At 41.5% G+C, this 137,956-nt stretch overlaps 1 protein-coding gene across 7 annotated transcripts; it reads right to left on the reverse strand.

Annotated features, from left to right (window-relative positions):
* Positions 1 to 6,059: 6,059 nt before the first annotated feature.
* SCAF8 (SR-related CTD associated factor 8) lies at positions 6,060 to 78,309 on the reverse strand. 7 transcript variants are annotated; one of them, XM_083434039.1, is made up of 21 exons: positions 77,829 to 78,297; positions 67,573 to 67,656; positions 66,886 to 66,930; positions 65,094 to 65,255; positions 63,252 to 63,408; positions 62,053 to 62,183; positions 60,415 to 60,591; positions 59,255 to 59,337; positions 57,609 to 57,723; positions 55,663 to 55,794; positions 55,116 to 55,228; positions 54,805 to 54,998; positions 54,314 to 54,414; positions 53,234 to 53,347; positions 52,471 to 52,627; positions 50,805 to 50,935; positions 46,737 to 46,881; positions 45,947 to 46,000; positions 45,153 to 45,365; positions 42,657 to 44,310; positions 6,060 to 7,320 (listed from the first exon to the last, which is right to left on the reverse strand). In XM_083434039.1, the coding sequence occupies exons 1-20, from the start codon at positions 77,856 to 77,858 to the stop codon at positions 42,671 to 42,673; spliced, it is 3,978 nt and encodes a 1,325-aa protein (XP_083290165.1). In that variant the 5' UTR covers positions 77,859 to 78,297; the 3' UTR covers positions 6,060 to 7,320; positions 42,657 to 42,670. The 7 variants fall into 7 exon arrangements, with proteins under 7 accessions (XP_083290165.1, XP_083290168.1, XP_083290166.1 ...); XM_083434042.1 differs by having other exon boundaries at positions 59,255 to 59,334; positions 77,829 to 78,178; XM_083434040.1 differs by lacking the exon at positions 6,060 to 7,320 and adding an exon at positions 19,366 to 20,859.
* Between the last annotated feature and the right edge of the window lie 59,647 nt (positions 78,310 to 137,956).

Below are 137,956 nucleotides of genomic sequence, written 5' to 3' on the forward strand. Positions count from 1 at the left end.
CATATCTGCCCTTCCCGAGCATATAAATCAAGTGTTGTAAGCAAATCCCAGCTTTATTGCTAGACTAGCTCTTTCCGGTTTTTGTGGGCTTTTATTCAGTTCCTTACCAACAGGTGGTACAGTGGTAACTCTGGTTACAAACTTAATTTGTTCTGGAGGTCTGTTCTTAACCTGAAGTACCACTTTAGCTAATGGAGCCTCCTGCTGCCGCTGCGCCGCAATTTCTGTTCTCATCCTGAGGTAAAGTTACTACTGGTACTACTTCCAGGTTAGCGGAGTCTGTTACCTGAAATGTTTGTAACCCAAGGTAACTATAGTTTGTAACTATACATTTAGTCAGCCCTCAGACACACATCCCTGGGACTGGTGCTTGGGTGACTGGGTGCCTGTTATCGTACGGCTCTACGTGTTACATCTGGGCCCCCTTGTATGCTGGGATGTGCGTTTTAATGAGTTGAGCAGAATGCGTGATTCTTGAGGCCATGTGTTTGGTGGGGTGCGATGAATGTAATAGTGCTTAGCCTACTCCTTTGCTTCTGTTTTGTCCGTATGGTTTTATAGGTTAGAATTGAATGATCACTGATTTATTGTGGATTTGTTAACGATACTGGGAATTGATAGAGTCAGCTGTTATTCACTCAGCCATTGTAATTGTGATTTCTCAGCTGAGACTGATGTTCTATTCTGTTTTTATTCAGTTTTATGTATTTTATCATTTGCAATGACTTTGGCTTAATAAATAATATTTGTATTTGTATTGATGCTCTGTTACAGATGTGGGGACCCTTTTTTGCTGAACTTCAGTTCCCAGTGCCACTGGCCTCAGACATCTGAAGGCAGCCCTGTAGAAGTTTTTAATGTTTAATGTTTTATTGTGTTAGATGCTTTAATTTGTTGGAAGCTCCCCAGATTGGCATGGGCAACTTAGTCAGATGGGCTGCATATAAATATATTATGATGATGTTTATTATTATTATTTGACCATACTTGCAAGGGCTGTTGGGAGTTGTAGTTCAGCAGCATCTGGAGGGCCAAAGATTCACCTGTTTTATTTTGTTCAGTTTTGTTGTTGTTACATACTGCTTGAAAGTTGCTTGGGGATTCTCTTGAACGGCATCCAGCCAGGGAAAGGGAGCAGAAAGACTTGGCAAATATACCCATAGCATTCTAGGAGTCTAAGCACAACGTAGCATTTGCAGTATGTGATTTAATTCCGTGTTTCTTGCAAGCGCCGCACCCCTGTGTAAGCAAACTGACAGGGGTAAATACCATGGTGAACAGCTTAGGGAGCAATCATTTGTATCGTTCCCTTTTTAAAAACACTAAACCTCACATTGACATAGTACTGTATCTGGACAGCATGCTACAGTTCTGCGGTGGTCAAAGGAAATCACACCTACTTAACCTAGAATGCAGGTTTCCTAAATCAACACTGCAAATATAGCACACTGTGATAGCAGCTGGCCCCACACCCAGTTTTGACGTCTGATATGTCATTTTATTATATGGAAGCAGCCTTGTGATATGAGCAGCAAACATCAGCTGCGCAGCCTCCAGCCTTGTGGTCAGGCATTGTAACTATCCTGCTATCCCTTTGATGCTGAGTGTAGCATAGGAAACGGTGAAACCTTTCCCCATCCCCTTCAGCTTTGAATCCATCCACTTAGGAGCCTGCTGCTATTATAGCTTCTCTTCCTAGCCAAGAAAGCAAAGCATCAGACAGGCTTCCAGGTTTGTGCCCCTTTTAAAACAGCAGCCAAGTTGCTGGCACTATTCAGACTCTTCTGATGAACAAATCACACCAGGGGGGACTGGAGGATTTCCAAACATAAACAACCCCCGAGACAAACACTGCGCGAGAGGTTGTGCAAATCACCAGACGTGAAGAAATGCCAGCAGTGGAATGAGTTGCCACAGCCAGGAAGAATCAGAAGTGGTTCGCACTGTCAAGCCCTCCCCAATATCTTGTCTACAATCCCGTGGAGGCAAATTTGTACAAAGGAGGAGCAAACAGCTGCCCTTTCCTTCTTTGATCAGTTACCCTTTTCCTGGGAGCCAGCATCTCAGACGTGGCTGCCATATTCCTGAGTGTGCAGCTCAAGTAATATTAGCCTTTCTTCATGAGGTCATTTATCCACCTTCATGATCACACGTTGAAGTTAAATCATGCCATAATTATTTTTTTAAAAAAATCAGCTATAAAAATCTTCTGAGCTCTGAAAAGGACACTGGAAGCAACTGTAACAAAGAATTAAAAAGAGCTGGAGATGCGGGCAGTGTGCTTTTGTTTCTCATGACTATTAGAATTATGGTCTAGTTGCTACTCTGTAGATAATGTGGGCCTGTTGGTGAAAATTCAACAGCAAGTAGTGTGTAAAGTGGACTTGTGAGGGATAAGAGTGGAGGAGAGCTCCCCCTAGTGTTACTGGAAAGCACCACAACTGTGCATAAAAAATATAACTATGAGAGGTTGCAGATAGCTGTGTAGAAGAAACTTCAGCTGAAACTCCATGTAGGAGGCCAGGTCTATTGACAGCTATCAGCCAAGAACAGACAGGTTGAACTTTCCTGTCCAGAGGCAATCTTTTTCTGAGTGATGGGTACTTAAATGACAGGGGGAAAGCCACCCCATTGTCTTCAAACCCAGTTTTTGTGCTTTCAGAAGAGACATCTGGGCTGCCCACTATTCAAGACAGAATACTGGGCTTAAGAGACTGATCCAGCACAGCAACATTTCTGTTCAACTTCTCACTGAAGAATTTTGTAACTTGAGCCTAAATTAAAACTGAGTTTTCTTTCTTTTTATTGTTCTTGTGGGTTATGAAATGAGGCCATTTTGATGTTGTGTGGTCTTTGTTTATATGCTTTATAAACTAAAAATAGTGTGCTTCATAGCCCCCCCAAAAAACATACCTCTATGTGGCAAATTTCCTTATCAATATGGGACTCTTACTTCTCAAATGCCCCTTTGCAGGGTCTATTCTATTATGACGTCTGAAGAAGTGTCCAGAACTTTCTGTTTATTTTACTGTCCTGAAACTTCCAACATTCAGCTTTATTAGATGGCCCCGAGTTCTAGTATTAAGATAGAAACTTAGAACTATAGAATTATGGAAACAGTGAGTTGGAAGGGACCCTGAGGGTCATCTAGTCTAACCCCCTGCAATGCAGGAATCTCAACTAAAGCACCCATGACAGGTGGCCATTCAACCTCTGTCCAGTTTCTTCCTGTCCATTTCCTCCACATCCTGCATAATCACGTTTATTTCAAAACAAAGAAGTCCCGAGCTAAAAAAGATCTCCAGTACAATAAAGTTTATATTCACTTTTTCACAGATTGATTTCGTGAGGAAGATTCAGCATGAATGCAGGATCCTCGTGATGGCAGCACCCATGGAAATATTTTGTGGCGGAAAAGGCATCAAAGCATATTTATGAACACGTGGCTAACTTCTGAAAGTCACTGAGAAAATGAGAAACATTAACTCTACTTCAAACAATACTAGTGGTTTCTTCAAATAAACTTCTCCTTCTGATGATAGAGAGGATCTAGTGCCAGAAGCCTTTGGGGGTTCCAATGCCTTGAATAAGAAGATTAGTGTTAAGACTGCCTCATGTCCAGTTATTTTGAGAAACAGCAGAGGAAAATAGGGGGTGGGAGGGGCTCAAAATCGGTATAGGTCTGCCTGGTTTGGGATAATTCATCCCACACCCAGGAGATTACTAAGAAAATGTATGTGGATGACTACACTTGAAATATGCATTGTATCATTTGTCTGTGTGTCGACAAACTGAAGACAGCAATTGGCAGTCTTTACTTCCTGAAAACTAGAATATGTCCCTCTTTGCTTCTTACTGGCTAACATGATCATTATGGCAAGCAACCTTTGCAATAAAACAGCACCACAACTGAGCACTCAGCGGCTTGTTCCCATAATGAGCAAATTATGCCATTGGATTAAGTGTGGGCTTTTAAAAAATAAAGCCAATGCCACGTGTTTCAATGTGGAAGCATCATTTCTGGAGTTCCCACTGCAACCTTGAAGGCTAACTGGGCACAACAACTCTCATATCCAAACAATTCTGAATCAACCGGCTGCCTTAATTTAGATCAAGTCTAAAATTATGTCAAAACAGATGTTCTTTTTTGAGGAATGGGGCATGACTGCCCATTAAAGGCCTGTTCAAAGACTGCCCATCTCATTTGAATGTGAACATAATATTGTTCTAATTGTGTAGTATTGAGTTGATTCAACTCGTCAAAGTCAGCTAATATTGTGAAGAAGCCCTGCCTTGCATCAGAATGTCTGAAGTTTCCACAGGACAATGCTGCTCAAAAGCTTGTTGTTGAAACTTCAGGAAGGGAGGGGTGGAAGCCAGACCTTGTAAATATTCATGGACATTCACAAAGAGAAGCTTGCCAGATGCTGGGGGGGAAGGAGTGAAGGCTTTTGAAAAGCAGATTTATCCAGAGAACAAAAACGCCCAACCTATGCCCTTAGCACGCCATGGGATTTTCTCTCTCTCTCTCTCTTTAAAAATGATTTCTTCAACAGATGGAGTCTCCCTTTTGCAGTTCCTGGAAACCACCTCCAATAGCACAGCTTGACAAACAGGACAGCCACAAAAATAAGGGGCGCAAATATTCCAGGTACCAGAAAAATGAATACTAGTAAGACGAGGAATGCAGTGAGCATGATCCAAAGTTAAGCAATCTGAAGTTTCACTGATTAAGCCTCCCCGATTGAAATTAGTCAATTGACTTAAAACTGCTTGGTTGGATCATGATCTAGGCGGTGTGTCAGAAAGGAATTTCTGTAGCCCTACTAACATACTTCAACGATGCTTTTCATTTTGGATTTGTAACACTGAGGTCTGTGGGCCAGCATCTGCCCTCTGGACTGGCTCCATCCATCAGTACTGGTCACTGAATGTTCTTGAACTAGAAGGGACTATAAATGGCTTCCTGTTTCTGCTGTGAGAGCAGCGATGTCTTCTTAGCTCTGGTATACTCCTATGCCTTCTTAGTTTTGTTCCCTGATGCCTGGGTTGATCCCTCAGCTCTGACCTCCTGATTCCCAGCTTACTAGCCTATAGCTCAGCCCTGACCCTAGAGCACAATGGCTATTTTCAATTTTTTTTTAAAGAACCCACTTAGCTGCTAAGGAACCCCCCTGCATTGCAGATGATTCTGGGACATGGTCTAGGGCCGATGATTTGGACTACAACTCCCATCAGCCCCAGCCGGCATTTATGATGGGATATGATGTCCACAGCACCTGGAGGGCACCAGACTGACCACCCCGATCTACAGCACACAGTTCACATGCAGGACTGTCCAGGTGTGTAGCTTCAACACTGAACTATCAGCCACCTAGAACACCCTTCTCCCCACCCCAAACTCCCCTGCAGCTGTAGGTCTTTGGGGAAGATTGGTAGTGATGGGCTCACAGTTTTTCACAAAAGGCATAGGGTGCTCTGTGTTGGTGTGTCAGAAAAATAAAATTCTAAAGCAGGGCAACACCATTATCAGAATTAACTAAAGTGTCACAAAACAGCAAACAAAGACACTCTGGATTTTGTGACATTTCAGCTGATACTAATAAAAGTATCGCCCTACTGTGGCTCATGGGGGAAAGGCTATTGTGGACCATTTTTTCCTTGCTAGGGAAATACAGCACAGCATGTCACCTGTATCTGTTCTTGCAACTGACTGTCTGTTTTCTAGCCTTAACATGGTACTGGCCCTGTAAAAGTTGAACAAAGACTCAGACAGAAACAGAAAGAGCCATGAGTGTATCAGCCAAAGCACTGAAAATATAACAGAAACAGTGCAGACCTGTTTCTGTGGAGAGTGGTAGTAGATGGGGGTGGGGTGCAGATAACGTCTGCCCTTTGACTGCTCACCTAGGGAGACTGGCAACACACCCTAGGTGATCTATGTTCCAAAGTGTTGTGTTGTACACAGCATGGGAAACTAAACAAAGGCACACAGTAAGATTTAAAAGCCATGCTTTACAAGATGCAGACAATGGTGAAATAATAAACTGTGCATCAAAACTTTTCTTCTTCGTTTATTGTTATACAGGTCCAATGCTGCAGTCACCATGCAGGTACAGCATAAGGGGAATGATCTTGCTGAACAATTCTGACTAATCAGATTTCAAGAGACCATGAACTACAACATTCCAAGTGACTGGCCCTTTCATTCTGAGAGAACAAAACACAAATAAGCAGATAGACAAAAATGACCTTTTCACGTATGGCTTATGATCATGCTTCTCCCCACCCCCCACCCCACCTGAGTTGATCATTAAACCAAGTCCACATGTTTGAGCCTGAAATGTAGAGCTTTTCTTTGGGTGCTTAATTAGGAATATGAAAACTCTTGCCTGCTGAGTGCGTTTTAAAATTACTTAATTCCCACCCTTTCCCAATTTCATCATTACTTTTCTTTTTAGAGCTTAGTCTTCTAGTTATTAATAGAGAACCGAAGGACGAGACTGGCCAAATATTGGCCCTGGGGTTTTAATTCCCAGTTCTTCTGAAACTCAGAAGACCTTTCGGCTCATCAACCTGAAAATACCCAAGTGTTCTCTGGGCCTTAAACCCAGAGCCCTAGACTTCCTGTGCCAGGAATTAAGGGCTTAGGAAGTGGCGTTTCAATGGATCACAAAACATGATGCTGCTTTGGCATTACACCTTTGTCAGTGCAAACGTCCAGAACCCAGGGCACCAGTCACAATTCAAGGTCTACACGATGATTGCACATGTGGCATTACATCAAATGGAGCCTCCTAAGAACACATGTAGAGACATGTCCTGAAAGAAAATGGAACACCTTTGACACTGTAGCATTTTTGTTTTCTTGCAACCTGTTCTTCGATGACTAGCATTAGAAGATGCAAGTGGGTTTTAGTTTATGATTTACAGTCCAGTGTTTTCTTCTGGTCCTGCAGAAGAGCCTCTCTCTGTGTATTGGATGCAAAACAACAACAACTGTTCCTTTGAGCAGATCATCCTCAAAAACACAAAAAAAGATTTAAAAAAACTCACAGAGTTTATTGCTTTCAATTTATAAAATTAAGCCTGCCTCAGACAGGTAATACTGGTAGGTACATTCGTAATCCCTGGTTTCTACTGGAAAGTGTGCTCTGACACACAACGCTTCCTCAATATATAACGCCAGGTTCCTTCCTTCTAATACTTCGCAACCAAGATCCGATGTGATTCCCAAAAGAACACTGAAGTTCTTCTCATTGAACTCTGCCAAGCTCAGCACCCGGTAAGCTGCCACAACATCCTTCATCATCATATTGCCTGTTGACAAAAGGAATAATTACTAATTGTCACTGGACGCATGTTTCGAGCTTTTTTTTAAACAAATGAAAAACAGGTTCAACATTCAAAAGCAAATACAGAAAATTCCCTAGGTTAGTATTTAATGTTTTCAGCAAGCTAATAATAATGTCTGAAGTCGCATACAGTCTTGTGTTTAAGCCTCACTTCTGGTTGCTATAGGTGACCAGAAATTGCATATAAGTGAGTGCATGGAATACTATGTAAGTGAATGAGTGGGTTGGCAGAAGAGGGGTTGGGCACTCAGTCCTCCCTCTGTGACCACAAGAGAAACCAAGAAGTCTTCTAGAGCAGGGAAATCTGCCCCTCTTGTGCCAAGCACTGACAGGATAGTTCAAAAGGGTAGGGTTTCGCCGGGGTAGGTGAGGGCTGGCAGGCTAGTAAATTTTGTGGACTTATTTACAAGGCTGGTCTATGCATTGATACTATTTGTTTTCTCTGTGCTCTCCAGACTAAACTGAACAGTTATCTCTTCTTGCTTACTTTGACTGCAGGACATTGCTATACATTTTTTAGAAGACACACTTCTAAGGGGTGAGCTTAAATTCTTTTCAAAACTTTCTGTTATTCATACTTTAATTCAGCAAAGAATAGTGGATTGTTATAAAGAAGACCATCACACTAAGAAATGAATGATCCAAAGAGCTTGAATATACACCCATCACAATTGTTCCCAAAATCAGTGATGCTGATGACGTCACTGCAGACTCCTGCCTCACCTGAATCATCTAGGTACTGCATTAACTCATTAAATGACATCTGCATATAGATTTTTATTATTATTTTGTCTCTTCTGCAAATGACTATGAAATAAATTATCATCTTTGAACAAAAGCACTCTGTGTGTATTTTATCCAGCTTGGAATAAATACCTGGTGGGAAGGCATGTGACAGTTGAGTTATCTGAGACACAAATCCTGGGACCTTGACTTAAGGTTACTGTGCTCTAAACCATTCAAGAAATGTCCACAATCAGGGAGAGGCTCCTGTTACACTGGTCCAACACATTCAAACCTGGATAGCTACACAGTGCCCGTGGTACAACACACCTTGGCCCACCAGATACCTACCTGGCAGGCTGGTGGCGTCAGCAATGAACAGGTAGGAGTCTGAGCAAATCCCATACGGTATATATTGTATACCTGTGTGGAGAGCTTCACTCATGGGGATCAAATGTGGTTCTCCATAGCTCTATATCTTGCCTGTGGCATTCTCCCCAGGCCCTGCCCATCATGGGTCCTGCTTCAGATCCCAAGTCCTTTTGATTGGCTAAAATCTGCCCTTGAACTCTGTTAATGACCCTTGCTTGCCTGGATGTAGGACAGAGTGTGGGCAGAACCTAGCTTATTGTAAAATGGTAAAATTTACATTTGTTGCTCTGCCCCCCTCCTTTGCCTCTAGCCCTGCCCACCACAGGCATTTGGGCCCTGGAAGTTTGCCCAGAAGGGAATGAGGTCCTCAAGATGATGAAGGTCTCCTACCCATACCGCATAGCCACAGTTCTGTTGCTCCCACATCACTGGAACCACCCCACAAACCCCTTTTCTTTTGTGGTTGCTTAGAGGGAGAGGGTGTCCCACAAGTTGTAACTCTACTCAAGGAGTTCCCTGTAACCCACCCGCTTTGCTGGTCTGATAGGCTACACCATAAGTGCTTCAGAATCCACCCTTTGAACTAATGCAATGTCAACAGAGCCCTCAGAATCAGGCGGGGTAACAGCTAAATAGACATGCATTCAAGAGCCTAGCCCTTACTTTGTCCAAAGATATTCCAATGTAAATCAGAAGGCATTTCCCGTTCAATCAACCTCAGAGTGCAGAATAAAACGTGCCAAGGAAGCACTTGACAGAACGGCTTCGAGACTGGGCAGGGATAGACGGCAAGTAAATATTTCCCCTTGGAAAGTTTAAAATATCTGAAACATAATCTAAAGAATATGTTTAAACAAACAGGAATCTGCCAACTCTCCAAAGAAAATTAAGATCTATTAAAAACCCATGCACTTAGAAGTAATGCTGCACAGCACATTAAAATGTTTGGGTTAATTTCCTGTTCTGAAAAATTGCTCCATAATGACAGCTTACGGTCTTGCTTGACTCAATAAAACCAGCTCAAGAGTGCTTTTGTCAGCCTCTTTATTTCTGCATATTTCTCTACATATGCAACTGTTATTTTTTTTTTTACAGAGGGGCACCTACTAGCGTGATCTCCTCCTTTCTACCAAGGTCATAAAGCTGCTACAGCCCTACTCTTGCGACATAACCACCTGAGACAATTGACCTAGCACAGTCCTCTGGCTCAAGGGCTATGAACTGCCCTGAGGACTACAGAGGAAGGGCGGTATACAAATTTAATTAATACTGTAAATAAAAATAGAGGTCAGTGCCTCAGGACCCAGGAAGCTGAGAGGAGAGGAGCTCAGAGAGAGAGCAGCTCAGAGTTCCTTGGCTTGCAGGAAGTCAATAGTAAATTAGCAGGTCTTCAATCCCAACTTGTCTCCCACGGAAATCCATGAACCTGTGTTAGTCAGGTCTGTTAATTTCAGTGTGTCTACTTCTGACCAGAACTAGCATTGGATTCAACCCACAGGAAGTGTTCTATTAAATAGGACCGCATATCTTAGATTAGGGACGCGGGTGGCGCTGTGGGTAAAATCTCAGCGCCTAGGACTTGCCGAACGCATGGTCGGCGGTTCGAATCCCAGCGGCGGGGTGCACTCCCGTCGTTCGGTCCCAGCGCCTGCCAACCTAGCAGTTCGAAAGCACTCCCGGGTGCAAGTAGATAAATAGGGACCGCTTAGCAGCGGAAAGGTAAACGGCGTTTCCGTGTGCTGCGCTGGCTCACCAAATGCAGCTTGTCACGCTGGCCACGTGACCCGGAAGTGTCTGCGGACAGCGCTGGCTCCCGGCCTCTAGAGTGAGATGAGCGCACAACCCTAGAGTCTGTCAAGACTGGCCCGTACGGGCAGGGGTACCTTTACCTTTACCTTTTTATCTTGGATTACCCATGCAGAATACAGGACAGAAATGGTAGAATATGGTATCACACCAATAAAAGAAAAAGGTTGATGCTTCTTCTAAATACCCCCGAACCTGTATCAACAATTGACGATATGGTAACTACTAAAAGCTTAACTACTAAAATGCTCTTTGGTAGTTCTTGGAAGGATACATCTGCTGCAGAACCCAGTGGTGTACATCCTTATAGGAGCACAATACACCATTGTACCCTTCTGGGCATAATTAAAGATGCTGGATTTATATACAGTAGTGGCGCTGTGGGTTAAAGCCTCAGCACCTAGGGCTTGCCGATCGCAAGGTCGGCAGTTCGAATCCCCGTGGCGGGGTGCGCTCCCGCTGTTCGGTCCCAGCGCCTGCCAACCTAGCAGTTCGAAAGCACTCTCGGGTGCAAGTAGATAAATAGGGACCGCTTACTAGCGGGAAGGTAAATGGCGTTTCCGTGTGCAGCTCTGGCTCGCCAGAGCAGCGATGTCACGCTGGCCACGTGACCCGGAAGTGTCTTCGGACAGCGCTGGCCCCCAGCCTCTTTGAGTGAGATGGGCGCACAACCCTAGAGTCTGTCAAGACTGGCCCGTACGGGCAGGGGTACCTTTACCTTTATATATATATATATATATATATATCCTTGAGGACCAACATGAGTAGCTCTTCCCTTGTTTTAATGATCTCTGGCAGATTCTTGATGACACTCATCTTGTAGTAAGATCAAAAAGTGAGGGCATGTTGTAGAGAGACAATTGTTACTCTATTTTTTTTAATGATCTCATTCCCTCCAGAGGCTCTGCGGGGTGTGGCCTTGCATACCTTCCAGAGGATTATGAAGATTATTTTGGGGAAGGGAGCCTGGCAATGATAAGTAGAGAATTGCTTTAATGGTGGGTTCATTTTTAAGTATATATGTTAAGTATATGTTAAGAGTTAATGTATAATGACTGATAAGAGTTGGGCGTGCCTGTGGCAATTGCTCCAATGCTACTGTATGACCCTGGACCTACCAAATAGGCACTCATTTACCCTAGCTTTGGAAACTTGAAGTGTATTTTTGGGACCCACCTCAAGTTGTTTTAAACTGTTTTTAGTATTGTGTTTTAATATTGCAACTTGCCCTGGGACTTTAGTGCGAAGGGTGGTTTAATAATACAGTAGTACCTTGGTTTATGAACTTAATCCGTTCTGGCAGTCCATTCTTAAACCAAAGCGTTCTTAAACCAAGGTGTGCTTTCCCATAGCAGCGGGGGACTCAATTTACACTCAACAGGAAGCCGAACATGTTGTGCTTCCAAGGCAAAGTTCACAAACCAAAACACCTACTTCCGGGTTTACAGCATTCTTAATCCAAGTTGTTCATAAACTAAGCTGTTCTTAAACCAAGGTACCACTGTAACAATAACAATAATAACAATGGCAATACCATTTTGGAGCTTCACAATTTTATCACCAGAGCACAATTAGGAGGAGAGAAAGGAGTATTGTGCTGATCATGCTCTAAGGGAAGCTCAATTTGGAATCAATAAGATTAAGCTCCACTGTCATTATCCAGGGCTATTATAAGAGGAAAAGGTCATTGATAAGCGAAGATCTTAGATTGCAAGGAGGTTTTCCCCTCAGAACCAGTATTTGATTTCCTGCCCCGCTTAGGGCTTTCAGCACCAGAGGAGCTTGTAAAGTCAAGCTTGTAATGTTTGAAAAATTCACATTACCTTCCTCAGATTCAAAGGACCAGATCAGAGTCCATAGTAGAACCCCAACCTCCCCATGCCATCAGAGTCAAAGGCTCCTAAAGCAGACATGGGTAGAAGCACAGCCCATAAAGGATGGAGCTAGCTGCGCAAAGGAAGCTGCAATCCTACTTAAGACTCAATCTTGATTTGCTTCTTGCCTTGATGGAACCTGATGGCTGTTAACCATGGCTTGCTTGCTGGATCACGAATTGGGATTAGTGGCATGTGATGTTATGGTTCTAACACCTGTGTCTAGTGACAGCCCTCCCTTCAGCCTTGGGCTGGAATCCTGTCCTCTGGTTAGGATCACTGCCTGAGATGGAGCATTTACAAATCTACGAGTTGATGGCATATGCTATTTAGGTTTATCTGAATCAAGTGCTACAATGGGCCTGTTAACATAGCTGCAATCCTATATGCCTACTCAGAAGGAAGCCTAGGTAAGTGATGTCTTGGGTAGAAAATTATCCAATGTAAAAATGTAAAACATTTTGTGGATTCTATTGGTTCATTCTGTGGCCTACAGAAAATATTTCTCTATTCCCCTTGAGTTGCAGGGGTGGCTGCAATTAAAAATGGCATGATGGGTGGAAATAACTTTGTAAATAGGATTTGCATGTTCAGGGCTAGGAAGAACTGAAGTACATTGGTACCTCGGGTTAAGAACTTAATTCATTCTGGAGGTCCGTTCTTAACCTGAAACTGTTCTTAACCTGAGGTACCACTTTAGCTAATGGGGCCTCCCACTGCTACTGCGTGATTTCTGTTCTCATCCTGAAGCAAAGTTCTGAACCTGAGGTACTATTTCTGGGTTAGCAGAGTCTGTAACCTGAAGCGTCTGTAACCCGAGGTACCACTGTAGTAACTTTCTGGAACTATTTCCTGCAGGTAAAGAGACTGCGCCTTGATCACTTATGTTCTCTGCTTTACACTCAAATTAGTCTGTATTTACTTAATACATTTATATCCTGCCTAATCCAATAGAAATGGTTAGTTTTCCAGGCAGTCTTCATCAAGGTTGCTGCATCATGGCAAAATAAAGTGCAATGTAGGAGTGCAGACCCTTGGGGTATATCTTGACAGGAGGGTTTAGATGTGATGACTATAATTTTGTGACAGGCTCCTTCCTCCTATGAAAACAACAGTGAGAGGATTCTAAATGGAATACAAAATGTGCATTGCCTAAGCTACTTCAAATTTAGTTTCCATGTATTTTCTGCTGCTGAAAATAGAAGTGATATAATCTGGTTCATTTCCAGTGTAGAATTAAAAATAATGGTCTTAACGTGTCAGAAGAAAAATGTGTTAGGAGAGTCCAGTTTAAGATTGTAGCAAGTATGTTTTCCTCTGCAGACAAGCCACTGTCTGCATACAACCCTGGAAAGAGATGGATGTATGAATCCATTCACATCTTCAAAAAGTAACAAAATGCTTACCATCTAGCTTTTTTCACTGTACGTGGCATATGTAAAGTCTGTATCCTCAGGGGATGTCAATTAGGGTTGCTACTTATACATTCCCAGATATTAGTACTTGCAAATTGTATGCTTATTTATATTTATGGATATACGTAAATTGGGATATATTACTATAATTTAAATCAAAATATATCCTGCCCAAACAGATAAAACTGTGATCGGATGACCTGTGAACCTCCTCTGTTTGCAATATCAGATTCTAACCGTTGATGGGCACCTTTAAGGCCCTCCCCTTTTATAACCAGACATGAACAAGACAACCCTGCAAATAGAGGACCATCCTCTGTATGTAAGATACCTGGCCACCCTAATAACACATTTGAGAATATACCAGTTGAAGCAAATGTGAACAGCATTTCTGCTGAGATGCCACAAGTGCCCACTGTACTCTCCGTAAACAACGGAAGACACTTTTGTTTCAACTTCTTCCAGTTGGATTAAAAGGTCTCTCTCTCCCTTTGGTTTCCATCTTGTTTTGTTTTTAAAAACCTATATTTAGTCATTCTTCCATACTGCTTTCAAAACTATTTTTTAGTTGTTTTAAGATATATTTGGAAATTGCTTTGAGAGGCAATTATTAAATAAATAAATAAATAAATAAATAAATAGTCGGTCTAGGGCAGAAAATACATTTAAATGGAAGGTTTGAAAATAGTTTGAACAGTAAATGAAACTTTCCTAGCTGTTATATGAAACTCTATAGTGGTCACTGTCAATGAAATAATCTTACTCGTATTTGTCATAATTACAATCTGTACAGTGCCGGATTACCAAATAGGCAAAGTAGGTACCAGCCAATGGGCCCCACTCCTTTTAGGGGCCCTGTGACAACAGATCAAAATAATATTGATTTGGTTTGTGAAAATTATTGGTTGGTAAAATCAAAAACTCATTAGAAGATAATTTGTGAAGGCCCTCCCCACCTCCCCGAAGATTTCAACTGCTTCAGGGCCTCCAATACTGAATCTGTACTGTCAGAAATATCGACAATATAAAGAAAATGACATTATTAGGATTATAACAACTGTGCCATCTTAAAGTTAACAGCAGACCTGGATGTGGTAGAGAAACCTCCAATGAGAGTCATTGGTGGAATGCAATGATTTTCAAATAAGGAAAGACTCTTTTTATTAGAAAGGAAATGACTAAGAGGGAACTTAGCAGGTCTTAACTGTAGCTGAAGGCGTAAGTGCAGGACGTAAGCCTCTCCCTCCCAGAAACCTCAAGTGTTGGGAGATGTCTGATTAATTGCTGACAGGTAAGTTTTAATGAAAGCCAAGTACTTATTCAAAGAATGAATAGCGAGCTTGTTAAATTTAATCCTGAGGGATGTTATTAAGAGAAATAGTACAGGGAGAAAAATAAAACCAAGTCAAAAGGAAAGAGCTCCGGCAATCTTGTAGGGTTGCTTATCTGGTGTTATAGTGGTACCTTGGTTCTCATATTTAATCTGTTCCGGGAGTCCGTTCGACTCCTGAAACAGTTCGAAAACCAAAGCACAGCTTCTGATTGGCTGCTGGAGCTTCCTGCAGTCAATCGGAAGCTGCAGAAGCCGCGTAGGACATTCAGCTTCCAAAAAACGTTCGCAAACTGGAACACCCACTTCTGTGTTTGTGCCATTCGGGAGCCAAAAGGTTCAACAACTAATGCGTTCAACTCCAAGGTACCACTGTACTTGTATTCTCACAAACAAAAAACATTTCACTACCCTTAACAAATATACAACTTACAAAGAACAGAGTTAAGGCAAAACATTCCATTATAAACTTCATCTCTATTATTTCTAAGGCACTTGTTTTCAAACCAAAGAATCACACTAAGCTTCCAGGAGTTCCTAGGAACAAAGCTGATTGACTACCAGTGTAGTCTATTAATATCCTTAATATTAGCCATTGTCAAACAGGGTAAGAGGTCAGGCCACCATAAAGCTGACAATATATCCCAGGTTTGATTAATTTCTGGTCACACACTTTATAGTTCCTGCTGTAATTATATCTGTGTTTCGATTTGGGTTCACTCTTTTTGTTTTATTTTTATTTAACAAAATTTATATACTGCTTATTTTAGAAAACAGCTCTAGTTGTTTATAATTTGGGTCAGCTGCTCTGAATTTCATTATGATGAAAAGGCAGCAAGATGATGCTTTAATAAATTTAGAAAACAGTCAAAGATTTAATTAGAAGAATCAAACCCTCCCCTGCTCCTGCCAGCTAATGCCACTACTTTTTACATATGAAATATTCACCCACAGATTTTTGTTTCTGACATTGGCTGGTATACTAAAGGGTAAAATTACTTTACTACATGCTTAAATACCTCATGAGTCTCTGCATGGCATCAGTTACTTTGAAGTAAGTTTGCTTCTTTTTAAAAATAATGAAGAATGGCTACAACAAACTTTAAAACTCAGAAACAGGCAAAATTTTAGCCATGGGCTACCATGTTTCAAAAAGCAAAAACCAGGACAGCCCCCCCAAAACCACAATTTTTTGACTGACTTGCTTAAGATCCAGGAGAAAGTACCACCTTTTGGAAATTTCCTCTGGATATCAATTCCACCTTTGAATTACTTTTTTTTGCATGTGTGCATACTCGGAAGTAAGCCCCACTGAGTTCAATGGAGCTTGCACTCAAGTAAGTGGCCATAGGACTACTTCTAAATTAGTTTGCAGATTAAACCACACCAACATACTGCACTAACAGCAGAGAGTATTACGGAGAACATTCTGTGAATGTGCTCAGGCATAACGTTGAGTGAACTGGGGGGGGGGGGGACTTCAGGGAGAGAGGACCTGTGGAATGGCAGATGGTGACATGGAACAGGGCCTTTTCTGTGACAGCCCCACCTCTATAGAACTCCCCACACTAGTGGTGGTGATTTGGTGCCGTCTTAAAATACTTCTATTTCATCAGGTATTTGGTGGCTAACCATACAGCACTTCTGAGAGAATATATTGTTTCATGTTACTATTTTTATAGTTGGCACAAATTTGTTGTAATTCTAACTGCTGCCTTACATTTTTATGGCTTTCAGCAACGTTGTTAGCTGCCTTGTGCTCTAATCAGGACAAAGGACAGGAAATCAAGCAACCAACAAATGATGACAGAAGAACTATGTAGGAGATGCAACTAGCTTGATTCTAAACATTTCAAATAATTTATAGTCAAGGGAAAGAGCTCTGGCACACCTGCTCCACACCAGACCAATTACATCTTCCTCTGAAGGGATGGGGTTTTCTCTGCTGCCATTAGATAGGGTCCTATGGACTTTCTACAATAGCAAGTTCTTATAAGGATGAATGTAGTCACAGAGTATGGTTTAAAGGGTATGATTTGAAAGCAACTTCCTGAAACTAAGCAGGTCTGGGACGAGCCAGTGCTAGGATTAGTGACCAGCTGGGAGCCACATGTAAGCGATCTTGGATTCCATAATGGAAGGAAGTAGATAAGAAATGAAAAATAAATAAATGAACGAGTGTGCTAGCAAGCAGGGCAGCCTGCATTGACTTTGTTTTTCTCATCAGTTATTATCAGGCATTTCCTTCAGGGGTATAAGATACTCCTTGTACCTTTCTGGCAATGCTGATGCAGAAGATTGAACTATCATCATGGACGGTTGCAAGAAGTTGAAGTCAAACCTCACACTACTGAAGCAATCATGGATTCAGATAACCAGGGTGAGTGAAGATTATGACAGGTTATATACGTCATATGTTTCTCTTCCAACTGAAAGAGAGACTTGCAAACTGCTTCTGATTTCATGACGTACAAAAATATCTTGCTCCGCCCACATTCTTAGGCAAACCATTCTTTATTGTTCCTGGCAAATCACTGGCTGGAAGGATGATTTAGACTGGGTTTAGAATGCTTTAAAAATGTTTTTATATTGATGTGTTTGCAGCTCTGGGCTCCTTCAGGAGGAAGGACAGGATAGAAATTGAAATACAGTGGTACCTCAGGTTAAGTACTTAATTCGTTCCGGAGGTCCGTTCTTAACCTGAAACTGTTCTTAACCTGAAGCACCACTTTAGCTAATGGGGCCTCCTGCTGCTGCCACGCCGCCGGAGCACGATTTCTATTCTCACCCTGAAGAAAGTTCTTAACCCGAGGTAGTATTTCTGGGTTAGCGGAGTCTGTAACCTGAAGCATATGTAACCTGAAGTGCATGTAACCCAAGGTACCACTGTACTACTACTACTACTACTATTCTAGGGAAGATCAGACTAAACTAGGGTTGGCAACCTTTTAGGACTAGTGGGGACATTTTGAATTTTGACAGTGTGATGGGGGCACCAGTCACAAATAGGCTGCCATGGGGAACTGGCAGAACACAAATAGATTGCTCTGGAAAGCCTGGCATTACATAAAACTAGTGGTAGTCCTAGTGAAACTTTTCCCATAACTGTTTCCATACTATAAAAGGCTTAACCTGTTGGATTTATTCCTGCCAGACAGCTATTAAAGGCATAAGAGCCTTGTTTCCCCTCAATGCTAAAGCCCAGGCTGCTATCCTGTACCCACTTACCTGAGAGTAAGCCCCATTAAACACAAGGCGACTTACTTCTGAGTACACATGTAGACCATTGTACAGTGAAATCTTAACAACTGCCTAGTCTTTATTTCCTGCAGAGCAGGATACACGCTTAGGCTTCTTTGCAATGCTTTCACATTTGCCCTTTGGGGACAAGGCATATTCTTTAGCATCTACTCACACGTATTGTGCAGTAGTATTTGCAGAAAACAACTTCTAGGGAGTACCTGATCTCAGATTAACCCTCCATAGAAAAGATGCATCCTGGTTGCTGGGAAAAGGGAAGGGCAAACTATGAAGTTTCCAAGAGCTAGGCAATAAGACAGAGGCAGGAAAAGTGCACTAAAAGAGAGGGAGAAACAGCAGCTCTGTGCGACCCCAGGGACTCCTATTGCCTGATCTCCTGGCAACTCACTTATCAACAACAGCTCTGCTGTTTGGCCACAAAGACTGACAAGTGGGGGCAGCCAGGATAGCTCGTCCCAAAAACCACTCAGAAGAAAAACTGCATATTTTGCTTTATAACTTTCTAAGATGGCTAGAGCCTTACGTTTTATTTTTTAAAAATGAAAGGTCCAAGACTCTGGTTCCTAATCAGGCATGCCAGTGAAGGCCTTCACAGGTGCCACAGTGCCCATAGGGGGCTAGGCTGGTGCCCCCCCCATCCTAAATATTTGAATAGGAACTTAGTATCTATTCCAGTCTGATCTGTAATAATAACATTTTTCTGAATTTTGGGTGATAATGCATGTTGAATAACACATCATTCATAATATTTATACTATCTTATCTGCCTGCAGTTCTGGCACAATATCACTGAATACTGCTATAACATCACATTAATATTATATATATTATTAAATTGATGTAGTTGCTTGCTGGCCCCAACCAAAGCACTTCTGTACTGGTAAATAAAGCTTGGGCCTGCAACCTATGCATATTTAGCCTCTTTGGTAAGTGTCACTGAACACAGAGTATTTATGAATAAGCATGTATAAGGGTAAATATCCTAAGCACATGCATTTGGGAACACATCTCAGAAACATCAATAGGATGTTTCATCAATAGGATGTGTGCATTTATACATATTTACTCAAGTCCCACTTTGTTCTGCAAACTTGCTTCCAAATAAGTATAAGTAGGATTAGGTAAAATTGTCAGATACTGTCTTGTCTCTTGTGTTAAGAGCGGGATTTCTAAAGTGCAAAAGTTGAAATGGTGTGCATACACCGTACAAAAGAAAAGATGATATGTTCCAACATTTGAAGTCCAGTTTTATTGAGACAATACATTGGTGTATGCAATTCAAACTTTATTTTTACGCACCATCTATCATACATGTTTTACAAAGTTCAATAATACAATTTCAGTGTTGATGTAAAATGAAAGCAGATGGCATATCGATTCAATGTATGATGCCTTCTTAAAATGTACACAGATTCAAAAGAACTCTCATAGTCCTTAGAAGCCCACTTTGTTCTGTCTCAGAAGCTATGAACCTCCTCCACAGGTCAACTGTGAATTGTTCTAAATTGCATTGGGATTAGGTCTCTAAGGTCCTGCCTGAATGGCTAATCAAAACCTACATTTCCAACCCTAAATCAAAATAAATATAATGATGCTTCATAGCATACAGGTGGAAGAAAGGCAAGTTGTTAGACCAGATACCTAAATCCTCTTGCTGATGGCACATTCAACTCTCAGTTGTGTGGTATCTATACAGAATAAAGTGAGGAAGGTAGAATAAAGCTGGTAGCTAGACTAGGCCGTCTTCAGTCTTGATCACTTTTACACTAAAATACCATCCAAATCACACTAAAGTCAGAAGACCACCCTCCCTTATAGGGACTATTCCCAACGTTCAGCTTTTTGAATGCCATTGCTTATGTAAGAAAAAGGCACCAATCACAAGTGGGGGACATCACTAGGGGCAGGAGGCAACAAATCTCGTAAAAGTACAAAAAAATTAGAAAATTGCCTTCTAAGGGGAGAACCCTCCCCCATCGTGAAGCCTGAGCACACTCAGTGGTCATGGAATGCTCATTGGCTGAAATATTGTATCCCTTTTTATATACCCAATTAATCAATGTGCTCTGCAAAAGAGGACCTCTTGAACATGCTATCATGTGATGCACTACAGGCCACTAGTGTGGTGTCAACAATTCTTCGGCATACCCTCCTATTGAATGTTAGATGCCATGTCCGCTGTCCTTTTGGTTCCTACTGAAGACCTCTCTTTTTCAACAATTATTTCATCCCAGTCTGCATCTGTACTGGAACTATTTTTATATATTGAATTGTTTCAGGTGTTTTTACCCTTTCCGTGTTTTATGGTTGTTCCTACCCCACTTTATAATCACATAGTTTACAGTTGTAATCTGCCCTGGGACCTTATGTGGTCCCATAGGTGTAGGAAAGCTGTGGTGCTCCAGATGTTGCTCCCATCAGTCCCAGCAGGCACAGCCAATGGCCAGGTATGAGAGCTTATTTCAGTGACATCTGGAGGGCCAAAGATTCTCCACATCTGCGGTAAAGGGTGGGTGAGAAATCAAATACACAAATAAACACTTTAATAAATAAATAAAGTTCAAGACATTTCAGCAATCTTTACAGCCGCTCTTTAAGATAGGCCAGTATTATTATCTACAAATTGCAGGTGGGAAGACTGATACGGAGAGAGTCGCTTGGCTAACACCGCCAAGGATGTTCTCATGAGCCAGGGATGCCTGAGCATCCAGTCTTCTTCATACCTGCAGCAAAAGGGGGACATGTTCTGAAATGAATCTGAGTTTTGTTATCTCAACACTTTGAAGATGAGACGAGGTAGATAAGATTTGTAAATCCTGAAAATGTCTCAACTTTCAGCTTTCTTGTATCAGAATGTTTTGTGACAACAGGAGCTGTCGTAATTGTAATCAGAGGCCTCTTCTATGAGACCTCTTTCATATTAAAGGAGCATTTAAATGTTTTGACTTAATGCTGAGTCATGTTGGGGTACCCTACTAATGACTTCTTCTAAAACAGGTGCAGCCAACCAGGTGCCCTCCAAATATTAGACTATGATTAGCATCAGGCTCAGCCAAAGATAAATTCAGGCATGATGGGACTATATTAATTTATGGAACAAAGTAATAAAAATAAATGGAGAAAAACAATGTGCAAAAATTACAAAATTATGTAAACAACAAAATAAACAACAAATTAACAACTCTGTCCAACAACATCTCAAGAATACAATATTGACTCTCTTTGTTCTAAAGTGTATGTTTCAAGTGGTTTTTAATGTACAGGGTTGCAAAAGGCTGCATTCGCAACATAACTGAGATGTGATAACCTCAAATAAGTTAAATTTTGAGAAACATTTTCTAACTGCAGGCACCTCCTTTTCATCACGCATTTATTAAGTGCACTTGGCGAAAGTCAGTTGCTTGAACTGAAGCTACATTCAAATACACCTTTTGCAGCAGAATCCTGGGCATGTCTACTCAGAAATGAGTTACCCAGAGTTCAGTGGTACCTATTCTCAGATTAAGTGTGTAAAACTGATACTTCTGAGCATCCATGCATTGGATTACATTGTTTAATCTCTGCTCTTCTCACTCTTGTTTCCTTTCTTCTTTTGCCACCTCACACATATTTCCTACAACCCCAGGCACCTGCTTCGATGTTGAGGGACAGCAATCCCACTCTGTTGTGAGCCTCTTCTGGGCTCAGCCTGGCCTGCTTTCTGTGATGGTGAGGGCTGCTATCCTGCCACCAGTGCTGAGGTAAGATTCAGCTGTAGTCTAGTCAGCATCTGTGTGTGGACAAATGCCACAAGTCTTGGCTCAGCTCTGTGAAAACTTGACAGTTTGTGGATTAGACTGGGGCCAGGAAATACACTGATTTTGGTCAGACCTGCTTCTGGGCTTGTGATCTAAGGCAAAGTACTGCTACAAGGCCTTAGGAAATCACAAAGCACAGCTACGTGGTCCCAATGCTAGACCTGGGATTTCTAGTGAAGCCCAGCTGTGAAGCTTCAATCATCCGAAATCCAGTGGTTTTGACTGGGTTTTTAGGAGTTTGAAGTCCATTGTATGACAAATCTGAGGCCCAACTGCATTTGTGACAGGTTAGTCTAGCTAGAATCTTATTGTGCAACTTGGTTTGAAACAGAAAGCTGCTTTTTACATCTGTAGTAGCATGTTGAGCATGCAATAAATTGACCAATGCCACATATTCACTTACTGCTCAACACGTAGTACCACTTCATATTTTGTGTCCTCCAAAATATGTGTAACATATATGAGCGAAATGCATGTATGGTTGATTCTTGGTCTTCGCAGTGAACACTTGTGATAAAACACACACATGGCACACATCATATATTAAGTAGCTCTCAATCTGGATCGATATAGCCGCAGTCATAGGAACTACAGGTTAAATTGTTATGAATCTGGTTATAAATACCCTTTACCGATGCTTCTAGGCTAGGGTCCACTGTAGGGCCCTGAGGCTTAAATATAGCATCCACATGTGGCAATCCAGATGTTAATCTGGAGGCAAAACATCGCATGTGAGAAATACAGACTTAAAAAATATTCTAAAGGCCAATAATTTATTAGTTGCATCAAAAGAACCACTGCAGCTGCTTTTGAATGTCATTTTCAACACAACGTAACTATCTGTTGATTCAGAGATAGTTGCAACCTTTACATCAGTGGCAGCCGACAGGCTTCCCTCCAGATATTGATTGGACTGAAATTCGCATCATTCCTGATCATCAACCTTTGCTGGCTGTGGCTAATGTGAGCTGCAGTCCAACATGTGGAAGGCATTATGCTTTCACCTCAGTCTTATGTATGCCTCTCCCAGGGTCATACCAGAACACAAATTGTCTGTAATGGAGGATCAAAGAGTCCTTTTCAGTGACAATTGTAAGATTTCTTGTAAACTGCTTAAGAGGTTTTGCTACGACCGAGTGCCATAAACATAGTTAATACATGAATCAATCAATTAAATTGTACTGGCATAATGTATGCACTTTGTTCATACCAAGCCCTAAGCATCAATGGGGTCTAGATAATGCTGTGAAGGGCAGCCAACTGTGAACTGGCCCCACCTGTAGAGTGCATAGCAGCCGTCCCACCATTACAAATCTGTATTGGATGACCCAGACATCAGAGCCTCGTGACATTCCTGGTGTCCTGCTTCTGAACAGTATTTGTTTCTTGCTTCCTGTTTTTCTTTTCTTCATCTTCTCTGATTGTGGCATGCTTCAGAATCTTGGCAAGATGATGGGGAGCAAAAAGAAAGATCCCAAATCCTAGTATCAATAGTGCAGTTTGTCATTTGCTCTCTCTCTCTCTCTCTCTCTCTCTCTGTGTGTGTGTGTGTGTGTGTGTGAAGACAGTAGCAATTCCTTCCAGTTAAAAAGCTAGTCAGATGCTCTAATCAAGCCCCACTCACAGTTTTTCCCTTTTACTAGTCTGTAAAGTAGATGAAATATGTGAGAAATGAGATTTCCCCATGTTAAACTACTGCAATTAACGCTTACCAACCATTTAAGAAACAAACTAAATCTTACAAGTCCCCACAAAAATGATGGTGGCTAAATGCACCTGCCACTCACAAGCCCACCTGAAATTTCTGTATATTGTTGGAGACCTCAGGGGAGCAACACTTTGTACCAGAGATCGGGGTCTGGATGAGACCTTGAGGAATGACTGTATCTGGCCTCTCCAGTCTCATTTCATGCAACATGACAAAAGAAGCCTATGTTCTTAATCCCACAGAAGGTTAAGCATTGGGATCCTAGCCCAAGAAAGGCTAACAGCTGAAGCTGAAGAACAGGTACTAAGAGGCTTGAATTCAAGAACGTGAAGTGAAAGATTAATAAACTGCTGGGAATGCTAGTGCAGCAGCCTTTTAATGAGGAAGTGGAATGAGAAGTCAGTCATTTAGAGGTTTTAACCAGCTAGTGCCATTAAGGCAGGGATGGGAAACCAGTGGCTCTCCAGATGTTAATGGATTACATTGGCCATGCCAGCTGCAGCTGACAGGAGTTGGAAATCCAAAAATATCAGAACGGGCACAAGTTTCCCATCCCGGTCTTAATGCAAAACGGAAGTTGGTATTCCTCAAGAAGAGGAAAATACTGCTCTCCACACATGATACAACAAAATAATAGACCTTTAGCACCTTATTGCTGGCATCCAAGGGTGCTATCATCTTAAGTACAGGATGAAAGAGCATTAGGTTGCAGGGAGCATCTTCCTCTAGTTGTGGCAAAAAGGCAAGACACAAAACTGCTAAGATAAACAACAGAGGCTACTGATTCTACTCATGTTTTAGTTCTATTTGGCTGCATTGTTTGGTTTTTGTTTGTTTGTTTTTTAAACACACAGATTATAACCTGATGTAAAATTTGCTTTTCTGGCTTTTGGCAAGACTGCATGCACACAGGTAACAAGCAAATGTGATCCGTAAAGATTCCAGACTTCTGACAAGCCACAGGGATAAAATTGAGGTAACAAGAATGAGCATTGCAAGACTTCAACTACTATGCTTACCTACATTTATTAAGAATTTGAATTATTAAAGGTAAAGGTAAAGGTACCCTTGCCCGTACGGGCCAGTCTTGACAGACTCTAGGGTTGTGCGCTCATCTCACTCAAGAGGCCGAGGGCCAGCGCTGTCCGGAGACACTTCCGGGTCACATGGCCAGCGTGACAAGCTGCATCTGGCAAGCCAGCACAGCACACAGAACGCCGTTTACCTTCCCGCTGGTAAGCGGTCCCTATTTATCTACTTGCACCCGGGGGTGCTTTCGAACTGCTAGGTTGGCAGGCGCTGGGACCGAACGACGGGAGCGTACCCCGCCACGGGGATTCGAACCGCTGACCATGCGATCGGCAAGTCCTAGGCGCTGAGGTTTTACCCACAGCGCCACCCGCGTCCCATTTGAATTATCAGCATTACACTAATAGTGTATGCAACACCTCCCAGAGTTACATAAACAGAAGAGACTAGTCTTGCTACCATATTGCTGACAATCTTAAACACACAGTGGGGATACTGTCCTCAGCTGTGGCTTGGGTGGGGGGTAGAGAGATATAAAAGTGTTGGGTGGGTAGAATGTATGTAAATTGTCATTATAGCTGCTGAAAGCTTGCTTACAGGCGAGGATGTGTGAAACATGTATTACATACGAATATGTAAAGAATGTGTTATTTCTGACTTGTAGAAACATGAATAACCAATGTGGTGCTCTCCTAATGTTCTGAGACTACAGCTCTCAACATCTCTAACCACTGACCATACTGACTGGGGCTGCAGTCCACCCATGTCAGCAACCCCTGCCCTACATCATGCACACACACCCCTCATAGAAATGGGACCTCTCTCCTGTACATCAAAAATAAAAGTTGCTGCTATTCTGCACTGTGTGCAGAATAATTTGCTAGTAAGATAACTAGAAAGCACCAAACTGCCTAGCAACATCAATTTAAGAGGTAAATAAATAAATCTTAATGCCACTAGGTTTGTGGCCTTTCACCAACCAGTCTTTCATTCAATCTATTTCTTTTGGAGTTCCAGTCCTTCCACATTTAATAGGCAACCCATAAACATATAATAAACAGAACCTTACAAATGTTAAATCTCCACCTTCTTTACCATCCTTTCTCTGGTTGCCAGAAACCAATGGAAGTAATAAGAAGGTACTGCAATATTTTTGGAAAATGCACAGATTTGAGTTTGGTTAATCTTTTCAGGAAAGTGTTTCTAGAATATACTGGCAGCTACTGAAAACTCCTCCTTGGCCCCCTTGCTGTCCTAAAACATGATAGATAAATAATAAGCTTAACAGGACACTTTGTGCTGTGTAGATGTGTCTCATACAACAAAGGATCAAGCTTCCAGGTTCCCTCCCCTTCTCCTACATGCCTCGGAGGACTTCTGCTACATTTACTTTGTGGCGACTGCTGCCCCCTAGACCTGGTAGGATGGCTAGGAGGTTGTGGGGTTTGGTCAATGGGGTCAGGAAGTTTCTCCTCATGTCCATCCCTTACAAAGATACTGTGAGCATTTAATAATTGCATTTTTACAAACGCTTAGTACCTAACTAAACTATGTGCTGTGATGATAGTTATGAGACTCACAAAAATCCACACATGCATGCACACATGATTTTTCTCAGAGTAAACCCACTGAAATTAATTAGTTAGGGCCATTAATTTCAATAAGTCACCTATACTGTGCTGTGAGCATAATAATGATGTTAACAAAACATTCATTCTGCAACACTGAGTTGAATGAGGATGATATAGCCCAAGATGATGGATAGCAAAAGCATGAAGCAGAACACCCAGGCTGCAGTCCTAACCCCGGTGCTACTACAGTGATGATGGTGGTGGTGGTGATGATGATATTGGTAACAAAAAAAAATATCTTCCCTGAAGTAAATGGGGAACTGAGCAACAAACACACTCTTAGGCTACATTTCTAATCCCACTACTACAATGCTGCTGCTGATGATAACATTGTTAAAAAAATCTCTTTCAAAGGAAATAGGGAATTGTGTAAAGAGCATGAGAGAAAAACAGAAACACTTAGCAAGTCATTTCTGTCTCTCATTTCAACAAAAGCCTCCAGAATTATACCCCTTCCCAACTATCAACACACATGTATTCTAGCATGTGGGTGGTATTCAATGATAGTTCTCCTCAGAGTAGAATCCTGAAAGGGCAATGCCACACAAAAGACGACCGCTCCATTGTATCTGGAATCTTGGTTTACAATAAATGATGCTTAATTGTTGAGTCAAGCAATTTCAAACCATAATTTATGAAGCTGGCTTGTTCAACAAACCAACGTTGTAAACCAGTATTCCTGGTAAATGCAAGATTCTTTGAAACTCTAAATAAATTTGGTAGAAATCAGCTTCCCATCTATATACAATACAGAACTGAGGAGGGGTTGGAGTTTACAGAAATCTGCTGGGATTGGCTATGCTATGAATCTCCTGGTGGTGAACACCATTGAACTGCTGATCCGCTGCTGGCTTGTTGTCACCACCAATCACCTGCTTGGCTCTGACTTCAAGCCTCCCTTGCCAAGGCACAACAGGGAGCACTTGCAAGGCTCTCAATTGTTCATTGGCAGCTGCATTTCTGGCTGTCATCACATACGACATCAGGTGTGGGGCAGGTTACATGGATTGGGGGAAATAGCCACGCCAGCCAAATTGGGACCCATGCCAGACCTAATTAGGCCCAAAGGCTCTCCACCCGTATACCAAACCATGATTTTAGCATTATGTGCAAACAGACCCCATTCTGGAGCCATTTATACACTGTTTTAGCTGCACAATTGCCTCTACTACTGCAAGTCGTTCCTAAGCTGCTCCTGGCAGCATTTACACCTCCTACTTATGTGACAAGAGTGGGTTGTATAGTTACATGCAACGGCAACAGTATCTGACCCATTAAGCAGATGTGTAAGGAGAGTAATACACAACCACACAATTAACAGTGTCTTCCACTGGACCAGCTGGTGGTGACATGGGGCTAGGCCTTCTCTGTAGTGGCATCATGACTGTGGAACACTATCCTGACAGAGATGTGCTTGTGCCTCACACCATCATCATTCCACCAAAAGCTAAAGATCCACTTGTTTATCCAGGGGCTTTGGGGAAGGGTGGGTTTGGCTGATGACTTGTTATCCTTTGAAAGCTGCACTGCGAATTCTGTATTTTACTGACACTATTGCAGGTTTTCAAGGTTGTAATTTTATTTGTATTCTTTGCTGATCTATGCACCACCCTGGGATCCTAATGGAGGAATGGCAGGGTATAAATATGAAGAGTAATAAAAAATGACAGATGTAATTATTCTGGAGGGCGGTTTGGGATCAACCACAGTAGTGGCAGCAACCACACAGCTTTCAAGGTAAGATATAGAAAGTATTAACAGGACACAATTGGAGCTTTTGGGGATTATATTATCATGAACCAGATCACTGGTGAAAGGCTGTTGTACTGTTACCAAAGCATTCATTAGGCACCACAAAATCTTTATACAGTATAAAATTTGAAAGTTTGAGGGTTCAACAAACTGACAAAATTTGTGACATAGCATGGGGTCCAGAATAAAACAAAGAATGCTATTTAAAGGAACTGGTTACTTGTAATTTTATTTATTGTCCATTACTCTACCTCTCCTTTAAATCAGAACCAGTGAAGGTGGTGAAGGTCCTGTGTGAGTGCCTGGGGGCTGTTGGAGGATGGATGGCAGCTAACAGATTGAGGTTGAATCCTGACAATACAGAAGTACTGTTTTGGGGGGACAGGGGGCGGGTGGGTGTGGGGGATTCCCTGGTCCTGAATGGGGTAACTGTGCCTCTGAAGGACCAGGTGCGCAGCCTGGGAGTCATTTTGGACTCACAGCTGTCCATGGAGGCACAGGTTAATTCTGTGTCCAGGGCAGCTGTCTACCAGCTCCACCTGGTACGCAGGCTAAGACCCTACCTGCCCGCGGACTGTCTTGCCAGAGTGATGCATGCTCTAGTTATCTCCCACTTGGACTACTGAAACATGCTCTACATGGGGCTACCTTTGAAGGTGACCTGGAAACTGCAATTAATTCAGAATGCAGCAGCTAGACTGGTGACTGGGAGTGGCCGCCGGGACCACATAACCCCGGTTCTGAGAGATCTGCATTGGCTCCCAGTACGTTTCCGAGCACAATTCAAAGTGTTGGTGCTGACCTTTAAAGCCCTAAACGGCCTCGGTCCTGTATACCTGAAGGAGCGTCTCCACCCCCATCGTTCAGCCCGGACACTGAGATCCAGCGCCGAGGGCCTTCTGGCGGTTCCCTCATTGCGAGAAGTAAGGTTACAGGGAACCAGGCAGAGGGCCTTCTTGGTAGTGGCGCCTGCCCTGTGGAACGCCCTCCCAGCAGATGCCAAAGCAATAAACAACTATTTTACTTTTAAAAGACAACTGAAGGCAGCCCTCTTTAGGGAAATTTTTAATGTCTGATGCTGTAATGTTTTTAATATTCAGTTGGAAGCCGCCCAGAGTGGCTGTGGAAACCCAGCCAGATGGGCGGGGTATAAATAATAAATTTATTATTATTATTATTATTATTATTATTATTACTTCAATAATTTATATATTGCTTAATCAGCAATCTCTAAGCGGTGTTGTCACTAAGCAATTTCGAATTGGTTGCTTTCAGGGAAACAGCAATTGTGATTTTCTTTTAAAATCCCTTATGTGTCAATGCAATTTGACAAATCAAGAAATAATTTGTCGTGGTCTAATGTTTTAAACTACTGTTTAAATCTGTGATCAGATATCTACTTCATACAAACCTGATATTAATACCCCACACCACCAGTATGCTGCAGAAATGTAGTCTTAAAAAAAGGCAAAATGGATGTTATTATCTCCTATCTTACAACCAAAGCAGAAATTTGCTAATAATAAGGTGATCATTGCAAGTCACGTTGATCAGAGACTGACTCTACAGAATTCCTGGAAATGTGTGTTACAGTGTCTTACAGCTTTGGTTTTGTTCAAGTCACATTAATCCAATTTATTATCTTATTAGTGCCTTTCAATGCTGACAGAAGTACTGATGAAATTTGTCCTCCTAAAAGATGGGCTCACCGCTTACATCCAACTGTTCACTGTGCTCTGAAGGAGGCATCCTGCAGAAATCATCTCATCAGGAGGTTTGTTCCACATGTTGTTGGAATCAGGTTTTCAGTGTGGCGGCACCTGCCATTTGGAACTCCCTCCTCTTACATATCAGACCAGCGGTGTCTTTGTTGTCTTTTCAGTGAAGACCTTCCTATTTCAAAAGGTATTTTAAGTGGAGGTTCCTCCCCTCCCCAGGTACTGGATTTGATATATACGATATTGTGTTCTTTTATCAGTGATATTTTTATTGCTCCAAGATGTTCCATAAGATGCACTCCACAAACAGAATGAAATGAAATGAATAAAAATAATCTTCCAAAAAGAGAGCACAAAGGAGTCAAGGGTTAAGCCCTGAAAACAATACTTATTTGCATGGGAAGCTGTGTGTTGATACTACCAGCTTTCCAATTAACTCAGTATCTAATTGGTTTACATAATGAAGTGATTAATTTACAGCTGAAGTTAGCAGACAGCATAAACGAGACTCCATGCCCCTTAGCTTATATGGAGCTCAAAATTCATTGCAAGCATGCAATGATCCACTGTAACCTGAGGTGTAACTTTAAAGAACAATCTTAGTTGGTCTCTAAGGTGCTACTGGTCATTTTATTTTATTTTTAATATATATTTTAAAGACCCCCAGGAGACTGGCTGCTTATATTGATCCAGGATAATTTTAAATCAACATCTGATTAACTTGAAGTGGGGAAGAGCTACAGCTCAGTGGTAGAGCATGCCAAAGCTTCACATTTCAACCCCCAGCACCTCCATGTTCAACTGAGAAAGGCTCTTGTCTGAAACCCTTAAAAACTTCTGTCAATCAGTGGAGAGAGTAACAAGCTACATGGACCAATGGTTTGATGTGGCATAAAGAAAGTTCTTGTGTCCTAGGTCAGACAGCAAAATCGTTTGCTGTCCATTTTCTTTTTCATCCCCTTACACAGCATCAAATGTGGCTGAGAAGAGTCCACTAAACTTCAAGAGCAGAATTTGGGGAGGTTCATTGGGAAGGAGTAGCCTGAAAAGTTCTGGTGCATGTGCAGAATGTTGCTTTCAAACCTTTGGATCCTGGCTATCTTTGACATCTATCTAGGACAAGAGCTGAGATACCGTACAAATGTGTGCTACGTTATACCAGAATATTCAAAATGTCCTTTATTCAACAATCACATCTCAAAATGTTCACTTGGGTCTTGCTAGATCCAAGGAACCATCAATTTCAGCAAACATGAGAGCAGCCATGATGAACTAAAATGGATGACGGCAATGGAACAATCCTGCTCTTCAAAGGCTGCTTGGAAATGCTGCTGAATATAATGACAGCCAACACGTGACTTTGGTATCTGGATTGGAGGAAGATTTTTAAAAAGCTGTACAAAGATGCCAAAGGATCAGCAAGTGTTATTGCCTATGGTGAAACACTTGGGCTATTTTGGAAGATGATACTGAGACACGTAACACATACTGACACTGGGACGTGTCACAGTGACCTGTGTGAAGTCAATGGTGAATGGCAGAGATACCAAGTGCACCTTCCACTAGATCCGGTTGTTAATGATAAAAAATGATGCAGAATGAGTAAAGGATTAGAAGAGGGTGCACAGCTTTATTTCCAGTTTACTTTTCTTCTACACACTACACTACAGCTACCTTTCTTTTCTGTCCTTATGGTTTTATCTATCTCCTTTCTTTTTTACTGTTGTAAAAAAAGAGCAGTGTAGAATAGCCAGATGATATGGACCGGAGTGAGTTTTAGATGCAGGCCTTGGATTCTTACTCAAACTGCTTTAATAGCTTGGACAATAGCATGCCATTTCTTAGATATTATTCTGTTAGTTGCCATTCTATGCTTTTTCCATGGTACTGCCAGAATAGGAGGGATAATTCTGCCATATTGCAGTAAGCTCAACTGAAACCCCCTCCCCTTAATTACAGTGTAATTCCATATATTAAGAATAAGACACCACCAGTAAATCTTTAGGTAAGCTGCAGATGCACAGCTATGAAGGTCAATTTCCTTTTGTAACTAACACACACATAATTTTAGTAAATGTCTCTTCCATGAAATTGTATCATTGACACAATCATTTTATATAGTCTAAAATCTCTCTTGACATAAATATCTCAATTTTCCCACAACTGAACCAAGGGTCTCCTCTTTGTACCCGATTCTTTAAAACAATCTTTCCTGCTGGCCCCTGCTTCTCATTTTACAACTGTGAGGTGAATTCTTTTTTACTGCACAGAAAATATTTCATGAAAACGTGAAAGGCAATTATGGGCAAAATTTACAGCAGCTATATTTTAAGAGGCAATTGAAAACTTAGGAATTGCTTTTGAGATCACTTTCAGGCCCTATTAGAAGACATTTTTCCCCTTAAGGGATGACAGTTTAATGCATACTTGGTTTGATTATAATGCTAGGCTACGCACACTGTGGGTGGAAGGGGGAATGGAAATGTAAGAAAAGGCATGTACCATTTCTTGGCTGCCTATCAAGTTTCTTAAAAAAAATTAAAGCCTTCAAAAATAAGATACAACAAAACTAAGCTCTTTCACTTCTATTTTTAGCCAAACATTGTACAGGTGGGCGGGCATTAACCTACCTCTTGCGTTTATAGGCTACTGAAGGAATGTAGTGTTAGCACTGTGCTGAAAATTTCTGTTTCCACTTTTCAAAATGAAAGTAGCACTCTCAGTGGGTAGACATACCCTTTACATTTTCACCTTTTTTGATCCTGTTCTTTACAGATGGACACATCAGTTTATTTTCACTCTGTATCAGTTCTGCATGTGTTCAATCATATATTCATCCACCCCAAGTTTTGTACATTTTAAAAAACCAACCAACCATGAAACACTTAAACTGGTCACATTATATAGGCATTTTGCATGCAGTCTCCCCCTTTTTGTATACTTTCTAATGCATTTCCCCCCTAAAATGGATTTTTTTTGGGGGGGGGGGGGACTAAAAACTCCAGCACAAGAACCAAAATCTATAAGCAAGTCTGGAAATTTAGGTCACTTTGCTTCAGTATTTGGACTAAATGGATTACCATCATCCATCCCTGCTATCCATGGGCACTTGCTCCCCACCCCAATATGATGCTTCTTCAATTACCATTTATGGGTCTCTCTTTTCCAGAGTGATCCCAGGCAATCAGCGACAATATAATAAACACAAATATTTCATGATGCTGTAATCCGTTTGGGCTAGCTAGCTACAAAGCTACCTGATGGAGGGCAACACAACTAAGTCAGAGAGGGCAGTACGTCCTGGACTAGTTACACGGGTTATCCTGGTCAATCAGAAAATATGCACTAAAATGATGTCACTGAGGGAAAATGGATTCCCGTTTAGGAAGTCCTTTCCTGAATATAGGAACATTTGTTGCCTTTTGTCTTACCCTAAAAAATAGTAAGAGAATATTCTTTCAATGCTGATTAAAGTGTCACAAAAGCTGCCCTTTCTTTTGGTTCAGACATACAGTGCTACCTCAGGTTAAGTACTTAATTTGTTCCGGAGGTCCGTTCTTAACCTGAAACTGCTCTTAACCTGAAGCACCACTTCGCTAATGGGGCCTCCGGCTGCCGCCGCGCCGCCACAGCACGATTTCTGTTCTCATCCTGAAGCAAAGTTCTTAACCTGAAGCACTATTTCTGGGTTAGCGGAGTCTGTAACCTGAAGCGTATGTAACCTGAAGTGTATGTAACCTGAGGTACCAGTGTAATGACGACTGGCAGGACAGCGAGTAATGGGAAATGGTTTGCATGCACCAGGGAGTATCAAAATGAACAAATAGCCCTGAAGACCATAGCATTCTGGTGGCCATGTGTACTTGTGCTAAGTATAATGAAGCCAGATAAAGAACCAAAAGCAAGCTCAGTTTTTTTCAAAAACTCCCAACTGTACACCCACATTAACTGCTTCACTTCTTCAGCATCTACACACCCCTTTCAAGAGCAATTTGACAACTTTCATTAGTCACCTTTCATGTGCATCTCATATTAGGGAATCAATGCTGTGGTTATCCAATGTTCCCTTGTATTGATGAATCAACTATAATTCCTAACAGTTTACATGCTTGTCGCATGTCTCCCAACAATCTGACACAGCCAAATTTACACACAGTGGTGGATCTTTTGGGCACTTCTTGCGGATATGATTCAGATAGCAGATGCTATTTCCCGAATAGCAAAAGCACACTTTTTTCTTACATTTGAAAAGGTTTGTTTTCAGATTGTGTAAGAGCCAGAATACCCTCTAAGGCAACCTTTTTCAGCCGTGAGCTGGTTCACTGTCCCTCAGACCATGTGGTGGGCCGGACTATATTTTTTTTGGGGGGGGGGGAATGAACGAATTCCTATGCCCACAAATAACCCAGAGATGCATTTTAAATAAAAGCACACATTCTACTCATGTAAAAACACACTGATTCTTGGACCGTCTGCGGGCTGGATTGAGAAGGCGATTGGGCTGCATCCGGCCCACAGGCCTTAGGTTGCCTATCCCTGCTCTAAGGAGCTTAGCCCCACGGATTCAAGTGCATCTGGAAGGGAACATAACTCAGTGGCAGAGAACATGCTTTTGCAAGTCTCTGGTTCAATTCCTGGCACCGCCAATAAAATAGAAGATCAGGTACCAGATATGGAGAAAGCCACATGGATCTATGGACACGGGATAGGGAAGCTTTCTAAGAAAGCAGCCCACAGCACTGACTTAGATAGATTCAATAAGCAAATGGGCATGTATGGACAACCTCTGATATAGAGAATAGCCTCCTCTATGAGTCTGTACTTTGAATTCATGAACAGTTCTCTAATAGCACAGGATTTATTGGCATCAACTTAATTGAAATATTTTTAGTCAGATGAGCAACACAGAGACTATAGTATGTATTTCAGGTGACACAAATGGATAAAATTACCACCATTAAATGTAATTCAAATGTTTTACTCCTTCCAATACTGAACTAGGTAATTAAGCACCTATCAGTCAGGAAGCAAAATGAGGCCACCCAAAAATAAAATAGTGGTTTCCCTGTACTTGGGAAAACAGGTATATTAGTTTGCATGTTTCTTTTAAATGGTCCTGAGAGTTTCTAGGACATACAGAATGCTGAATGCATACAGGCAAAAACTTAGTAACTATTTTCCTTTCCTTCCCATCTCCAAATCTGAAGCACAACTACAAGTGTCTTGATTCACACTGACTGGAGCCCCGAACAATAGCATTTCAGCTATCAACAGGGATATTGCATGTTTTCTAAAGCTGGTGTCCACCTGTCGCTTCTTAAAACAAAAACCGCAGAGGAAAGATTGACTCCAAATTCTACTAGTGATTTTTAAAATCTCAAACTCTTGAAGAGAAACTGTAATTACTGATGAGAAGTTGGTGACATGGTGAGTGAGAATCTGATGTTTTAGAGCTCATATCTTCAGTTTTACTAAACTTTAGCAGAGGAAACCCAGGATTTTCGGAAAAAAGAGACATCTTGGAGAAGGGATCCTCATTGCACCAGTGATCACAGGACACTTTTTCAGGTCCTCGGTGCTCTATGATAGCTAATATCTGCCAAAGAATATTATTTGCCTCCACATCAAAATTAAAATCTGAGCAACTGGACCATATTTAAACTTCTTGTATGCACTTTCAGGATCCAAGGAGGAACAAGCCTTGGTAATGGGGAAACAAGAAAAGATAGAAAAATGAACCATCTATAATGCTGGAAAGAAAAGGGCTGCGGTGATAGCAAAGAGACATAATAAAAGAGCCAAGAAGTTCATATGGGACACAGTGGGGAGAGAACCACTGTGCAAGTTGAAGTCCTTCTGCTGACTGGACCTATCAGTTGAATCACATTAATTACATTAATAGTAATTATTTCTGAAATTCTACCTATACATATACATTAGCATATGCAAATCCATGTGAGGTTTTTTTTTTAATTATTAACAATGTGTTAAGTTCCAGAGGGGACCAAGTTGCAGAGGAGGGCTAGGTGACTAACAAAAGGCTCAAACATCCTTTCAATCCTACATGCTTTTCTTCAGGAGGGGAGGAGCAGCCTCCTCAGCCCCCACATTGCCTAGAACTGGAAAACATCCCCACAAGCTTATTTAATACCAGAACTTCTTCTCAAAGCCATTTAGAACAGAGGTACCATGTTCTGTGCTTCTCTAAGCACATAGCTCCAAAACCGCCCCTTAATGAGTAGCAAGCATGCCTGCACTTTAAGCAGGTCAACAGAAGTGTAGTAATGCCAACAAAAGATGCTGGGTAGAATCCAATGCAGTGCTAAGTCTCTTGTTCCACTGGCGCACGGATTTTTTTTTTGCGGAACGGAACATTCCCCCCCACACACACACAAAGGGGGAGTGCTATTGTGCAAACAAAAATCATTGCACTGATGGGATGAAGTTGTTAAATACCATCCACAGACACAACAAAGACAGCCTGGAGCAGCTCCAAATTTTGGAGATTTCAATTAGAAATTGTGGCTGGGCCCTTAGCTAAAGCTGGTTACAGATGCCTGGTTACAGCAACACCTTTGTCAATGTTGTATTTCCATACATGATGTTTTCCCCACTTAAAAAAAAGAGAAAATCTCAACATTTTCCTTCAGTAAGATTCTGTATTTCCTTACCATCCTGTAAGCATAAACTGCCAAAACTGAATAGCATAGACATATCTACTCCAGGAAAGTAAAAAACTAACTATCCTGTTGGGTTGGATTAGTCCAGTTGCGGATGGCTCTGGGGTTGCGGCACTCATCTCACTTTACTGGCTGAGGGAGCCGGCGTTTGTCCGCAGACAGCTTCCGGGTCATGCGGTCAGCATGACTAAGCTGCTTCTGGCGAACCAGAGCAGTGCACGGAAACGCTGTTTACCTCCCCGCTGGAGCGGTACCTATTTATCTATTTGCACTTCGTGCTTTTGAACTGCTAGGTTGGCAGGAGCAGGGACCGAGCAACGGGAGCTCACTCCATCCTGGGGATTCAAACCACCAACCTTCTGATCGGCAAGCCCTAGGCTCTGTGGTTTAGACCACAGCACCACCCGCTGATGGGAGTATTAAATGTATTCCCCCTCCCCTTTACATCTTAACCTCTGCATTTCATTGTTTTTGGATTTTTTAAAAAAGCTTTAGTTAGTTTTTTGTGCTGTTTTTAACTGGAGTTGTGATTTTCAATGTTTTAATCCATTTGCTGCTGCATTGAACATGAGCATTGTTAAGAAAATTAAACAGCTGCATGTTTGACTGCAAAAATTCATGCATACATTGATGGACATAAATGTATGCTTTATTTAGTACACATTTATATGCACTTTTATTACTTTACATCATGGGTGAGGAATTGGATCTGACTAGTAGGCCAGATTGTTATCTCCCTCAGCCCACCACCCACAGGCCAAGTCTGACAGGTGGATGAGGCCCCCTAGCTGTTAATCATCTGATGCTTTGACATCAGGTGACCTGTTTTTGCTCACAACTTACTTTCAAACCATGTGGGTAAAGGTGTAGCCCATGAAAAGCACTATGAGGGGCTTTGCTATGCATAGTGCTCTGTAAGTGCAGCAATCAGCTGTGCATAAGTGCAACACAGTTTCACAAGCCTCTGGCATAGCATGTCAGAAGCCTGACAGCTACATCCTTACCTGTCCTACAACTGGCATCATATAATGGCACTGGTGGGTGTTGCTTGGCTACAGTGGCCTGGTGGACCTAATTATGCCTGTGGACCAAAAATGCCCTACACTGGGTTCATGTTAATGAAAGTATTTTTTGGCAGAATTCAACTAAGGACACAATGTTCTAGGTCATAATCAGTGCAAGAGTATTCTGCTCACAGTGCAAGCGTATTTCAAAACATTCCATTTATGGCAGTCCTATGGTATTTTACTTATTTTTCTAACGCATTAAGAGAAAATTCTTCAGAACTGGCCATAAATGTAAGTAAAATAACATATAAGAGTAGTTTCCATTCACCATTTGCTCCATCTTGTCACCATGTGTAAGTTTGTGAGACAGCAGCAGCACTTACAACTAATTCTATTTTAGAGTCGCTTGAGGTCTGGCAGAAAAACACTTGTGACTACTCCAACAAATAGGATACTTTATCCCATATATACTTTGAAGTCCTGAATCAGGTGATCCAGCATGTACTACGCACCATTCTTCCCTGTGTCTCTGGGGCTGTTTGCATGCCATGTATTTAACTCTACAGTAGTTTTAATGTCTGTCTGCACTGAAAGTGGACAGGAATGGGAAACACAAGAAATGTTGCATGCTTACACAAGCTTTGAAATCTAGTTTGGGATTGTAAATTTTCCATCTATCCATGCTTCTAAAGGTTCCAATCCCAAGCTTCATGATAAACTGAAGAACTGATCTGTTACAAAACTATGCAGTGTTTCAAAAGTACAAATACACAAAGGTTATTCGGTGCTTAGCATGAGAAAATTGCTGTTACATCATTTTCACTTTTCAGGTCATTCCATGGTTGGGTATGATTTACAACAAACATGAGGACCAGGTGGAGAAAAGTGAGGTAAATAGCAAAAGAACTTTCAAAAGTAAAAATTTCAGAAATTGTAGGTGTCAGAGGTAAACTAGCTCAGTTCTTCCTTGCCTGAGAAACTGTTCAAGAACAATTATATCTGCTTATCAGTTTCAAAATGCCATTTCTGAAAATCACATTTGTAGGGACTGCAAAAACTTATCAGCTGTACTCCATAAATAAGACCAAGATAGCTTAATTTAAAAGTGAACAAGCACAAGCCCCCGAGGTTAAATTTCATTGAATGCCAAGACTGCAATCACCACTGAACTCAATGGAGTTAGTTCTGAACAAACAATGCTATAAGAGTAATAACCAGGAAACAAAGAAAATAAAGTTTTATTATTAAATAATCTGACTGATGTCTTAAAACAGCTTACATATTTTTTTTAAAAAGTTTTTTAAAAAAGTTTTATTATTAAATAATCTGACTGATGTCTTAAAACAGCTTACATATTTTTTTAAAAATAAGTCTACTGGCTTAATCACTTGTGATTTGAAACAAGAGGTTTTAGATGAATAATCCAAATATACGCTTTGTTTAAAGTAGTTCTGATTATGAGGATATGATTTTACATTAATTATAGGAACTATGCAAAGTGTTACTGATGACTTACAGGTTTATGAACTGCAACAGAATCAGAACCATGCCTATCAGATGTTGAGATAATTTATGTATGTTCAAATGTAGTCACTGAGTGAAGATCAATTTTAACGAACAGAATTTACTTTCCGGGGACTGTCAATGCATTTTCCTAAGAAACTGCAAAATACTGGATGGACTGTCAGCTGTAATATTCCATGTGTATTCGTGGTCACTATGAGTTAGCTTATTTTAAACAGAATGAAACAACATATTTAATTAATCCTCATGCAGTGCTGTCAAAGTATTGAGTTGTAGGAGAATAATTTTATTGATCAATTAAATTTGCAAAATATTTTCTCTACCTATTTGGGAATCTGGAATATATTTCGTATTATAATACCACATCACAGTCAAAATTAACATGCTAAAAGCCATTATGCCATCAGTGAAAGAATACTGCCAGTTGCTTCACTTGACTGTGTCATATTACTAAAAGAAAGCCCTTAGCAATTTCAACCTAAAATGCAAAATATCTGCTATGTGTGGGTACAAAATAACAGGAAAATAACAGGGAAGAAAGATCTGTCCAGCAACACTTCCTCAACGTTACTGAACAATCTGGGTGGAAAACTTTAGTTTGCCATTAAAGCTGATGATCTAATTGACAGATTAGTCACTATACTAAAGCTATTGACTCTAGCTAGCATCACAAAGAACAAAACAGATCCTTTCAACTAGAAGACTCAGAGAGCAGACTTGGATCCCAATTTTTGAATTTTGTCTTAACAGAATGCCACAACTCAAGACTAATTTAACCATAACTAAAACCTTTGGTGGAAAACATACATAATGTTGAATAATAAAAGGCAGGAGTCTTGTCTTTCTTACTTAGCCTATTCCAATAATAAGCGACAGTACTCACAAATATACCATTCTGTATGCAATTGTATTGATGTACAGATTCTAATCAGTTAAATACTAATACCAGTGTTGCTACATTCATTATTTTAACTGTTAAAGTCTTAAAAGACCTGCAGAATTGGCTATCAAGGCTCATCACTTAGGCCAAACTTTCTATCCAGAATCTAACACTTGACAAACATCCGGACTGATGGAATCTGGATAACACCAGTTCCAGCAAGAATATTTAACAATCTTTCTCCCAAAATAGGGAAATGCAAAGACATTCAACCTATTACATTATTCCAGATTAGCACACAAAAATCCTTCAGGATTACATGCAGGATCACACTGGTGTGTCAATAAAAGTGACCCAATTCCTTCACTACAATTTGAAAATTACCTTAAAATGTGCAAGTCCAATGAATCTGAATCCATTTTAACAGCCAGACCATCAACAGTCTGGTGCATTTTTAATGTATATCAACAGACAATAGTGTACAGGTTTCCGTTCTGGAATGAAAGATAGAGAACTCAAGCTTTCCTAAGCAGCAATGTAACTGTAAATTGGATTTCCCTTCCCAAACATCAATTACCAAACATCATGGCAACAAAAAGATACCTTCTATTAATGGCTGTGTTCTAGTTATTCACGGACTCTTTTCAAGTATTACATTCTTTCAACTTCTTAGGGAAAAAAGTTAACTTTGTAAGACCTGAATTGCTTCTCCCTCTAATTATTTTCTACATAAAATGTTAGTTTATTGCAACACTCTCAACGTTATTATTAAAAGGTGGGATCCAAATAGCATTGCTTTGCTAACAGAAGACATCTGTCAGCAAAATGGAAGACAATTTGTGGTGGTTGCTCTTCCCCCATCAGCCTGCACTGCCTCCCTAATTTGGTCTAGAAGGTTTCCCAATCTTCTTGAACAGACTTTAGGATTATGCAGGAAGGGGGAATTGCTTCAAATAGCCTTCCATTCTACTGATAAATGTCAGGGGAGTAATACAGAGTTCCAACCATATTTTTTTACCAGGTTGTATTGCGAGAGGATGAATAAGAAATGTAGAAAATAAAGTTTGCTTTTTTAAAAAAGAAAGGACCATGTGACAGTACGATGCCAACCTGTCTATTTTTTGGCAACTAACAGGTCCTACAAATATTTTCATCTTTTAGTACAAAGAATCACATTTTTGGGGCTGCATTAAATTTTTAGAAACTGGTCTGCTAAAAATATAAACTACTAGATGGGTAGTACCTAATATTTAAGGAGATTGACAACCAGATACCTGGGATTTTTTTTGCGGCCTCATTTAACAGATATGAGGTGCTAATTACTGGCATGGTAGCCATTTTAGTAATAGAGCAATCTTATGCATGACTACTCAGAAGAAAGTTTCACTCCTAGGTAAGCATATATAGGATTGCTGCCAGGATGATCTGAAGTGGCCAGCTATTTGTTATAAGCTATTAGTGTTTTGTTTCATTTTGTTCTTAAAGAGGTTCAATTATGTTTTGGGCAACAACCATGGACCAGATATTCACTGCAAGAAGATAATCACAAAGTATTTTAATGCTACCACTTTCTATCCAGAACACTATAACTATTACAAAAAAAGGACAATTCAAACATTTTCTTCAATATTTGCTTCGAACATAACCACACTTTTTTTAAAAAAACAACAACTAAAATCTTACTTTACACCCTCCCTTCAGAGTATATTGGACTCCACCTTCTAAAGCAATCATAATTTAGAAGAGCAAATGTTAATTTGATTTAACCTGTCACATCAGCTTTTATCATCTTCTTGCTATCTAAAGAAGGTGAAAGACAATTTTTCATTTTATAACCTAATTCCATTTCAGTTTTATTTAACTGTCTACATTATTCTGTGAGTGTGTGCACATACACAATCACACACAGAAGCAGTGGTATCTACATACAGTTTTACACAAATATTTACATACACATGTTATACACAAACTAATGCGATTCCATGATTTACTTTTAAGTAGAAAGGCATATGCTTTTGTAGCATATTTAATTGTTGCACTGGTCTTACAAGAGTACTATAAACCTTTTGCAACAATTAGCTAAAGCACATTTCATTCAGGATTTTATAGATTGTATATAAAAAATACAATACCTAGAATGCTTATCAAACAAATAATGCTTTATTGGCATCTAAAAAAAACATTAAAATGTATGTTAATTTTTTCAATTTTTTAACCCACTGCAGTACGAGCAACAAATCACAGACACGTACTTTTGAGAAATAAGAGACTATAATGCAGAAATATCAAGAACACACCATTCTCTGTATTATTTATGCTCCTTTTTTCTTTTTGGCCAAACTGTAGGAACATATAGTATCACAGCTCTGCCTATGCTTTAAAATTCTGCAGCAGCCTAAAAACCTGGACAAGATACACCAGCACCTGTTTTCAAGTATAACAATTTCCATGGCCAACCTAATAGCAATATCTAAAAATTTCCATTTCTTCCATAGGAAGTCTTTGTTTGTTTGACAAGCTGTTATTTATCCTTGTGAAGTAAAAGCAAGTGGGGCAAGTTTGCGTTTTGTCAGAAAAAATAAAAAAGAAAAAAGAAAAGAAGGAAAGTTTACCTACCATGTTCAAATTAAGAACAATTTTCTATACAGGTCAGTTGTACAGCTATTTAAGTGAAAGATGAACATGAACATTAGATTAACTTAATTCTGGCAGACAAAAGTGAACTACTAAGGTCCAGTCAGCAATTCATCTATTACAGAGAGAGATGACAACTTTACAAAAGGTATCTTTTTACCTACTGAGTGATGATTATGTCCCCTCAGTTTCTGTGCTTTCTACCACTGGTTCACTTTCTAATTCAGCTTCTGTGTCACTCTTCTCTTTTTTTGTGTCACTTGAAGTTGCCAGCTTTTCATAAAGTTCTGGTTCACCCTGTACTTGCGCTGCAGGTGGCTGACTCTCTGTCTCTGCATTTTCACCGTTAACTTGGGGCACACTGTCAGTCTTTTGTTGAGATGTGCCACCTTCAAAAAATTCAAATGCTCTTGGATGTGGAGGAGGCATCCAGTTGTTCTGTATTCTCTCTCTCCCAAATCTGTTTCCATTAATTTCTCTGCCAAAATTAAAATCTCTGTCATCCCTGTCCCTCTGCCTTTCCCAAGGTCTTCGGCGATCATCAAAGTCTCTGTGAGTGTCTTGTTCAAGTCCCCGGTTCCAAGCTGGGCCACTTCGATTTTCAAATCTGTAGTTTGTTTGACGATACCTTTCTCGGTCTTCCTGGAAGCCTTTAAGACCACCAAATGTAGGAAATGAATGATGCTCTCTTTCATCAAAATCTCCTCTTTGTCCCCAGTGCTTATCTGAATTGAAAGCAAAATGGTCTCTCCTACCAAGTCCTTCCATGCCTGGTCTTCCAAAGTTCTCTCTTAAATCTATGTGTGGCCTGGCAAGATGTTCTCTTCCATCTACTGGAGGTCTTCCTAGACTTTCTCTTGGATCTAGTGGAGGCCTTCCAACTGAATCCCTCATATCCACTGAAGAGGTCCGATTAATGTTCTCCCTATTTTCCACTGGAGGAAAGCGATAGTCTCTATCTCCTTCTTGCTGAATGCTGTCATCTCCAAGTGCCAACCTTTTATCTGGATTCGACATGTTATCAACACTTTGTCTACCGGAAGTTCCAAATGGTCTCTCTGTTTGAGTAAACAAATCTCCCGAAAGGAAAGCTCTAGGCGGAGGAAGGGATGGGTCAAGGATTGCTGGAGGAGGAATGCTATGCTGTAGTGGTATTCCAGGCTGCAGGAGAGGAAATCGTGGCCCAGGTGGCTGTGGCATTAGTCCTGAGCGGATATCTACTAGAGGCATTCCAGGCAACCTTTGACTAGCAATAGTTAAATGGGGTACATTTTGAATTCCAGCATGTGGCTGTAACCCTAAAAGTCCAGAGCCACTTGAAATATTTGGTGGTGGCAAGCCTAATAGTCCAGAACTACTTGAGACAATCGGTGGTGGCAATCCCAGAATCCCAGAGTTGCTTGATACAATAGGTGGTTGGAGTGCTGCCAAAAGCCCAGAACTACTTGACACTATAGGTGGCTGGACTCCTGACAAAAGTCCAGAGTTACTTGACACTATGGGTGGCTGGAGTCCCATTAGAAGGCTGGAGCTGCTTGAGACAGTCATGGGCTGGAGTCCTGCCAGAAGTCCAGAGCTGCTTGAGACACTTGGAGGCTGGACACCCGTCAAAAGCCCAGAGTTGCTTGAAGCATTAGGTGGCTGACCTCTTGTCAAATGTCCAGAGCTGCTTGACACACTGGCTGGCTGCACAAGCCCAGAACTACTTGAGACACTAGGTGGCTGTATTCCCCCTACAAGCCCCGAACTGGTTGAGACACTTGGTGGCTGCATTCCTCCAGTAAGTCCAGAACTGCTTGAAACATCATCTGGAACTGAAAGGCAAATACAAAAATTTAAGTCAGCAGAAAAAAAGAGTACATACTATGAAATAGCTAATTTTCTTTTTTTAATCAGCTGCTTGTGTTGCTTGAAACTGCAGCAGTTTCATCTCTGAGTTAGATTAAACCAAGATCAACATTTATCAGTTGGTTTCTTATCTGTTTGAAATCGTATTTGTAAAAAGTAAACCCAGCATCTCAAATCTGGGGACAGACTGAATTAAGCAGGATTTGAAATAATAATAAAAATACTCCTAAAATATTTTAACTAGGGTGTCACACAATCAAAATCAAAAGAGGAGATATTTCCCTCTACCTAGTCATGTGAGTTGAGATAAAATATAAAAGAATACAGAAAGGGATTAAAAAATTTGGTGCCATTCTTTGTAAAATGCCAACATGGAACAAGAAATACACATGAATGCTACTGAAAAGGCCTGTAACGCTAATGAAAGTAACATGTACTCTGATCTTATTGTAGAACACTCCAGAATGTAGGAAACAACAGGAACTATGTTCCATATGAGATAGCATGGAGCTCTAGACATTATGAATCCATCTTTTACTCCTCCAGGAAAAAGCAAAATGTTTCTTGGTCTCAGAGAAACACAGTGTTTCAGCAGCTGTATCTGCATCTGTTGCACATTCAAAATTAACATGTCATGTAGAAAGCTAAGCTATGCACTGTGAGTTTTAAAATCAGGGGATCAGCACCTTACAATATGTGGCCTTGGCACCAGTAGCTACTCCAATAACTACCCCTTTAGAATACCCATGCAGAAATGACCGCTCTAGTTGTACAAACTTTATGAGCAAAGTTTCATTGGGCTACTTACCAGCTCTGTTTTCACTTGATGAAATCTGAAGATCTGCAAGATGGGATCCCTTTTCATCTAAATCTGACTTGTTACTTGACAGAGGAGTAAAAGCACTTCCAGCAGATAATGTTGGGGTGGTAAGACTACTAGAAACAGTGCCAACTGGTAGAGCAAGGTTGCTATAATCTTTCATTGACTCTTGAGCAATTGGTAGCGAAGACTGTACAAGAGCTGTAAAACAGAACACACATACAACTTCTTACAACCCTATGCATGCCTACCCACAATGAAGTCCTGGTATATTCAATAGGATTTGCGCCCTAGTAGAAGTGTTAAAGATTGCAGCTTATGTTGCAGTATCACAGTGAATTCTTTTCATATAGTTGTATGTGCAAATGATGTAATAAAAAAATCTGGTAATCCTAAACTATAGACTAAATATGCTATTTGCAGTATTATCAAGCTACCATTTACAGCAGTACAAAATGAACACACATTTACTTTGCCTTCACCTTACAAGCAAACAAACCATTTTAAAAACTGTTTGCTATCAAAGTAGCTATCATAGAGGCTGGCAAGTTTCTCCTGAGCTACAACTATTTCCATTGATCTATACAATTAAAAACAAAGGACATATTCCAATATAAATACACAACACAGTTAATGTTCTTTTTAAATTCTCATCAGTAGCTCCCTCCAACAAACATACCAAATGTATTTTAAGTTGTCCTCTAAATGTAGGAGCCATTTTGGAGTTTGGTGAAAGAGCACTGGTTAACTGAAGACGCAAGGAAAGATATAAACTAACTTACGGGTTGGAACTACCGGCGGTGGAACAGGTGGTGGAACTGGGGGAGGCAAATAACCTAGAAGAAACAAAGAATAAATCTGAATAGACAAAGCCAGCAAAAGTGATCTGAATAACTTATTTGTATAGAAGACAACATTCACTGCATACAGTCGTACCTTGGTTTTTGAACACCTTGTCTCGAACGTTTTGGCTCCCGGATGCCACAAACCTGGAAGTGAGTGTTCTGGTTTGTGAACTTTTTTGGGAAGCCAAACATCCAACGTGGCTTCTGATAGAATGCAGGAAGCTCCTGCAGCTAATCGGAAGCCACCTCTTGGTTTTCAAACATTTTTGGAAGTTGAAGGGACATCTGGAACAGATTCCGTTCGAGAACAAAGGTACAACAGTATTTGCAAACTGGGGACTCTGCAAGTGCTCGACTAAATTAAAATTATGAGCAAGCAGTATTATTTAAACCAATATATTCTGTTTTGCATCTTTTGTGTTTTGAAGTGCTGTTGTAAGGGTTTTTTTTATTTTGTTGTTTCATCTTCTTGTAAACCGCTTTGAGGTTTTTACAATCAAGTGGTGTTTAAATTTTTATGAAATAAAATTAAAAAATGAAATAAAGGAGTATCATTTAAGCATTACATAAGCCAGTTAATTCCAACAGCCCATCCTATGTATGTATACATAGAAGCAAATCCCAAAGGCTTCAATGAGGTTTCCATACAAATATGGATCTTTTAATTAGAACAATTTACGTGAATTTATACATAAATTTATGTCTAAATTATATAAAGGTAACTTACCAGGAGGTGGGTGTGAAGGATTGAAGCTTGCTCTCATGAAGGGAGGTGGAGGAATTGGACTATAGCCAGGAGGAGGGACAGACATTGTAACAGGAAATGTTGGTGGTACTAAGCTAACTGCTGGCACAGATGGAGCTACAGGAATCTGTTTAGGAGGAAAGTAAAGCATGTCTTCAATATTTACATAATTCCATTATTTTAAGGCTATGCAGATTTACTGGGAAGTAAGTCCCACTGAATGTAGCAGTACTTCCTCTGGAAAACATGTCTAGTATTGGGATGTATAAGTAATAATTAGAATTAAAATCTACACAATGACAATAGTAACTATCGTCTTCCAAAATGTGAATTAAAGGCTGTTAAGCCTGCTCAATCTTGCAGTGTCACTTCTTACTAAATCTATTGTACACTGCTCTGATCTCCTCCACTGAACAGAGTGATCTGGGACTTTGGGTCCCCTACTCTGTCACTTAACAGCCACTTAACATTGCCTAAAAATCATGTCTGATTGGCTGAAATTTCCCAACATTTTGGAGCTTAAGTGAATACAGAAAGTCCTTAACACAAAAAGCTAACTCAAAGGTATTTTGGTTAATTGAAAGAAACAAATGACTAAGTAAGAGAAAAAGAGATCCCTGAAATAATTAAGCAAAAACATAAACAATTAAACTCACAAAAACAGATCTGATGACACCCTGCAGTGAGCAGAGCAGAATCTAATAACGTACGACCGGCAGGGAATATTGCCTTTTCATCATTAGTGTACAATGAAAATTCACAGGAAATCCAATTTTCAAACTCATCCAGAGAGAAAATAGGAACTGGATGTCTAAAAGCAACCACTTATCCTTAGAGGTTCAGAGGAGATTCTTGTCACACTTGCCTACCACCTATGTGTTAGTTTCTGTTTCCCTCACTGAGCAGCAGCTGCAAGTCATGGGACGATGTTTTCATTCCACAGTGCAAATACTGTTGGATTCTCACAGGAAAGGGAGACTGGATGTGGCGTTCACTGGTTTCCTGTTTCTTTGTTCTTTCGTTTCTTTGGGAGTTGCTCTCTGCTTCTCACAGAGACAAGATGTATATTTGTATGCTCTCAGCATAGCTTAGAAATAAAGTTTGGCAATGTAGCACCATACCTACTTCATCCTTTCGTTTGCGGATTCTGGGATGTTTACTCTGCTGGGCTCAAGGCAAGATGAGCCATATCAGCTCAAGGGCCGGAGCTGAATAAAACTACAGTGGTGCCTCGCAAGATGAAATTAATTCGTTCTGCGAGTTTTTTCGTCTTGTGAATTTTTTTGTCTTGCGGAGCACCACTGTGCATTGTGATAGGAATTTTATGGTCTTAGATATGTGGTAAAGTTCATAACTGCACATACATAGATCAACACAGGAAGACCAACCTGGAACCATTTTGATTCCTAAACTGACCAACTGACCAAATCCTTTCTCTGCGAGGTTAAACTGGAAAAGCCTCCCCATTGTCTCTTTCCTCACAAATCCTGTCTCAAGGATATGTCTGTTTGAATAAGGTGTGAGCCTGTGACCTGGCCCAGGAAATAAGTATTTTACCACTACAAAAGAATGGCCAGGCTCCCCAGGCAATCCAATCAAGTAACTTGCCAGACAGGAGATAAACTGTGACAGGATAAAAACAACATTTAAATTTCTGTGATGTAGGTGGGATGTATCTGAGGGGTGGTCTTAGGTTACACCCCTTCTGTGATGTATGCATGTTTCTGGGGGTGGTCTTGATCTAGAGAAGGGGAATTTCAAAAGTCTTTATAAGCCCTTGCACAGCATTTTGGGGGGTCCTCCTCCTCTCCTGCATGTGAGGGGAGTACCCTGTTGCAACAGATCAATAAAGATCAAGCTTACTAGCTGCTTTGCTTCTCAATATTCTCTGGTTGGCCTCTGTTATTTTCTCCTACCAATAGGGAACCTATGTAAGGACTCTTTATGGGCTCTTGGATACCCCATAAGGGAAAAGGGCATATTTTTATTTACAACAGAAAGCTTACTAGCTGCTTTGCTTCTCAATATTCTCTGGTTGGCCTCTGTTATTTTCTCCTACCAATAGGGAACCTATGTAAGGACTCTATATGGGCTCTTGGATACCCCATAAGGGAAAAGGGCATATTTTTATTTACAACAGCATTGACGGTTTCCCATAGGAATGCATTGGCGGTTTTTAAAAAAAGGCGCAAGACGTTTTCGTCTTGCGAAGCAAGCCCAAAGGGAATTCCATCTTGCGAAGCAACTCAGAAAACGAAAAACTCTTTCGTCTTGCGAGTTTTTCGTCTTGCGAGGCACCACTGTAACACTATGTGCTTAGAGCTTGACTCTACTGAAGGATTTCCTCTGGTCCATTTTGTGGTGATTGCCAAGAGGCTGAAATAAGTGCCCATGCTAATGACTGTGAGTGGGACCTCCACACAGAAAATGACAATCGTAATCTTTCAGCACTGAAAGAATCATCACCTGCATGCTAGGCCTGCTTTCAGACTTAGGGATGTATATACTAAATAAATATCTCTTCAGACCATCTTAAACCTGCAGCATATTTTAGGGTGTTATTGGGTTGTTATTTTTATTTTGATTATATATATTGTGATTTTTATGTTGATCTTTTATGTGACCTGCTCTGAGACCTCTGGGTATAGGGCAGTACATAAATTCAATCAATCAATCAATCAATCAATCAATCAAATAATAATAATAATAATCATCTCTCTCTCTCTCTCTCTCTATATATATATATCCAGGTTGTGCTTTCCTTCAGATGCACAACCTTTAGACATAAAAATGGTTAAAAGTGTATAGTTAGTGTCACTTTACATTGCATAGACAATAAAAGATACTCATAATTATGGAGTAGTAATAATTGGGTGTTTCTTCAACTCACAGCTAACTAGAGCATTGTGAAAGTGAGCATGCAGGGAGAGAGATTTACTGTAAATCAGGGGTGGCAAAATGCTGGTCCATGAGCCTATTCTGGCAGCCTTCTAGCCCCTGATCAGGCAGCAGCTCTAAACAAAGCACCTCTTCTCACCACCAGTGAACAGATAGGAATGCTCCAGAAACGAGAAGGAGCACAATGATGTGATCCATGTTACCTGGGTGCTCAGCAAGCTCAGGAAGCATTGGAGGAGACTGTTACACACCTTCTTGTTTCTGGAGCATTCTGATCTGCCCACTGGTGATGAGAATAAGGGGTTTCATTCTGTGTCATCAAAGCTAGAGTGATTTTGATCCTGAACATCCTTGGGGAAAGTGTGTTGAGTTGGAGGTGAGTTAATTCTGACTTATAAATTATAATGGAAGATGGGGGGGGGTGGAATGTCCACTGTCTCTATTTGGGGGGCTTACTCTACTGTCATCCCCTATCCCCGGGCAGCAGGTCGTTCCCCACTGCTGCTGGGGAGATTGGGAGCCCCCATCCCTTGCCAGACTGGCTATATCAGTGGTCCCTTACTAGCTGAGTGCTCTCTTGAGGGCTGGACCTGTAGTCTATCTGTTTTAGCATATATCCCCTTCCTTCTGCAGTTGGCAGCCCTTCAGCTTATTGGATAGCAACCTTCCTGGAGAACTTGCTTTAACATCCATGGGCATAGCCAAGGGGTTGCGGTTGGGAGCAGCTGCTGCCCTAATCAAGAAAATAAATAAAAATGCTTAACTGACCAATCGTGTCACAGATAACTCAGTTCTGTCCCCCCCCCCCAACATAATGCCTGACTATGCCCATGCCAAGACCCAATAACGGAAGTATAAATTCTTCACTTTCTTCTTTTCAAATGGTATGGGGGATGAGGGGGACTTCTCCTACAAACTGCAGGGGGTCAGAAACCTTATGCTAAAAGGGGAAGCAAAAACTGCCTGGCTTTGCAGGCTGCAAAAGTCAGGCTTTTGTGCTAGATGGCAGCAATAATCGAGAAGGGTAGAGTAAAAACTTTTGAAACCAGAAAATTTCAAGCCCTGCTTGCTGACACAGAATATAACCCGTTCCATGTCTGACTACCTTTCCTGGATGAGAAAAGCAAAGACAGAATCGAGTCCAATACTAACCTGTAGCATAGTGACAGACTGTGTGTAAGTTTCTGTTTGGGTTGTTACGGCTGTAGTCTTGTCAACTGTTGTAGCCTGGGTTGTTTGCACAGGCTCTTTCGTGGTCTCTGAGCTTCTTGCGGTTTCCCATTCTTAAGAAAAGAAACAAGATAATAAGATTTAATTAGTGTTTCAATAAAGGAAGAAAAGGACGATTGGTCTTACCTGAATAGTAGATTTATTAGGTGGATGATGTAGTATTTGGACTGGGCTGTTTCTCTTGTATGAGACTTAGACAAGAGCAAATAATTGTGTGTGGTAGACCGCTTCTCAGTTTTTCGGACTTGCCAAGCAGGAGCATGGTCGCAAAAATCTAAAACTAAACTAAATACAAGGGCCTACCTCCCCGTAGCTAACACGTGAACAAGAACAAAAGAAAATCAACTCCCCATAATAAAATTCAGGCATATATAGCATCCACCTCCTGACAATGTAATGCAAAAGAAATAATGTCATATAATGTATACAGTAAGAAACTGTTAAGGAAGCAGCGTATGGTTGCTGTAACAGGTAGCCCACGCCACAAAAATCATTGAGGAAAATGGCAGTCCAACCGCTGAAACAGCAACTGCCAGCAACAGGAAATAAAGACCAAAAGTAAATAATTAATTGGAAATAGAAGTAAAACACTGGACATAGGTTAGCAAAAGACGTTTAGCAGGCAGACAGGGTTTTTTTTTGGGGGGGGGGGCTGTTTTACCTCAGCAGAGGACAAATCAAAGGGCAGACAGCAACAGTAACCAAGACTGGACAAAGTATCTGGACAAAGAGATTAAGAAGATGAAGATTGCGAAGTAACTAAGAATAACAAAGAAACGTGTTACAGAGGACTCAGTTGAATAACAGCCAACAAAACAGTGGTCTACCTCCCACAATTCTTTGCTCCTGCCTGAGTCTCATGAAAGAGGAACAGCCCAATCCAAACACTTCATCGTCTACCACAATAAATTGAAAATATTAAAACATTTTCAGAATACTTTCCATGAAACCTAAATCTTTTTAATGACTGGAGAATAAGGGGATATGCTCAGAAAAACTGCCTGGTCATAGCCAATTCATGAAAACTTTTATGCACAGCTAGATGTGAACTACTAAGCTTGCTCTTTGAATCTACAGTGAAGGCAGTCAACAATTTGTGCCTGATAGTTTTAGAAACTCTTATATCGTATCAACAGTTTGTTGAAAACCATTAACTAGAGTTGTTTTGTTATACCATCCTTAGAAGATCTAATATGGCAAGTTTTAGAGCACAATCCTACATGTTTACTCAGAAGTAAATACAAGTACGCCCTATGGAACTGACTCCTTGGTGAATTAGTTTAGTATTGTCAATCAATCCTAAAGAAGCTTACTCAGCAAGTCCTAATGAGTTGAATGGGAGTTACTGCCAAAGAAGGGTATAGAGGACTGCAGTCTTAGTCTGGCAATCATTCTAGTGCAAGATAGAAATTTTCTAGTGACTTTAGAAACTGGACACTTATGATTCAGTCTGACTGCCACCTGCTAGCCTACCTCTTAATTAGTATGATAACAAAACACCTGTCATTATTATTCTAATGGGCACATCTAGTATCTCGGAAAAACATTTTTCTGTAACAAAAGATGAAAATAAATAAACGATTCTTACCACTATTTACTGTTTCCTGGTCAATCATGCCTCCTTCTGCAAAGCCATCTAAATCATCCAATTTAACTTTTTCCCAAGGTATATATGAAACTCCAACATCTGCATCCCAAAATTGTTTGTATTCAGTTTTCACACCTTTGTTTAAAGCCCATGCAATCTGAAAATAGAATACAATTCAATAGTTATGGAAATAAATCACAACTAACATTTCAACCAGGCTTTTGATCTCCTTTCAAACATACTAACCAACAGTCCTATTACATTGTTCATAAGATGGAAGAACTCGCTATGCAAAACCTTCAATATATCAAAATTAAAATGAATTCTTTCACCATCATGTAATTATTTTCCTCTTCTGAGTTATACTTTCTACAACTTCATTGTCAAGTTATTTAGCACAGACCAAATTCTTTGAGCCTTTTTGTCCTCTACAATTATTGTGTTGTACTTGCCTGAAATTCTTCCCCTATACCAATCCCCCCCAAATGATGCTCTAATGCAGATACTGTTACCACCAGCCATAAAGTTATATTAATTGGTGTTTTAAAACTGTGTTCCTGTTGATTTCCCATTTTGAAATATTCCACTTGTAATTCTAATCACTGTCTTGACAAGAAAATTATTCTACAGAGTATCAAGAAATTCCTATTTTTTTCTCAGTAACTATAGGTATTACCAACCATGAAATGTTATATTCTTCACTGTATATGAAAGCAAACAATTAATATAATTTATCTTGAAGATGAATAATATGAAGATGTACCTTAATAATTTTAGATCCAATCTTGTAGGATCCAGAGCTTAGTTTCTGAAGAGCACGATAGGCATCTTGTCTATGAACCATACAGACATATGCACAGCCCCTGGGAGGGATCATCTATAAGCAAGAGTCAAGTAATAGTAAAGTGTAAACTAATGGCTAAGAATCAGGAATGGCCATCATGGTGGGGCGGTGCTATCCTCTCAACTCTGGTGTTGCTGCCACTTACTAGGATTGTGCAGAGCTGTGCATCAGTCAAAGTCTCTGGTGCTCCCATCCTGTGCTCACAAAGCTCTGACCTTACCACTGCCCTGTCCTAGTACACAGCAGTGATACCAAGTGTCAAGAAGATGACTCCACAACACTCTTGCAGCTGTGATCCCGTCTCCACCACCACCACATACACACACTTTATGTCAGCTTCCCCTCCTTCAGCACCCACCATGCCATTCTGGAGGGTCAACCTGACTTTCAGGAGTGATGTTTCAAGAACCACGATGAGCTGCAGATGCAATGGAGAGGCAGGCAAACCTGCCTTGTTGTGTAAGCAGAACTCCACTTAAATTCCTCTAGAACTAGCTAGGAAGTACAGTTACCTCTATGTAAAAAGGTAAAGGTAAAGGGACCCCTGAAAATTAAGTCCAGTGGCGAACAACTCTGGGGTTGCGGCGCTCATCTCGCTTTAAAGGCCGAGGGAGCCGGCGTTTGTCTGCTTCTGCAGACAGTTTTTCCAAGTCATGTGGCCAGCATGACTAAGCCGCTTCTGGCGAAACTAGAGCAGCACACGGAAATGCCATTTACCTTCCCGCTAGAGAGGTACCTATTTATCTACTTGCACTGTGTGCTTTCAAACTGCTAGGTTAGCAGAAGCTGGGACAGAACAACGGGAGCTCACCCCGTCGTGGGGATTCAAACTGCTGACCTTTCGATTGGCAAGCCCAAGCAGCACAATGGTTAGACCCACAGCACCACCCACATCCCTTACTGCTATGTACTAACCCTTATTTTCTACTAACGAGTACACAACTGTTCAAACAAGGTTATATTATTTTTAAAAAGACATATGCTGATTCTTTCACTTACATTTATAGATTCTATTTGTCCAAATTCTTCAAATAAATTGGTTAAATCTTGCTGGGTGGCTTTCTTGTCCACCTGACCAACCCAAAGTGTAGTACTGCAGACTGTAAAAACAAATTTTGAATAAATCAAATAAGAGTTTGTCGCATATGTTCACTTAAGCTGGAATCTTTTACGCAGGCTTTTGCCACAGACAAGCTAAAGGAAGTTGGGGCCTTGCACAGGGCATGTAATTTCTCAAACCAATAAATACAATTGTTTAGTTTAAGCAGAGAATTCTACTCTTAACTAACCCCTACCATAAAGCATGTAAAATCTCATGCCAAAACTAATATGTACTGTAAACACATTGTAGGAAAGTGAATTAGGAAATGTTAGAAAAAAATACCCCAAGAAATCAGTCTCAACCCTCTGCTTCTTTTGAAAGAATGACTAATAACATATTAAATATTATTTTATTCTTAGAAACATTAAACTGCAAGCAGATGACTTACCACTTAGTGTTTTTGACCGTATAGGAGGCAACCCTTTTTTCTGTCGTTCTTTTTCCCTCTCTCTAGCTCTTCTTTCACTTGAGTAGGACCTGGAGGACTTCCTCTTCCTTTCCCTTGATCTAGAGCGCGAACGCTTTCTATGTTTACGCTTTCTAGAGCCAGATCGTGATCTGGACCTTCTTTTTCTTGGAGACCTGTAAAATAATCAGTTTAATGCTGCTAAGAGAACACTCATAAGAACACTCATTTTGGTTTTTGAACTTTGGGACACACAAAAAAAATCTACTATATTAAGAAAATTACAAAATTACCTTGAGCGGGATCTTGAACGTGTTCTTGATCTTGAAGGAACTACGGGTTTCTTTTCCTCTTGCTCAAATACCTCTTGTTCTACAACTTCTTGACCTTCATCTATGTCCATGTCCTGAATATAGAAGAAAGAGGGGCTCACACCAAAGTACACGAAAACATGCTCACAATAATTCCGCAAAAGCAATCTATATGCACAAAATGGCTTGCATATGAAGGTCTTATTCCTCATTGCAGTTCTATATACAGAAAAGTGTGATGTGGGAAAATCCCCACATGCAAAATTTGAGGGTATATGTGCTATTCTCTTGTGGCGCACATACTCATGAAATTATCACTTCCTTCAGAAAGGATAGCAACCATCTGTTCAATGAATGGGGAAGAATTCTTAGGCCCAGTATCATATCTATAGCATATTGCTGCCCAAGAAGACCCTAACAAAGGCTACTGCATTTATCCTTTATTTTACAAAATTTACATTACTGGTCTTGTAAACTGTAACCACAGAGATCACACTTTATAGATGCAAATAGAAACAGCGAATTTCACCTGTTGTTGAACATCCATTGAATTGTCAAGATTTGTTTCTACTTCTAAAAACTGTTGGTGGCTGCTGTCTTGTGAAGGTGATGCTGAATGCTCAGAGCCAAAATTCCCTTCTTGTGTTTCCTCAGGACTTGCCTGCAAAAAGAAATTATGCAAGGTTAATATTTCCATCCGTTTTACCTGAAACTGTACTGGCTTTGCAGGAGGAGGCATGCTGTACATATGTAGCAACCCCATTTGGCATAAACCTGTATCATTATTAGAATATTTGTTGGTTTGTTTATTTTTGCACAATTATGTGAAAAGACCAAGAGAAGAGCCGTTGCAATTCTAGTGAGGAATCAAAACATTAATATTATGAACTGCGAAAAATATTGTAAGGTGAAATTAGAATGCAAAGTTCTGCATTTTAAGGAACTGTTGCATCAAAAATTACATTTATTGTTTGTTTATTAAATTTCTATATTGCCCTTCATCCGAGGATCACAGGGTGGTTTACTATATATATATATACATATATATGTTACACAGGAGAAGTTAAAAAATTTGCTGCTTTTTGAAACTAAAATTATGACTCCATCAAATGCCACTCAGAGCATAGATTCATAAATCCAGATGGATATGTTAGATGTGTGTTAGATGTCAATGCTTGGTGACATCTAGTGGCAAATCTACTCAGGTTTTCTCCTGAAAAATGAAACAAATTCTCCTGAAACAGTACTGAAGAATACCAATATTAAACTAATTCTCAGCATTACAACTCTGTTCAGCTGTATACGATTTTTAATTCATCCATCTCAAAGTTTGCCAACACCTTTTCACTATGCAAACCCTGTACAGTGGTACCTCGGGTTAAGTACTTGATTCGTTCCAGAGGCCCATTCTTAACCTGAAACTGTTCTTAACCTGAAGCACCACTTTAGCTAATGGGGCCTCCTGCTGCCACTGTGCCGCCGGAGCACGATTTCTGTTCTCATCCTGAAGCAAAGTTCTTAACCTGAGGTACTATTTCTGGGTTAGCGGAGTCTGTAACCTGAAGTGTCTGTAACCTGAAGTGTATGTAACCCGACGTACCACTGTATTTCATTTGATGACTATTTATAACTAGACTGTTGTGAGAGAGGTTAGTTTTACCCTACTGATGATGTGTTGTTGCGATCGTAATCCTGCTCAGTACGAGAGGAACAGCAGGTTCAGACTTTTGGTGTATGTGCTTGGCTGTTGAGCCAATGGGGTGAAGCTACGATCTGTCGGATTATAACTGAACGCCTCTAAGTCAGAATCCCCCCAAACGTATTTATAACTATTATCTAATTCCCACTTTAGCTGTGTTTCTGCTGTCAGAATATTTTTATTGAAACAATCCATTTTCTTTCAAATCCATTCCTAGTCTCTCAGTTCAGATACTCTTTGTACAAGTCCTTTGCAAAACTATGTAAATCTACAAAGTAGGGCTGCTATGCTCCAAATTCACACAGTTATGAAGGGATGTTTACTACTAGTATTATTTCGGGGTTATGACACTAAGAAAAAAAGGCCTAAATTATGCAAGCCTTTCTTCATAACCTTCTGCCACCCCACTTGAATAGTTTGAACTTTGGCCTTGAAAGCTGCTTAAAGAGAATGTCATTGGGATATTGCTACATACTCCAGTTTGCGTTTAAGCCACTTTCACCAAGCCCTCATCCCCAAGCACTTTTTGATCTCAGGGAAGTGCTTCTTGGTGGCAACTGATCAGAAGAAATCACTTCAAAACACACACACACAGTTGCATGTGTGCCTCTTTGTACTGCTGCCTTCACTGTGTGAAAAACATTAAAAGTAAGTTATAATGCTTTTCTGCTTTTATGATAAAGAACATTAAAGTAAAAATCACTTTTGCTAACTAGAAACATAGTAATAATACTAAAAAGATGGCCACCTATTGTCCAAAAAACAAAATATTATACCTTTGGAGGTTGCTGCTCCAGAAGCTGCTGGCGGAGATGTTCTAGGTTTTGTTGCTGTAACTGTTCAGCTAGTTGGTGAAAAAGTGAGTTGTTCACAGATTCAGATACAAGAGGCCTAAAACACACAATTAGAACAGTCAATCAACTTCTAGTAATAATCTTATAGATTGCTTTAATACAAAAACAAGTTCGGTAATAGGGCTGTGCGATAAATCGCCATATCGTGGTAAGTGTTTCAACAAGGCAATATACTGGTGAACAAAAGGTGGAGACTTGACAGCTTCCAAGGGGGTAGCTCAGTTGAACCTATACTTGACAGATACTTGACAGGTTAATTGCAGGCACCTGGTCTCCTGCTTTGTTTGCTCTCTCATGCCTCACTCTAACCTGTAAGAAATGATGATAAGCCCTCACACAAACCAGCAAACACTTTCAGCTTCATAGTATCTTTCCACTTACTCAGCTAATTATTCAGAGTCTGCTAACAATCCAGGAGGAGACCCGCCCCCAGCTAGACAATCAAATATCCTGGGAAAAGTTGCGAGGAGATACAGTGGGAACCCCTGTACACAGGGAGGCGCAGCAAGGCCCTCAACCATATGGTGATATATCTCAATATTGTGATATTTAGCTGGTGATATATCATGATGTTGAAAATCAGGTATCACCCAGCCCTATTCAGTAATACAACTGAATTTTACACTAATTTGCAATCTGTTGCTATAGCCTTGAGGTTACAATAATAGCTTTGACCCAAAGATGCTGTTGCAGGTCTCCCTGAATTCTTGCTCTTGTTACAACTCTGAGGGCCAAATCTTATGCTAGTTTAGAAGGCTCCCCAGGAAGCAGCTTTTGGCAGCACAAAGGGCTCCAGTAGGAAAGGGGAAGCAAGAAAGTATTTATCAAAGGAACTCGTACCACTCCTTTCTCCTTCAAAAGAAACTGCTCAAGGAAGTTTGCAATATACTCACTGATACAATATGACAGTTTAAAACAGAGAAGAACACAACCCATGGAAGTTAGTATCCAAGCCAATGTTCTATGTACATTTAGATTAATGAAGCACAGGACTTTGAAAATATGTTTTAAGGACAGAGTACAAGATTCTAACATCTGCTACAGCAAATCATTTTTTGTAAAAGACAAGCAACTTTGAAACAAGCAACATTCAGCGTAACAGGAACAATATCAAAAGTAGCAAACTCTGCAACTAAAAGGCTTCAATGAAAATTAAACTCATTTTAGAAGTTTCCATTGAGATTTAAATCCAATGAAAATCTGAAGTAAAGAAAAGCCTTATTAATTTGCTGGGACAAACATAGCACTAGATGTTATAATAAGTAATGTAACTAATTGTTTTGCCTTTGCCCACCTAACAAAGTTTGAAAAAAGGGAATCTAAATAGGTACACCCAAAGGTACTTCAATATAAAATAGGTACATTTATATAAAGTGGTTTAGAAGTGCTTTTAATTAAATACTGCTTTTAGATTATCGCTTATTAGCCTAATAGGCCAATATAGAAATGAGCATTCTGTCTACACATGCAGCCCCTCCGCTTTGCAAGCAAGCAAGCAAACCAAGCAACCAGGAAGTCTACTTTTCACACTATTTCCACTTGATATATTAAACGAAGTGAAGTCTTACAGTTGGGAAGTTGGAGTTTCTTTTTTAGGTTCTTCATTAATTTCAGCTTCTTCACCAAAATCGCTAAACCTATCCATCAGCTTCTAGGAGAAAACAAACAATGCATTAGAAATGCACTATATCCACAAACTATTCAAGATGGCATGTTAAAAGGAAGGCACACTAGCTTACTTGTTTATTTTTGGCCTGTTGGAAATGTACATTTTCATATGCCTGTATATATTTTACTTACTTGGCATATGAATATGGTAATACAGATAAGCCATAAATAGCATGAGACTAATGAATACAACTTAGTTCTTTGTACGGTTACATCTTATGCCTGGGTTAAATGTGATGTTTGATATGCTAGAAAAAAACCAGCACACCTCAAACAAATGCAGCCAGTGCCCCATTTAAATTGGGTTACCTATACATATGTATAAAACTAGTGGTATATTTAAATTGGGTTACCTTACTGAATCAGGGATCTATGTCCCAGGTTTATGCTGGTGTACTGACACATAAGCAACCATCAACCAATTTAAAGCTGGTGCCAGCAGTCAGAATTATGTACAGGTAAGCTGCTTCATATGGCTAGGTCAAGGTTTAGACCAGTCAGCATAAAATAGCTACTGCATTCATAAGTAAGCTCCTGGGATTGCAAAAAAAGAAACTCAACTGTCTGTTACCTTTAAAAAGTAACTAGTTGATGAAAAACTAGTTCAGTGATCCAGCATCCGGGTCTGTACATGCAATTCCCAACACTGGGTCAATAACTGCATATTAAAGCACCAGACATGGTGTGAATATGGATCATCTGGTTGCAGGTATGGGGAACTGCATCCAGATACCCCCACCATCCCCGTATCAGGAAGGGGCTTGGATTCAGGCTCATCTCTCAATCTAGGCGACATTTTGACCCTTTGATTTGTTAAACATATTTCTAGATCAGGGCCAACATCGCTGAAAGAAGATGAAAGATTCAGCATATCACCTCTAAAATATTTTAAGAAGCTGACATATTTTAATAAAAAAATTCTATTAACACCTTAAGATTTAGAAGATATTAAAAATCTATTTTAAAAACAAAGCAAAAGGGAAACAAGGAAACAAAATCCTTGGAAATATATTCTTCAAATTCTAGCAACCTTTCTCAAACTTGGTAGATCAACTTCTACCTTGTTAAAAGAGACACTCTGTTCTAGTGGGTTAAGTGTATTGGCAGCAGCGGCAGCAGCTGTGAGTTGTGCAGTGAGGGCTTGTAACTGAACGACGAGACCTGCATCCAGTGCTTGAAGTAATGACGGCTGTGGTTTCTGCTGTTGCATTTGCAGTGTCTGTATTAGTTGTTGAAGCTGGAATGAGGGGAAGAAGAGAGAAATGACATTTTTGCTAGTGTTATGTACACATTTATAAAACATATAATTTGACTTCGAAAATTAATTTCCATTTATGCCCAGCTATTCTTAAAATGTGCTTTGATAGACAAGGGATGGCAAAACACCAAAACCAAACAAACCCATTTATATATGCATTATTATTTATTGTATTTGCTTATATTTTATACGCAACATTCAACTCGTTCAAGCAATTTTCAGAAAACAGTAACTGCTTCCAGAGAAATTCTGAAAGGAAAAAAAGGTGGATATCAGGGTTCTGCACCCAGGCTGGCCAAATCCCAAGAGCTGATTTAGGCTGATGTGTATCCTGTCCAGATTAGGCTGAAGCAGTTACAAATCACTACAGGCAGGATAAGATTGTCTCAATCAATTTGTACAGATTTGTGTCGATGAGTAGCTCAAAACTCTCAAAAGTCAAAGTGTGTCTCTGAAATGCTGCAATTATTAATTACGACACCATAGAATGGTGGTGAAAGGGGAAACAGGGGAGCTGAACTATGTTTAATGAGAGCTGTAGGGTATGCCTAGAATGCTATTACCCCACCCAACACTCTTCAATTACTGCATGTGTCTGTGAAAGTTTTAAATGCAGAACTCTTTTGTAGGTTCTGTTTCTTTAAAAGTGTTTGGTGGGACTGGGTGGCATTCATTCAGTTTGTGTTTATTCTCTATCCTTTTACAATCAATGCCAGTTCCATCATTAAAACAAAAACAAAATTTTGTTACCTGTCTTTTTTTATTTTAGTATCTTCTCACAGCGAAGAATTATCACCATCATTATTAATTACAATTTATTATAAGCCAGCCAGCCAAACATTGTGGACATAATCTACTTAACTTAGCATTATCATTATTATCAATTTAGGGCAAACATAGGAGCATGAAAATTGACATAACTGAGCACACTTTTTATTGAAAAATTATTTGCTTTTTTAAAAAAGAAAATGTAAACTTTAAAGGTGATAACATGAAAACCCCTGGAGATAGCCATATAACATTTTACAGAGTTAAACTCCTCTATACGGCCTACCAAGTCTCCATATTTCATATTCCTATGTAAAACAAAAAGTTACAACTGTTCTTGTTTTGCAATGCAAAGGGATTTCTCGAGATTTCCCTAAAATCCCGGTCCAGTTGGACCAGGTCCAAACCATATTTACAAATCATAAAACACAAGTCAGGTCAGGGAGGGATATCTCATGCTTTACTCTTTTGGAAACATACTAACATACAAGGGTACCTATCATGCTGGCATTCAGTATCACATCCAATACGAGCATTTGACAAATCAAGAATAAATTAAAGGGGGGGGGGGAATACTCTTGGACCTTTCATGGACAATTTAAACTAAACATATAAGTAAGGAGGTTAATTACCCAATTCTGTGATTTTGTTTTAAAGCCCAAGACACTTTACCTGTTGGCCTTGTGGACTCTGCAAGATCTGTGCTACAGCAGTAAGAGTATCTGTATTAGTTATCTGAGACACCCAAGGATCAGGTAAACTTTGGACCACATTGGCTGGTGTAGCAGGTGTCACAGGCGTTCCTGAAATCAAGGGGAAAGGCAGGAAGCATGTAATAAAAAGTATGTAAAGAGAATGAATGGGGAAGGGAAGGTAGAAGACATACAAGAGCCAGGGTTGTTGTTTTTTTTAGCCTAGGCTGTGAACATATATATGTAAAGAAAATAGCTGCATATTGCGAAAATAAAAATCAACCAAAATTCTCTCTCTCTCTCTCTGAACAGAGCTTCAGCAAACCATGTGAAAGCCAGGCCTCCCCAACAATTAACTTATTCTGATTTTCAAGTTTTAACACATTTTCAGTTTTATTTTACTGGGTTTCCTGAGAAGACTATGATTAAGTGGTATACAAACTGTTAGATTAAAACTAAAATAAAAATTAATGGAACTACCTAGGATGACAACTTGTACTTGACCCATATGATAATCCTACAGGCAAGGACCATGAGCAGCACAAAGTAACTCTATTCCTTGAACAATGCACACAAAAGTATACCAGTTGAAAACCATCAGACAGAAAGGCCATCTCATCATTATCAACCAGTCAAATTTGAAGCAAAGAGAACTTAGTTGGCATCATACCCCTATATGAAAGCCTTGGATATGTTTACACACATCCCTCTCTAAACACCAACCAGGCAAGCAAGAGTAATTACCAGACTTCAAGATCAAATTTCAGGCAGCAAAGAACAAAAAATATGGCCTGAGGAGGTATGGAATGGCAAGAATTCCAAGGGTCAGAACATTTGGCCCCTGGACCTGAGGATCTCCACCCTTACATTAACTGAAATATAATTTGATTCAAATCCTTTTAAGAAGAGCTATTGTATGAGGTCCTTACTAAATAAACTTCTTTTCCTTATCAACTAACTACAATTTATTATAGTGGTACCTGAAAGAACAAGATACAGTACTAGGATTAAAATATCAGAACACTGGGCAAAATAATCCCTGTATATGAGGTTCATCATTCCTACAGACATAAAACAGGCAGGTGTCACATATCAGGCTTTGCCAAATTAAAACCACGAGGAAGTATTAACGGGGAAACAGATTTTCACAATGGAGAACATTCATAACATTTTTGTTACCTGGTGTATTGTTACTCATAGTAGCAGTTGTCCCAGGCAAGACAGGGGTCACGACTGGAGGAGGAATTCCCGCTGCCATATCCAATAGAGGCTGGATAATTTCACTTTTGAACACATTATTCTTCTGCCACAAATTTAGCACTCTCACAATTTTACTCTAAAAGGAAGCAAGGGTAACACAACATTTTATATTGGAATTTACATCATAAGCATCCCCTACTGTTCCAAACTAAGTGTGGAATAGATGGCTGAATTTGGATGATTCTCCAGAACATGGTTTGGAAGAAATGTGTTGAGGGCTTGTGTTCTCCCCGTTTTCCTCTTGAATGTCAATTCCCTCTACCATTTCTAGGTTGCTTTATCACATGCCTGCCAAACCTGCTTCAAATCATGGTGTTATGGTCTACAACTCCCATAGTGCCTGTCCATTAGCAATGCTATCTGGAGCTGATGGCATCTGCAGACCAACATCTGGGTGCACCATGCTGGTTACCCTTAGCCTCGAAGTTGCGACTCATCTACTTCACATGCCAAGGCAAATTACAGTTACAGCAACCTGAAAATAAATGAAGGAACCAGTATGCAAGAGGTGGCAGTCGCGGCAGAAAAGTCTATGCCATGCTTCTGATCCTCCCAACTGTTTCAGAAAATTGTTCAAAAGAAACCCATGTTATCAGATATAAAGGAGGATTTTTTAAAAAATCAGTTGCCCCTTAACCTGCAGCTCCCTCCTGCATGTTCCCTCCAATGCTGTTCCAAAGGGTCCACAAACTCTAAAGCAAATAGGAGATGGAAGTGGGTTTTGTGTGTGGTAAAAATCACCTCTTCCCCATTTTGATCCAGCCTCAACTGGATCAAAGCGTAAGCAGAGGGACACCATTAGATGCAACCGCCATCATATATGAAAGATGAAACATGAGACTGATGTGCTTCACATTATGCTTGTAGCTAGGCTGACTTGAATGAAACTGGGGAAATGAAACAAAAAATCCTAAATTCTGTCTTTTAATATAAATAGTTGTGCCATTAAGCTGCATGATAAAGAGATGAATGCATTATTCCACTGACATAAGCCTATGCTTGATCAAAGCCCTCTGTCAGTGGAGGGACTCCACTGGATACAACTCTATGTGGGTAACACCATTGGATTCTTTTTCCTTGCTAATATTTTTAGGGTTGTTGAGAAGATATACTGAGAAGGCTTTTTTCTGGCAGATGAAGGCAACAGCCACTATGCTGTTATTCCTTAATTAACAGTTCCTCTTTCATAGAATCATAGAATCTTAGAGTTGGAAGGGACCTAAGAGTCATCTAGTCCAACCCGCTGCAATACAGGAATCTCAGCTAAAGTATCTATTACAGATGACCAACCAAACTCTGATTTAAAACCTCCAAGGAATGACTTATTTGAAAAATAAGTCATGAGCAACATGCCATTATTATTATTATTATTATTATTATTATTATTATTATTATTATGCAGCTGAAGCACTTTCAACAAACAAAAGCATTACATAAGAATTAATAATATCCATGATATAATAACAATGTAAGGGTGTAGAGAACAGTGATAATCCTGTACTTAAAATACATAAAAATCACTATACTTCTTTCCCACTTTCCACAAGTAGCAGCACAAAATTTCCAGTCACTATTTTAAAAAGCTTATCGGTGATTGCTACACCTTTCTCCCAAATTCTTACTGGCAATGTCTGCCTATTTTCCCAGAGACATTGTCAAGAAATACATTATCACCCACAGTACTAAAATGAAATTTAGATATGCTGAACGTTAATTACTGGACTGTCTGGGGGGGAGGGGGAATAGAGATGATCACCATACCTTGTCATCCCCAGGGCAACGGTATAAATTCTGGAAAGTGCTAATTATGTTATTGCTAAACCTAGGAGCGAACACATCCTTTTCTTGTCCAAACTGATGTCGAGACTGTCGAACAATAGAGTCAATGACATATAAGCCAGGCACCTTGTATTCTGGTTTACACTATGAAGGAATATAGAAAGAAAACAGACATTTTATATGTGAATCTGCAAGTAGTAGAAACAATAATAGCAAATTAAAACAACTGACCTAATTGCAATACTGTTTCAACAGTTGAATGTACCTGGGTAACTGCAAAAATAATGACAGGCAGGATGTGGTGGGGATTCTTCTTTATCTTTAGCTCTTTCTTTTTTTTTAAAAAAAAAGTTCTATTCCCATTGGTTTATATAGGAACATAGGAGGTTGCCTTATAATGAGTAATTATTGGGTCATCTAGCTCAGTATTGTTTACACTCACTGGCAGCAGCTCTTCACGGTTTCAGGCAGGGTCCTCTCCCAGTCCTACCTGGAGATGCTAGGGATTGAACCTTGCACCTTCTGCATGCAAAGCAGATGCTCTGCTACTGAGCTCTGGCCCTTCTCCTTTGAAGGGTACAAGCTTTCAAACTATCTGCAGAATGAAGGGCCTTTGAGTTACCTTATTTATTTATTTATTCATTCATTCATTCATTTCTATACTGCTCTTCATCCAACAATCACAGGGTAGTTTGCAATATAAAACCACAAAAATGCACAACCCAGTAGCAAATTAAACCAGTAACTACCCCCACCCCAACAGTTTAAAAGTCCATAGATTGTTTAATTAGCCAAAGCCCTGGGAGAAGAGGAATGTTTTTGCCTCATGATATGTAACGGAGGCATCAGGCAAGCCTTCCAGGGGAAAGCATCCCACAAGTGGAGAGTCATGGCAGAAAAGGCCAGTTTTCGTGTTGCCACTCTCCAGACCTCTCACAGAGGATGCATTGAAAAAGGGCTAAGATGATGGTTGCAGGGTCCAGGTCAGTTTATATGGGGAGAAGCGGTGCTTGAGGCATTGCAGTCCTAAGCCATTTAAAGCTTTATAGGTCAAAACCAGAACATCTCATGTTCTGGTATCAATGTGGTAAGTAGATCTATACCCATGCAGGGTTCTGTGCACGTAACTGTGGCTTCCAGGTCAGACATATACCACCACCACCAGCAGCAGCAGCAGCAGCAGCTGCCCACTAGTAGAAAAGCATCTCTATCCCATCCTAACTCTGCCAAGCCATGAGACCTGGAAGTCAGAAGCACCTCCTAATCTTTAAAATTAAAGTATCTTAAGCTACAGCAACTTATTCTTCCAATAGCAGCCTAAGAATAAAAAACAGTGGGGTCCTTTTTTATTCCTTACTTGTTGTATAAATGACAATACTTTGGGTGCATGGCACAATATTGCTCACAACACAGAAAACAATGCTTCCATGCAACAGCTTCAGCTACTGAGAAAGTTTTACACTATTTTTCTTTAAAATACGGATGTTTTACTATCAAAATGATGTGAAATGAACAGTACATATGAAAGTTAAAGTAATTCTTATTTAGCTCTCAACATGCAACAAACACCTATCATAACATGAAAAAGGAAAGGAAGCATAATAGTAGTTATCGTGTGAATAAAGATTTTTAGACTGATTTCTATGCACATACTCTGAAGTAATTATTGACATCAGTGCCTCATGCATATATGTATTTTTGTCTTTAACAATCTATGAATTGATTTGATCAAAATACTAAAATATTACTAATATGATTTTATTTGGTAACTTACCTTTTGTATGAATTTTTCAACACTTTGTACAACATGCTTGTAGAACTAAAAGAAAAGAAGATATTTTTTCATTGGTTTAAATATATATATAAAATTCACTCCCCTTCTTGTTTAGTGATTTCTTTATACATTTTCTGGGTTCAATCTAATCAAGCACACAAACAATGACCACATGTTGAAGACTCCCACAGGACTCAATACAACCCAGTCCTTTCCCCATTGATAACATGCAAGCAGCTCAAGATGGGTAGGGGCACTGCAGGAAATGTGGGAATGTTTCTAATCCTCCATTCAGACCTTTCTACATGCAACATGCAAATTACTTGTGACCCTATTCCTTGCAATGTCCCCTAAGACTACTTAAATGCACATCCACATACTAATGTGGGGGTTAAGGTGAAGAACGAGAGTAGGATGAAAATCATGGCTCTAAGGAGGCCTGTGGACTTCTCCACCTGCTGATATTGCACTTGCACTCATCTCGGATGAAATTCAAGTATCTACTTGTTTTCCCCATAAATAAAGGATACCTACCAATACCTTTTACTCAACATTTTAAGCTACCCTGAATAAATTGATTGCTGGTTGCTAGTAAGGCAAAAAACCCTATATTCTCCCATGGCTTCAAAAAAACAAAGACCACTACCAGTTAAGAGACATATGTAAGCAGTAAAACCAGTTTCCTACCTTTATAGCCTTGATTGCTGCCTTAGTAATCTGTGTCATTTTAGCCTTTGAAATAGGAGGTTTGTAGTCATTCAGCGAGTAGAGCTGAAAGAAAGAAAAAAGATTGCTGTAAACGGTGCCTGCAAACAATTTCCATGTTAGCAGCACAATACCGACAGATGGTTCTCCAAAGGAACCTGGGAAACAAAGCTAACCTAAGGAGAACCTCAGCATAGGAAAGTAAACAAGTATTGGCTTTGGACATGGGAAACTTAGGTTCAACACCCTGCAAAGTTATGAAGCTTACTGAGAGTTCTAATTTTGCCATATGGGTGAATAGAATCATTCACTGTTTTGGAGCAAATAAAAAGGCACAATCAGAAAAAAGCATTAGAGGAGAAACTAAACCTGTCTTCTCCTTCAAAGACCCTGGTGTCTGCAGAAGGTACAGATCCCAACCCCCACCAATCAATGCTGCCAAGTGTAGCCTGTCTCCTTTCTTTCATAAATCACTGGAGCTTATCACTTTTGTGGAAAAACATTAAGCAGACATAACTGAATTCCACAATTTGCCCACCTCTATGCAATATATGAGACTGCAGTCCATTTAACTGCCCCATAGAATTTTATGGGAGCCACTGACAACTAAGAATGCCCCTAGATAAATACATCTCTCTTTCTAGAGAAACCCTGAATTAACTTTTAATATCATATATATTTAATATATATAGACAATCTTTGGGCCAATATGCAAAATGCTGCTCCATTTAATTATAGTGATAAAATTTATATCCTATCCTTCCTCAACAAATGGTTTCAGTGTGGATCACAATAATAGAAATACATTATTTCATAACTTTTGCTGATCCAATGACCGATTTAAGGTGTTTAAAAAAGCAAAATGGACAATATCACATTACATTTTACGTTGCTGTGCAGACATCCACTCACACAATAAGACTTCTACTTCCTCTCCTTCCACCTACAGCCCCCTGCACCCCTCTGGATGTGCTCTGGAGGGTCCCCCAACCCTCTGCAGATTTGGGGGGCACAGAGTGCAGTGGAAGGGGGAGTCCCATTGCCCAAGTGGAAGCACATTCTGCAGGCACCTTTGGATGCAATACTCCTAAATCTCATGGAAGCACTTAGATTCCCAGAACGGATTTTCCTGGACCAGGAGACTTTTGCAACTATTGTTAAAGGAGCACAGGACTGAGTGAGGGAGAAACTTTTGGGATAACATCGGGACATCAGCTCCGTGCAAGGCATGACAGATAGCAGCAATAACCGGTAAAGACAGACATACAGTGAGGGGGGAAAGTATTTGATCCCCTGCTAAATTTGCCCGTTTGCCCTCTGATGAAGAAATGACCAGCCCACAATTTTAATGGTATGTTTATTGTAGCTGTGAGAGACAGAATAACAACAGGAAAACCCTCAGAAACCCAGAAGCCAAAGTTAGAGATTGATGTGCATTATAATGAGGGAAATAAGTATTTGATCCCTTTGCAAAAGATGACTTAGTGCTTGGTGGCAAAACCCTTGTTGGCAATTACAGAGGTCAGATGTTTCTTGTAGGTGGCCACCAGGTTTGCACACATCTCAGGAGGTATTTTGTCCCACTCCTCTTTGCAGATCCTCTCCAAGTCAGTAAGATTTCGAGGCTGATGTGTAGCTACTTGAACCTTCAGCTCCCTCTACAGATTTTTGATGGGATTAAGGTCTGGAGACTGGCTAGGCCACTCCAGGACCTTCTTGTACTTCTTCTTGAGCCACTCCTTTGTTGCCTTGGCCGTGTGTTTTGGGTCATTGTCATGCTGGAATACCCATCCTCAACCCATTTTCAATGCCCTGGCTGAGGGAAGGAGGTCCTCACCCAAGATTTGACGATACATGGTCCCGTCCATCGCATCGTCCCTACGATGCGGAGTTGTCCTGTGCCCTCAGCAGAAAAACACCCCCAAAGCATAATATGTCCCCCTCCATGTTTGACAGTGGGGATCGTGTTCTTGGGGTCGTAAGCAGCATTCCTCCTCCTCCAAACACGGCGAGTTGAGTTGATGCCAAAGAGCTTGATTTTGGTCTCATCTGACCACACTTTCACCCAGTTTTCCTCATTCAGATGTGCATTGGCAAACTGCAGACGGGCCTGTACATGTGCTGTTTTGAGCAAGGGGACCTTGCGGGCTCTGCAAGATCTCAGTCTTTCATGATGTAGTGTGTTACCAACTGTTTTCATGGTGACTATGGTCCCAGCTGCCCTGAGATTATTGACAATAATAATAATAATAATAATAATAATAATAATAATAAATTTTATTTATATCCCGCCCTCCCCAGCCGAAGCCGGGCTCAGGGCGGCTAACAACAATTAAATAATCAAACAGTCAAATAATCAAACATTCTAAAAACATTCCATTATAAAAATTAATTAAAGTCAAATTAATGGCAACCGTTGAGCAAAATTCTGTGCAGGTTGCCAGAGGAGGGGGTCAGGCTGGGACCTGACCAAAGGCCTGGTGCAACAACTCTGTCTTGCAGGCTCTGCGGAAGGATGTCAGGTCCCGCAGGGCCCTAGTCTCTTGTGACAGAGCGTTCCACCAGATTGGAGCCGCAGCCGAGAAAGCCCTGGCTCTAGTTGAGGCCAGCCTAACCTCTCTGAGGCCTGGGACCTTCAGGGTGTTTTTATTTGACGAGCGTAGGTTTCTCTGTGGGGCATACCAGGAGAGGCGGTCCCGTAGTTCCCCGCCCCCATGTAGTTCTGGGCTGCTTCATCACCGTTCTCCTGATCATTGCAACTCCACGAGATGAGATGGAGCCCCAGACCGAGAGAGGTTGACAGTTATTTTGCGTTTCTTCCATTTGTGAATTACTGCACCTTCTCACCAAGCTGTTTGACAATAGTCTTGTAGCCCAGTTCAGCCTTGTGCAGGTCTACAATCTTGTCCCTGACATCCTTGGACAGCTCTTTGGTCTTGGTCATGGTGGCTACTTTGGAATCTGCTGGATTGATTGCTTCTGTTGACAGGTGTCTTTTGTACAGGTACTGTAACCAGCTGGGATTACAGGTAAGACCTCTCCCTTACAGCAGGTGCTTCTAATCTAAGTTCGTTACATACAGTGAAGATACCAGGCAGCCTAATATCTGGCTGGTTGATAGGGGATCAAATACTTATTTCATTCATTATAATGCACATCAATCTCTGACTTTTGTCTTCTGGGTTTCTGAGGGTTTTCCTGTTGTTATTCTGTCTCTCACAGCTACAATAAACATACCATTAAAATTATGGACTGGTCATTTCTTCGTCTTCACTTGCAGACTTATAAATCATTGAATGTGTCAATATGAATAGAAGTTGTAAATATTGCAGCTGTTGTATAAGGGATTACTATTATGACTGGCATATAATTGAAAGCAATAAGATTTTGGAAAGCAGAAATAAAGTAAATCATCAAACCATCAATTCTAGAACACGGGGAGCCACCTAAATTATGTAATTTGGTATCTGAATGATTGATATTGGGAATTGTATTGTAATTTGGCATTGATATAATGAGGCTATTATTGGATTATTGCAATTGAAAACTAATAAAAAATATTTAAAAAGAACGGATTTGTGAGAAATCTGGAAACACTTTATTTGTTTGTTTGTTTCATACACAGACAAACAAACAAACAGTAATCGTTCCCACCAACAAAAATACATGTAATATCACCAAAATAAAAAAACAGAGAAAAAGAAAAGAATAATAATATTAATACCTCGTGTGAGTTCCCTCCTCCAATACTCATCATCCCTTAGACTTTAAATTCTTAGTTACATTGCATCTTATACATCTCATCTTTAATGTTCTGAATATATTAGTTTTTCCTAGGTCTAGTTTACAAACTTTAGTCTAAACATACCAATGTGTTTTCCTTAATAATAATAATAAAATTTATTTATACCCCGCCCTCCCCAGCCAAGACTGGGCTCAGGGTGGCTAACAACCAATAATAAAAACAAGTTGATTAAAATACAACTTAGAAAACAGTGTTTACTCATATACTCTTCAAAACATTGTCATTCTACCCTTAATTTCTGGTTGTCTGATATCTTATGGCTGCTGTTAATTTCGCCAATTCTATAAATTCAGATAATTTAAAAATCCAGTCTTTCTTTGTGGGAATAGAATTTCCTTTTCAATTGTTTGCAAGTAAGAGACTGGCTGCTGCTGTTGCATATAAAAATATTCTTTTCTTCTCCTGTGGGATGTCCCTTCCAATTAGACCTAATAGATATGCCTCTGGCTTTTTAACTATAGAAATTTTGAGCATCTTTTTAAATTCCTCATGGATACATCCCCAATATTTTTTAACTTTCTCGCAGCCCCACCAAATGTGCATCTGGAAACACCTTTATTAGTAGTAGCAGCAGCAGTAGTACTTAGTTGTTTGTTGTGACAAAAAAATGGTTGTTCTCCCATCTATACATAGAGCAATTATCATGCTACTCAGATTGTTCTTCACAACTATGGGTTTAGTCCCAGAGTTCTAGATAGCCATTGTGTATGATACCTTCAATTTTAAAACTCCACTGCAGGCAACTCCCCATTTGCGTGCATTCAAGTTGCATGTGAGCACTGACAAACACACAGTTTTTGGTGCCAAAAGGGGGTGGGACGGAACAGAACAGAAGGGACCTGGCACACAGCAGCCAGGAATGGACCCACTGTGTAAGTGGACATTCCCCTGTCTAACAATAGCCATAGTGTTCTGAGTTATACAGCATTTGTCTCATGTCATAAATCTACTGTTATGACAATATATTTATGGAAGTTTTTGTAATTATTATTATTATTGCTATCTTTTCAAAACAGAGCTCCAAAACTGGAAAGTTATTTCCCTACTAGCCAGATACTATCAACTGTATTTGTAGCATAAAAATATAGCAGGATAATTGATACAGAACTGGATGAGTGGAATGCTTGGGAAAAAACCATTCCAGATCCTTGAATCTCCTAAAAGCCTATAACTGTAACTTTTGGAAAATCTGTTTCTATAGGTACTTTTGTACTAAACTTTGTATCTGATATTGACATGACTCACTCACTCATTTATTCCTGATAACACAGACAATGTAATAGTTTGGGACAATAATTCTCCCAAACTCCTGCATTTCCTTGCAGTTATTCTCTCAAACTACTGCATTACTTCATTTATTACCAGGTGTCATGCTAAGTTTTGAAAGTGCTATAAGAATTTTTTGGAGCTCTTGTTCTAATTCAAATCACAACTTGTCACAATTGTAGAATGCTCTTTTCACAGCATTTCTAAGCACATAGCTTAGAATTGTGTTTTGTGACATGTCTCGTAATATGTAGTATTATGAGCTTCTGAGAGAAGGGGGAAATTGAGAAGGATTTCCTCTCTTAAATTCTGCACCTAATCTAAGATTTCAAGGGAAAAGGCAAAAACAAAAAATGAAGCAACGTTGACAAATCATTTGTAAATTTGCCTTCTCTCCGCATGGGACAGTAGCTACAATAGCGTTATAGGAGAAAGGGATGTGCAGCCATACCAATAGTGGCTAGTGGGAAGATATTTTTTTACCTCCTGGAACAGAAGCAGCAATTACAACAAACTTATTTGTTTACATCTTGAAGCATCCTAAACTTATAATTATCTAGAGAGTAATTCATCTTATTGATTTATTAAATTTATATCCCATATTTCCTCCCAAAGGAACCCAGGGTGGTAAACCCAGCCAGATGGGTGGGGTATAAATAATAAAATCATCATCATCACTTTAAAAACAATTCCAATAAAGATGCAAGCTGCGAAAAGCTCACAACACAAAAAGCCAGCTGAAAGAAGGAGGTCTCAGTAGGAACCAAAAAGACAACAGAGACTGTGCCTGTCCAAGCCGTGATTTTTTTATTTTATTTTTTAAATCAATTATCACTGGAAGACAACAGCTTGCAAGGTAACTACATCCCTACTGACTTCCAACTCCCATTCAGCATGAATAGGGCTCACTGGCAAAAGGTGACATTAACTATGCACTGTTCTGCTAACTTTCAGTACCAAACGAATTACTGTGTTATCACACAGCAGAATGGGAGAAAGTGCCAAGCCAGAAATCAAACTATAGTTGGTGTGGTGTGTGTGTAACCTGTCTGTCCTGAAGAACAAAAGGAGCAAAATATTCTGAAACTACTATGACTGTGTGACAGTTTAACTTCAACTTGTTAACATTCTGATTTGCTACATAACTGTTGTAGATCAGCCTCAGTTGGGCCAAGCATCTGTAAGTTAGTCCACTACTGCCTTTTAATTATTCCATTCTGCATAAAGACCTGTGTAACAGTCAAAAATCTAATCATACTTGACCAACTCACACTTGGCATAATTAAATAGGTCTTATAATAAATAGCTCATCCCCACCTAATTCTGCCACAAATGGCTCAGACATAATAACAAAATTCCACACAAAAAATAGCAAAGAATGAATAACCAGTTACTAAAAAGGACAGTTATAGTTGTTTCCTTATAACTGACCCCCCCCCCAAATGAAGGTCACTTATCTTACATCTGTTTTATTGTACATTAATGGCTCAAAAGTGTCTGAACTGCCCAAAGGTGGGAGAACCATTGCCAATGGTCAGAATATGCAGAATCCTAGAATTCAATGAATTCAGTATGACTTACTTATGGGTAGGAAGGTTAAACACTGTTAAATATTACCTATGGAATACTGAGGAAAAAATTGTGAAAAGGCTTGCTTACTGGAAGACTAAGCAGGATAACTGCTTACTGCTGCTCCTGTTCCCCTGAAGGTCACAGCCTCATCTCCAAACTCTTAAGTATAATAGTGCTTTCTCAAGTATGCATATATGCAACTGAGTTCTGCTTTTTCAATTTACTGTTCTTTTTTATGCACAGAGACAAAGCAGAGTCCACAAATAATAACCTGCAATGCTGTTGCAGATGGCATTGAACAGAAATGTATTTGGGGTACATGTGAACTGACTAAGAGTCATGTAATGAGAGTGATAGAAAAATTGTCCCCAAATCTCCTTACAAATCTTATAAGGCTGCCACTTGAATGTAATTGCTGACAGATGCCAAACTTATACACACGTGCCACACATACATTTGTTAAATGATGTTGTTTGTATGTGACAATTTCACAATGTGAAACATGAGGTTTACCACTGGACTTCATCAACCATTTGAAATTACATACTATATATGTAGCACAAAGTTACACAAGCAGCATGCCACATACAAATTGAAAGGCTGAATAAAAGCCCTCAAGCTGTTGTGATAATGGACTAAAAATCCAGCAATTTATCTAAATACACAAATGGCAGGTCATTGATGTCCAGACAGTTTCCTAGAATGCTTAAAGGTACTGCTCATCTGCTAAAGTTCAATAAGAAATTAATATCAGATTATAATATCAGACAAAATGCTGGAGAGTCTACATCAATGAAGAAAAGGTTTTCCAGCTTCTAAAAATATACAATTTAAAATGATGTTTATATTATTTGCTTCCAAATAATGCTGTCTCCAAATCACTGTGAAATTTCTGAACTCTTAAGACCTATCTCAAATATTATTTTCATGTATTATGCAATTAACAGACTACTCTAACAATAACTTTTGACTGCACACTTAAAGAACCTTGGGATATCAGAAACACAGAGTAGGTAACAATTTATCCACAAAATAAAAGGGAATGCAATATTAAACTGAGGATGGTTGCTCCAGTGACTTTCCTTTTCCATTTCCTTTTCTGTCTTTTTGAGAGGTGGAAGGTATTTTGTGTTGTTTTAACAATAATTCTAAAAACTGGAAGTCATTTGTCTGTCAGGTGCCTTTAAAATGAGAGTCACCTCAGAGGCCTCTGCACAGGTTTCCAGACTGACCCCTCACTTCCTGATGCCAGTGTCACTGTCAGATTGTGAGCAGAATGCAAAAAAACAACAACCTCACACTGCCTTCCTGAATTTATGAGTGCTCTTAAAAATACCACTACTGTAGCAAAAAGTACACTCTATGCTTTCCCTGCTGGTCACTGAAATATAATTTCTGGCAATCATATTTGAGGACTCCTGAGCGAAAACTACATGCATGCCTGCTCAGAAGTCCACTAAATGCAATAGTTCCAAGAAAAAGTGAATAAAAGTACAAACATAAGACTGCAATCCTATATATAGTTACTTGGGAGTAAATGTCATTGAACTCATTGGTGCTTGCTTCTGAGAAGATTTATATAGGATTGCATTGATAGCCATTAATACTACATGTGAAGAAATATGAACACTTGAAATCATTTTAACTTATTTTAACTATTATTAACATTATAAGCACCAGAACATATAAAACATTTTATACTGATGATTATATAGTTCTATGGTATTTAATTTCTGTCCTATGTAATTTTTATTTAGTCCAATTCAAATCATACTTTTCTGTGAAGTCCCACTGTTTTCAATGCAAAAAACTATACTGCAACTGCAGCTTTTTAGCCGATTCCTATGCTTGTTGACTCGGATGTAAATTCCACTGGCTTCCATTGGGTTTACTCCCGAATTATGGCACACAGGATTGCAGCCTTGCCATATAAGGTACCATGAATGCACTCTTTCAATATATTGTATCATGCAATACTATCATGTTCACAGATGTAGGTTTGTTTTGAAAACTAAATACACATACTGCTTTTAAAAGCTGGAGTTCTGCTGAAAAAAGTACACCTTGCAGTATAATGCAGTACCGTCATATTCATAGATGTAGGTTTGTTTTGGAAACTGAACAGTGTACACATACTGCTTTTAAAAGCTGTAGCTCTGCTGAAAAAAGTACATCCTCTCACCGTGCATAGTCAAAACTGCAGAATTCACTCCCACAGGAGACAGTGATGGCTGCCAACTTGGATGGCTTTAAGAGAGGATTAGACAAATTCATGAAGATAGGACTACTAACAGCTACTAGCCACAATGGCCATGTTCCACCTCCACTGTCAGGAGGCAGTATGCCTCTGAATACCAGTGAGTCAGAGTGTTCTTGTCCTCAGGTCCTGCTTGTCAGGCATCTGGTTGGCCACTGTGAGAACAAGTTGTTGGGCTAGATGGGCCATTGGCCTGATCCAACAGCTCTTCTTATGCCAGTATAGCAGTTCTGAATGTTAGCCCCTAGTTGGTAAATAAAAGTGTGCTTGGTTTCTTCTTTCTACTTATTTCCCCTGAAAAGCATGTACTTTTTAACAGTATCAAATCACTTTTCTAAACAAAGCTGCATGCTGTTTGTACAACTGGAGAGTTTTAAAATAATGCAGCTTTATTGTGAAAAACTGATTTTATTCAAGGACACATGTCTGTGCAGATTCTCAGCAACCGGTGTTTCCTTTCTTTCCAGACCAAGTATTTTTCAAAATTAAGCGACATAACCAAACTCCAACATGGATACAAAAAAGACCCTCATTTTCATTAGCAAGGTGGCTTTTTTTTTTTTTTTTTGACAGGCCAACTTCTACTGTAACCATCTGACCCTCTGACCCTTCTATTTGGCGTAATAATATTCTGCATGCGGAGCAGCAAACCCACTGGGAACGCTCCTGGGCAGAGGGGGAATGTTGTGCATGTGATGCTTGTTGCTTTAACAGGCTAACGGAGACGCAGACTTTTATCAGGCCTCTTCCACCATCTGCAGTGTTGCTGTCTCGATATCCCAAAACATAACCTACAAAAGCAAAGGCTGGTACAGCGCGTTTTAGTTTTGACTGCAGCAGAGATAGACGAGCATCATGGAGGGAAGGGGGAGGGCGGCGGCGGCGGCGGCGGCTTATTAACCTCCCCCCTCCCCGCCATAATGTAGGCAGTCACGATGGAGGGGGCGGCGACACACGGAAGGTGCTCGGGCAGTATTTAAACAAGGACGGGCAGGGCAGCATTACAACGGGGCAGAGAGAAAGAGAAGGGGAAAGGGAGCAGGGGGGTCAGGAGAACACGGGCCAGAAAGGGAAAGCAGCCGGTTTCTTATTTTCGCCTCTCCCCAATTCCCTCCCCTCCCCTGTATTTCATCGTTTATACAGGAACCGGGCCTCCCAGACTAAGGAAGGGAGCGCCCCCCCCCCGCCCTCCTCCTCCCTCCCTCGCACCGAGGGCCTCTCCTTTCCTCGTACCTCTCGGGAGGGGAGAGGCCACCCGGCGCCTCCCCGCCCCTGGGCCTGCCCCCGGCGACCAGAAGCGGGGCCCCTGCCGCCCTCCGCCCGCCCCTGGGCACAGACCTCGCTGTTGAAGGCTTTCACGGCCTCCATGTTGTGGCGGAGGGAAGAGGCTGGCGACGAGCTGAGCGGGAGGGGGGACGGCGGCTCTGCTCCCTGCTGTGGCGGCGGCCGGTTTCCTTCAGAGGCCTTCGGGCCTTGTCGCCATGGCGGCGGCGGGGTGGCGGGCGGGCAGTCGGGGAAGGGAAGGGGGCTCCTCCCTTGCTCCGCTGGGCCGCCCCAGGGCAGGCTCCGCTGGCGCTGCAGGGACAAACACGCAATAGCTGCGGCGCGGGCACCAATATGGCGGCCGGGAGGGCTCTTCGCTCGCTTGCAGCAGCAGCAGCAGCGCAGTTCTCTCTCCGAGAGCAGCCGAGATGCCGGCCAGAGCGGCCCCTAGCGGGCGACCGAAACGCCGGGCAGACAGCCGAGAGGAACGGCGGGACACCAGAGAAAGCGAGAGACGCAGAGCGGCGTCCCGAGTTCCGCCACCACCCCCCTTGGCGGACTACAGACAGCTAGGGTTGAGGACGAGCTCCCCTCGCAGGGAAGTAGGAGGTAGTGCAGCTTGGTGGGCGGCGGCGGCGGCAGAAAGGAACGCAGCTTTCGGTCAGCTCTGGGCGCAGAATGTCCCTGTGTTGGTAGCAAGAGATGCGAGGGGACAAGAGAGCTGTCACCGCCAGCCTCGTTGCTGGATCGTGAGCCGTTTTGCTCTCCCTCCCACCCTCTCAAGGCCCATCGAGCTGAATTCAAGATGGATTCCGCACCCAAGGGGGGAGGAGAGGGTTGCAAACTGAGGCTGCAATACTGAATGCGCTTACTCGGGAGTAAGGGTCACTGGAGACAGTGGTATTTGCATAAACACACATAGGATTGCTCTTTCAGCAATATCCCTACCGGATATGCCGTTACAATATAGCTGTTCTAATTCTGCTCTTAACAATGTTTATGAAATTGGCCATTTTTGCAGTGCCACACATGTATTATCAAGAATTAAGTCCTACTCCTACAGTGTTTAACGGGACTTACTCCTGGGTAACTGGCACCGTAAATTGGATTTTCAGTCATAGATAAATTGTACGTTTGTCTGAATTTTACAATCTTGAATAGTTACAATATAAAACTTTTAGATTCTATTCTACACAGAGTATTCAGTAAGAACAAAAACACAGGAAGCAACAAAAATGCATTTTTTAAGACAACCAAAAGGCAGCCATCCTTTTTTGTCAAGCTCATTTGCCAAATGATTGGTTGATGTTTTCTCTGAAGGAGTCAGTGATTGTGTTATAGCTGGAGGTCTTCCTTGGGTGCTTTGAATGGGAAAAGCCACCAGAACTGGGAGGGAGACCACCTCCCTCCTCCTCTCCTCCCAACATGTGTTCAAAGGAGCAGCATTTGTGGAGACAGAGTTGGACAGAACTGAACTGCTGCAGGGCTCCTAAGGGCACTAAGTAGTACCAGGTGCCTGGTGTTGGGCTTGTCAAGGGGGTGTATGCTGCTTGCCTTCAACCTGCTGTGAACATAAGAGCACTGCTAACTTGGACCAATGGCCAGCACTAGTGGCTAACATGAGAAACCCACAAGCCGGACCTGAGTGCCATCGTGGTCTCCTCACATACAATTCCCAGCCACTGGTATTCAGAGGCTTACTGCCTCTGACAGTGGAGGGTACAGCCAAACCCATCATGGCTTGTAGCCACTGATTGCCTTATCCTCTATGAATTTGTCTAAGCCCTTTTTAAAAGCTATCCAAGTTGGTGGCTATCACTGCTTCTTGTTAGAGTGAAATTCATAGCTCAGCTATGTGCTTTGTGAAGGAATAGTTTCCTTTTCATCTGTCCTGAATCTCTTCCAACATTCAGCTTCCTTGGCTGTCCATGAGTTTTAGCATTATGAGAAAGGGTTAATGTGCGCAACTTCTCCCAATCCACATTCTCCACACTAGGCACAACTTTATGCAACTCTGTGCTATGTGTGTGCAGATTAAATGATAAAGAGGATAGCAACTTTCAAGTGCAGCTGGGAAAATATGCTGGATATCCAATTTCTAATATTAATGAGCAATTGATATATACAAAAGTGTGTTCATATAAAAGAATCACTAGAAGATACAGTACCCCTGGTACTTAATACCTTATTGATTAATCCTTTTAATAATGACCTCAGAATAACAAAGCTACTACATTTTTAATAGCTTAGCCAAGTCATGAATAAAATGTAATAGATAGCATTACAGAAGTTGAAGTGTTATTTTTTTAGTCCTTAGTGTTACTTTATTAAGTGATTTTAGATTTCTGGACTGTAACTATTTTTCTTTGAGTTTTGTAATGGCCAATGCAGCTAAATAACACAAACTGAAAAGTCTGCATGATTTTTGGCACATTTGGTGGAATTGTAATTAAAACATTCTGGTGAAAGATGCTTTTTATATAGTTCCATTTATAATTCATACTCAGAATAGGCCCACTGAAACCAACAGACATGACTAATGTAGGTCCATTAATTTCAATGGGTCTGTTCTGAGTTGAACTTAGTTGGATACAACCTCTAATCTTTTGGAACTGTTAGTGATACTGCCTGGGCATTTTGAGTACAAAGAAATTATGTGAACCAGCATTAAAAGAATAGCAAGCAAAGATGTGGAAAATAACTGAAATGTTTGCTGTTTGCCATTTAAGAAGCGACCTGCCAGCTCGCATCCCAGGGCAAAGTTCGCAACCGGGAGCATCTACTTCCGGGTTAGCAGAGCTCATAACCTGAAGCGTTCGCAAGGAAGATGGTACGTAACACAGAGGTTCCACTGTACACTGTAATCGGCCTCGGCCCAGTATACCTGAAGGAGCGTCTCCACCCCCATCGTTCTGCCCGGACACTGAGGTCCAGCTCCGAGGGCCTCCTGGCGGTTCCCTCATTGCGAGAAGCAAAGCTACAGGGAACCAGGCAGAGGGCCTTCTCGGTAGTGGCGCCCGCCCTGTGGAACGCCCTCCCAGCAGATGTCAAAGCGATAAATAACTACCTGACATTTAGAAGACATCTTAAGGCAGCCCTGTTCAGGGAAGTTTTTGACCTGTGATATTTTACTGTATTTTTTGTTTCTATGGAAGCCGCCCAGAGTGGCTGGGGAAACCCAGCCAGATGGGCGGGGTACAAATAATAAATTATTATTATTATTATTATTATTATTACATGCTTTTAGACTACTACGATGACTTTTAACTGGTAGGGTGAGTTGTGGGTAAGCTACCAAATTCAACACAGCACAAATGATGGTGTTGACCTGATGAGCTGCTTCCTCAGCTCCACAGCACATAGGATCAGATGTGTACAGTTTTCTATAAGGAAGGAGTTTATATTACTGCCAGCTCAAGACTGGCATAAAATCACCACTCGTGTCCTGGTCCAGCAGCTGCCACCACGGTTGCATCACTGGGCCTTTCCCCAAACATAGCACAGTAGCACAGCTTGTACTGCTGCTGCCTTTTTATAGGAAAAGGTAGTGGAATAAGCCAAGTATAGGGTGCTTGTATTGCAAAATGTTTGTTTTAGTAGCTAAAAATAATTCATAGGGTTTTGCTTGCTCCAATAATTGTGGGCCAGAACTAAGAGTGATTCCAACTAATCAGAATGTTTCCATTGTGTTGCCCATTTAATAAGTGGTTTTAGAGCTGTCGTGGTATCAGTGGGACTGGGGGTTTTCCAGTTCAAATACTGAGCTCAGCAAAGAGCTCATTAAAGCTGCAATTTTGAGCATACTAGGGAGAAAGCCCTATTGGACACAGTGGAATTTACTTCTGAGTAAGCACAAATATGATTCCATTGTAGATGCAGCAGACAGGCTGCTCTCAGTTCTTTCTCCATGTGCATTAGGGGAAGAAGCCTTAACTGGGTTGTCGAAAGAGTTACTGACAAGATATGCAAAACACTTCGAAGGTGCTTGCAGCAATATAGGAATGTTAAGTGGTTAATTTTAGAATCCTTGCCAGACACGCTGCAAGAGGTGCTGATGAAGACAATGCAGAAAACAGTCCTAAATGGTTCGTCGTGAGGACAACAGCACCATCTAGTGAGCAGTCTTGTGGGTAACAAGAAGAAAACCTGTACCTGTTTTTAACTCATATTAATTTAAATCCTTCTCAAGGTTAACGGAAGGGCCGCATCCAATGGAATAAGTGGCACTCACTAACAACCAAATTCAGAGCCTGACTTTTATGCATTTGTTTACTATGTTTCTTTCCTGCCTTTCTTCCCAAAGGACCCATGTCAGCAAAAAGATCAGCCTTAAAAGAATACGGGGTGTGGAGCATATGTAAAAACAATCATATAAGAGACAGGTTTGGGGAATAGAGAACCCATGCCCATTCAGATGCTGCTGAACTGTCAAATTCCATCATCCGGCCATCCTGCATAACTACTGGTCAGAAATATTGGAGACAGCAGCTTATGGGGAACCACCCCTTTCCCATCTCTGCAATATTTTTTTCACCTGCATGCATTTCTCAGGGAGAGATAACCATCAATGTCAGCTTTTTAATATGGAAATGTTCTCCTGTTCATTTTACAAGTCATGATTAAGAGCTGCTCACATATCACTACTGGTAACAGCACTGCAAAACGTATAGAACCAATTATCACTGGTGTGAAATTTTGAGAGAAGACCACATCTACCACCAGTGGCTCTGGTACTTTTGCTCTACAATGGTACTTCTGGTTACGAACGCTTCTGTTTACAAATGCTTCAGGTTACGAGCTCCGCTAACCCAGAAGTAGCTGCTCCTGGTTGCGAATTTTGCCCCAGGATGCGAATGGAAATCGCGTGCCGGAGGCATGCACACAGCAGGAGGCCCCATTAGCGAAAGCATGCCTCAAGATAACGGTTTCAGCTTAAGAACGGACCTCTGGAATGAATTAAGTTCGTAACCAGAGGTACCACTGTATTTATCAACATCATGGTGTTCAAAGTTCTTTAAAGTCCTAAATAACTTGGGGCCGTGTTACCTAAGGGACAATCTCACCCCGTATATTGCTGCCCGGAAACAGCACTCCTCAGATGGGGACACAGTTAAGGGTATGGAATGCCCCAGGTATGCTTAGAATGTACTAGAAACAGTTTTTAGCATTGCAGCTGCAGGCTTATGGAATCAATTATCAAGTGAAACAATACAAGCATGTAGCTTTCCTAGAAATCTGACTTGGTCATTTTATGAAATAGTAACTTAATAGTAATAGTCTCCTTGCTGGGATAGCATGGCATGAATTTTAGCTTACTTTTATAATCTTATTGTTATCTTTTAATAATGTTTTATGGTATTTTGTGTAAAGGCATGGACCTCACAAATTTAATAATAAACAAACAAACAAACGAAATAGTAACTGTGTGGCCTCAGCCTTGTTGCTGGTTCCTCCCCACCCCGTCCCCTGTCACACCGCTTCTGAGTTTTATTCTCATCTTCTGTTTTAGTTGCTGCACTTATTGATGGAATTTGTGTGATGTTATGTTGCTGGAAATGTTTTATTTCTATAAAACAGATGAAAAGCAAATTTGTGCACAACTGATTGGCCCAATAAAATAATAATAATAATAATAATAATAATAATAATAATAATACATACATACATACATACCCTGCCTATCTGGCTGTGTTTCTCCAGCCACTCTGGGTGGCTCCCAACAGAATATTAAAACCATGATAAAACATCAAACATTAAAAACTTCCCTGAACAGGGCTGCCTTCAGATGTCTTCTAAAAGTCAGATCGTTGTTTATTTCCTTGACATCTGTTAGGAGGGCGTTCCACAGGGCAGGCGCCACTACTGAGAAGGCCCTCTGCCTGGTTCCCTGTAACCTTACTTCTCGCAGTGAGGGAACCGCCAGAAGGCCCTTGGAGCTGGACCTCAGTGTCCGCACTGAACGATGCGGGTGGAGACGCTCCTTCAGGTATACTGGGCCGAGGCCATTTAGGGCTTTAAAGGTCAGCACCAACACTCAAGAACAATTTGAGGGGGGAAGGGAGGCTCCAAAATGAACCTGGCATGAATGTTGCAGCCAGTGCTGGTGTGCCAAATCAGTTTCACACAGTGTTTATGCTCTGCCTGCCCCTTATGTGGAGAAAATTGCTACTTGTGTTGTGATCCTGTGGGGGATGCCTCTTGGGACATAGTTGGGTGGCTGGTGGTTGACTGGGCAGCACATAGATGCATTTTTGTTGTTATGCCTTCTGTTTTCCCAGCTGGAGGTGAGGCCAGGAAAACAGGCAATAAGATAAGGCTGCCTAAGAAAGAGAAAGCCTCTCTTGGCAATCTTACATTAAGCCCTACCCTAGTTTTTGTATCTTGAGCCATGGGTGTGGGGGAGAATAGCATCTGGCCTTTTGAAACTCTGCTTGCATTTGTGCTGCCCCCGCTCCTTTCATTGCTGCTTTTCATCAGAGAGTAGTGAAGGGAAGGAATTGACAACAACATCAGTAGCCTTGTGACCAGCCAGGCAATGCAGGCTCAGGCTGCGCTAACAGGCTTTATGGAGTGCAAAGTGGAGTCTGGAGACAGTAGAAGCAGAAGGCTAATGTTAAAACTACAGCAACAGCAACAGAAACAACTGAATGGGGGGAAACATTTTAAAAGTTGGTACTGAAGTGAATTGTATCTCCTGGATCTGTGTAGCTATGCCTTCTAGTGTGGGCAGAACATAGGATGTTGACAAACACACACACACACACACACACACACACACAAAGTGATACCCAGAATCATGTTGAAAGTAAACGGTGCGTACATTGCACATATGTTCACTCAGATGTAAGACCAAATGAGTTCAGTGGGACTTACTCCCAAATAAGGGAACTTGAAACTGTACCCCTGGTCTGCTAGGAGCTCTATGTGTTGTACAACCAAGGTTCCATCTTTTCAAGCATATCTCTTTACATGGAACAGACACTTTCATTCCAGGCTTTAAGGTTAAAAAGCTGCAGACGGCAAGGGAGCTATAATGTCTGGGGATTTTCTGATATTCTTTCTGACAAGTACAACCTGGCTATGGTTGTGGCTCTCTGCCACTGAAATACATAGCTGATCTAGTAAGCAGTTGTGTTTATTCTGTAATTTCCTGAACAGATTTAAAGCAGGATAAAACACTGAAGCACAGGACAAGGAACTTCTTTTAGCCCTTTCCTTGAACTCACTTCTAGGCAGGCAGCTCCTTAACCTGGCTACTAGCACAGGGTGGGACACATTGCATCATAAGGGGAGTGAGCTGCACCTTCAGAAATCAAGATACTTTGTTAAAATGCAGCTTCAGGAAGTCAGAAACCCTTTAGGAACCCTGCATTGCCTTGAGTGTAGGGGGAAGCCTGGGAGCCAGGCGTGCAACCTCCCTAATATAAAAGGTTTTTAAACAATACATTTTTTAAAAATTCAATCCTCAGATCTACAATTTTTCTTAAATGGTAGTTAGTCATAAAAAAGGTAAAGGTAAAGGACCCCTGACAGTTAAGTCCAGTCGCAAATGACTCTGGGGTTGCAGCGCTCATCTCGCTTTACTGGCTGAGGGAGCTGGTGTTTGTCCACAGACGGTTTTTTCGGGTCATGTGGCCAGCATGACTAAACTGCTTCTGGCAAACCAGAGCAGCGCACGGAAACACCGTTTGCCTTCCCGCAGGAGCAGTACCTATTTATCTACTTGCACTTTGACGTGCTTTCGAACTGCTAGGTTGGCAGGAGCAGGGACCGAGCAATGGGAGCCCACCTCATTGCGGGGATTCGAACCGCCAACCTTCCGATCAGCAAGCCCTAGGCTCAGTGGTTTAGACCACAGCACCACCCGTGTCCCAGTTAGTCATAGTTTCCAAAATAAAATATGATACAAGGATTCATACACTCCTGGAAACCATCCTTCAACTATAACCACTAAGCCTAGTGTGTGGTGGTGGCTGCTTATGCACCCTCATAAAGTGCAATTGCTTGGAGGGCTCAGGATGAAACTTGGTTGCATTTCAAGATTTCAAGAGTTGGGGTGGAGCTTGGCTTCCATTTCAGGACTTCAAGCAACAAATGATAATTGATTTCATTAATTTCATTCCCCCCTTTCTTCTCCAAATATGGCATTAATCATAATCATAATCATAATCATAATTTGTTATTTATAACCCACCCAACTGGCTGGGTTTCCCCAGCCACTCTGTGGGGCTTCCAACAAAATATTAAAAACCAGTGGTCTGTTAAACATTAAAAGCTTCCCTAAATAGGGCTGCCTTCAGATGTCTTCTAAAAGTCTGGTAGTTGTTCTTCTCTTTGACATCTGGTGGGAGGGCGTTCCACAGGGCGGGTGCCACTACCGAGAAGGCCCCCTGCTTGGTTCCCTGTAGCTTGGCTTCTTGCAGTGAGGGAACTACCAGAAGGCCCTCAGTGCTGGACCTCAGTGTCGGGGCTGAACAATGGGGGTGGAGACGCTACCTTCAGGTATGAGAGCATGAGAGAAGGAGGGCAGGGAGTGCATTTGAAGCATATTCTTTTACGCAAAGAATTCTGGGCCCTGTTGTTTTGCTCAAGGGTTGCTTGGAAATGTAAGTCTGTGAGGGGTAAACTACAGTGCCCAGGATTATTTGAGGAAAAGATTGTGCTTTCAAAGTACAGTTGTAGCTTGGAAGTCGATCGGAATCCGTTCCGGAAGTCCGTTCGACTTCCAAAACATTCGAAAACCAAAGTGCAGAAACTGCAGAAGCCCCGTCAGACGTTTGACTTCCAAAAATACTTCACAAACTGGAACAGTCACTTCCAGGTTTGCAACGTTCTGGAGCCAAAACATTCAGGAACTAAGCTGTTCGACTTCCAAGGTACGACTGTATAGTGCTTACACAGCGTATCTCTCAGACTAATAGGGTTGTTGTGAGGGTACAATGCAGGGGTGGGGGTGGTAGACCACATGTCACATTAATGTGTCTTAGTTCTGCAAGGACCAGAGAACTACCCAATGGATTTGTGATCAAAAGTTATTTTTAAAGAATGTCCAGACGTTTTGGACCATGGCTCCCATCATTCCCAGCCAACACTGTGGGAAAGGCTGCATTCTGATGTAGGGAAGCAGCCAGCTTTGCACCCATCCTAGTGTAAATATGTATCTTTGAATTTAGCCTTCGGTGCTTTGGCATCTGGATGTATAGTGAAATGTGGGAGGGGGAGAGCCTTCTCAGTTCCCATGACAGCGTGAACAGTGTTTGCCCTTTGGAGCACATCTAAGCACATCTACACCTGTGTACACCCTTGAAGGTGAAATGTCCTCAGTGAAGTTACCTGAAAATATTAACCCTAAACAGCATGGTCAATAGCCAGGGATGATGCATTATGTTATACAACAATGCATTAGGGCACGTTGCTTGCAAAAAAATATGTACATTAGTCAGAACTGCATACAAAAATGTGTATTAGGAGAAATATGTACTAAAATGTTGATGAATTTCCATGAGGATTTTGTTTTCAATTGCAAACTGTGGCTGAAATGTGGAGAAGTGAAATGTGAAGAAATGAGAAGCAGAGAGAACCAAAATGGACAGATCCAGCCATCCGTGCTTGAAAAGAGGCCTGGGGCACTCTTTTGGGGAGGTTAGAGGTGGGTTCCAGCGGCAGCATTGCCCAAGTTGGTGAATATTCTGCCAGAGGAGGCAAAGCTACATCTGCCCATGCTTTGCACATCCAAGGTCCCAGGTTCTCCTATCCAGGTAGGTCTATTCAGTTCATAGGTTTACTGTTCTAGCCAAAGACCATGACAAACTTGTATTAAGCAATAGTATTAATAAAATAATACAGAGCATCCATTCATCATATAAATATCTGCAAAGACTTTGCCAAGTGCCTGAGTGTAAAAACACCATTTTCCTTGTGCATCTCTGACAACTCCAATTCTAATATTAATTTGCCTTTTTAAAATCCAATTTGTCAAGATCCATGATGTAAGAGAGAGAAGTTACCAGAGACACTAACAAACTCAAATCCAACTTGATTTCAGTTTAAATCTCTGAATCACCAAAATTTATAGTTATTTTGTATATTTTTTCCTGACTCCCCCCCCCCCCCAGCCTATGCATAAAGGGTCACTCTGTGTGTTATGAAGCTATGCTTATCTCTCAGAAGAAACTGAACCCTTTCTGTGAGGGTGGGGGGAGGCCTGAGAAAGACTCCTATTTGAAACTATAGAGAGGCATTGCCAGTCAGGGAAGAACCGACAATACTGAGCTAGATGCATAAAACAGCTGCCTCTGCAGCCCCATCCACTCTTGGATTGCATGAAATGGCATGGTTACATCTTGCTGCCATAAAACTGAGTGAGTTACAAACATTCAGGCAATTCTGCCCAGGTTTGGAAGCTTATATCATGATCAACTCTGCAACACTTTTAACTTAACACTCTCCAAACAAGTAAGACTGCCAGCTGCCCAAAGGAACTGGAACAAGGTGCTTTTTCACACTGTGATAGGAGTCACAGACCCAGTAAAGCATTATTATAAATGTCCTTCTTGGCTCATCATAAAACTGTGTGTAATACACCTGGAGTTCAGTCCTGCTCCTTGGGGTATGAAAACAAAGCATAAGAGTTTTGATTCAGACTCTGTCTTCTGAACTTGAATGGGAATGTTCTGGGTAGAACACCAAGCTCATCTTGGAATTATGCTTTAGACAAGAGGTGGAGAACCTCAGGCTCAGGGAGCAAATGTGAGGCCTCTATACCTGTCCCTCAGAACTCCAGGTGGTTTTACCTGACTGGAATGTTGTCCTTGAACTCTAATAACGCCCAGAAAAATGTGTGTGAATGTGTGCAGAAACTAGCCTTCTTCTTCTTCTTCTTCTTCTTCTTCTTCTTCTTCTTCTTCTTCTTTTATTTATACCCCGCCCATCTGGCTGGGTTTCCCCAGCCACTCTGGGCTGCTCCCAACAGAATATTAAAACCATGATAAGACATCAAACATAAAAAACTTCCCGAAACAGGCTGCCTTCATATGTCTTCTAAAAGTCAGATAGTTGTTTATTTCCTTGACATTTGATAGGAGGGTGTTCCACAGGGCAGGCACCACTGCCAAGAAGGTCCTCTGCCTGGTTCCCTGTAGCTCCATTTCTCTCAGTGAGGAAATGGCCAGAAGGCCCTCAGCACTGGACCTCAGTGTCCGGGCTGAATGATGGGGTGGATATGTTCCTTCAGGTACACTGGGCCGAGGCCGTTTAGGGCTTTAAAGGTCAACACCAACACTTTGAATTGTGCTGGGAAACGTACTGGGAGCCAATGTAGGTCTTCAGAACCGGTGTTATATGGTCTTGGCACCACTCCCAGTCACCAGTCTCACTGCCGCATTCTGGATTAGTTTCCGGGTCACCTTCAAAGGCAGCCCCACGTAGAAAGCATTGCAGTAGCCCAAGCCCACTACAGCATGCACCACTCTGGCGAGACAGTCTGTGGGCAGGTAGGGTCACATATTCACATTCATTGCTCTAACCACTTTTGTCTTTGGCCTGACACCCCACTGGCACATAGCCCTTGGTAGCTGCCCAGAAGAGAATGCAGCCCTTGGACTGAGCAAGGTTCCCCACCCCTGGCTTTAAACTGCTGGTGTGTCCCAAATAAATCTTGCACAGATTCACTGTGCTCTGTCGGTGATCTGAAAAGGGCTTCTGACATCATAGCTCTAATCAGCTCAGTCCCTATTGAACAGAATCTGGCCTTCCAACCCTCCCTGAATGTGTCATTGCCTTGTTGGCAGGAAACACCGTTAAGATAACTCAGGAATGAATGGTTTGGCAGGCACAGGAAGGCCTCCTTTTATTTCCTCTCCGCTGCTCCTTCCATTACCAGACAGCTTGACCTGCCTTCACATTTATGGGAGAGTCTGGCAAAGGTTTGTTGACATTTCTTTTAATGTCAGTGATTCCATACAGTCAGTATTTAAGGGTGTGGGGAAAGATCAGCAAGTGCCTATCTTTAAACGCAAGGCCAAGAGAATGACTGCTATATTTTATATTCCTTTGCAGCGTTAAAAGAGTGCTGTGATGTTAAAAGCCAGCTCCTCATAAGGGAATGTATTAGCAACGGGCCTTTCTGTTGGTGGTGGCCTGGAGTCAGGGCAAGTAGTGAGGACTGAAGCTTTAACTTTTTCTGTAAAACTGCCTTCTACAGTTGCCTAGGAAAGGGAATTTCAATGGTGCGGCCCCTCAGCTGTTATATAGCACTACAGCACTTCAGTGTTATAGATTCTTGCTGTTCACAGTTGGTACATGCTGCACAGAACTGCTTTGCACAGAACATTATTTGGAGGCTGCCCTGCAAACTTGGCAACTCTTTCCACTCAGAGAGGTGACCAAACAGTGCGTAGCATTAGGTGGTAAGAAACATTGTATTAGTTGTTGTTGTTGTTTAATTAATGGTTCTTTTTTATTTGTGGTTACATTTTTTTGTGCTGGGATGTTATGGAATAGTGAGGAAAGGAAGGTTTCAGTAATAAAATGTTTGCAACTATTATAATTTATGTGAGGGAAGCAAGTTCTGGGCAGTTTTGTTTGGGGGGAAATCTCACACAGCCCCTGGAATGAGAACATCCGCCTGGGAGAGGCAGCTTTTAGAGAAGTTTATTACTTAAAAGCTGTCTGGAAATTGATTCCGGGAGGTAAGGAAGCTAGGGATGGAGGCTGCTGGAGGTGTGAAGGAGCAAGAAATTAGAATCTGGGGGGAACTAATGTGCAAGATGGAATACAGAAGAAGAAGAAGAAGAAGAAGAAGAAGAAGAAGAAGAAGAAGAAGAAGAAGAGGAGGAGGAGTTTGGATTTGATATCCCACCTTTCACTCCCTTTAAGGAGTCTCAAAGCGGCTAACATTCTCCTTTCCCTTCCTCCCCCACAACAAACACTCTGTGAGGTGAGTGGGGCTGAGAGACTTCAGAGAAGTGTGACTGGCCCAAGGTCACCCAGCAGCTGCATGTGGAGGAACTCATGAAAGGAGGGGTTATAATAAGGACATTTGGTGTCTAATAAGAACAGGAGAAGCTTTATATTGATGGTGGGTCAGATCGCTGAGGGAATAGTGAATTCTGGACAGGCAGAAAGGTTGGAAAATGGTTAAAAGGGAAAAGACAGAGAAGGCAGTGGCTTAAAACAGGAAGTGATGAGTGGTGGAGGCTTGAAGATGAAGAAGAGACAGGAGAAGAGAATAAAGTAGGGAAAACCCATAGGTGGTTCTGTGAGCTATTGGCAGGAAATAAGCAGATGTTACCAATGCCACCTGTTTTAAACTCATCCCATTTGACAATCTGTGATAGTTTAGGAGTGTTTCTGAAAGACATAACACAGACTGGGTAGTTTCTTTTGTATAATTTATATGAGAGAAATATAAAACGACACCGATAATCCTTTCTGCTATACAATAAAACTGTGTGACAATAAAATATACAAGATAAGCAAAGAGATAGCATTAAACTAATTGCAGTGGTCCAAGGCAATCACACATGTGAGGAGCCTTCAGCTGTGGCTCCCACCTTGGAAGAATGTTAGTGCTTCTCATCCAGCAAAGTGAGAAGTTACAGGATTGTGTTTTTGTCAAATCTAAAGTCAAGTAAGCAAAGCATTTGGTTTGGAATCCACTCTGCCCCATACTACATAGAAAGTTGAAAGTGGCCTTGTACATCATCTAGTCTAGGCCTGGTGGGAGTGGGCAGCCAGGTTGGGCAGTGCTCAGGACAGGCACAAATGGCCAAAGCCCATTGATACTTGGCAACGCAAGGGCCCACAAAAACCTGGAGCCGGCTCTGAATCTGGGTCTGAATCCAACCCCATGGTGAATTCTGGAAATCCAGAGCTGGTGCTTCCATGGCAAATGGTTCTCCAGTCTCTGCTTGAAGACCTTCAACAATGACATACCCACAGCCCCTATATATGCCAGTAATTGGTCCCATTGTCAAACTGCTCTATCTCATCAGTAGATTTCTTCTGCTGCTCAACACTCATACAAATTAAGCACATTAGGTCTCAACCTGCGGAGAACAAGACTTTGCCCTCTTCTGTGTGACAATCCCTTTATTTATTTGAAGAGTGCTATCTTGTCCCCTGCTTCAGTCTTCTCTTCTCCAGGCTTAAGTATACTGTACCTAGTTCCTTCAACTGATTTCATACACTACTTTCATGCACTAGGTGGCAGCACTAGTACTGGAGAAAAATCAATCAAGCAGTCCTAAATTACCTGCTATAGTAAAGGGGAAAATATTTAATGTCTCAAATGAGGACCAGTGCTAAGATGGTTTACTTTCTGGTGTTATTTGGGATAGTCAGTTTTAAATCAGTGACAACAGTGATTTCAACATGGTGGTGTGATTATAACGCTGCTTAATTTGCCCAAGATGTCCTTTGGAAGCAACTGTTGAAAAATAGAGTACTACTGATAGCACCTTTTGCTCCTGCTAAACTGTGTACAGCTTCCATCCACTTTTGAAATAAGGAGTATTATTAATTATGACACTATGCAGTCATTTCCCCAACCATAGGCCACATCACAGGCATGCAAACATAGGAACAAGATCTTGCAGCCAGATGCCAGCTTTCCCTTCATATCTACCTAAGCAAAACCACTATAGGGCCTAATAATATCAGCCAAGACATCAGATGATTGTTCACTTGCTTCTGCCAGCAGTGCTCTTTTGCATTCTACATAGGACTAACTGGTCAGTACATATGCAAAAAAAATCAAAAAAAAATCAATGGACAGAAATCTGACAGCAGAAATGACAGTATTCATAAACCCAGTGCCTTTTTTCTAAAAAAAAAATAATGTTTAGGGGTACTCTCAATTTGACTCAAGAAAATCACCATTTTATAGTTCAAATGGGAGAAAATAAATACAGTAAATGGACAAAAGTACAAAGATTCACAAAATGTTTAGGGGTATGCGTCCCCCTGCATCCCCCAGAAAAAAAGCACTGCATAAACCATTGATTGATTTATTGATTGATTGTATACCACTGTATCATAAAAAATATATCACAGAGGTTTGCAACAATATAAAAACATAAAACAGGCAATAAAATATAAAACCATAAAAAGATCAGCAGGAGAGGCTCTGTGAATAGTGCTGTCACCTTCTGTGGTTTGAGGGCTTGTACCAAATGTGAGGGTCTTCTCTGTGGTGGACCTGAGGTTGTGAAGTGACCTCTTTTCTGAGACGCATCTTGCCACCATCATTGTATGCTTTTCAACATTCGGTCAATGCACACCTTTCAACCCATGTCCCTGGTTGCCTGGCTGAGGTTCTTCACTGCTGTTCTGTGCTCTGCTTTGTTTATTTTGTTGTTGGTTAGTTTTGTTTATTTATTTTATGGTTTTAATATAGTAATATGCAGTTGTTTTAACTGCAATATTGTTGTAACCTGCCCTGGGACTTTCCGGCGAAGGATGGACTATGAGTACAAATAATACATAAATAAGTAAATATTTTGCATATACTCTGCCTCTTAATTCAGCTGTTCCCCAACTTGGTGCTCTCCAAATGTTTTCAACTAGTTCAAAACATCTGGAGGGCAGCAGGTTGTGGAAGGCATCTGTAATTGAGTTTTCACTGTATGTGTTTCTGGCTTACAACTATGTGTGTGTCTACATGTGTGTATTCTTCTTAGGTGATCACTTTTAGCCAATGAACATGGTCTTTGTAACAGTGAGTCCATAAGTGACTGTGGAGGCCAATTCTGGATCCACAAGTCCTTCCACAGTGGGGACATAGGTTTCTGGGCAGGAGTTGATCACAGTGAGGGTTTGCCAAACATGCCTTCCTCTCCTGCCTCCGTTACCATTTGCCAATTGCCATGGGACTCTTTGAGGTTTGGGTTGGGATGGGTTTTGGAAGACGCCTGTGCGTGAATTTGTTTTATGTGTGTAGATCAGTGCACACTGACCAACGCACAGTCTTTGCGGTAAGGCTCTATTCCAATGGCATGAGTATCATGACAACCGGTAGATTCTTATCTACTGCAGCCTTCATCTGCCTTCACAGCTGTTGTAACATGCCACTTGTTATCTTCCACCTGTTCTGCTCCTCCCCTTTGACCTTACTTCCTTGGGTGACCCTGCTGGGAGTACAAGACTCCCGATGGCTTCGCTCACAAGGGTCATAGGAACATGCGAGCCCACTCACCACAACAAGGTGATGATCCAGTGTATGATCCACACACACACACACACACACACTTCATGAAGTAGACTCTAATCAATGACAGTTTATGCCATAATCAGATCTGTTAGCCTTTAAGGGCCAAAAGACATTCTCTTGTTTTTTTCAACAAAAAGCGCTCAAGGCAGTTTATTTGAATGAGAATGGATGGTCAATGTATAGCAGGGAGATTGTGGGAAGGAGATGCCTCGGGGAGAGGACTAGGGAAAGCTAGTGGGCCAGATTGTGAGGCCATGCAAACCACATTTGACCCATGGTCCAGAGGTTCTCCATCTCTGCTCTAGAAGCTTCAGTGAATTGGTCTGGGCATGTGCAGATCCTATTTCTGTGACCGCAAAGAGAGCCATTTGAATAAGAGAGGCACTAGATTGTAACCCGGCAATCCTAGTTTTCAGTGACCCATTCATGGGGCTCAGGGAATATCTTTGGCTATGTTGAGATGCTAAGGTATTGCTGCCAACGTTTGATTCAGATTGAAAGTTGCACATTAAAAAGACACACATCAAAGGATGCTTCAGCATCATCCACTGTTATATGCTTTGTTTTGTTTGCTCTTGTTTATAAAATCCCAGTATGCCTTTATGCAATGTCATATGATGGTATCACTCCATCATGGGTGCAGTTTTAAAACCATAGCAAAGCAATCACTGTTACCTGCCAATTTCTCTTTTCAAAATAGAAGCATAAAGAGCTGTGTATGTCTTCCGAACAATTGCTTTGGGGATTTTTTCTCAGCCCATCAAAGGTCAAGTATGCACAGTGGTCACTTTAGCTCCTGCATTTCAAACTCTACAGACCACAAATTACCCAACACATGCACGCAACTGGTGAGTCGTCATTGTCTGTTAGTTAGGACAATAAGAAAACTCCAAATGTTTGATCATCAAAAGAAAGAGGAGGAAGAGAAAGAACATTTCAAAATTCGAGGTTTTGTTTTCTATTGTTCCTTACTTTGTTGGGGCTGCAAATTACAAAAGTAGGTTTTGAGTCTAAGGATGATACTTATCCGGTTAAAAGAAACCACTGGTGAACACTTGCAATTTCCCTTCCAAACCTGCTTCTCCTGGGGCCAGATTATGCATGATGTTCATTGGATGAATGAAATTAACATGCTTAGTCTTTTAAAATTTAAGTAGCAGTCATAAAGAGAGGGATAAGGAGCAGGGCCATGGCACATTGACAAAGTAGATGTGTGGGTTAACATTTTCCTCCCACCCTGTGTTGCCAATAACCAATTTTGGGGTCAGGAAGGGATTGGAATCATAACATAGGTGTCTGGGGTTTTTTTTAGTTTCTTTTAAAAAATCTGGTGTACGAGGCCTGAGTTGGATTGGGACCATGGCAGCTGTGGGGTGGGGATTATTCCCTTGCTACTGCTGTGGTCCTGACTGAAATAAGCACTTACACATCCCTCACACCTGCTATTCACAGTGGGAAGAAAGCTCCCAGTTGGAACTTTCCTCTCATTGTGATTAGCCGGTGCTGTGTGTGTGTGTGTGTGTGTGTGAGAGAGAGAGAGAGAGAGAGAGAGAGAGAGAGATTCCATTTGGGGTCACACAGGAAGCAAAGAGTTAAAGTCCCTTTCTACCCATGTCTATACCACCCTCCTGCCCTGCCTGCAACTTTTGTGTTGCATAGGTGGACTTTGTTAAGCACTGGAACCAAATGTGCGCATTGAGTTTGGCTCTTGAGTTCCTACACTGGTTTCCTTCATTTAGAGTGCTCCATGAAAGATCAAGTGTGGGGTGTAGAGGAACCACACAAAAATCCAAAGAGCGGGGGATGAATAATTCATGTAGTTCCATCATCATCTAATTAGTGTTAGAAATCTTTAGATAACATGATCAAACATACTCAGTTTCAATTCCTACTTCATCTGGTGAAGGTATTTTTGCCTCGAGAAATAAATACTTGTTAGGTTTTCTTGTTTTGAGTAACTGGAAGATAATAAGATGTGTTTAGAACTCAGTGTTCCATTATAGGGTTTTCCAGATTGTGCAATTCAGTCTTTTACAAATGAATTGCTGGAGCTGCTTCTTACAAAGATGTCAACAGTTTCTTCTCTCCAGACCATGATTGGTATGGCCTCCTTGTTACTATCATTGTGCTTCTTAAGTAGGACTGCAGGGGATCTTGATGCAAAGATCTGCCTGCACGTAAGAATAACTTTAGGCCCTAATCCTACACATACTTACTTTTGAGTTTATATGTATTGCACTTAAGTCATGCTCAGTGAACAAAAGGTACAGCTTACGTACAAAGTGTTTCCTACTGATAGAAACTGTGCTGAAGAGCAAAATAGCATAAACATAAGAAAAGCTCTGCTGGATCAGGTCTGTGGCCCATCTAGTCCAGCATCCTGTTCTCACAATGGCCATCCAGGTGGTCTCTGGGAAGCCTGCAAGCATGACATGAGCTCAATGGCCCTCTACTCACTTGTCATTCCCAGCAACTGGTATTCAGAGGCATATTGCCTCCAACATTGGAGATAGAGCGTAGCCATCATGTCCAGTAGCCAATAAGAACATATATTCTTAATGGTGTTTACACTCTTCTTCACAGAAAAGCAAGGTCCTAAGTGTGCTAGCTACTTCCTTTAAACTTCAATATATTGTGCTTCTATTTTTGCGTGTTCTCTTAAGCCCTGGTTCTAATCATAAGCACCCGGGCTCTTTGCTATCCTGTGGGTGGCAGTAACAGGCAATTCAATCATGTGAAACAGTTTGCCCCAGGTGTACAGGTATGGTTTACCATGAGAGAATGGTGGAACACACAAACATGGAACTTGTTTCTGTCAATTCCACTTCCCCACATTAGCAGCTGCTGCCAGTGAATATAATAAAAGAACTTCATGGATTTGGAAATCTGCATTTGGACATCTGTGGAGAATAGGGTGGCAACTGCATTGCTCCTTAACCTTCTGGTCTACTACCTAGTTCCTTTCTGGGCTTCCACAGAGCCTAAAACTCATTTATAAAATAATAATATCTCAGTATAGCATCATTCAATCCATTTGGATTCTTAAGAACGTAGGAAGATGCTTTATATTGAATAAAATTTATCCACACTTTTCATCTGCTCTTGCAGGCGACAACCTGTTCTTTAAAGCTCAATCAGAGCAAACTTCAATCTGTGAAAAAACCAAATTGACATTTGCTCTGCTTGAGTGCTAAAGAGTGTGTTTTTGAGTGGAAAGCTCTGAAGCAAAAAAACCAAAACCAAAACCCCCACAGAGCTTTTAGGTACAAACCTGTGCCTGGAGAGAGTGGTGGAAAAGGTAAGTGTGGATAAACCATAAGACCTTTTGTCCCTCTGGCTTAGTGTTGTGTACACTGTCTGGTGGCAGCTCTCCAGGCTTTCAGACAGCTGTCTCTCCCAGTTGTACACCAGGAAATGGTCCTGAGAGCCTTATGCTGTGACCCTCCACACCGGATTATAATCTTCTTTGAAAAATAGTGAAAGGACCCTAATATTCCTGTCCATGCTCTCAGATCTTTTTTTTTTATATATAATATTTTATTAAGATTTTCACAATGTAATACAAACAGAAAAAGAAAAAAGAAAAAACAATACCAGAAAAAAATACAAAAAATAACAACAATTCAAAACAATTTCATCTTTCAAAACATATCTTGCCTTAGCTTGTTTCTTGGACTTCCCCACACCTCCCTCCTTTGTATTCCAATGCAATTGTTTGTTCAGCAAATCCTTTCCCTCTTTACCTTTATCTTAATTTTTATCTTAATATTTTTAACTTTACCTTTCCCTCTGTTTAACATTCCATTTTTCCTTAATACTTCAAACCTTGTTGCTGTAAACCCCTTAGCTTCTATCCAACATCATTCCATCATTCATTAATTTTACATTGTTTCTGTAAATAATCTTTAAATTTCTTCCAATTTTCTTCCACCAGCTATTCTCCCTGGTCTCGGATTCTGCCGGTCATTTCTGCTAGTTCCATACAGTCCATCACCTTCATCTGCCATTCTTCCAGAGTGGGTAGTTCTTGTGTCTTCCAATACTTCGCGATGAGTATTCTTGCTGCTGTTGTTGCATACATTAAAAAAGTTCTCATGCTCTCAGATCAGTCAGATCAGCTTATGTGTGCACCCTGCCTGTGTTCAAGGTGCATTTGGTTTGGTGGGGACTGGTAAGATGTCCTTCTCCATGGCTATGCCAGGTTGCTGAGCTCCCTCCTCCCTCCTCCCTTCTCAATGTCCCATCTATCACCTCCTTAAGACATTTTTATTTCAGCAAGAACTTGTCTGCTTAAAGCTTGTTTTAGTTCCTGATCTGCTATCCGTCTGTGTTTAATTCTCTTTTACTTTTTTAATTTAAAAAATGTGGTTTTGATTGTTTTTAATTGTTTACTTGATCTGGATTGATAGCTCCCTTGCATGCTTTTAAAAAAGTACAAAGGAAGGCTAAAAACTGATAAAATAAATATGCATCAATTGCCTGGGGAGCAATTCTAGTAGCACAGAGCTGGGGCAATCGTGCGTGGGCAGTGAACGAGTCAAGACTATAATAAAAAAGCAAATCAGAATTTATGTGGCATTTAAAAGGTAAAATGGATGGGAATCTAAAAAAAATACAAAAGGCATCGAAGCATACAAACTTTCTAAATTGCCTGGTCAGGAGGGTCCCAAAACTACTCTGTTTCAAGAGATAAGTGCTTTGTTTGCAAGTCATTTCTATCCACATGGACCAAACAGCAATTTGATCTTGCTACATCATCTAGAAGGGCTGTAGCTCAGTGGTAGAACATCTGTTTCAATCACTGGCATCTTCAGGTGGGACTGGGAATGTCCCCTACCAGAAACCCTGAAGAGTCTCAGGCCAGTTATTGTGGACAATACTGAGCTATATGAACTACTGGTCAGACTGGGAATAAGGCAGCTTCCTATGTTCCATAGATGAAAGAACCACCTCCTTTATTTGAATATTTCAGCGGGATTGAAAACACCTCCAACCATTGGCCTGCAGAACATTGTCACGTGTGTGTTTTAAGCCAATACAAGGACTGAACGCAGGAGAAGATTGCAACTCATTCATCATGGCAAAGAATGCAAAGGAGTTTTTCGAATCTTGCACAGTATATGAAAGCTCAAGGCGGCGACTTCATCTGGTTATATGACGTGCAATCTACATCTGACATCTACGTGAGATCAGATGTGGAATCTTCTCATAGGAAAATAAATAAGACAATCAAAGAAACTGTTGTGAGACTGGGAAAAGGAGAAGGCTTTGTGACTGTAGAAAACTGGCACTTGTTTGATTAAGCTGACAGACTTTCAAAATCCAGCCAATTTCCTCCACAAGGATCAACACAAAAAGGAGAATGGAGAGACCACATGCGAGAGGCACATAAAGGGATAAAGTACAGAGAGCGACATCTTCTCAATTAACCTAAAAAGAGGCAGGAACCAGAGAAAATGATTTTGGCTGAGGGCAACCCAGTTCCTGCAGAATAACCCACAAGGTGTGGACCCAGCATACAATTTCTATCGAGTGGCTTTAAAAGCAGCTATGTCACTCTCTTTTTTTATTATCAACGTGCATCAAAGCTGGTTTGGGGGAAAGCACATAAAAATGCAGTGGTGCAAAGAGTAAGTGCATCTGGCTGTTAACCAGAAGGTTGTTGGTTTGAGCCCACCCAGGGATGGCTGGGGGTAGGATTCCATAATGTGGCCCATACAAACACAGGTAAAGGGTTGATTCACAAAGTATCCCTAGAACTTCAGTTATCAAAAACATTTCTAAGGACCGCTTGAAAGTTGCTGGGGGTCTATTTAACACATGTTTTGTTCCACAAATTAAAATGCATACATAGCTCATACATAACTTTCAGCCTTACCTCCCAGTCCAGGATGGCCTGGGGATGTTACTTACGAGTGCTCCTGGAAGAACTGGAAGTTGAACTTCTCACAACGAGCTTTGGTGACTTTGGCAAGAGCTGAAGAACCCAGAAGAAGACATGGACCTTCCCTTTATTTTCTTTTGCTAGTATCTGAAATCTTGTTCCAATCTAGGCACCCCAGCTGGGTTCTTGTCTCGAAGCCCGTGATGGACTCTTTCTTCTCCTTTTTGGCTAGAAGATCTAACGCCATCTGCAGGCCAATAGCCTTCATGTCATTCTTGCCAAGTGCATTTCCAAGAAGCGGTTGCTAGGGTCTTCTTCAGACTGATTGATTTCCAGCTGGGTCAGCAGGCTTACAAACCGTTCAAATGATTTTCGGTCTCTGTTGATCCAGATAAAGTCAAACTTCAGGAGAAACTCCTGTGGATGTTGACAGAATCTACGATACCTCAACACCAGCCATTTAAAGGGTGTGAAGCAGATGCATTCCATATGTGCTAAAATGCAGAGTGATCCACAGTGGTCCATCAACTGCCGTCAACAGGACCAATCACAGGACACAGCAGGCACTTCTGCTAAAGGCATGCAGAGTGTTTTTCCAACACTCGGTTGTCCTCTTAGGATGTCTACGGGTGTTTCCAGTCTATGCACAGATCTTTCACACATTTGGGCAGATGTGCTTAGTGCAAAAAGGGTGCATCTTCTTAAGTCTGCAAACAAATGGGTACATTGCAATAAACAGCAATGGTTAACTAGTACTTTTCTGCTTTTTTAAAAATGCCTTTAAAAAATTGTACAGTAAGAAAAGTGATGCAGTGGAGCTTGCAGAATGACAACCACTTGGTGTCAACATTGTATAACCTCTGTGCAATTTTTGTATGAACAAATCAGGGGAATTGCTCAATATACCGTATTTTTCGTCCCATAGGACGCTCCGGCCCATAGGACGCACCTAGTTTTTTGGGGGGGAAATAAAGGAATTTCCCCCCTTATTCCCCCCCCAAAAAAACCAGGTCAGGGAAACTGAACCAGGTCGAGGAGCAGCGGGATGGCGGCGCTGCGCCTCCCTGCTGTCCCCCGAGCTTGTGGGGCTGGCCGATGTCTGCCCGGCACGAGGGGCGCCCTGAAGCAGAGTGCCCCTTGCGCCGGGTGGCAGGCTGCTAACTGCAGCGTGGAGAGCCCTGCGGGGAACTCCTGCAGGGGTCCCCACACTGCGGATGTCTGCCCGGCGCGAGGGGCGCTCTGCTTCAGACTCCCGCAGGGCTGCCTAGGCTGCGGATGTCTTCCTGAAGCCTGGAGAGCAAGAGGGGTCGGTGTGCACCGACCCCTCTCTCTCTCCAAGCTTCAGCGAAAGCCTGCATTCGCCCCATAGGACGCACCCAGATTTCCCCTTCATTTTTGGAGGAGAAAAAGTGCATCCTATAGGGCGAAAAATACGGTACACTCCTTTGCAAATTGAACCTAGTTCTGTTTAAACTGAACAGTCTGAAATTGCCACAGAATGCACAGAATGAGGTTACATTTCCAACATGAAGACTGTAGTCTGGGCCTCTGCAGACCTTTCCAGGGCTTGAGCTGAAATATTATCTACCTGCAAAAATCTCCAGCCTTAATTAAATGCATTCTGAGAACAGGGCTTCTGGGAGTGCAGTTGCAAACAGTTGGAAAAAGATGCAGGATGTCAGCTGATGGGGTGATGGATTAGCACTAGAGGATTTTGTTTTGTTCCAAAAGCAGACGGATTAGATGGTGCCCCAGTTGACACTGGCTGGTGGGTTTGAAGACAACAAAAGGGCAACTGTCATATAATTGTTTTCCAAGAGTGCAGACCCTTCCTCTTTCTCTGGTCATGTCAGTGTAGTAAATACAACTCCAATGATTTGTGTGGGGGAAAGGAAAAGTATATACAATAGGAAGAATCCATTGTATGGTGGAGCACATCTGCAGATCTTAATGTCCCTAAGGACCAAACTAGACATTATGTTAATTGCATAGGTAAAAGTAATTGCTGCTTCTTTAAGTGCAAACAGCACCGTGCAGCAACGGGGGGGGGGGGGGTTAACCCTTTCCCACCATGATCCCAATGAGACTCACCTCCCTTAAGCAGCTATTTGCCCCTGGGACCAAGCACCCCCTTTGTGCCCATGAAGGCTTGTCTTCTGATGCAAATAGCTTTGGGTGTGGTGGGGATGTCTCATCAGTACTACAGTGGGATGGGGATTAAACTCTCTTTCTCTGTCCCCATATAGTACCCTTGCTGCTCCCCACATCACAGCTATAATTTGCATCGGAAAAAAACCCTAATGTTGTGCCTTGTTTGCCCACATTGCAGCTTGATATTGTTGTTGTTGTTTAGTCGTTTAGTCTCCAGGCACTCATGTCTTCCACTGCCTCCCGCAGTTTGGTCAAACTCATGCTGGTAGCTTCGAGAACACTGTCCAACCACCTCGTTCTCTGTCATCCCCTTCTCCTTGTGCCCTCCATCTTTCCCAACATCAGGGTCTTTTCCAGGGAGTCTTCTCTTCTCATGAGGTGACCAAAGTACTGGAGCCTCAGCTTCAGGATCTGTCCTTCCAGTGAGCACTCAGGGCTGATTTCCTTCAGAATGGATAGGTTTGATCTTCTTGCAGTCCATGGGACTCTCAAGAGTCTCCTCCAGCACCATAATTCAAAAGCATCAATTCTTTGGCAATCAGCCTTCTTTATGGTCCAGCTCTCACTTCCATACATCACTACCTACAGGCAACTCACACCCCTTCCAAGAGCGAGACTGCTGTTTCTTCATGACCTTACAGCAGCCCCAGTTGCAACAGAGATCAGCGAAAGACTGTGTGCACATATAGGCGTAATCCCCTGCAAGAACACCTGAAAAGAATGTGCTGAGTGGCAGTCGGCTTAGCTTTGAAAGCAGTTTTTCAAGCATTGCTTTGTTATCCTACAATAGAAAATAGGGCTATGGACAGATTGATTCTTTTCTTTTCACTTTCCTGGGAAGTGAGCGCTCATTTTAAGGCTGGTCAATTAAAAAGATAAAATCACATTAGGGTTATAATCTAGTCTACAAAAACATTCAAACTGTTCTTAGAATGCTAGCAGGGGGAATCCCTAGTCCTTTCCCACCCCCCTCAAAGGATGATTCACTGTACAGGGAAGCTGGCAGTGGATTCAGGAAGCCATGGTTGTATCAGTGCTGTTCGGCTGCCAATTTTTTATGAAAGGGTCCTAGAAACATTCTCCCCTGTACGTGAGAGAGCCCAAGTACAACATGTACGCATGCACATAGGAGCAAAGGCATCCTTGCAAAGAAAGGGAAACATCCCCAAGTCTCTGTCTCCTTTCCTTATTCAGTTTCAGTAAACAATGATATTTAAGGAGGAATTTAAGGCCATTGCATTTTTAAAAACTTTTCCAACTTGTTAATCTATGCTTGTCAAATCCCAATTTCCATGCATGCAATTGGAGTCATATTTTTGAAGTACACCACCCTTTCTAATGCATTTTTTTTAACCGCTTGGCCCATTTTACAGCACCCAGTCCTTCCTCTGTGCAATCACCCAGCAATGCTTTTCTCATTAAAAGTCACAAAACCAGAAGACATGATAGATCCGCAGTTTCTTTTGCCCACCTCTTCCATTGTTCCTTTGGCCAATGCCCTGCCCTATGTACTATAGCAGGAGCAGATGACCTTTTGGAGTCTGACGGCCGCATTCAATTTGTTGGCAACTTCTGGAGGCTGTTTCCCAGTGGTGTGCAGGGCCAGATGCAAAAGGAGGCAGAGTTAATGAATGTTATTCTTACTTTTGAACATTATGTAACATTCCAGCCTTGCAAAAGTCAGGGATTGTTTATTAATTAAATTTATATCCCACCCTTCCTCCCAAAGGAGCTCAGAACAGTGCGTGGTGGAGGGAGAGCAATGTTTAATTCCACCCAATACGACCAATTTTCCAGGAAGGCATATGGGTCTCCAGAGCACAGTGTTTGCCCTTTCACTGAATTAAGCCCACTGATTTCAGAATCAGCAGATAAACACACTGATCAAATGGGAGACAAAGCAGCTGAGATTTCATCCCGCTCTTTGTGCCAAGGCCAGCCCTACCATTAGGCAGAGTGAGGTGGCTGCCTTAGGCAGCAGATGCTGAGGGGTGGAAACCAGACTGATCTGTGTGTGCTGTGCAACTTGCATTGAACTCCTTAAGGTTCAGGGAGTTGTTCAGTGGGAAATGTTATCCTATCACTCGTGTTGAAATGCCTGTATGGGTGGCTTTTGTACATGGAATGGGGAGAGGCGCCACCTCATCCTTTGTCTCACACAGCAAAATAACTCGGGCTGGACCACAGTTTGTGCTTTTATCCACCTGAAGTGGCCAGTGTTTGTCCTACTACTTGCCAGGAAGGAGAGGTTGGGTGGACAAATGGCCCTGGGAAGAATGGACAGGAAGAAGCATGGATACCTTATTTTCTGCTGTGCTCTTGACTTCATTTTGCCTGCCTCTGCCTGTCTTCACATTATCTCTATGGCTACAGGCTCTGTCTTATTGTTGAGGACTAGCCCTTTGATGAGTTGCCTTAGACTTACCTGGTTTGCTGGCCTGGATCCATGGGCCATGGGCAGCTCTGGTGCTCCCTCTGACTCATATTTCAGCTAACATCTTGATCTGAAGTGAGGGAACCGATGGCTCTCTGGATGTTGCTAAAACTACCATCCTTAATGATTGGCCATGCTGGCAGGGGCTGATGGGAGTTGGAGTCCAGAAACATCGGGGGGGGGGTTACACATTAACTACCGCTGATCTAGATCCTAATGCAGACTGAATTTAACTGGGTGATGGGACCATGGCTTAATTCCTTATGGATTGTCTGCATTTCTTTTCTTGTTTAAAAGGGTGTCATGAATGTTTTCAGTGACGATGATGAAGGCTCACCAAGTTTTATAATGAGAAATCTTACTAAGCTGTAACATGCATATTTTTCAGCGATACAGTTAACATTTGTTGAAAAGGGAAAAGAAGATGAAAGATTTCCTGGCTGGGGATCAATAAAGCTATTTGAGAGATAAAAAGCATCCAACTGTCCTTTTTCCAAAGATCTTCTGTGGGATCTCAGCTTCCCCTCTATCTCAGTTCAAGCTGCTTTATTAAATATCAAAGAATATTTTTTTAAGGTTTAATCATTTCAAAGGAAAGCAGCAAATTGATTTAACCTCTTCCCAGATCTTCTGCACATTGGGACACATTTTCCCATCAGTTCTCACGGAACACTAAGCAGAAGAAATAGATAGTTAACAAAATTGAGGCCAGCTTGCAAAGCACATGTAGCCCAATGGCTGCTCTCTGCATGTACACCGTCTACAGTGATGCTAATGTAAGTGTGCCTAGGATTGCAGCCTTAACTGCTTTCTTCAGAGCACAGCCCTCATATACCCCAAAGCAATCTTATTGCTCTAATAAGACACAAGTTCTCACTGTAATTACAGGTCCCAGATGTCTCAGAGAGGGATGCAAGTGGAGGCACAGTATTCATAACAAATCAAGTTGCCTGCTCGCAATCCTACAACACCTTGAAACTCTCCAAGGAAGTGGAAGTCACAGGAGGTGGCAAGCAGCGTGCTCCTCTGGGGTCCGGATCTACCGCCCCTCCAGCTGTCCCCCTAAAACAGGCATCCCCAAACTCGGCAATCCAGATGTTTTGGGACTACAAGTCCCACCATCCCTAGCTAACAGGACCAGTGGTCAGGGATGATGGGAATTGTAGTCCCAAAACATCTGGAGGGCCGAGTTTGGGGGTGCCTGACCTAAAGCAACTGGCTCATTCAGGTTAATGAGTGGACCGGCCCTGGCTGTAGCCTCTGCTTCTCATTTCTCCCCAGACCCCTTGACTGCTGTTTGGCATGAGAGAACCTGACAGCAAGAAATGGACAGGGGACTCACTGTGTCAGCGGATAATTTAAATGTCTCTGGGTTACAACCTGGCAAACCCAAATATCAAGCAATCTTAGTATGAGGCATTTAGCAGTTCAGCACAGCTGATGCGTGCAAGCTCGGAGGTCACTGACGATTCCCATGCTGAGGACTCATTGCAGCGAGGGGCGCCATCCAGAATGGCAATCACTGTCAATAAGTAAATAATGCCCCACATCTACATTAGTTGGTTTCTCATTCTTGTCATACCTTTTCTCTACTTCCACTGCCCATTGGGACTGGCAGAACGGAAACCAGGAAGATCAACAGTAGAGGCAATGACAGGCAGAGCCGATCTAGTTTTGTCCGCATCCTCCTTCCACAAGAGCAACACTGAGGCTAAGAAAGAAGAAACCAATAGGCAGTGCTCTGCCTGTACTGGTTGCAAGTAAGAAGTCAGGCAGGTGGGGTCTGGCCAAGGGCAGGATGAGGTTAGTAGGGCAGTGCCCCATTCACCCTAATGGCCAAGCCTCCATTGCTTCCTTTTCTTATGGGTTTACGATCAGATTCCTAGGTGGGGCTTTCTTTGTGGGGTGCCCTGGAAGCAGATCTGGCCAGCAGTTCAGCCTTGATGAAATAGCATTGGTAGCCAGTTGATGTGCCTTTGTGGGAGCTAAGATGATCCCAAAAGGTCAGGTGATGGTCAGAGGGCATGGCACTTCTCTGTATTGATGCATCACTTTGTTTTAAGCATTGAGTAGGAACAGAAGATTTAAAAATATGAAAATTACATGCCATTGCAGCTTTTAAAATGAGGCGTCAAATGTGGAATTGCTGGTGTCAAATGTTTTATCTTTGGTTGCTACTCCCATCTGTTTTGTTGCATGTTTCTGTTGCTATAGCCTTTGGCTAAAAGCAATGAAAATACTCTCGTGTCAATCTATATTGCTTCTTTAAACATTTTTCTGCTTTGCTGGCAACACTGACACAGCAACAGTAAGGGTTAATTACCTTGAATCTACGTGCTTTCTTGTTCTGCTAACCACCTCTAATAATCCCTCTCCCACAAAGGGGCTTGGTATAGTTTGTGACAGACTGTATGCTTTAGAAACACTTTTTTTTTTGAGGGGGGGGGAATGCCTTAGGCTTTTAAAACTTTTTTCTTTCCTTTTAACCTCTCCTGATACAGACACATTGGAAACACATGTTTAACACTCTTGCTTCCCAACAGGGCTTTAACTATCAGGGTTGACCTTTTAAAGAATGTAGACTGTGTAGTTATTGCCACTAGTATTTCACACAGTTATTTATTTATTTAAACATTCATATACCAGTATTCTTTTTTAAAAAATAAAAAATAAAAAAATCAGAGTGGTTTACAACAATTATACATAAAGCCATATGATAAAAACCATATAAAAATGTTAAAATCAGAAATCAGCTAAGTCTATTGGAAATATGTATTCTTAATTGGCGGCATAGGCCTGACGGAATAGAAAAGTTTTCAGAAAGTGCCTGCAGAATTGCTATTGGCAGAGTATTCCACAATACTGGGCCGATGACACTAAGGGATCCGTTTCTTCTTCTTGTCAGATGAGCCTCACCAGTTCAAGGAATGACCAAGGTTGGTCCTGCAGATGATCTCCGTGGTTGAGCTGCGATAAGGGGCCAGGCCACCCCTGACATACCCTGGGCCTAAGTTGTTCAGGATTTTGTAGCATAAGGACCTTGAACTTGGCTGAGTAGTAGATTGGCTGCCAGTGCAGATGTCACATATTGTTGGCCAGATACCCCCCTCAGCAATCTGGCAGCTGCATTCCAAACCGCTTTGTTCTAAACAGAAGTAATTCCAATACCATTGCAAGCATGATACATTCATACATACAATGCCCCTCATCTGCCAGCTCTAGTGGCACAGCCTGCAGTGACCCCAATACCACTAGTCCCCAGGTATTTCTGTAGTCGGGGGTCAAATCCCCATATGCTTCTCACAACAACAGCACAGAACACAAAGGCAAGGAAAGGAAGCTAATCAACACAGCAACCACATAGCGCCCTGGGCACAGCAACAGCGGCCACATACACACAGTGCTGCGTGCATCCCATTAAACCATAAAGGTAAAAGTAAAGGGACCCCTGACCATTAGGTCCAGTTGTGACCGACTCTGGGGTTGCGGCACTCATCTCGCTTTATTGGCCAAGGGAGCTGGTGTACAGCTTCCGGGTCATGTGGCGAACCAGAGCAACACACGGAAATGCCGTTTACCTTCCCGCCAGAGCGGTACCTATTTATCTACTTGCACTACTTGACGTGCTTTTGAACTGCTAGGTTGGCAGGAGCAAGGACCGAGCAACGGGAGCTCACCCCATTGCAGGGATTCGAACCGCAACCTTCTGATCGGCAAGTCCTAGGCTCTGTGATTTAACCCACAGCGTTACCCGCGTCCCTTCATTAAACCATAGTTTATGGTAATGTGAAGCAGCAGGGTGCTAGTCCATACTGCTTCAAAAACCTTGCTTTGTTTCTCCCCCACGAGAGGAATATGAAGAACGAACAATGAAAAGGCAGCCTTTGGTATGCTTCCTTCCTGGTGTATTGAATAAAGGAAGCTGGGAGGAGTACTGTGGTGGCCTTTGAGCCGCATGCAGCAGCATATCGGTCATTTACTTTAAACCATAGTTTACTTTAAACTTTGGTTTAAGTAATGTGCAAGCCAGACCGCTGACAGCAATGGCCTCCAGAGGCTCCCTGGGTAAGGCATGTGGTTTGGATTCAGGAGTTTACACTAGCAGTAAAGTGGGGGAATGCTTCCAATAATCTTTTGCATATCTTGAGGCAGGAGGCAGAATCAGTCATGTCAGTCCAAAGGTTCAGATCCACACTGCAAATACCACAGAGCATCCAGCCACTCAGTTTTCATCATGACTTGAATTATTTGACCTAGGTTCAGGTATGTAGGAATGCCAAGGTTTGGTTATCCAAAGCTTTGAAACACCTTCATATTTGAATCACATTCATATTTATCTGATTAGTCTTGGCTGCCCTAATCAGTCAGGGAATAAAAATTTTGGCCAGTGAAAAGAATGCAAGAGGTGGATCACAGACACTTAGAAAATGCAAGGTGAACTTTAAGCAGAACAGAGGCTGTACTGTTGCTTTGACCAGAAAACTCTTACAGCACAATCCTATCTATGTGTACTCAAAAATGAGATGCACCAAGTTTAATGGCGCTATAGAGGTAGGTAGGTAGCCATCTCCAAATCATGCCCCATCAGCACATATATGAAGCTGGGATTCTTTTGCCCCCAATACATGCATCCCTTTGCACACTCACCAAATCTCATTTGCCAGTTTGTTGCCCAATTCACCCAATTTGGAGAGGTGCTTTTGGAGTTGTTTGTTCAACAATGAGTTTTCAGCAACCTGAGTTTTCAGCATCTAGAACAATTAGCTGGCATCTGTAAACTTAGCTACCTTACCTACACTAGTTCATTCATGAATGTTAAAGAATATTGGTCCCAAATACAGATAGTTGGGTGTGCGGTTCATTTCCACTGCTTGCTTTCTGCCCTTTAAACAGACATGAATCCAAAGCAGGATCTGTTCTCTTTTCACAGAGCCATTAAGCTTATTCAGAATGCTTTGATGAGGGACTGTAAGCCCTGACAATCATGTAAAGAAGAGCAGGGAAGCACTGGCAAACCATGCAGCCTCTGACATGTCACTTTCCCTGTCTTTTTAGCTTTCCCCCATTGAAAGTGCTAAATCCTGCATAGTCAGGGTGTTAAATCACATGTGGGGAACCTGACTGATAGCCAGCCAAGACTAATAATCAGATAAATATGAAAGTGATTCAAAGTTTTGGATAACAAAACCTTGGAGTTCCAACATACCTGAATCAAGGCCAAATATTTCAAGTCATACTGAAAGCTAAGTGCTTGAATTCCCTGTGCTATTAACAGTTGGGATTGAGTCCCAGAGCTTGCTCTCTTTGGCCTTTGAGATGGCTGGTTTCTCTCCCCCAGACCTGCAAAAGCTTATTAGAGGCAATGCCCCCTTCCCCCGGTGGTGCCACCACAAGTGCAGGAGGGTCCCCATTTCAGAAGTCTGCTGTTCAACTTACAAACAGCTGTAAAAATGGGGAAGGTGACACATCAGATGGTGATCTTGCCAGCACATCTTCCATGCATGTTTATCCTCACAGGAGGAATGCCCAAATAGGACTTTTGTCAACAGTTTTTTTGAAAGCTGCAGTGCACCCATTTCTGTGCGTGTTGAGGCCCCCAAATATCATAAAAGTTTAGCAACACCTCACTTGGCTGAAGCCATTCCAATTCATCCTCAGCAAGTCTTGTTCTTTTAAATGTTTAACAATTCTAGCTTTAATCATGCTTCTACTAAATTTCCTTGGATAGAAGTTAGGCTCTGTCTGTAATTTCCCAGCTGTCCTCCTTGTTAAAAATTGGATTCACTGGTTTGCAGTCCTCTGATAAGGGAGCTGATGTTCATCATATGCTTGCATATTTTTATTAAAAGACACGTAATTTAACATTTCCACCTTCAACCCTGTTGCAAAAATATAGAAAGAGCCATTTGGCATCACTCAAATTATAAACAATCGCAGACCTTATTTCTCTGCTGTGGGGTCTGTGACCTATTCCTATTCATGTCTTACATGCACCCACTTCACCATATGCTTGCCTACACCTAGCAACTAATTGTAGCCTTGTTAGCTTTTCATTTTGTCTGTTTGTGCCCGGGTTACTTATGTTTGCAGGAAATTTCTGTCTCATTTGCAACCTTCATTTAATGAGCTGATTTGTTTGAAACTTGACGATTGTCTGTTTACAGAATCTGGAGGGAGAAGTTCTAATCTGCCCAAACAAATAATGTGGCCGTATTGAAGGAAGTGGTTGGTGTTGGGAATGTTCTTTGGATATATGAGCCTCGGACGAACATTTTACCCTTGCTTGGGGTGGGTTGGTGGGCAATATATATTGATTCACTTATTTCAGTGGTAAGGCAACCTTCCTGTATTTGGTGTGGGGGAGCTAGTTTCCTCCAGCTTATGCTACTAAACCCTGAACTCTTGCCCTGAGTACGTCATTACTAAGGACAGGTTCGCCATCCAAGCAGGAACTGTCTTTGGCAAAAGCAAGCCTCTTTCCTCCTGAGGCAAAGCTGCAGAAACTCTGTGCATATGGACTATAGACCCCAGAGCCCACTTTGGCACCACACATGCAGTCCTTTTGAGCAAATAGGGCTCTGTGGTCAACACACACACCATGCAGTTCTTTATGTCTCTGGATGGCAGGAACAGAGTTCACTTCACAAGCACATCCAACTTATGAGCAACAGGTGGATGCTGCACCTATTGTACGGGGCTGTAAGAGAACCTTACCTTCCAGATACAGAGCACCTTCAGAAAGATGGTAAAATAAAAAATGGGCCAAAACCTAAAACCCCTCAGATCCCAAAGGGTTTGGCCTGGGCCCATACAATACACATGAAGTAGAAAGAATTTATGATTTTATTTAGAAATATTTATCAACCACTAAATCACAAGACTCCCTAAATAAAATTACTGTATTGTTAAAACACATCAAACTGTTAAAAAAAACCCCCAACTAGAATACGTAAGGTAATTATCAGTAAAACATAGATACAATCAGTAAAAAATTTTAAACAAGCATAGATAAGCATGTAAAAATGCAGTGCTTTCTATAACGATAATAGAAAGAAAATTAATTACAGTACACAGCATTGTAGTCGTTCAAAGAAAACATTCCACAGCCTGCATGGTTTTCTCCTCCACATGAAGAAATGAAGTCCGAAAGAGGACGAAGGTACCACTAATCGCTGCTCTGAATACATCCAACAGCTACACCAGGGCTTTCCAAATTGTGTGTTGCGACACTAGTGTGTCGGCTGCAGTGCGTAGGTGTTTTGCACGAACTCTCCTCGCACTCCTCCTGGGCTTGGAAAGAGGTTAGTTTAACCTCTGGTTTCCTAGTAAAACTGAATTACTGTGTCGCGAAATGATGCATGTCTAAGAAGTATGTCACCAGCATGAAAAGTTCGGAAAGCTCTGAGCTACCCAGTAAGGGGTTGGCAGGTCAAAGTTTGTGATTCAAAGTAAACATTCACTCTGAAGGAAGGAGAGGTCAGTTTTGTGAAACCTCCAAACCTGTAAAGGTTGAGGAGGATGATTGTGTAGAGCAGGAATGCCCAACAGTTCGATCAACAACTTTGTGTCTTCCTCCCTCCAAAAAGCTCAACAACTTTCATCAATATAATGGGTAGATCACTGCAGGGGTCTTTTTAGTGGGAGTAGATTGCAGTCACTTGGAAGTTGGACATCCCTGGTGTAGAGAACATGGAGAAGAGGAAATGCCTGATCCTTTAATATGAAGCATCCGCCAATCCTTGTCTTGATGACACAGCAGGCTGAGTGGCAGAACTAACGACTAAATGGCTAATGGCTAAAACGGGGTGACTCAGATCTTGATTTCACAAACTGCACTGCCTAATAGCCAGTGATATTCTAAGATACTATCTAAGTCACTGCTCAAAGATGAGGAGAAACAAGAAAGAGATAACTCACTGCCTCCCTGATCTACAGTACCACAATCCTTGTAGTGATGGCAGTAATGGAACACTTCAGCATCTTCTTGTAGGCATCTATTTCCCCAGCATAATCTGATCTTCTCTGAACTATTCTACAAAACTGGAAAAAGGACTGGGTAGCCAATATGGCACCCTCCAGCTGATGTTGGACAACATCTTCCATCTTCCTGACCATTGGCCATGCTGGCTGGGGCTGATGGGAATTGTAGTCCAACAAAGATCTAGAGGGCATCACATTGAATGAATTATGGAGAGCCTTTTCCAAATTTTGATGTAAGGTTGCCATGCAGATAATTATTTCCTTGGAAATGGGCTTAAGGACAACAGCTCCTTCACAAATATTACTTCAGTTATCACCACAACAGCCCTAGTAAGGTAATGTGTGGTGTTACTATCATCACTATTATCTCAACCAATAGTGGCCTATGTTACCAGTTTGGGATAAGAACAGTTGCCTTCTGGATCCGGTAGGTTTTCTGTGGGAGGGCCCTGGAGCTCATGCATAGAGGTGCTAAAAAGTACTAGAATAAGTTAGTGACTTAACCTCCACTATGTAATGGGGAAAGCTATGTTTTGAAGATGAGAAATGAGGTGCAAATGGAAGGAGATGAGGTTTGCCTATTCTGACCAGTTGTGTGAATTTGTAGTGCCTATTTTCTGGAGCATTTCAGAGAATTCACACTAATCTCTTAGTGTGGCAGCACCTACACTTATACTCTTTCCAGTACGCCCTTAAAACATTTTTGTTTCAGCAAGCCTATCCAGGTGTGCAGAATTTACATGTATTGCTGATTTTAATTAGTTGTTGATAGTTTTAAAATACCTGCTTTTAAATTTCTTTTATTGATTTCTTTTTGTAAACCATTTTGAGGTTTTATTACGATCAAGCAGTATATAAATTTTGTTGGATAAATTAATAACATAAATAAAATCTTCATTATGAAGATTCGGTGGACAGCATTTGTTATGGGTGGTGTTCATTCTGCCCTAAAAGAAACAAGTAGCCAAATACTTTGTAATAATGAACACAAAGAAATAATTGTTAGCAATATGCCCCATTGGTTACTCAGAGGCTATGTCTGTCCATACCTCTTGGCTCCAAATATGATGACCATTCAAACTCGGAACATCTGCCTTAATTGTGCCAGTTCCTGATGCTTCAAGGGAAAAGGGCTGAAGTATTTTATATCTTAATGTCATAATCTCTCAATTACTATTTACACAACAGGCAGTAACTGTATTTTATAAGTCTCATTTCTTCTCTCAGACAGGAAATACCTCTGCTTACTCTTCTCATAAAGTATGACCAATGACCTCAGCAACAGACACATTTGTATCTCCGATCTGCTCTGACATAGAGCAAACAAGATGTGAAAATCTCATTTATTTGGAGGAAATCTGTCTATTTTCCAGGATGCTTTGAAGACTTCAAATACTTTCCCCTCCTGGATGAAGAACGGGGGCCTTTTCAAGCAATTGCATTTTAATGCAAACACTGGGCAGCTGTTAACTCAGAAGGGTTGAGGCCCCAGTCATCCTTTGTGAAGGGGAGCACACAGTTGCTAGATCAGGGAACTGTCATATTTTGTTCCTGGTAAAATGCAAATACATACCTATTTTAGCACTTCCTTTGTGAGCATAGGTTCTATCAGAGCTTGGATTGAATCTAATGAAGACCTTTTTCTTCTTGTCTATGACATCACCAGTGACCAAGCAGACAAGTCCTGCCTCCATTTCATTTCATTTGTTCTTTTTTCTTTTTGATAATCTTTATAATATATGATAATATCCGGAAATATTTAATAGATTCTGACAACTGAGTTGCGACAGTACTTCATAAGTGCTGTGTTAGCTTCTCATCGTTACTTAAATCAGGGAATGTCCCTTGGAACTAATGAAAAAGTATTAGGTTAGTCATACTGATGTCAAAGTTTGATTTTGAAATGCAAATGTCAAAATTTGTGCTCAGTTTTCACCATCAGAATCTCAAGTGCTACGTTTGAAAATGTGCTGGTCAGAATTTAACTTTTTAAAAAGATGTTCTATTTCCATTTCTGATTTGAGTTTTTTATTACAGTTTTAAAATTGAGCCACTGTTTTATGAAATTCTTTATCTTCAAAGAATTTCATCTTTCACTGGGAAAGATGGGCCGGAAAGATTTATTATAAATACATTCCAGGATGTACTATTTTCGGACTTGTCCAATGCTGCTCACTCATATACCTACCTGCTTTTTGCCAGTTCAATTATGGGAGCATTTTTATTTATTAATATAAATTACATCCCACAGCTAGACAAGGCTCTTCTCATAAGTGGAGAATTAAAAAAACCCACATCCATACCATTGAACAATAAGAGTGTACCAAACAGAGGTTAGAGGGAGTAGCAATATGTTGTGTTGTTATGTCAGTAAGAACAATATAATGATGATGATGATGACAATGATGTTAATGATGATGATGATAATTTTATAGACTGCTTCACAACATGAAGCCATTGAAGTGGCATGCACAATAAAAAAGCAGAATAAAACATACAAACATATGTTCTAAAAAAAGTAAAACCAACCACATAATTTTTAAAAACAAAACAATTTTATTAGAAATAAATATATATATTCCATAGATGACTGGGTTGCATTCTTAGGTAAATATGGATCTTTGCTCTAGTGCAGGATGACCTTAACCAGATTGGGACCCCAGAAGGGAACATAGGCTAACCCCTCCTCCCCTGATTCATCAAACCCCATGTAATTTGGCCCTGACCCACTTTGGAATCCCACACTCAGCTTCAGCTTTCAGTTCCCACAAGTTTTCATCTGTATATGAAGTAAGGACATAACTGGCGAGGGCACAGCAAGCTATAGAGCAGAATTGGATGTGTCACTACAAGCCTTATCTAGGAAATCTGTGTGTTGATTGCTACAGCTAAGATGGTATCAGGAAGCATTTCGGAAGTAGGCTGGGCAGATGAAGTACCCAGGATGTCCCCAAGCCTTTCAATGATCTTGTGATGAGATATGCTGACTTCAGAGTCATGCATAATAGAAAGTGGTGGGATGGGCAAGGAAAATGTACTTGATCTAATGTGGCAACATGTACATGAATAACAAGAGTGATGAATGGAAACATTCCCAAAGTGGTAGGTATGTAAATGGATCCTGTTTTGAATAGGTGTAGTGCTTGTTCTAAGCAAACCTTGTTTCAACAGTGTTTAATAAGGTGTTGTGTTCCTTAGCAAAGTGACTGTAGGGCCAGAACATTTTGCTGCTTGAGGCAAAATAGAAAGTGCTTCCTGCCACCCCAGCTCTTTCTCCGCTGCCCAGCTGATATGTCTTATTCCATAGAACCCCCCCTCCTGCTCCCTGCTCCTCTGTAGCCCCCTTGCTGCCACTATCACCTTTTCCACAGGGAGTAAAAGGAGGCCAGAGAGGAGCAGGTGACAGGTGGTGGCAGCAGAAGTCTGTGGTGGGTGGCAGCAGCAAGCAGTGTGTCCCCCAGAGGCTGAATCTGCCACCTGAGATGCTCTCGGCTCACTTCATGAGCAGGCCGGCCCTGTGTAGGGCTAAAGTCATTGGCAGATGCAAACAATGAAGGCAGAATGACTTCAGAGTGGTGCCTTCTACCCTTCAGTCTAGCTCAGTACTCAGTCTACATCAGTAGTCAGTAGGGGTGGCAGGACCTGTCAACTTCGATTCTCTCCGTTTCTCATTTTTTCCTGTCTTAAATTTATTTCTCCAAATTTTTGCAGCAATTTGCGATTTTTAAAAAATCATCATGCAAATTGTTCAGCATTTTTGTGTGAGCTTCTCCTAACAAAAATTTGGTGTGCAATTTTGACTAATGCACACATTACTGCAAGCAATTTCTCCTAACAATATATTTTTGTATGATATTTCCATCACTGTGTTTTATCCGCATCTTTCTCTCCCTCTCTCTCTCTCTCTCTCTCTCTCTCTCTCTGTAAATATTGGTTGGAGAACTGGCCATTGGCCATGCTGACTGGGGCTGGGGGGAGTTGGAGGCCACTTCTACCTGGAGGCTCCCATTTCTGATCCACACTAAGTTGACAATAGCTCTCTAGATTTGCAGATAAGAACCTGGGATGTTTTGCATGCAATGCCTGTGCTCTACCACAGAGTTATGGCCCTTTCTCCAAATTAGACAACATTTTCAATTTAGGCACTGGGATCCAAATGTGTATACAATTGTATACATTAAGCAAGGGTGGGGAGGGAGAGGATGATGTCATAAGCCCTGCATTGCTGTCAGGATTGAGTTGGAAGGTTCTGACAGAGGAATAAATTAAGGGAGGGGCTGAACTGGGGCTGAATCAATTAAGGGAGGAGCTTCCCCTTTCAAGTATTTCCAAAATGCTATGAAGCACTTGACCAATTGGGCAGAGCCCTGTGGTAAGTAGGTGGGTACTGGGCAGCCCTTGTGTGAAAAGAAGGAGCACAAGGGGTGGAGCATCAGGTGTGGTCAGTTACTCACAGATGTCGGAATCTCTTCTGAAAAAATTGCCACAGGTAATTAGCCAATACAGCTGTGAACCTGGATTTTTATACTACCAAAAACGAATGCAGGGCTAGCCCACCCATGAGGCCCGGTGAGCTGACCATCAGATCCATGGGCAGCAGATCCCAATGTAGATCTTTATTCCTCTCTTGCTCCTAATGTAGATCTTCTTTCACCACTTCTTCCCTAGCAGTAGGGGACACCATTTGGTGGTGTGCCTCAGGTGCCAAAATACCTTGGGCCAGTGTCCACACACTGATAAAATATAAAATGGGAAGGGGAACTGTCGATTATATCTTATACAGTGGTACCTCGGGTTAAGTACTTAATTCGTGCCGGAGGTCCGTTCTTAACCTGAAACTGTTCTTAAGCTGAAGCACCACTTTAGCTAATGGGGCCTCCTGCTGCCGCTGTGCCACTGGAGCCCGATTTCTGTTCTTAGCCTGAAGCAAAGTTCTTAAACTGAAGCACTATTTCTGGGTTACCGGAGTGAGTAACCTGAAGCATATGTAACCTAAAGCATATGTAACCCGAGGTACCACTAAATAACTTTCCTTTGAAGGTTGTCCTTTTAAACTTCACTATGTGGGCAAAGCTTTGGGGTTGGGGGGAATGCAGCATGCTACAGTTGCTTCTCACAATTCAACACTGTAATTACTTTGGATTATTTTTCCCCCAGATGCAATCCTACTTCTTTTATGGAATGATCAGGAAAGAAGAAAAAGGTGCATCCCAAACAGCTGGGAGATTACAAGCCTGAATTAAAGCTGTCATGTTAAAAAGAATTATGTTAGCAGATCTTGGGGATGTTTTGTGAATTCAGATAAGTAGGATGTTTAGTTAAGAATTCCAGTCCTATGTATGGTTACACAGAAGGAATTCCTTCTGGATTACACAGGAGTGGGGGCTTATTCTCAAAGAATTGCACCATAAAGCTATAAACATAATAGAAAGGTAATAAACAATCATACTCTGCCTTTTCTCTACATGTGAACCCCTTTTATCCTCATCACAATCGTGTGCGGTAAGCTAGGCTGACTAAAGATGGTTGGCTTATTCCCAGTTAACTTTATGGCTGAGCAAATATTTGAACTGGGGTCACCCCAGTCTTAGCTTAAGTCCTCTGCCAAACTTTCTCCTAGTCCACTCCCCTTCCCCTCCTTGAGTTGAGCCCTTCTTCCAAATCAGGCAGCATTTGCCATGTACCATGTAGACAGTGGGAACTACATGTCAATTAAGTTTTATCATTTCAATAAGTTGAGAAGAAGCTCCTGTGTGTGCCCTTTTCTTTGGTTCCAGTGAAAGGGCCTGGATAATGTAATAATAGAATGGGATTTCTCTTTTATATAAAACCAAACATATTTATTCTGATGGTTACCTTTCATGTGCAAGGGTGGATGAAAGGGATGGGTTTCTGTCCCTAAAGGCCACATGTCTTAATCCTATTAGAATATAATAGAAGAGAGGAATTAGAAGAACACTAATAGAAGATACCAAAGATGTCCCATTTATAACCTGCTTAAGTATATTATGTAATGCACATGCCCCAGTTAAATGAAAGATTATATTTTGAAAAGATAAGATGTCTTTCCTGTTTACAACCAGAAAATGAGTAAAAATTAGATTTTATTTTTTCACAAGCAGGAGAAAGATGGGATCTGTAAATGAGTGTGTGTGTGTGTGTGTGTGTGCGCACACACACACACACACACACACACAATATGCAACCTGCCCTGCATCCAGGGAGACTAATGCAAAAATATCTGCATAACTTCTCTTAGATTCCATTTTAATACTATTGCAAACTGCAGATTTTGGGAGAACTGCATCACACACTGTTCTCACCTGCCTGCCCCTCTGTTTTGCTGAATATCAGCCTGAAAAACATGAACATTTGCCCACAGCTTTGTGACATTTAGGTTGGTACTAATTGAAGTATTAAACTACTGTTGTGGTACAACTCCCATCATCCTTGACCGTTGGGCCATGCTGGCTGGGGAGTTGTAGTGCAACAACATCTGGAAGACATCATGTTGGCTCTCTTTTTCATAGAAAAATGTAAGCTGCCTTTTATTGAGTCAGGCCATTGGTTCATCTTCAGGCATGGCCAAACTTGGCCCTCCAGATGTTGTTGGCCTACAACTCCCATCATCCCTAGCTAACAGGACCAGTGGTCAGGGATGATGGGAATTGTAGTCCCAAAACATCTGGAGGGCCAAGTTTGGCCAAGCCTAACCAGCTCAGTGTGGGCTTCTCTGTCCAAGCAAGACCTTGGAGATTCCAGGGACTGAACATGAGACCTTTTTCATGCAAGGCAGATGCTCCAGCACTGAGCTACAGCCTTTCTTCTGCTGACATAAGTATCAGCTGGATTTTCTTTGCTGCATTTGGCAATACAATGTCTGAGAAGCTCAGTTCCAATCTGTGGGAAGTTTGTGTCACAGTAAATTGGTGTCATCACACATTGTCCAGACTGTTTCTTTCTTTCTTCATCCTCTCTCTTTCCAAATCCCATTCCCCACCTGATCTAAATTCCCACAGCTAAACTACTGATTCATGCAATGAATTTGATCTTATCTCAGCTACTGAAACCATTTCATTTTTGAATATGTACAGTACAATGGTGGGCCTGGATGATGTTCTTGCAACATCCTGAGAGTGTGCAAAATTTTCATTTGCTTCACTAATGTGACAAGGGAGGGTCGGCTTTGTGATAGGGTATAGATGCATAGTGGCATCTGGCCAAATTGGGCCAAACACGTGGTCAAAGAAACAATCGGGGAAATTAGTATTAGAAAGAATCCATAGCAGGTTAAAAGACACAGTAAAAAGGTAGACTTTGCCATTTGTCAGATCAGGGACAGGGAACCTTTTTCAGCCAGAGGGCCACTTTGGCTCCTGGAAACATTCTGGGGGCCACATGGCAGTGGTAGGCAGGGCTAGAGGCAAAGTGGTTGGAGCAGCAGTTGCAACTCTTACTTTTACACAATAGGGCACATTCCACCACATGAATGCCACAGGTTTCTACATACATGTCCCCTATCCAGACAGGCAAGAAGCATTATTATCAAAGTTCAAGGACACTTTCAGCCAGGCAAAAGCACTCAGGGAGGCTACAGAGTAGGAACCTGTAGATGGATGTCATGTTGCTAGCAAGGCCATGTGTGTATTGCAGAAGTTAGATTTGCGTTCATAGCCCTTCCTCTTCTAAAGACTTTTGCAGATACTGCCTACACGTTTTCAGGATTTCCATACCAGCTATCAGATTTGTATTTGTGCTCTGCATTCCATAGAATGAAGTGTTGTTCAGATTTATAGAGCTGTTTCAGATTTGTACGACATACCAGCTCAGAGGCTAGTGAATTATTTTGCTTTCTCTCTGTGTGTCAGATTTTAAAATTAAAATGTTGTTACAATTCGCAAGTACTCCCCACCCCCCATTTTTCATCTACTTTTCAATGCACAGTCCTAGGTGTCACATTTGAGTATTAAATGACCCTCCACAACTATTCTTCTTCATCTCTCTTGGCCACAGCACATAAGAATGCAATCTAAAAGACAACACAGTTTCTATCACAAATGCTAACACTCAAAATTTTGAAGTTTTGCATATTGTCCATCTCCAGCACACATATTATGGATATTTTTTTCTTGCTTGGAACACAAACATTGAATCTCTATTGAATCTTTATTTGTGCAAGTGTCTGCATGAGAATTCCTTGCATTCTAGGCTGCCCTCACTGGAGTTGATTTAGCAGTCTAGTAAGCACATGCCATAAAAGCAAACTAATATAAACTTAATATCAGCATAATTCTTTTAAGAGTTAGGGCCCCTCAGCCATTTAAAACACATATTGTTAATGCTTCGCCCTACACACAAACACTGTTCTGCTCCCTTTGAAAGGAACGGAGAGGGTGAGAGTGCTGTGGGTCCACTTCTCAAGAATTGGAGAAATAAGTCAGTGGTGGTGATGGTGGTGATCCACAGTCAAAGTCTCCACTGTGTCATTGCTGACCCATTTTTAGTATTCTAAGGGTGGTGTGTGAATAAAATGTTGTTGTTGTTTAGTCGTTTAGTCGTGTCCGACTCTTCGTGACCCCATGGACCAAAGCACGCCAGGCACTTCTGTCTTCCACTGCCTCCCGCAGTTTAGTCAAATTCATGCTGGTAGCTTCGAGAAACTGTCCAACCATCTCGTCCTCTGTCGTCCCCTTTTCCTTGTGCCCTCCATCTTTCCCAACAACAAGGTCTTTTCCAGGGAGTCTTCTCTTCTCATGAGGTGGCCAAAATATTGGAGTCTTAGCTTCAGGATCTGTCCTTCCAGTGAGCACTCAGGGCTGATTTCCTTAAGAATGGAGAGGTTTGATCTTCTTGCAGTCCATGGGACTCTCAAGAGTCTCCTCCAGCACCATAATTCAAAAGCATCTATTCTTTGGAGATCAGCCTTCTTTATGGTCCAGCTCTCACTTCCATACATCACTACAGGGAAAACCATAGCTTGAACTATACGGACCTTTGTTGGCAAGGTGATGTCTCTGCTTTTTAAGATGCTGTCTAGGTTTGTCATTGCTTTTCTCCCAAGAAGCAGGTGTCTTTTAATTTCGTGGCTGCTGTCACCATCTGCAGTGATCATGGAGCCCAAGAAAGTAAAATCTCTCACTGCCTCCATTTCTTCCCCTTCTATTTGCCAGGAGGTGATGGGGCCAGTGGCCATGATCTTCGTTTGATAATGGGGATAAAATGGGGTCTTCCAAAGGTGTTTTAGGGCAAGCTGGGGGAGATTTTGGATCAACCAGATTCAAATCTGTATTGTTCCCCAGACATGCTCCTGGAATGGAAGGGGGGGCATGCCAGCTGGCATATGTATTTTCCTGCCCATTTGAATCCAATGAGGAAGATTTTCTTTTTAAAAAAGAAAGAAAGAAAAACCAGGAAGAAGAAAACTTCTGCCCGTCTGCTTTTGCCCTGGCCAGCATGAGATTGGTAGGTCTTGAACACAAAAATGGCTGATGAAGGTAATAAACAGTTGAGCAAGCTTATGAAATAACATCACAAGAGATTCTCCACTGAAAATGCTTGCAGAAGCTATTTTGAGATATCAGATCAGGTCATAATCAAGCTACACTCAAAGACACAGACTCAGACTGATGGCAAGGTTGCCTCAGTTGATCTTTATTTTTAAAGGGGGGGTGTCACAAAATAACATGCTTATAAACTATTCCATACTTAGATAAAAGTCAATGTTTGAATCACGCTTGGATAAAAACCAGAAGACTACGCATGCTGCCGCTATGATGTGCTACCCATAGTCAGTATTTTTCCGTAATTGATAAGCTTTACTGGGTCCAGCTGGAGCTCCCAAGTTAAATCTCAAGCACTGCTCCAAGAAGCCATCCAATGCAGAGGCAATAAATAAATCTACATTAGGAGATAGTGTGTTTGCCATCTGACTGTTCCATTTCCTCTGGTTCCATTTTAATTATTGCATGATTAGAATCAATGCTGTTTTTCTAGAAAAAGAGGTGCCAGAACTCACAATGAACTCCTCCCTTATCTTCTTATAATGGCAATGGCACCCACCTGACCATTGCTGGAACTGAGTTCCAGTGAGTGCCAGATTAAAAAAAGCTCTGATTGGAATCATTATTGTCAACACATTTTTATTACTGGGTAACACAGGGCTGGCACACAGTGCCTACAAGAAAGCTTCAATGGTTTCTAAAGAAGAAACTCTCACCTCCTGCAAGATAGAGAAAGATGTTCCAGGTAGAATTTTGCATGCTGCTTATGGATTTTAAAATAGTAAGCAGCTTAGAAATGCTTCTAAATTAATGAATCAATATAATCAGTAGTTCAAGCCTCTGCTGTAAGAATATCACCTCCATTCTAGTAATGCTCTGAGATGATGTGATGATGATGATTTAAGATGCTGAAAGTAGATTCACAGTCTGTTCTGGGTTTGTTGCACAGGACTGGTTACCCCATTTTTCATTGAGCTTACTGATTCTCCACCACAAGAAAGGATGCATGGGAGATAGGATTATGCAACATTTTTAAAATCGGATTCCAACAATGTTAAACGCAAAACGGTTGGCCTTGAAATAAAGAAAAGAAAACAGATTGGCAATCAGTTTAACTGAAACTATCTGTAGAAGTAAAAAAAAAAAAAAAAGGTAGTAATTTTAAATTGCTACTTCTGCTTGCTGCCCAGGCCCTGCTAACCCAGTTATTCCTGTGTGATGGGAGAAGTTCATTGGTTAATATTACTAAGTGGGAGTAGAAGAGGAAGCAACAGGATTGAGGCAAATGTTTGCTCTAATTTTGCCATTTCTTCCACCTACACAGATGTTGTACAGGTCAATTAACAGCAGATACAATTAATGCCCTGTATATCTGAAATTAAAGTACTGCTTGTTGATCCCCAGCTTGATTCATTTCCTGAATCAAGTTGTTATTAGATTGGTGGAGATTGAAGCTGTTATTAGACTGGTCAGGAGCATCCTGGACCCTGATATTTCAGGGCTCAAACCATGGGAGATGCCATGGGTGTGGGACCTAGCAATGTCACAGAGGATGGGCCCCACTGATGTCATTAAACGTGATGCATTAAGCATTGACCACAGTCACTCAGAGCATGTCATTCAAACAAGAAACACAAAGTTTAGGAAACAAGCAAATATGCCAGTGGTTGGAAATGAAGACAGAATCCTTAGCTAAAAGGGGGTGTTCCCAGGTCCAGCTGAAGTGAGGGGTAATTCCTTTTCATCTTCTTAGGATACCTAGAGACTCAAGCTGTTCCCCTACCACCTGGCAGGTGGCAGGCAAATCTGGAGGCTTCAGGTCTGGCAACTCTAGTTATGAGGCTCTGGACTTTGGCCTTGAGGTATAGCTTTAACTACACCACATATCTTGAACCTTTTCAGACTCAGACCCACTTTTAACCCAAACATGCATTTGGGGACCCATTTCTTAATCTTTTACCATATGTTTGCATGGTAGTAGTGCTCCTGTTGCAACCCCCCTTGGATCATGCCACAACCCACTAGTGTGATGTTTCTCAGATTTGGGTCCCCTGCTGTTGTTGGACTACAACTCCTATCATCCTTGACCACTGGTCCTGTTAGTTACTGGTGATGGGGAGTTGTAGTCCAATAACAGCAGTGAACCGTAATTTGAGAAGCTCTGTACTAGTGGGTCCCAATCCACCAGCTGAAGACTAGTGAGCTACACCATAGTTTGCCCTCCATGAGTAATGACACTCATGCAAGCTCCTGCACAGGCCCCTCAAACTGAATGGGAAATTTTAAATGGCTTTGATGAGAGCTTTCAATGAATCACTAGATGTTGAACAATAATCATGAAGCAATTTGCTCTTGGCTTGCATTACAGTGGCAGCCTATTAGCAGAGACATTTCGTATTCATTGTGGATGTGATACCGGAGGTGGGGGGGGGCGCAAATCTAGCCTTGGTTAGATGAAATGATTTTTATGTTAGGTATACATGTGCACCCCTGAGCCAGGGCAGGAAATCATGAATAAAGGTGGCCTAATTAGAAAGTTTAAATTAATCATTTTGTCAAAGGTTTTTGCTTCAGTAATGCATAAAAAGAAATAAAAGTGGGTGGAAAACATTACTCTAACTTCTTGGCAAGACAATTTACTATTGTATATTTAGTTCTGGACTATTTAGTCATGGTACATCTTGTTAGGCTATTCTTACAGTAATCAAATTTCCTCTGCTGTCTCAGCAAAACTGATATTAATTCACATCCTGATGCAATTATATCACTGAGAAACCCATCTTACTGGATATATCTATTCTCTTTCTTCCTTTTCCTTCTGTACAACAGTTTTTGTTTACATTTGTATACCCTATGGCTATTAAACATATGAAAGAGGGTTCAGGCTCTCTACAGAGGCAAGCAGTCGGCTTTAAAACAAACACTGTATTTCACTTTGCAAAACATAACATTCATGGGGGATCCATGAACAAGATCTTCCCCATACATATACTAGCCCACAGCAAAGCATGATGTTACTGTGCTGGGCACACCGCTGTATGTCAAGCATCGTGTTTTATACACCCCAGTAGCTGGACTGACAGTATGCAAAGCACAGTGTGCGATCACTTCCACAGGAAATGTGAGTCCTGCTTTGGAGAGGGTGGGTTGAAGAGATGGAGAGGATCAAGAGGCAGATTAGAGAAATGGGCCAAAACTAACAAAAAGAATGTCAAAAGGGACAAATAGGGACTAATGCAAGGTTTTACACTTAGGCAGGAAGAACCAGCTGCACAAATATAAGATGGAGAGGACACCTGGCTTGCCAGTAGTACATCTAGGGGGGCTGGTAGACCACAAGCTTAACATGAGTCAACAGTGTGATGCAGCAGCAAAGAAAGCTAATGCTATTCTAGGCTGCATCAACAGAAGTATAGATCAAGGGAAGTAATAGTCCCGCTGGAACATGTGCAGGAGGGCAACCAAGATGATAAAGGGTCTGGAAACCAAGCCTTATGAGGAACAGTTGAGGGAATTTGGTATGTTTAGCCTGCTAAAATGGAGACAGAGGAGATATGATAGCTATCTTAAAATATCTAAAGGGCTGTCGCATGGACTTGTTTTCTCCTGCTCCAGAGGCTAGGACCCAAACCAATGGATTCCAGTTACAAGAAAAGAGGTTCCAACTAAACATCAGAAATAACTTTCTGGTGTTAAGAGCTAAGGAACAGTGGAACAGACGCCCTGGGGAGGTGGGGAACTTTCCTTCCTTGCAGGCTTATAAGCAGAGGTTGGATGGATATCTGTCATGGATGCTTTAGCTGAGATTCCCTGCAGGGGGCTAGACTCGATGACCCTCAGAGCCCCTTCCAACTCTACAATTTTGTGATTCTATGATTAATATTTACTGTGTAGCTGTTAAAAGGGATCCTCTTTAGAACCGGAGCTGGCACCCCTCAGCTTTTAAGCAATGTGTCAATAGGCTATAACTGGGGAAATGGATACTGTAATTTAAGTTCTTATTTCCTGGTCTCTCAGGGTATACGTTTTACAATGCTCCTAATTCTCGTGCATACTCTATGCTCTTTTATTCTAACCAACCAACCACAGCTGGCCCCCTCCCATGGAAAATTGCTTTGAAGCAAGCTATCTCCTCCCACCCAGAATCATTATGCCTCATAGTAAAGAGCTTTCGGCAGTAAAGCAGAAGGCAGATGTTTTCTAATGTACAGCACACACCCTTGCCAAGTCCATGCGAACAAGGTAAATAGAGGCCTTTTGAAAACAATGGCTGTGCATTTTGTGGATGGTGGAGAGAGCCCTAGTCATCAAAAGCAAACAGCTTTCTGGCTGAGGGTGGATGTGACAGCTGTTGGAGCGAATGTTCCCATTGCTTAAGGGTCTTCCACACATCCACAATAAGATTTTTTTTTAAAGAGACCACCCAAACATACAAATAAAACAAAAAACAAAAAAACTTGGAAAGAATCCTGAATAAGCATAGGGACTCAGTGGGTATTTTTAAATAATTGCATCATCATTGCTCTGATATTGCTGATCACGAGGATGACAGTTGTCCTGAGGTCAGACAGAAAGGAAACTTAATTCCCCCCTGTTAGGTTGAACTTCATTTGCACAGACTATGAACAATCACAACTTGCATTCAGTGTCTGCTAGTCAATTCCATTTCAATATGACTTTCAGTGTGTAAAGTGGTTTGTTACAGCCTGATCCTAAAAACGCTTAGAAGGCAATAAAAGCAAGCAATGGGTTCAGTAGCACACAATGTAATTTCTGAATAAATGTGGTTGGGATGGTGCTGTTACTGTATTGGTCCTCATCACAAGGACTGGAGTCTGGTAGGCCACTCTTCTTGCTATTTTCAGATGCTAGAGGTGTCTTGCCCAAGACAATACACACAGTTGGTGGCAGGGGTGGGTGTTGGCTGCAGGTGTGTGGTATCAACACCTTTCTTTGCTGGGGTGTACTGGCTGTTTTACTGGTTATTCATATGGTCGGCAAATCTGAAATCAGATTATTATTATTATTATTATTATTTCAATGCCTTCAACCAAACTTTTCCTTTACCTGCAAGAAAAACAACGCTTATCCACTGCACAGAATTATGATGTCAGCATTCCACTGCTTCCTATTAATTTTGCCTTTGGGGAATAGTAAGAGGTGGAAATGTTCATACTAGGACTATTAAGTGCTTAGAAAAGCATGCAAAATGGCCTCTCGTGGCACTGCTTGAAAAAGGCTAAAAGAATACATGTTTAACTTGCATGAAATCTTTTCACCTTGCCAGGGAGGCTAAAGGTGTTATTTCTACAAATGAATTAACATGTGAGCACACATGCCTAGGTAATATATACACATTCTAAGTACAAAGGAAGCCAGGTAAGTGTGCACTGGATAGCAGCCAAGGTTTCTGCAATCTCTTTGTTTTGTTATTGTCAAATCTAGTTGAATAAAAGAAAACTGGCACAAAGGGGCATATTCATAATAATAATAATACGAGAATCAAAGTAATACAGGGTTCTGGAAGAAGATCAACAAACTTCCTGGCTTGTGCTATATCAGAATCTCATCTCATATGCACAGGGTGGTATTCAATTAAGTTTTACTCAGAGTAGAACCATTGAAATCAATGGACTAAGCTGGGTCCATTAATTTTGATGGGCTACTCTGAGTAAAACTTAGCTGACCATTATCCACATTTTTTTAAGGAGTTCAAATGTATCTTCTCTTATTGCCGCCAAGGCCTCAAGATTACTAAACATCTGTATTTAGTTATAACAGGAACTATTTCAAACTTGACTTTTATTTATTAATTCTTGCATCCAATGCTTTTTTAATTGCTTATTCTTTTTCTTTTTTGGAATGATTCCCCTTTGACATACATTCCTGGTAACAATTAAAAAAAAAAAACCTACTTGACTGAATTTAGAGTTTGGTTGATGGATAAGGATTTGTTTTTCATTAACTGCACCAAATACAGCTTCAGGTCAAACTGGCTTGTTACAACAGTGGCTACAAAATAAAAATAGAATGGTAGCTGTCTAGAGTTCTTCCCCTGATAGGGCCACTAGGGAATTATTGCTCAATCAGGGGAAGGCCCATGGGTCAGTGGTAGAATACATTCAGAAAATCATAGATTCAATTCTGGCTTCCCCACTTAGATACCCTCCCGATATTCTGGAGAATTGCTACCAATCAACAGAGACGAGCCTTCCTCAATCTGGTTCCTTCCACATGTTTTGGTCTCCAGTCAACCTCAACCAATATGGCCAAGGGTCAGGGGTGACAAGACTCCAGTAACATCCAGCATCCAGAGAGAATCAAGTTGATGAAAGCTGCCTGGTGTAATTGATACTGGGCTAGTAGTAAGGTTGTTGTAAGCCACTGAGTACAGGGGCACCTCAGGTTACATACGCTTCAGGTTACATACGCTTCAGGTTACAGACTCCGCTAACCCAGAAAGGTTAAGAACTTTGCTTCAGGATCAGAACAGAAATCTTGCTCCGGCGGTGTGGCGGCAACAGGAGGCCCCATTAGCTAAAGTGGTACCTCAGGTTAAGAACAGTTTCAGGTTAAGAACAGAACTCTGGAATGAATTAAGTACTTAACCCGAGGTACCACTGTACTTGGTTGTAAATAGAGGATCAGGCTTGGAGACACATCTGGATAAATGCACCATTCAAATCAGTATCATTGCCATGAACTGGTAGGTGTCATTAACTGGCGGGATGACAGGGAGGAGGAAGAGGAACCTGGCAAGGGGTGTAGAAGGGTCTGGGACACACCGAGGCAAGCTAGGGATGGGGAAGGAGAGATTGGTGTAGGATGTAGTCACAGGGTGACAGAGGATGGCAAGGGGATGGAGGTCATTGCACAAAAACCAGAGCAGCAGGACCCATCACCAGAACCAGAGTTGCCCCTGTACCCATGAACATGGCAGGCTCTGAGGCGGAGGGAGAAGTGGAAGGGACGCTCTAGGAGACTGAGGCACTCAAGAACCCCCAGTCCAGCTCACTAGCTTGCTAGCTAGCTCTGGGAGGAGGTGTGTGATTCCTCAGCTGAAGTAGGCTTGGAACAGGTGAGGGTCACATGCCTCATCAAGCCCAGATGCTGCAGTCAGCATGCAAAGTATAAAGGGGAAGCAGAGCTGAGGTTCTGTGTCTGCTCAACTTCCAAGCTGGTTGGAATGTGGCTTGGATGTTCCAGCACGCTCTTCAGGACTGCTGGTGTGGGGTTGACCTCCAGGTGCCCTGACCCTTGGATTGGCTGCAGAAGTTGGAACCTGGTCTGACTGGAACTTTGGATGTGTTCGCTTGCCAGATGGTATGCCACCATCTGCTGTGGAATTGTGTACTCCAGTGGGGCTTGCTGAGGTTCAGGGCACTGGGTGGTGGTGGTAGGAACAGCACCATAGCTGTCCAGCTGTGCTTTTTAAGCTCGTGAAGAAACCATCAGAAAAACTTGGGTAATTTCTGTGTTAGTCCAAAGAGAGCTCATTTACTTCTAATCCAGAAAGAGGCTTGCCTGCATCTTTCACTGTGGTTTTAAGGTAGAAAATTAAGATTGTCATTTGAGAGGGGACTTGGGGATAACAGATCATTAACTTCCCCCATTTAATCCTGTTGTTTTATTGCCAATTCTGCTGTGAGGGTTATTATTTATGCTAATTTTTATTGGTGTGTCTTGTTTCATTGCTTAGCTGCCCTGTGGATCCTGGTAAATGAAAAGGTGAGGCACCAATCTTTTAAATACCTAAATAAATAACCTTCCTGGTCTGCTTCCACATGTAGATGTGACCACCTACACAGTTTAAATGAAATGTTGGACACGTGGAATGCTGCCCAGGTATGTTCTCCTTACACACCCAGAATCACATGAAATAGGGCATGAGTAATGCAATAACTAGCAATGATGTGAGCCACATTGTTGTTGTTTTGTGGAATTCTGTGATCTTGTAATCTCCTTTTTCCTGCCAGGTACTATGTTTTTGACAACAAAATTAATTTATAATGCCTGGGCGGTGCTTGTGACTTGAATGAGGACTGAGTAGCCTGATCTCTGCATATGGCACTATGTGTGTGCATGCGCTTAACCGCATATTGAGTCAGGTCATGGGTCCATCTTGGTTTGCTTTGTATTTTCTATAGCCTCTAAGCAGCCTCGGTCACCATGGCCAATGGCCAGGGATGATGGCAGTTGTAGTCAAGCAACAAGTGCCACTAAAATATTAACCAGTAATATCTCCCCTAAAAATGATAAAACAAGTGCTGAGCGACACCAAATGGATATTCTAGTCCATAAAATTCCCCACTAAAGCAGGTGAGATTGGTATACTGTCCTTCATCTGTAGATCTCAGGATGGTTCACATTGTAGTGTTGGGAGTCACAGATAGCTTTGACTACCAACACTCTTCCAACTCTATTCAAATTGTAATATGAACCACCCTGAGATCTACAAATTGTATACAAATTTAATAAATAATAATACAATTCTATTAGTCTTCCTCCATGGGCCTGTCATTTGCTCTCCTCCTTTACCTGATGTGCTAGACTGGAGATCTGTTGATCAGTTAGCTGCCAACAGGTCTATGAAAGGAGTGGGTGGAACCTGTCTCATGTCTGAGTGGGAGACCTAAACTTTAAATTTCAAAGGGCCTTGCCCAAGTTGTGATACTGGAGTCCTAAGATGGTTGTAATACCAGTTTTCAAGATTCTCAGTGAGGGAGCCTAAGTCGTCTAATTATACTTTCCTAACATCCAGCCAATCCCAAGCAATACATATATTCAACCCAAGTTAAAAAGAAGGTATTTTAGTGGGTAGCCTACCAGAAGAGAACTTGTGTGAATGTGGGGTTTAGGCTGATGGAGGTGGGATTGAATAGGCCGATTTCCAGTGACACCCTTGGCTTGTTTTACTTTATTCTAGCGCAGTGCACAAACATATATAGCTCAACCTTAACAGGCATAGCACGAAATTGTTTAAAATATTGAGTATCAGTACTGCAAATCTGGCATACATTATTTCCTTTATTTTGAATTACTGGGAGAAGACCTTTCTAAAACATTGTTTACAAAGCTTGCACAGGTAGCAAGATTTTGCACAGTGTTTGTCCTTAGGATGCACCCAGTTTCTATTTACACAAATGTTTTCATGTGAACCTGAGTGTTTAAAGACTCGCTTTGGTAACAGATGACAATATGATTATGCTCTTGGATCTCTCTATGTCATCAACTGGCATGTGCCAGTTAAACAATTATCTAATTTTATAATGAGATGAAAATTGACAACAGCCCCATTGTTCAGAATGTTCTGTGATGATATCATTGGGTTTGGTGATCCCTTTACATTATTTGTATGGTTCCTTCTGCCTCTTTGTGTTATCCTTGTGGGAGGCCATAACTCAGTGGTAAAGCATCTTCAATCCCCAGTGGCTTCAGGTAGGGCTGGGAAAGACACCTGTGAGAAACTATCTTAATATTGTATTTTAACATTGTTGAACCTGCCCTGGGACCTTATGGTGAAGAGCGAGGAAGAAATTTAATTACAGTGGTACCTCAGGATACATACGCTTCAGGTTACATACGCTTCACATTACAGACTCCGCTAACCCAGAAATAGTGCTTCAGGTTAAGAACTTTGCTTCAGGATGAGAACAGAAATTGCGCTCCAGCGGCGCGGCAGTAGCGGCAGGCCCCTTTAGCTAAAGTGGTGCTTCAGGTTAAGAACAGTTTCAGGTTAAGAACGGACCTCCGGAACGAATTAAGTACTTAACCTGAGGTACCACTGTATTATAAACAACAACATAATGAACAGACATTGAATATTCTCTCCATCGATCTTATGGTCTTCTGTTTCCTCCTATTTCAGTGGCATTTCCAGCTGCCTACTTAAGACTACAGATGGTTCATTCTTCTCCAGCCTAATCACTCCCTGATACTTACTTTCTGTTCATAACCTCAATAGGCCAGGTAACGTGCATCATTTTGCATAATTTCTTTGTCTCTCAAATTCAGGCAGGTAGTGATTTGTTTGCTTGTTCTCCTCCCCAGACCCACCCCACCCCTGTTTTGTATATTATTGCCATTTATAAATCATGGCATGTTTTCTTTAACGTCTTTGATCTATTTGTTAACTTCTTTGATCCATTTGTACATCAATGGACTTATTTTGATCCACTTGTGGTGGGTGGACTTTTGCCAGGTTCTTCCTTCCACCCCAATGCCAGCTCAGACCACGGAGACGTCAGTGCATCCTTTCCCACAAAGAAGAGGAGACAATCCATTATCACTGCAACAGCTGTCCAGCAAACCCCAGTGAAAATCCTCATTAGGGATGCATCCACACCAGAGGGTCCTGAAAAGAAATTCTTTCTTCCCAGCACAATAGCTCAACTATGTGGAGTCACTGTGGAGAAATCCAGCTGTTGCAAAGAATGCAAAGGATTTCGGGGGGGGGGGCACGTAAATACAAAGCCCCAGCATACAAAAAATGTTAATCCCTCCTGCTGCCACACCTGCCACCTCTCCATTCTGTCTCTATCACATGTTCATGTTGTTTTGACTATGACAGCCCCGGCCCATTCAAGCAAGCAGCAACATATGAAAGGTCACTAATGGAGCAGCACTGGATCTCTGAACTGCAGAGCATCTGCCTTGCATGTAGAAGCTTCCAGGTTCCACAGCCAGGTCAGGCTGGGAATGTCTACTGCCTGTCATTGTGGACATTGCTGAGCTAGATGGAGCAACCAGAAGGCAACCTCCTGTGTTCCTCATGTTACAGAGAATTATGCCTGGGTTTTTGAAATAAATTTTTTTTAATTGATTTTCCACATTTTTAACATCCTCGCAGTATTCATTTTTCATCTCTACTTATTAGGCTCTTTTGAACCTTTGAACTTCCCTCCACCCCTTCCCAGGCCGTCCATGGGCCGGATTTAGAAGGTTATTGGGCTGGATCTGGCCCCGGGGCCTTAGTTTGCTGACCCATCCGTTAATGTGTCAGCTGCAGTGTGTAGGTGTGTCACACGAACGCTCCTGCTGGGCCTGCAAAGGTATAACCTCAGGTTTGCTACTAAAACTGAATTACTGTGACGCGAAATAATGCATGTCTAAAAAGTGTGCTGCCAACATGGAAAGTTTCGAAAGCTCTGGATTAGACAAATGGAGGAGGGGGGGCTCTCGAGGGCTACTAGCTTTGAGGGTGATGCTCTGCCATCACAGCTGGAGGCAGTAATGCTTCTGAATGCCAGTTGCTGGAAACCACAGGAGAGGGATCAAATCCTGCTTGTGAGTTTCCCACATGCATCTGATTGGCCATTGTGAGAACAGGATGTTGGACTAGATGGGCCATTGGTCTGATCCAGCAGGCTATTCTTATGTACATTTGTTTTCAGATAGTGCTCTCATACAGATCATTTTTATTTCTTGCATTCAGTATGAATCAAGCAAGGAGTCAGCTTTTGGTTGTTGGATTTTATGCTTTATTTTATTTTTGTATGTTGACCTATTTTATTTTTTTATTGTGGGTAGGGGCCTTAAAAGCTGGAAGCAGCCTGGACCTCTCTGAGAGGCTCTGTCTCCAGGTAAAAGGATGAGTTAACAGATGATGCAGAAAATGTTCTTAACTCTCTGGAGAACAACTGCTAATCAGAGTAGATCATACTGTGCTGGAAGAGCCAATAGACTAACCTGGTATAAATCAGATTCCTGTATTAATGGAATATGTTCTATGCTCCCACTCTGAATCTGTTTAAGTAGAACAGTGACATTTTTCTAGAGGTAAATATTAAATTACCTAGGAGGGTTCATTTTCTCTCTTATGGACACATATCTATAGCACATGGATTTTGAGGCACAATATTATTGTAATTATCTATAAGGGGTATAATCCTCAAAAGGACTATCCTAGTTAGCGGCTGGGTAGATTAAAAGTGCCATCAGAACCCCTCATTGATCTTTACTGGTTCCCACTCTGCACCAACAGTTTCCATTGGGAATTCTCTCATTTCAACTGAGATACTGGTGTGCCAGGATAAATGATGTTCTGAAATACAAGCTGCCCTCTGTATCCTTTGATGAAGTAGGCACACACACCTAATGTTGCAAATCCATGCTTATATTATTTCCAGCTGCTTTTAAAACCCAACTGAGACTCCCAGACCATGATATTCTGATAAACATTGGATAAATGACTAGCCAGCAATGCTTCTGAATTTTTGTATCATATTAAACCTGTGAAAAATGAACCCTGTAAGATTTTATGTAATACATTCAGTCTCACCCTATAGCCTGGCATTCCTGCTTCCAAACCTGATCAGGAAGTCAGTCATGGATTTTTGTGGGGGTTTTATTTTATTTTTTTGCAGAGAGTGAGTGTTTATTTCCTACCCCAAAAACAAAACTCTCATCGATATGATTTAACTTGACAGTAAAAATGGGACTGACCTGACCTATGGCACTGTGGTGGAATGGTCTAATGCTTTAATCCACTAAACCACCATGTCAGCTTAGCTATCTTTTTTTTCAAAAACTGCTATGCACCGAGTTGTTCCCCCACCTAATTTCATGTGACAAGCCAGTAGATTTTAACCCTCTCTCAAGCCTCCCTCTCTTTGATGTGTTTGTGCTTATGTATGTCACATGATTTAGTGAAATTATGTTGGAGTTGCATGTGATGTACTTAGTGAATGAATACTGCACTCATACTTTTAGGTAACATCATATCATGTGTCAAACAAGAAACTTAACCATTCAAATGAAGTATTTTTAACTGACCTGTTTATATATATTGGGTTGCATCCAATTCTAGCCTACTCAGAGTAAAACCATTCTCTATTATGGACAGGCTGGCTGCATCTAAAATAATGATTGTACCTTGATTTTTGTTCCAGATGTTGCCAGTTTGGACAGCAATAGCTCATCTGAACAAACAGCAGAAAAACTTAAGTTTATAATTCAGTTGGACCGACCATGTATTAAAAAATCTTTATTATTTCTCCACCCATTGTTTGGCGGTTGGGGCATTCTAAATGTAAGTGGCTGTTATGAAGCAAGCCAACTTAGCCATGTGGTGGAATAGCTGTTACCCAGAGATGAACATAAGAGAACCCAGTGGTCAACACCGGAGGATATAGAAATTGATGGTGTTCCTATTGGCATTAATGGAAAATAAGCTTCCATCACTGAGTTGGCTTGCTAACCCTGTTATTTAGGGGAAAAAATGAGCAAATGTTTTAACCCCTGGAGGTCACCTATAATTCTGATACATCAGCATTCTTTATTTCAAAATATGTATGTAGTGAATGCAGCCTGATCCTTACATCAGAACTGTAGCAAAGCTGTATCAAACTCATGCTAAAAAGCTTGCATTTTTGGTAAGGTTCTTAAAAATCCTCACCTAGCAGCTTCAAATGAAACTAACTTCGTGGCAGTTCCTATCTCTCTGATGTTCTCCATTAACAGACAATTGTCTGCCTGATTCTATTATGCGGAAAAATTGCCAAAGGTTTTCAGAAGCATTGTTTAGTCCCTGTTTGATCCATTATACTTGACTATTTAAATAGACGAGGAAGGCATCTGAATCAATCACGTGCCATGATCAATGTTAATTGACATAGAACACCGAATAGCATTCAGACTTATTCTGCTTGCATCCAGGGACGTGGTAGAATATAATTAAACCCAAGCACAAGTTTTACACAGCAGAAAAGAAATTGGGCAGGTTGGGGGAAAACTACATAGACCCAAAACACCTGTGCAGTTAGAGGCCCTCATATCAGGACAGCAGGCTCAAGTCTTGCAAGGAGAACCATGATGATAGGACAGAATTCTCCTGTAAGTGTGCCTGCAAATGCTGCAATGTGGAGTGCCCCCTCCCAGCCAGTTTTCCATCCCCATCCCCATCCCCTCCCCGAACAATCAAGACTTCAGGCATTCAGAGTGATGGTGGCAACACCCCATGCCTTAGAAACCAGGTTGTGCTGAATTACTGAGCACTTACAAGGCATCTGCTTCAAGGTTGTGCTGAAATTCATATAAGAGCTTGGGTTATTGAAAAGGCAGAAGCAGCAGCTGGGAGGAGATGCTGAACACTCCCAATGTCTGTGCTTTCCCTTGAAAACTGTCTTCCTCTTACCAGCTGTTTTTCTAATGTCAGGGATTAGTTTTGGTCTTTCAGGCCAACTGGGAGAAGGAGAGAGGAAGCAGTTTCAGAAGGAAAGCTGAGGTTGGAAGAGTTCAGCCCTTGCCTCCTGCCTGCTGGTGCTTTCAGTTGCCTCTACGTCTCCGTTATACCATATCAGCAGTAGATGTCAGAAGCTATGCTATAAGGCAAGTGTGGGTAGACTTTAGATTTGTAGGATCTTCCTCTTTTTTGGTAGAATTCTCAGATCCACCTACTGGAGTATGGTGCCAGAGACTTAAAAGTGAATAATTCTCAACCCAGGAACAGTCTTTCCACACAACAATCCACTCATCATCACCTCAAACATTATTTATTTCATCAGTACAATTTAGGGTGGTGAGTGAATAGGAAGGCAGCAGCAACTTTTTTTTGTTGCTGCTGTTGTTAAATAACTGCAAGACAGAAATGCTTATTGATGTGCTTCAAATTACCCATGAGATTTAGCCATAGATCCAGTTCTGCATTCTGCCCACTCTTGCTATATGGCGAGTGTTTGTGGCTTGAAGCCATGAAGTTAATTGCATTCATGACTGGTAGACAAACTGAATAGACGGCTCCTAGATAGGAGTGCTTCACCCTGATCCCTAAGAGGCACCCCAGTTCCCTTGATATAGAATTGCAGGACTTGCTTTTTTACAATTTAGCAATGTATATCTGATATGTATATTAAAATGCTCCTTCCTTTTTTGCACTGTTTTAAAGTTTTAAAATTAAGAAGTTGTATTGGTTTTAAAGTCATAAAATAGTAACTCTTTAAAGCAGACATTCCCTTTTACTCAACGGTTAAATAATTTGCCCTGGTTCCCATTAAGGCAGCAGACAAATGCGGGAGGAGTCTGCAACTGAAAACAGCATAATTAAACACCATCTGGTAAAACTGCCTTCAGCTAAACTGCTGGTGAAGCTCTTATTTGTTTAATGCTTAAGCAGAGCATCACACCCACTGAAACCCAGCTGGCAAGAAACACACATGTAAGCGGTTGTATATTTGAAGCTCCTGGCTAACCTTCTTACTTTGGTTTAATGCCACAGGCCACATACTTTTTGATCAGTTGAGCTAACCCTTGTCATACGGCACTTTGAGTTACGTTAGTATTAACATCCAAACTATATTCAATATTAACAGGGCTTGGCCACTCAAGAGTAAGTCCCAGTAGGTTCAATGGGGCTCTCTCCCAGGTAAGTGAGTACTGTGTAGGGTTGTACAGTGGTACCTCGGGTTAAGAACTTAATTCGTTCCAGAGGTCCGTTCTTAACCTGAAACGGTTTTTAACCAGTGGCATGCTTTCGCTAATGGGGCCACCTGCTGCTGCTGCACCACTGGCGTGCAATTTCCGTTCTTATCCTGGGGCAAAGTTCTTAACCTAGAGCAACCACTTCCTGGTTAGTGGAGTTTGTGACCCGAAGCGTCTGTAACCTGAAGCGTCTGTAACCGAGGTACCACTGTACTTTAAATGCATGAATCAATCAACCAATGTGTTTGTCTAGGCTTTGTTTTTGTTTTTTGTCATTTAAATAACATGGGGGCAGGTGGGCGTGGAGATGTGATTAGGATTGGCTAATCCTTTCATTGTGAAAGCCCATAGCAATTTTGTGAAATGGAAAGCATTAGCTCACCCTTACCCCATCACATGGTCCTGATCCCCCTGTGGTGCTTACTTAAATGAAACAAATCTAAACCTGCTAAATGTATTCACACATTTAACACTATGACTACAGGAGTGACAAAAGCTGAATATTGGGTAACCGAAGCATCAAAGATATGACATAACTTGATCCTCATAGGAAAGTTAGTGGAAAAATTTTTTTTTAAGCAAGGCTTGGTGCACACTATACATTTAAAGCACTCACTCACCTTTGGA

Source organism: Podarcis tiliguerta (assembly GCF_965153285.1).
Source record: "Podarcis tiliguerta genome assembly, chromosome: 3".
NCBI classification, from domain to species: Eukaryota; Metazoa; Chordata; class Lepidosauria; order Squamata; family Lacertidae; genus Podarcis; species Podarcis tiliguerta.

Excerpts from the sequence above, each read along its gene's own strand:
- SCAF8 (XM_083434039.1), bottom strand. The coding sequence starts at position 77,858 with ATGGAGGCCGTGAAAGCCTTCAACAGCGAG. Across the intron at positions 65,256-66,885 it reads TTGAAAAATTCATACAAAAG|TGTAAACCAGAATACAAGGT; the intron begins GTAAGTTACCAA and ends ATTCCTTCATAG. Across the intron at positions 53,348-54,313 it reads GACAAATAGAATCTATAAAT|ATGATCCCTCCCAGGGGCTG; the intron begins GTAAGTGAAAGA and ends TCTTGCTTATAG.